Consider the following 143452-nt stretch of genomic DNA (forward strand, 5'->3'; position numbering starts at 1 on the left):
ACAAATATATTTATATTCATATAAATATATCATATTTTATACACCGTTACGAGCTATATGTGTTAATTACTTCACTTGACTTTAAATGTGCTAGTAGGCAGATATTTCAACTTTTTGAACTAATTGTTTACACTGTAACCTGATTGTAGCTGTAACGTAAGATTCATTCTCATCTAAGCCTGCAGCCTACATGTATTACAAAAAAATCTATTATTTTATTCCCTGTCTATTTAGCCCTATTTATGGAGGCACCTGCTAAGGGCCCTGCTGGCAGGGGGTCCAGAAATAAGTAGGCCTATTTAAAAAAAAATTACTTCCTGCTCACTTAATAGCCTATTTAAAGTTGCTCCGAGGAACTTGTTCATTCTAGTGGCCCCTATGGACAAAAGCGTTAGTGTTTTCTATGCCAACTGTTGTTTGTGTCTGAGCTACCCATGACAAAGGCATTAAGAAAAACTAACTATTAAAAAAAATAGCATTCTTTGCACTGGTCTCGTTTGTTTTTACATGTCATTTATGATCATCTGAGGAAAAATTACTTTTTTAGAAATGTAAAGTTCCTCAAGCATTTCCTCGCACATATATTCCATATAACAACACCAGCAATTTATGCTAGCCTCTCTTAGCACGTTCTTTTTTGACAAAGCCTACTGACATAATCAGATTCTTAATGTAGCACTAGGGCCTACTTGGGCCTGTGTGTGTGTGTGTGTGTGTGTGTGTGTGTGTGTGTGTGTGTGTGTGCGTGCGTGCGTGCGTGCGTGTGTGCGTGCGTGCGTGCGTGCGTGTGTGTATGTGGATGACCACACTTCTATGGGATTAGTGGCCACATGACAACACTGGGCTGGCCGCCTGGTGAGCCCTTTTCATTTGGCTTCTCTTGCAGTGGAGGTCTGTGTGCTGTCCCAACAGTTTCCTGAGAGCAGGAGATTTCCAAACCTGGTTTCTGTGGATCTGTTACATGAAGTCTGAATCAGACAGACAGGGTGCTCACTTATGATGGCCCAGGACATTACCACTTCAACTGGACAGGACTATGTTGAGGGGAAATCAAGATGTTGTTGTGACGCAGACGCTTTGAGTCAAGGAGACAAAGAATACGATGACATTTTGGAGCTTAATCAGTTTGATGGACTGCCTTATTCCTCCAGGTTTTACAAGTTGCTGAGTGAAAGGAAAGAACTGCCAGTGTGGAAAGCAAAGTCTGAATTCATGGACGCTGTGGCCAAAGGACAGTTTGTCATTGTCAGTGGCTCAGCTGAAACTGGAAGGAGTTCGCAAGTGAGTATACCTGTGGGGGCACATTTGACACTTTAAATTGCATTGCCATGGAAAATGCTGCATATTTCATGTACGCAACTGCAGATTCAACAGGAGGACATTCAAGCCCCCCTACTATCAACTTACAGTGAGGAAGATTATGCTATGTCAACAACTTATCTGACTCCTTTTTTTAAAAACAGATTCCTCAGTGGTGTGCTGAATACTGTCTCTCAGTCCAGTTCCAACATGGCATGGTGGTTTGCTCTCAGATTCACGCACAGCAGGCGGTTGATCTCGCCTTAAGAGTGACTGACGAGATGGACGTCAACATTGGCCATGAAGTCGGCTACAGCATCCCCTTGGAAACCTGTTGCGCTAATGACACAGTCCTGAGGTAGGCTATAGTAGAACATTATACTAATTATAATAATAATACTTCCCACTCTCAAACGCAGATGTATCCAGTGTTTTTCTGTCTGATTCTCTGGGGTTACAAAAAGGCATGGTCACGACCCAGCTACAAAGCTAAATCACCCCGCCTTTTTCCTATTCTCAAGAGAGAATGTGAACAATAGGGGCTTGAGGGGGCTCTTTTCAGGGGGCTCATGCACAGCTGCCCCGGCTCCCCGTCTGCCCGTATGTCACTCTCCCTCATGTGGCTCTCTCATAAGTCAGCTGGAGAACAAAGAAAGCCAGCGAGGGAGAGAGGAGGGAGATGAGATGAACAGGCAGTCGGTGAGTTGGAAAGGATCCACTCCCCAGACTAATTATCAGAGTAAATTACACTAATAGGGGGCAATGCTGATGTGTAGACAAAGTGGTTTTCATTAAAAGATGCCATCCTGAGGTACACATTGAATGAATTTCCTCTGAATTTACTGTGGCACTGTTGAAGCCTATAGAGCCTCATAATGAAAACAATAAATCTTAGGATTTATTTCAGGCTATTATTATGAATTCAATCAAAAGTCAAGCCTCAATTTATCGCCCCGGCACCGCAGGTACTGCACAGATGACGTGCTCCTGAGAGAGATGATGTCAGACCCTTTGCTTGAGCGCTACGGCGTGGTGGTGGTGGACCAGGCCCACCAGAGGACGGTGGCCACTGACGTGCTCCAGGGTCTGCTGAAGGACGTGGCCCTGCAGAGGCCCGAGCTTCGTGTGGTCGTCCTCCTGAGCGTGGAGCCCGGCCCCAAGCAGCTGGCCCACTTCACCTGCCCAGCTGATGTGCCTCTCATCTGCCTGGAGAGCAGGGCTGCTGCAGGGGAGGTGGTGTACAGCAACACGGGGGAAAGCTACTTCTACGCTGCTCTCCGTCTGGTGCTGGAGATCCACCGCTCTAAAGAGGCAGGAGATGTGGTGGTGTTTCTGGTGACGACACAGGTGAAAAAATATAATAAAAACAAAAAATCATGGATGGAATCAGCAGCCTTGCAAATGTGTCTTCTTCTGACTTCCTTGTTTGCTTTTCTTCTCCATACCAGGAGATAGATCTGGCCCATGACATTCTCTGTCATGAGGGACACAGCTTGCCCCCTGATCTGGGTGAGCTCCTGCCCGTTGCAGTGCACCCAGGCCAGCCCGGGAATCTACCAATCCTGGGGGAGGAGGAGACGGGCCAGACCCGCAGAGTATTTCTCACATCAAGCCCCAACGAGGACTTCTTCTGGGCTGTCAGCTCAATAAGCTTTCTCATTGATGCAGGGCTTGAGAAAAGATATGTGAGTCAGTCTGACTTCAATGTTTTATTGAAACAACATTTCATATAGAGCTCTTAAACATTTGAGGGTTGAGTTTCAGTGTAATAAATTGCCATTTTTTACTGATTTGAAGATGAAGTACAATATTTGCCTGTGAAATATTGTGAAGTTGAAGTATTTAGTTATTTTACTGTAACATTCCAACATATTGTGATGCTGTTGCAGGTTTACAACCCCCGGATAAGAACAAACTCAGTCATGATTCAGCCAATCAGCAGGGGCCAAGCAAAGAGCCGCAAACAGCTGGCAGGTCCAACAGGTGAGAAGTTATAAACTGTTGCAAAAACACTTGTGATATAAATCCCTGGCTGCCATTTCTCTGCTGCTGTCCCTATTATAAAACTATCTTTCTGTCCTTTAGGAAAGTGTTTTTGTCTGTACCCAGAGGACAGACAGCTTCCCATTGAGCTGCGGCCACACATTGTGGACTCTAACATAACTTCCACTGTGCTCTTCTTGAAGAGGATGGAGATCGCGGGACTGCGTCACTGTGACTTCATCGACCGGCCGGGTGAGATTTTGGCTACATAAAATGTGAATATGAACACAGAGAAAAATGTTATGGAAATTTGTATTGACTAAGCACCTGGCTGTTCCCCTTTTTCTCAGTGATACTTAGAGGAATTCTGGGTTCAGTCGGCCTGTTCCCTTTTGTTCCAACAGACAGGAACTTTTTTTATTAAAGGGCACTGAGCCGTATTTTAGCTGAACTGACAGCTCTTGTTCTGCGAGCATCCTTTTAGAGTTGACCTGATTTCGGTGTGTGCTCTTGTTCCCCCGGATTTATTCACCCCCACAAACACACACACTCACACACACACACACACACACACACACACACACACACACACACACACACACACACACACACACACACACACACACACACACACACACACACACACACACACTGAGCCTCCCATTAGTTGATCAGAGTTGGTATGTGGGCGTCTCTCTTTGTTTTCCTCGTGATGTTCATCGAAATACATGTTTGCTGCAAAAGCAGAATACAAAATCTCCTTTGTACCATAGAAGACTCTTCATTTTGCATAGTGATGCATGGCAGATGTTGCTGAGGATTATAAAAAACCTAATCCCCTGCTGCCTTTTCACTCCCACTGTGCCCACCGGGGTGTCAGTATACTTAAGGGTGATTGTCCCAGTTGGTCACTCTTTGGATTACAGTTTAGGCATGGCATGAAAACTGAAAATAACTAATCCTCTCGGTTTTAGTTAAACTGTATGTGTATTTAATTAATAATCTCACTCATATATTAATATATTTGCTTCTCTGCAGGATTTGGTTCCCAATGTTCAACCCACATTACTAACCAAAGTTCAAATTATGTAGAAAAATAAAAATAAAAATTGAATCCAAAAATCTTCCCAACCCAGATCCAGGGGGCCTAATGCAGGCTTTGGAGGAGCTGGACTACCTGGCAGCTCTGGATAACCATGGCAACCTGTCAGAGATGGGCATCATTATGTCTGAATTCCCCTTGGAGCCACAAATGGCCAAGACGCTACTCGCCTCCTGTGAGTTTGACTGTGTCAGCGAGGTGGTCATCATTGCTGCCATGCTAACAGGTAATGTGCTAGCCTAGCATATAAATAAACACGCCTTGCTATGGTACAATACCATATTCATGTCCAGAACCATTCTGCTATACATCTGATCAGGGATACTGTATATTCATATTTGTCTTGTGGATTTTTTTTTAGCACCCACTTGCTTCCTGGTTCCCTCTGTTGACCTGAAGCCAGAAGCGACCCAGTGCCGCACAATGTTCCAGCACCCAGCGGGAGACCACTTCACCCTCATCAATGTCTACAAGGCCTTTAAACAGTGCCAGCAGGATCCATGTGAGTTTTAGAGAGCATCATCTACATACACTCAAAACAAGACTATTGTGTTTGTTGGGGGATATTTGCCTTAGTGAGATAGCGGACCATGGAGAGATAAATACTAAAACGAAACTCCTTGTTACACATATGCTTTGATTATTGTCTCATCCATATGTCTTTATCGCAGCCTCTGCCTTCCTATAATCCACCCTTATTAGCTCTGTCCTCTCCCCTCATTAGCCTGTGATGTGGAGAAGTGGTGTGAGGATTTCTACCTGAACCACGCCGCTCTGCTGATGGCTGACACTCTTCGTAAAGAGCTCCTTGACACTCTGAAGAGGATCGAGCTGCCCATCTCAGTGTCTGCCTTCGGTTCCCGTAGCAACACCCTAAACATTAGGAGAGCCCTGCTGGCAGGTTTCTTCATGCAGGTCAGATGACTCAAAATGAAAAATGCTTCTAATTAAATTTACAACATTTCAGCCTGCATCAATCACCCAAAGTAGTCTCGACAGCATTCATCTCTTTCTCCTCAAATATAATTTCACACCCTTTCAGGTCTCAAGCCTTCACCTCTGAACAACACTAGCTTCAGCTCTTTTCACTCCCACAAACTTCCACATGCATAACTAGAATATAGAATATTCTTAACCCCCTCCCCCCACCCCCAGTTCTTACACTTATGCACACCTGCCACTTTTTTTTAGTGCTGCCTTCTTTTAGTGTATACAGATGAACTGGCACTATTTTATTCTCCACTTCATCACTCCCTACTTCTTATAACACGTCTATTTGAACTGAAATTTCATCTTTTCTCAGAATTTGCATTCAACACTTTCCATTTCAAAATGTTCAACTGCAGATTTAAAAAAATTAAAAATAATAAGAAAACTATGACGTTTCTTCGGTGAATTTTGCCCTTTCTTTTTGTTTGTTTTATTTTGGACTTACTTTATTCAAGTCTAAATTGTGTGTTTGACTATACTGATGTATTTTGTATTTGTATGCTAAGGTCTTGGCTTATTTAGAAAAGGTATTCTTGGGTGGTGAAACCCATCTGACTTGGCCTTGCTATGATTTCTCCCTTCAGGTGGCTCGGGATGTTGACGGATCAGGGAACTACTTCATTCTGACCCATAAGCATGTGGCGCAGATCCATCCTCTGTCTGGCTACGGCACCAAAAGCCCCAAGCTGGAGCTGCCAGAGTGGGTGATGTTTCATGAGCACTCCTTCTCTGAAGACAACTGCCTCCGCACCGTAACCACCATAACACCAGAGCTGTGAGTCTCAGCCATGTCAACATTTAGTTCTTGCACTTGTGTAACGTTCACATAACTGACCATATAAAGTCTTGTTAACTAAACGGCAGCCTCTTGTTTTTAAGCGAAACCCAGCAGACCACTCTCGTAAATTCACATCTGAGAAAGCTTAAACATAATCAGACAGACACATTCCTTTTTCGCTTTTTTTGGTCCACATGTTAAGCCCCAGTTCAGCAGAGACTAGACATGCTAGTTGTGTGAGGGGTGGTATCATAATCCTGCTCTAAAGTATCAGCTGGTTGGAGAGCTGATTACGGATGGCATAGCATAGAAACCCTGGGAATGTGGGAGCTACAGCTTAACGGAGGGAGGGAGAGCTCTGCAGCCTTTGTCATGCTCTCTTACGTTCCACATCCTGAAATGTGTGACTCCATATAATGCCATTCAAAATAATTTAAGGAGGAGATAGTTTAACTACTTCAAGTGTTCTCCCGAACAAAAGTGGGTGCCACTAAAAGTGAGCCTAAATTAAAAACGAGCTTGCCAAATTGAAATTGAACGCGCATCAGTCACATTCTACACAAATGACTCTCTTCCATGTGCTGCAATAAACACTGCTTAACACACTGTCCTCTATCCCGCTAGGTTCATTCAGATGGCGCCACAGTATTTTTTCTACAATCTTCCGCCTAGTGAGAGCAAAGAAATCCTCCAACACTTTTTGAACCAGGGAACTTCTCAATACCAAGAGGAGAAACCTCCAACATCCCAACAGGAGCCCCGGGTGGAACAGACGTATGACCGCTGTATCATACAATGAATGAGGAAAAACAACAACTAGGCTAATTGTATAATGTCCTTTCATCTGTGTCCATCATATTTTCATATGTCAACATATCATGTCCTGTATTTGTTTGAATAGTTAAAGTGCACAATTCTATGAAATAAACAATAATAGGTGTTCTCATGATGACTTTCAGTGGGTTATGGTTTTTTTACATTTTACCTTGAGCCACTGTCCAACAGTCAGTCACCCACATCAGCGAGGGTCCAGCCTGATTAATGAGGTGCAGGGACAGTGTGCTAGCCGCCTGCAGCTCCATCTGGCGTGGATACAGTTCAGCAAACAGTGGGGTGACCCAGTTCACTGAGACCGCATTGAAAACATCATGTCCACTCTACAGTGACCCGGGCTGAACGGTGCAAAGAGGACCAATGCCAAAACCCACCGGGGTACAGTGTTGCCTAACCAACTTTAAATCTTTCACTCGTCTTTGTCTTTTCAAGGCAAATAAACTAGCATTATAGTCATCATATTGTATATTTGTTATCCATTAAAAAAATTCAGCTCACAGTTAGTCAGATGTGTCATATAAGTCCATTAACATTTTGTCCTATGCTTTGGGGAGAAATATGAAATAGGAGGCAGGTGCTTCATAAAATTTAAAAACCTTTTATTTTCCATGTCACAGCAAACCATGCTGATACAAAGTCACATTTACACATACAGCAATGTGGACCAAGTAGCCTCTACATTTGCATTCAAACTATTGCACACTGTTGTTTTGGAAAGCAAATAACGGGCGGGTCTGAGCTTATTTTTCAAATTGTCAGCCATCCATCAAGTATCAATCTAAATTATTCACAGCATTACTGGTATTATTGAAAATTAAAAATTAAAATTACTGTTTTTTTCTGAGCATGGGATTAATGATTTTTCTTGTTAACGTTAATTTACATACAAATTATAATTTATTATACTACCTTTGAATTCTTCTGACTTTACATGTTTTTGTTTGTAAAAAAAAAGAGGTGAATCCAGGTGAATTTTGGTGCAGTAAACAACAAATCCTACACATATGACCCATGACTACTTAAGCAAAAAAAATAAAAAATTAAATTAAATAATATCTTCAGAATTTACAACTCTCAATGTACAATTCAAAATCCTGGGATGAGATGTTAGAAAAAGATGAATTCATTTTGAAGGCGCAGGAGGTGAAGTTAGCTTTTTAAACTGTAATTCAGAGTAGATGCCTGAGCGTGTGCCTGGTTAGAATGGTGTCCGTAAAATCAGACAATTGTGTAGTCTTTCCCAGAGTGGGACTTGGAAGCCAGCCAAGGTGCAAAAAGCAGAGTTAAAGTCTTGAGTGTCTCCTTTGCCATGGTGTATGTCATTATCATGAATGTGTAACCATGTCGTCACTTGCTGTCTGCGGGGTCAGCTGCTGAAGGAGCTCTATGTGGAGCATGACACGGGTCAGGAGAGGGGCGTTCTTCTCAGCTCGCAGCAGCTTGGAGTACACGTTCTTATAGGTTTTCAACAACTCCTCATCCTTATTGCTGTAATAAACACAAATACGTTGGTCAGGAATGAGCAATGCACTGGGAAAGTTTAAAGGTGGAGTCAGCGAATCTGGAGAATGCCCGTTGTCAAAATATATTTTCGTCAAAGTATGCTACCTGTGTGTGCACTGAAAAAAGGCTGGTGTTTACACAAAGCCTAGGCTCTGTAAACAGGCCCTTTTTAGCTTGTGTGGGTCTTTGTTTACATACACATTTACAGAGCCTAGGCTGTGGATTAACACTGGATTCTTTTTTCAGCGCACACAGCGACTGACAGGTCACAAGGAGATATTCACTGATTTTGTCAACAAGCGTTCACCAGATTTAAAGGATATTATATAGTACATACTTAACTTAATATAACATAGGGGTGTGATAGGTTTTTGCTCACCTTGGTTTCCGTTTGATTGTGGTCATCAGTTTGATCAGCTGCAGCAGCAGGAAGGAGAAGCTTGGCTCAAACACGCCAATCAACTTCATGACTTCCCCCAGGTTCAGGCCTGAGGTCGGGCCACTGGCCACATCAGGAGCCTCTGCCGACTTACAAGGGTCTGGTTCACTCAGCTACAGGACAAGAAGTGAAAAGAAGAAGATGTTTTACGGCCTCTGCACACATCCTACCTCTACTGCGCGTCTACCTCGCGTCTGCATCTGACTTTTTGTCACTGACCGTGTAATCAACCTAGAGCGGGCACACATCCAACCTCAGACGCACTGCTGATGCGCGTCGGAGGCACGTCTGCAGCGACGCTCCCCTTTACCTCAGGAGGCTCGCCTATTTTTTTCTGAGAGCCGCGCGTCTCTCTCGGGTCTCTCTGCTTTAACTGATAGAGAAATACTCTGCTGCGAGTCATATTGACTTCATACTGGCAGCTTTCGCTGTAGTTTCACCATTTCCTGGTGTGTCCCTTTCAAAATAAAACTTCCAACAAGGAAAATGTGGCAAAAAAAATAAATAAAAAAAAAGGCAATGGGACGCACGGATTACTGTCCAGACTCAATATTAGACTCAATATAAATCATATGCATCATAAATGACACGAAATAACTTCATTTTTAATGGGAATTATCTATGAAAACTCTATGTAGAAAGATAGGGCTTTTAGAAGCAGCGCTGAAGCAGCAGCAGCTGCTGAGACGTTCCATGTGTGTCCGAGAAAAGTCCGAGAGACGCAGCAGTAAGGTAAGGTGATGCGCTCCAGAGGTAGACGCAGGATGTGTGCAGAAGCCGTAAGGCTACACTGTGCGGTCGAGGAAGGGGAAGCTGAAAAAAAAAAAAAGCTTTTGCAAAAGGCTTTCCCCGTCTGAAACACACCTCTCCCTGCTCCTCCAGCAGCTCTTTGTGGATGATCTGGAACGCATGGTGGGTTTCTGCCAGGATCTCTATTGCTCCTGTCAGGCTTTTCAGCTTCGCCCCACTGCTGCTCTGGCCTGTGGAGACACACCATATAAAACATTACCGTAAGAGACCGTGCATGTAGAAATGATATTATGATTAATACAAAGCCTAACATTGGTGGTGACCTCCCAGAATTCTCAGCTACACACCTGCCATTGTAAACTCAGCAAAGGCCACTCTCTCCAGGAGCGTGCGGAGCAGCTCGCAGGGCGCATCTTTGAGGCTGAGGAACAAAGAGACGGCCTTGCTGTAGTGAAGCTCCGCCAGGCTGCGATGCTGCTTCCTCAAGTGTTCATTCCCCACCTGTCACACAATCAAGAGCCAGAAACACAGGCATCTTTCAGTGTGAATAATACTGCCATAACAAGTGATTGTATTCTAGTCAGTGTGTAGGGAATTTTCCATTCATGAAATAACACATATTCTTTTGGTGTAAACAAAAAAACGGAGTGAGACACATGTTTTATCAATTAAAAAAAACATGGACATATTTTTAGACACAAATTAAAAAATAAATAAATAAATTGTAAAACTTGACATGGTTTTCCGACCTGGTTGCGGAAGCAGCTGTGGTACATGGATGCCAGGCGGTGGTGGATGGTGGCTGCTCTGTACTGATAGAGCGGCTGGCGAGCCGTCTCAGTGTGCAGGTCACAGTACTTCAGGGACTTCAGCATCGCCTCAGTCACCTCACGCTCAATCTGAGAAAACACACACACACACACACACACACACACACACACACACACACACACACACACACACACACACACACACACACACACACACACACACACACACACACACACACACACACACACACACACACACACACACACACACACACACACACACACACACACACACACACACACACACACACACACACACACACACACACACACACACACACACACACACACACACACAGGGATGGATGGTTTGATCAGATTGTCCGGATGGTACTGATGCACAACAACTGAAAATGCACCCATATATAGGCACCATGTTTTTTCTGTTTTTTTTTTGTGTATAGAATCATGTATAATGTGTGAAGGGGATTTGGTTAGACCCACCTGCTCCTGGGCCTTCCTGGACAGCGGGGCGTAGTCCTGCAGAAGTGTAGCCAGGGTGAAGTACGTAGTGGACAGCTCCCAGTTTACACTGTCCCACACCGCTGCGTGGTTCTCTCGGCTTGCCAGCGACCTCATGGCCCGTGAGTAGTAGTCTATGGCCTGGGGTAAACATGTGATGAAAACATAATGAATAAATGAAGAGCATACCAGGGAAATGTTAAGAGTAGCAAGATGGATACAAATACAGAGATATATAAAAGTGAATAGACAAAGCAGAAAAGCAAACAGTTTTTTGTTTGCTTCAGTCAGCTTACAGCAGAATCAATAGTACGAGTTAAAGGGTTGGACATGACACCTTGTTGTAGTAGAGGGCCTCCTCAGGTGAGAGCTCCCCTCTGCTCTGGTCAGACATGGCACAGTGGGCCTGAGCACAGATTCTCATCAGCCTGCCGGTGTTACACAGCAGCAAGGCTGTATTGGTGCTGTCGCAAATGGCTTCAAAGTCCTTCATGCCTTTCTCGAAGAAAGCAAAACTCTTTTTCCACATCTCCTGCTCTGCTACCGACACAGACGTCTTCACTAGAAGGTGAAGAGGAGAGTTAGATACAGCAACATGGACAGAAAGGCAGGGTTAAAACTATCATGTAAGCACAAAGGAAAGCATACATTTCTGTCAATTGATTAAAAAAAGTTAATTGCATGATTATCTATAGACAGCCCTCTCTGCATCAACTGTATTAAGCCATTAAGTAGTATTAAAGACTCAATGTACAGCGGTGGTAACTCAATTCTTAATGACCTTAATTGTTCAATTAACTTTTTAAAGCCCTTATCTTTATTACTGTCATTCTTACGACCCATTTCTTCTGATCCAAAGAGATGTTTTTGTTCGTTGTCCTTCCAGTGCCAAGAAATGGCCTCTAAATTAAAACTAAACTAAACTAAAACACTGAGAAAAATAAATGCATCCAGGAGGCTGTATATCAAGGCTGTTATTGTCAAATCACCATCTGTTTAATAATCCCACATACCTTCCTTCTCAGTCTGCATGGCTGCAGCCTGGTTCATGTAGTAGACTCCCATCTCGTTGCGGATGTTGCCCAGCCGTTTGAGCACCTGAGCCAGCTGATCAGAGGCATGATCCTTCAGAGGCTCAGAGACCAGCAGTTCATACGACGCCTCGTAGCACTTGCTGCTGACAAACAGCTGGTACTCCGGGTCCATGGACAGATCTGTCGCCATGTTGAAGGCTAGCGGGCAGAGGGAGTGACATCGTTTAAAAGAATGGAACGATGAATAACTGAGCAGAATTTATTCATTGGAGGACATTTCCAGGCAACGTTTTGAGTTTTTGAGGGTCACCAATGTGAATAATCTAGTTCTTTGTTGGATTTCATCGCTTATATCTTGGTTTCTGTATTTCCTTTTCTTTTGTCGTGGGTATATTTAACTGATATGATATACAGTGGAGGAAATAAGTATTTGATCCCTCACCGATTTTGTAAGTTTGCCCACTTACAAAAAAATGAGCGGTCTAATTTTAAAGCTAGGTTTATTTTAACAGTGATAGACAGAATATCAAAAAGAAAATCCAGAACATCACATTTAAAAAAAGATATAAATTATTTTGCATTTCATTGAGTGAAATAAGTATTTGATCCCCTACCAACCATAATGAATTCTGGCTCCCACAGATTAGTCCTCATGCTTTAAAAAAGTACTCCTAATCTCAACTAGTTTCCTGTATAAAACACACCTGTCTCAACTTGTTACCTGTATGAAAGACACCTGTCCACATGATCAACAAATCAAACTCCAACCTCTCCATCATGGGCAAGGCCAAATAGCTGTCTAAGGACATCAGGGACAAGATTGAAGACCTGCACAAGGCCAGAATAGACTACAAGACCATTGGCGAGAAGTTGGGTGAGAAGGAGACAACTGTTGGTGCGATTTTTCGAAAATGAAAGAAACACAAAATGACCATCAATCTCCCTCGGTATGGGGCTCCATGCAAGATCTCACCTTGTGGGGTATCAATGATCATGAGAAAGGTGAGGGATCAGCCCGATCTACACGGCAGCTGGGACCACAGTCACCAAGAAAACCACTGGTAACACACTATGCCGTAATGGATTAAAATCCTGTAGTGCCCGTAAGGTCCCCCTGCTCAAGAAGGCACATGTACAGGCCTGTCTGAAGTTTGCCAATGAGCACCTGAACGACTCAGAGAAGGCTTGGGAGAAGGTGATGTGGTCAGATTAGAACAAAATCAAGTCATTTGGTATCATAGTGACTCGCCATGCTTGGAGGAAGAGGAATTCTGACTATGACCCCAAGAACACCATCCCCACAGTCAAGCATGGAGGTTGAAGCATTATGCTTTGGGTGTGTTTCTCTTCTAAGTGGACAGGTGGACTTCACTGCATCGAGGGAACTATGGATGAGGCCATGCACCATGAAATACTGGGTGACAACCTCTTCCTCTCAGCCAGGTCCGTAAAAATAGGTTGTGGATGGGTCTTCCAGCATGTCAATTACCCTAAAAATACAGCAAAGGGCTCAAGAAGAAGCACAATAAGGTCATGGAGTGGCCTAGCCAGTCTCCGGACCTTAATCCAATAGATCTGTGGAGGGAACTGAAGCTCAAGTGACAGCCTCAAAACCTTAAAGATTAGGAGAGGATCTGCAAAGAGGAGTGGTCCAAATATCCTCCTGAGGTGTGTGCAAACCTGGTCATCAACTACAAGACACGTCTGACCTCTGTACTTGCCAACAAGGGTTTCTCCACCAAGTACTAAGCAATGTTTTGATAGGGGATCAAATACTTATTTCACTCAATGAAATGCAAAATAATTTATATATTTTTTTTATGTGATTTTCTGGATTTTCTTTTTGATATTCTGTCCATCACTGTTAAAATAAACCTAGCATTAAAATGATAGACCGTTCATTTCATGAAGTGTGCAAACTTACAAAATCAGTGTGGGATCAGATACTTATTTCCTCCACTGTAGGATAGGCATAAATAAGCCTTTTTAGTCACTATTTGCTGGTGAATAAGTATACAAGGTGATATGTTTAGAATTATTGTTTTATAATGACTGAATAAATAACTACTTACTCACTAAAGTCACTATAAGACAATACACCATTTATGGATTAGGCCTTTTAAGCGTTTGCTAACATCCCTAAATTCAGTAAATCAGGTTAGAAAACCTGCCATTGTGTGCTTTAGGATTTGTGTGATTGTCTCTGGTCTGAAGTGACTGACCCTGGCAGCTGCTCTCTCTGTGCAGACTGTGTAGGATCTCCTGGTCCTCTTTGGTCTGGTAGCTGTATTCCTCCAGGTATGCTGCTCTGTTGTTGCCATTCTGGGCCAACATGAGCTGGATGTCCCCACACAGAGACAGGCACTGGCTGTGAAAGTACAGCACCTGCGGGTGCAGTGCGCCACTCACTGAACAATAGGCATCTGGCGGAAAAACAATGGAAGAAGTGGGTAAAGGGGGGGGGGATAAATTACATTTAATTTAATTTTTCCACCAAACAATGGAGTTGTAATTATTTTATTATCAGTTTTTATTATGATATTAGATGTAAAAGTTAAAAAGTGGACGTGTGATCAAAGTTGTATTACTGATTAAGAATGTTGCATTATATTTCTCAATTCTTCTTTAACTTAACTTTAACTGGATAAATACATTACATAAATAACAGGCTGGTAAAAAAGACAAAACTACATATTTTTAATGATAATTAAGCAAAAAAGTCACCAGGATTTCCTAAAACACGATTAGAAATACATTAAACCAATTTTCAAACAGTGTATTAGAGAGTTAAATAAACTTACCATAACACTGCACAGATAGCTTGATGTAGCGCAAGGCTCGCCCGTACTTCAGCAAGTTGGTAGCTGCATCAGACAGGACGTAGTAGGCTTTGGAGGCCTTGAGGAAGAGCTGCAGCTTCATACGGTGCTGCCACGAGCCGGGGATCATCCCTGAGCGCGTTGGGTGCTTCTGGTCGGACTGCAAAGGCATGGCTGCTGACACACACACACACACACACACACACACACACACACACACACACACACACACACACACACACACACACACACACACACACACACACACACACACACACACACACACACACACACACACACACACACACACACACACACACACACACACACACACACACACACACACACACACACACACACACACACATTAGAAGACCAGGAGAAAGACACATGCAGGGTTGAATGTCCGGGGAGTTGAGTGATTTAGCAACATTTTGTGTACTAAAAAAAAACACTAGTTATTATGCTTAACTTTTTCAATTATCCTTTAAAATCCTTTGTACACTGACCTCTTTCCAGTAAAAGAGAGATGCCCGTCTCAGCAGCGCAGGCTCCGGTTGCACTTCTGTCCTCATATTTGAGGGGAATGGGCGTGTTAGGGTCTGCCGCTGGGAGATCACTCTCCTTCTTGATGCTGCCATCCACTGCCTTCAGCCCCTGTGTATTAAAGCGATAATGAATACAGTTGTCGAGCATTAAAAGCATATCGCATATCGTATCGTATATGTACGCAAATATCAAGCAGAGACTTGCCTTCAGCACATAGCTCAAGACATGTCTGCATTTCTCCTCCTTGTCTTGAGAAACGGGGAAAGCACCGCTTGGCTGCAGGGATAAAAAAAAAAGGGATTATTAGTAATGTCTCTGTATCTGTATATTCCACACAGTCTCCCTTAGGGGTCTGTGCAGAGGAGAGGCACTTGAATACGTTATGAAATGATGTTCCACAAAACAGTACACAGTTTAAATCTTATAATCAATCTTTCAAGGTCAACACTTATAGCCTACAATCATGACAAAAGACATGGCTCGGTTATTAACTTGGTCTAGTCGTTACTATACATCCATAGACTCTATTCTGAACAAACTTTTTTTCTTCCCGAACCCATTGCCACAAACTAAACTTGATGGCGTCCCCTAGTGGGTAAAGTAAACCATGAAATAACATAATTTTAGGAAATGTGAATCACAAGATACAAGAAATCTACATACTTATTACTCAGACACAGTGCACATTACACATTGCACTCACTCTGATCTGGTGAGTGGATTTGTATTTCTCGGGGACAGACAGCTCCCCTACAGAGCGGATGACGGCCACGGCTTTGCTATCGTCCTGCAGTCTGGAGTTGTAGGAGCCGTTTTCGTCACTGTCTTCTGTCAGCTCTGTGTCTTCCTCCTCCTCCTCCTCCTCCTCCTCTTCCTCCCTGTCTTCATCACTGTAGCTGTCCTCTGAACCCCCAACACGCAGAGACTCTCCTTCGTCTTCCTGTGGGGGCTCGTCAAGCTGGAAGAGCTCTGACAGCATGTAGTGGGCCGAAGCGATGATCTGAGCACACAGGAGATGGGAGGGGAGAGATCGGGGTCATTCAATCAAATTCAGTCACATTCAATCAGATCTGAATGATGGCAATCTAGGTGTTTACATCGGTGCTTTTTACATTTATTTACTTATACCCTAGTCTGCACATTGTTATGCCCTTATATTTTACATTTTCAATTTCCTTAGTTTTTACTGTATATTGCACATATTGCAATTATAATGTTCTTTAAATTGCACAATTGTCTCAATTTCTTTTCTTTTCTATACTGTTTGGTTTTGCCTTACTTGTTGCACTATTTAGAATGAATGTATTATATATGTAGAACTTTTTTTTAAATCGTTTGTACTTATTGCAACGTGAGAAACAAGAGAAACGTATTTTCAACTGTATGTCTAGGACTGGCACATATTGCAGAAATTGACAATGAAGTTGACTTGACCTGACTTGAAGTTGTTTCAGTTTCTTCCTTCCCTACTGGCTGAGTATAGATTGAAAATACTATTTTCTCTGTATGTTTTTTTTACCTATCTATCATTTTATATGACAGCTCATCCTTTAAAAGTTTGAATCTGGGCCAAATACTTTTTTTCTTTGCACATGATCTCCGCTCCTTCCAAGCCTTTCCCTCCTCTATCTAAATGGAACTTGATAAGGTGAGACTTACCTGGGCATGTTGCTCCTGATCCAGAAGTTTGACGCAGTTTAAGAGCAGAGTTCTGACTGTGCCGTAGTGCTTTCTGTTCTGCCTCGCCTTCAGCATCAGGTTGCTGGCGACTCTGCACACACAAAACAGAGAATGAACAAGAACTCATTACTGTTGTGAACACTTTCACTGATAATTAGAATTTTCCATTTAAAATGACTTAATTTTTAAATATTCAACAACAATACACAATTTAAATACCGGTAGTTGGATTGGCTGTTCAGGCTTCCAACTCCATAAACAGACTCACATTTTGTAAACTTTTTTGAACCTTTTAAAAAGGCATCTGACTAAACCTCAAAACTTTACATCTATAGCTTTCGCCAGTCTTTAGCCATTCATAAAAAGACATATTATAGGTACACTTTTCTTGAGATGTCAAATGTTTATTTATTTTTATTTTTTTTATGCTTTATTGACAGTGTAGAGACAGAGTTGAAATGGGGCAGAGAGGGGAGTGACATGCAGAGAACGACCGCGGGCTGGAATCGAACCCGGGTCCGCTGCTGGCTGAGGCTCATGGGGGGAGGGACGCCCTATCGACTGAGCTAAGGGCGCCCCCATGTCAAAAGCTTTTTTGATAGGAAGACAATTCTTCAGGCCTGGAATTCAATTCTTTAAATGTTAAATTGACTTCCCCAGTTTTTCCATGGTCAGTCTTTTTTGCAGTCACTCACTTGTATAGTAACACGGCCACAGGAAGAGTGAAGGGATTCTGACATTTCTCTTCCGCCTCCGCCTCCTCACACAGAGTAGTGAGATCATAAAGCTTCACAAAGTCACTCCCGCTAGCTGTGGATTCACAGCAATAGAACACATTAGAAAAAATCAATATAGGCAGGTGCACAGTGTAAAGTACAAGTACAGAAATTAATACAAAGCCCTCAAGACTTATTTCCCACCTTTAAAAAGCCAGTAGGTGTGACCCTCTTTGGTACAGTTGGACTTGAGGAAGGAGAGGATATTTTGGGCGATGTCTTTCACCACCCGTGTGGAGAACGTTGAGTTCTCCAGATGTGGGATATCTTCTGTTTTTATCATCTCGTATTTCTGCAGGGGGAAACAGAAAATACATTTGACACCTGTTTCTTCAATAAAAAACTTAAAATGTATGATTTCAAAAACACATTTACTGCCATTACAAATGACTACCACAGCAAACATTACTTATGTTCTACTATGAGGTTTAGAATAACAGATAATAATAACATGTGCTGCGATTATGGGACTACAGCCAAGCCAAACAGTCATTCACCTGAACTATTCCATTGACGTGAAAGCACATGACGAGCTCTGGGACATTACACATCAGATTGTCCAGCCAGTAGTCAATGCCTGTCAAAATGTTGATTGGTTTATTGTTGTCCCTGAAAAACACAGTCAGACAGTTACAGGTTAGATTAAGCAGGAATGATGCAGTGTGGCACCACTGTGAGACTCTGATGAGGTTGCAGAATCCAAAATTACATTTCTGGTTCACCTCCTGAGGTCAGATAAAACTCATTTAAAAACTGACTCGCCAACAGCTATTTCTACCTTCTTATTAATCACAGTGCATATTCCACAGACTGACAATAAACTGTATGGCACAATTCTGTCTTCTTTGCCATGTCTTAAGACTAACTCGCATTATCTTGCTGAAAACAGACATCTAACAGAAGGTCATAGAATCATCAAGCACAATAAAATCAAACTTGCATGAATTTTATTATAGTTTTTTCTCTAAATAAGTGTTCATTTCAGATCCAAGATGGGAGCGAATGGTTGAAAAAAATTCCAACCTGAGTCGCAGACTGACGGCAGGGTAGCGACCACCTCCGAAAATAGGCATGTTGGACCCAACTAACATGTGGATGTCCTCAAAGGTCCACATGATGTTCCTCACAAAATCGTTTCTCAAACCCTGTCGAACAAGTGACATATACAGTTGTATAAAACAGTTTATATAAGTGTGCACAAGGAAGGGGAAAAGGTTGTATTATTACCTGACTGTTCTCCCCCTCGTTGAAGAGCATAGGGAGGAGGTTCTGTTCTTTGGGTACGGGCGTCACCTGTCCCAGGGCAAACTTGCTGTCCACAGAAACGCTTTCCTGCACATTTAACAGTAGCAAAGCAATACTGTCAACAAAACCATCACGTAAAGAAGCTTTGCGGGTCACCCGAGAGTCAATCTACTCTGACACAGTACCTGCTTGGGAGCGTCTGGTTCTTCTGCATCAGACGATGGGCTGGTGAAGGCTGTGGGCCACGAAGAACTGAACATCTCTGCCTCGTTCTCCTCCTCCTCCTCCTCCTCCTCCTCTTCCCCTTCGTTCAGGTTGTCCGGTACAGGCTCCGCAGCCCCGTCACCATTAATACTGGAGGAAAAAAACAGACGGAATAAGACGCCTGCACCTTAAACTAAAGTGTAACCTTTTCTCAATTTCCCATGAGATTCCGAGGTCTTCATTGTTGGAACAGTTTGCCATATACTCCTTTAATTTGAGTCACACCAAGCACTCACCTGTAGTAGAGGAACTTTGACAGGATAGCTTTCTGGTACCAGTGCTCTTTACTCTTCTTCTTCCTCTGCCACTTCTGATCTATCAGCCGCTGGTAAAACTCTTTCAGCCATGTCCAATCTCCTGTCTACAAAGCAAACACACACACACACACTGAAACCACATACTAAACACAGTTATCATCCCAAAAATGTTCTGGGATGAGCCCTGCTGTACCTGAGAGGATCTCATGAAGAGCTCTTGAATGTCCAGCTCATCCAACAGCAACGTCCGTCCCACGCGGTGAACGGCCATACTGACGTGGGACTTGCTGTAGGGAATCTTCAACAGCTTCTTGATGTTCTGAATGTGATGGGAAACAACGTTAACATCCGATTTGTGTAAAAAAAAAAAAGATAAATAAAGAAAGAAACATTAGCTTGACAGTAGCACTACAAACCTCTGAGTCTGATACCACGTCAACATCGTCCCCGATGCAATCTATGAAGTCATACGCCATCCCAAAACTACAAAAGAAGAAGAGGGACAGGGTCAGATGGATTGACAATTCATCCATATCCACTGGCCAATGAATCAGTGGGGTTTATAAATAGATGTAAATTCAATAAACTCATGTAGCTCCTTTAACTCATAGCACTTTAAATTGTAGGAAGGAAATTCATATAAGCGTTCATAATTTCCACTGGCTGGAGATCTTAGCACGTACTAATGAGGGAATTGTTTTACAGGAAAGGTGGCTTTGACTGGTAACCGTGAGCAATTGAAGAAATAGTTGTGTTTTTCTTATTGTTTGTGATACTATACCTGGAGAAAGGCTTGCTCTTGCTGCTGGAGCCTAACACGGTGGTGCCAGCGCTGCCCAGCTGAGGGTTTTCTCTGAGCCAGTTGGCAGGCGGCAGCTTCAGGTCCGTCTTCTCCTGCAGCAGGGCATAGCTGGTGGGAGGCGGGGCGGCAGAGTACTTGACCACAGCACGGCTCTTTATTTCACTGCTGCCTACTGCAGAGTCCTTAAAGATCACAAAGTACAGCATCAGATTAGAGATTAAGTTACTATGACCAGGGATCATTGATATGTCAGTGCCTTTCTCAGACCATTACCATTATTAGCTCTGTCTTCATTCATTTTATATGACTTTGCTTAACAAAATAATATTAATTAAAAAAAAAGAGCGCCCGAGACATCCCAAAATCGACATTATAATAAACTTCAAGGCCTAACATTCTAAATATTATATTTTAGACATGTTTACATCATGTCCATCGATTAACCACTGCAGTTGCTGGCTAGGAAGGCAGATTGATTGTCATACAGCAACAGCGTCGGTGTAATAGTTTTGTCTGCTCAGTCTAGTAACTACTTACATGTTTGCTGTTCTCTCCTGTGCAGGCAGGGCCACTGATGTCTTCCTTTCCATTGTCCAAGGGGGTCCCAGGCTCTCTGTCCCCAGCTGATGCACTCATACTGGGACAAACTACCGTTCAACCCAGCAGCAAACACCGGCGATTTCTCAACAACCAGACAACCTATCCATGGCTTTGACAACACAACGAGAACCTATACATTGGCTTAACAACAAGTGAGACGCGTCAATTTTGTGAATAAAGTTAGTTGATGCCTGTAGTTTGCTAGCTTGAAAGGCTAGCTTCACTAAAGAGAGACTCGTGGAGCTCTTAATTAAAGTGTAGTTTAACAAAAAGGTTATTGAATTATACACGAACGTCGCTAATATGGGAGGCTTTTGTTTGGTTGTAGGAATAAGTAAAGTTCAGCCCGTAATTAACTAGTTAAATTAGCTTACAGCTCCTTCTGTTCCCATCTGTAGCCACACTGTTATTGACAGAGAGAGCAGAAAGCAAACAACTTCCGGAATCATGGTAAGACAAACTCCAAAAAACGTATTTATTTTTATATATTATTTTATAGTATTACAGAATAAATTAAAAAGTTGGCTTTAAGCCCCTTTTAACGTAGAATTTTGGCTCCTGTCAGAATTATTTCAGCCGCACCATCGTATTGGAAAAAAAGCGAACCGGAAGTACTTTCCTAGCCAACCTTTCTAGAAGAGTTGAGCACTTTCTAGTCTGTTATGGTGTTTTATTGCGAAATTTACTCAGTGATTACATTAGATGTTCACTGTTTTTAACAAATGGCTTAGCAAAACGATTGGTAATGTGTTATTGTACGGATATTTTTCATAAAGAAGAAAAGTGTGTAAATATTTTGGAAAAATAATGATATTTGCAACATTTAAAAACTGCATAATATAGATCTACTTTATACCTAATATAATTGTAGCCTATAATATAATACGTTTTATTATTTTATATAATAACATTCAGTTTATTTATAGAAGTAGCCTATCCATATATGGATGTACATTGTTTCTTTAGGCTACAAGTAGAACATTTTGCAATATGATTTGACTTTAAAAAATAAAATTATCAAAAGTTTAAATAGGCTACTCATTAGTTGTTGTTTTTTGTTGTTTTATGAAGGCCCTAAGCCTAAATACCAAAATCCTATCAAATATTAAGATTGCATAGCTTCTTGCTATACGGAAGGCTAACCTTCATCTTTTAAATAAATATATTGGAATTGAAATATAGCGGTGAGTTCAGGTAGGCTATAAAGTAGGCTACCATTTAAACACGTCCAGTGACGTGCAGGTCAGAGGTAACATCCAGAAGGGGAATGTCAAGCAGCTGACTGACTAGGGAGGAGCTGTGAAACTTTGCTGCACATTGTTATTTATTTATTCTGCAGATGGAATCATTTTAGCAGTCATTTCATCCTCTACCAAGACAAGAATCAGTGGTCACCGTAGCAAACCCGTCGCGTGTGTATATGGTTAAAGTGTTTTATCCCACGATGACAAGCTGGAAAAATCACGTGCGCGCTCGACTGGAACAGAGAGACCAATGTGAGAAACTTCCATACGTCGGCGTGTTCACAAGCTGTAAGAGTCACTTTTTGCTATGGTTAGCCTTTCCAATGATGTTCCTACAGTCCCAGCATGATGACTTATCTGTTTGTTTGTTCATTTATTTCAGTGTCTCGGCTGGAAGAACGTTTTGAAATTCGCAAACAAATTTTGGATGAAGTTCAGTCCAAGAGGTTAGGAATTCAGCATTTCATTTAATACACGTCTCTGTTGACCTTGACTGTTCTCTAAATTGTATAGCCTGTATTTTAATCTGTAATATGGCTTTTTTAACAGTTTAGATCGAGGTGGGGTTGTTGAAGTTGGGAAAAACACCGGACTCCTCCATCTCCAGCTGAGAGAGAGTGAACACCTGACAGAAAAGGTGATTCTAATTAGTAGGCAGCAATAATCTTTCAGCTCTCATTTGACTTTATAAGCATCAGCACTTTGCACAAACATTTGTACCAAACAAACCTCAGGCGTTACAGCAGGGATATATTGATACACCCATCGATATTGATGGGTGTGTGTGTACTGTGTAGGCACTGGCAGTGACCTTTTGAATTTATGAGATCCTCCCGTAATCCTCCACTCATTCCATACCTCCTTCCCTTACTTTTTGTCTTCCCAGCTGTCTCAGACTGTCTCTGACCTGACCACCGTCCTGCATCTGAAAGAGGCTGAACTGCAGTACTGGCAGTCACGGTAATTTCAATTTCAACTTCAACCATAGCTATCAGAGTAATACTCTTACCTACGCTGAATGTAATCCCATGAGACAAATACACATTGGGTAATAGGCCTAATTGGTTGTTGGGTCCCACTGTATAAACATGATTTGTCATTTATTATTTAGCAGTTTCTTCAGGTACCATTTTATCATGTAAATTATGCAGTTTGTCCATAGTCCAGAATAAATTCACTATTATCCTGATAATGGAAATTCACCACGATCATCATGTTGTGATTGTTTACTGTCACAATTTATGATCAAATTGTATACCCTCTCATCTGTGACACTCTACAAGTGTGTCCCAATACCGCCAAGAGGCTCTTACTCTGGCCAAAAGGAGTAACACCCAGAAGGCGACCCTTTCAGAATTTGAGTTCACCATAGAGTGCCAGTCCAAAGAGTTGGCAGCGCTGCGTGCAGAGCAGAAAGGACTGAAGGAAGATTTGGCACAGGCACGGGGAGAGAAAGAAGAACTCCTGCAACGATGGATGGGGGAGAAGAGGGAGGGGGCAGAGCTGCTGAATAAGTACAACGACACACAGGAAATGTAAGAGTATGTGAACGTGTGGTCTCTCTGCATGACTTCCAGGATATGAATGTACAAAATGTAAATGACAGTGTCTTTTGAAGTTACTGTTGTCGTTTTCTTTACCAGGTTGCAACGTTTGGCCAAACAGCTGAAGAAGCTACACCAAAGGGAAATGGGAAAAGAGCGCGTCCCCATTCCATACTGACAAACTCGTGGGAGTGGTACAACAAAAAATGTCTGCATCAGTCACTCTGAGTAAGAACCTCTTCAAATATTAATGCATAGGTTGCAGTCGGTGCAAAGAAATGGCAATTATCATGACCCTCAAATGAAGATAAATATGGTAACCTCTTCAGCTGTGTTTTGAATGTAACCCAAAAATATGTGCTTCGACTTTTTTCTGTGCTCATCTTGCCCTTAGGTATCGATAATACAACAGACACTCAGGCCACAAGCATGTCTCAGCTGTGACAAAAGTCATATATTCCCATGGGACCCTGGAGACCACAGCACAAGGATTACCTCCTTGTCCATTTTCCCTAGAGAAAAACGAATTGCCCCTATGTGATGCCAGACCAATGGAGTGAGTCCTCCCAACTCAAATTGTAATGAAAAATAGTTTCTTCAAATTGTCTTTTTATATATTGTTTAATTTAGATTTTCACCATATTCCCAAGTGATGTCAATTAAATTCCAGTTAACATAGCGTATCTGGACTAACTGACAGCCCTTACTAAAAGAGTTCTTAAAAATCCTTCCAGTTTGAGGTGGTAAACAATGTCTAATTATCTGGTTGGCATCATTTAAATTGCAGCAGCCAGTGGTGTTGTTGGTGACTTTTTGCATATTTTAACTCTTTTTTTTTTTGTTTTAAAGCTTGCGTAAATAATTTTTAAATAACTTTTGAATGATTAACATGTCTTAATAAAACAGAATAAATAAACGCTATCCCAGATGAATATGTTGTGTTTTATAGAAGTGTGTGTTGTTGTTTTTCTATTTCGATTGAAACAGAAATAAAGTTACCTGTATGCTCATTTGTTGTCACCTTGTCATCTATGAGAGAACCCTTTCCTGATTTTTAAAAAACACACCTTTTTGTAAAACATCTGACCACACTAGCAGAGTATAATAGCCTAATTTAATGGCATTTTAGCTCCACATTTTTCAACAAAAAAAAAGTAATTTCTCCAATCCAAATAACAGAGAAATCTATTATTGTGCATTTATTTGTTTAAATATTCAACAAAATGTGTTTTTAGCACAATTGCTTCTTTTGTTTGATTAATATAATAAGTCAAGGGAGTCTTCTTTTAGTCAGAATTCATGTTCCACGTCTCCATGGCAATTTGAGATCACATTTCAGTTCTGTTTGCATGTTTCCATAGTCACCAGTGTTTGCATTAAGTTGGACAGTGTGTGTGTGTGTTTAGTGGACTCCACATCTCCTCTTAAAATGTTGAAAGGTGGAAAGCGCTATTATTCGAAGAGCATTGATGGCAAATGGGTAAGAAAATCATCATTATCAAATCATAACATCCTAAAACCCTGTCCATGTAATAATACGCTTTTCTTTTTGAATTTTCCTCTCAGTTTGCTCATCCAGTTCTTTCAGAAAATGAGACGAGGAGCCGTGAGACTTGTACAAGCACTGGGATCATGCTGACTCAGGTTAAAGCCTCACTGCCTCAGGCTTTCAACTTGGAGCGCTATCCTAAATGCAGAACTCAGCAGGTGTGTATTGACAGTATATAATTTCTAATTTTTCACAGTATAGTCGTGGCCTGGAGCTTGGAAAGATTGTATTGCACTTCCTATCGAAGCACTAATGCAAATAAAGATGTCATCCCATTCCACTGTATCCAGTTGTATTAATTAAGACTGTATACTGTCCTCCCAATATGAGTTTCTTTGCAGGAATCCAGAGATTATCCATTCTCGAAGCATGACAACAAGCATTTCCTAAAAGAAAACGTCTCTGTCTTCACTTATGTGAGTACCAAGGGAAATTCAAGGCATTGTGAAATGTTAAAGGTGATTCTGGAGAACGTTTGTTGTCAAAATTACTTTTTGTCAAAATAAGTGAAGATCTCCTCATGATCCCCAACCTGTCTGTACTGTGTGCGCGCTGAATAAAATCAGTTGTAAATACCCAGCCTAGACCCTATAAACTGGTATGTAAACAAAGGTTGTGTAAGCAAAGGGGCCAACCGTAGCTAGTGTCATGCCTATTTACAGAGCCTAGGCTGTGTTTTAACCATAGATAGTATATAAAACACCATATTCTTTTTGTCAGCTCGCACACAGAAAGCGGATTGTGAGGACATATTCACTTATTTGATGACAAAAGGTGATTTTGATAAGAAACATTCTCCAGAATATCTTACTTTACCTCTTAAGATCCATCACCACATTACTACCCATGTTGATATCCTTTTAGGGTGTAGGACGCAGGAAGTGCCCTGATGATCACAGGCAGCACAACTCCCACTTCTGCCTGTGCCGTGATGCAGTTGACGGGTGCACTGCGGAGGCTGCGGGTAACAACACGGTCTACCACACTGACTTCATGGAGAAGCCCGCTGTTGATGTTCCAACCAATAGCTGCAGACGGTTCACCCGCGACCACCGGCAGAAGTCTGCAGGGGCGGCTCTGGCCCAGGCAGGCGAGAGATACATGTGGTTCGGACGGCACGACGCCCTTGACCTCCCGGAGACCCTGGACGTGCTGGGGGCTACCCGCTCTGCCAGTTCCAAGCACTAGATGGCATCATTCTAGGTTAAATTCATAGATAGTAAGGTTAAACTTTGTGGGGCTCTCAAATAAAAGAACTGAATTAGAATGTCCTCTTGTTTTGGAAACTAGAAGACTCCTTCAATCTATCTATCTATCTATCTATCTATCTATCTATCTATCTATCTATCTATCGTAAAGTGGACTGTGTAATATATGTTAATGCATCATATCATAAACTCGACTACATTTAAGTGCACTTCAGAATCCTTTTTCCAGACATCATTGAATTGTATCTAATCTATACTTTTACATCCAACACAGGGTCAAATGACTCATTCAGGTATGTTATATACATATTCAAAACTATACTGATTTGGATAATTTAGGATATAATACAATTGTAGGTTATAGAAACATTTAAACATAATCCTGGATTGATTTCATGCACAGTATATCATGAGCCACCTCAGTAGCCCTGTGTAGACTGTTAGGAGTTCAGGGATTTGCCAGCAGAGGGCAGCAGGTCAGCATGACTCACAAGCTGGCCTGATCCACTGAGTTGTCAAACAGCCAAGTTGTGTGAGAAATGTTCTAACCAGCAAAACCTGTGTAATGTGCATGTTCTGGAGGGAAATGTGAGGGGAAATCATTAGAGAAAGAATCCAGCTATTTTTGTTCGGTGCATTTCAACATGAAGACTTTAAATTGGAGCATGTGAAATAAATTAAGCTTGATCTGAGTCATAATGCATTGGTTTGTCTCACCCCTGGGGATGAAAGGGATGGATATTGTTTGTGTGTGTGTGTGTGTGTGTGTGTGGGCCGCCCATGCAAGAGAAGAGGAAGCGTGGGAGTGAGAAACAGAGAACTCTGCTCAGAGAAAAAGGCACTTAAGAGAAGAGTATCCCCAACCACTCTCTCCAATAGCTGATGTTTTCTCCAGAGTACGTTCTGACCAGCTGCTTGCTTTCTTTAAGTACCCGCTGGGGAGATGGCAATTCTTTTTTTTTCCTCACAAGCTTTCTTTGAGCTACAGTAGGCTAATTAGCTGATCCACATACGCCGCCGACCTTGCAGGAGTTTGTTTCGCTTCTTAAAAGGTGCTGTACATCCCACCATCTTTTTATATAACACAAGAAAGCTTGTAATACATCCATCTTGAAATGTCACCCCTTGTGATTTCAAGTGGAGATTGTCTCACTTGTTGCTGGCTGCAGGTGCACGGCCCACACCAACAGAAACAAACAGGTGCACAGATAGAGCAATAAACCTCTATTTGGACCATTTGGACACTATCTTTGCCAAGTCACTAAAACATAGGTCCACTGCATGTGGTTGTTAAAAATGTATGGTGGGTAGATCACAAATAATTTCATCTAAAACACATCTTAAAGTCCCTCTAAACCCAAATCCAAAACATATATGTTACAGTGTAATTTGGGGAGTTACTTGCATAATAGCAAGCATCTGAAATATTATCAATCCAAATTAGAGATATTGTCATTGAAGTTTGATCATCCTTACAGTAATTCTGTTTAGATGAGGTGGAGCATGATCTGCCTCTTATGACACATTAAGTATTTTGAACCAATCACAGCAATTCTCTGCCCGAACATTATATAAAAACAATGACCGTTGCCCTGGAGACCGTTTGATACAGCCACGCCCACACAGTCCTGTCAAATGGTCTAGAGTAGACAGTAAAAAAAGCTTAAGTTTTAGAATATTTATGAACATTTATTTTCAATCAGCTAAGGACAGAAAGTGTTTATTAATGAAAACGACCTTTCCTTGTGTTTTGACAGTTGGTTCTGCCTGGTCTAGACTGCAGTTGTCTGCCACCTCTGTCCCTGTGGGTGCAGCTTCGGACTTGCCACAACTTGAACAATTCCTGCCACCAACACTTCATAATCAGAAACTCCCATTAGCTCTCTCAGAATAGCAGTCAGGCTTTTAAGGCTTTCACAGGGGAGTGAAATGGTCCGTCAATCAGTATGTGGCTGAGTGTGCCGTGGGCTCCACGTTATAGGCCAGGTATGTGTGTTGTATCATGTAGGGGAAAAACCGCAAGTATATGTAAATACATTTACTTGGTGGAATATCAAAAAAAAAACTGCTCCCAAGGACAAAAGACACATCTCGGTAAACAAGCGTTCAACCACCAAAGCCTTGCACCTCATAAATATTAAATCAGACACTTTGAATCCTACCTCTTTGGTGTGAGGAGGCCCCAGTCTAGGATTCTTACCATTTTGCTGTGATTTATTCGCAGGTGCATGTGTCTCTTTGATGTGTTGAGTTGGGGGGGTTTGCACCTGTTAGAGAGAGAAGAAGAAAAAAAAATTAAAGCTTTGAAAACAAGAGGTGGATTTGCCAGACAGCCACAATGACAGCGACAGAAGGAAGATTTGTATTGCCGACATTGTGTGTGTTTGTGCTTTCTTTTCTAAAAAAGGCTGCTGTGCTGTTTTGACACACTCTGTTGTGCGCACATCTAAATCACATTTTGTCGAACAAAATCGACCCCTTTTTTTTTTAGTCTTGTGTCAGTTTTGGCATAATGTTCTGACGTTATGAAGTTGTCCATGTTGCATCTTGTCCATTACCTATTCATTAAGGATGGGACTTTGCATGGAGATGCTGCGGTTAGATCACATAACTCTCAAAGATCTTTCTTTCTATTTATTCTTTTGACAATTATTATTAATGTATAGCTTCCCGTCGATTTTTCTTAAGATTTGTTCTCCCCCTCTCTTCTTCGATCCTTTTTTTTTAATAAGGTGTCAAGGCTAACAGGAGGACTTTCTCCTCGTGTTTAACATTCCATCTCTTTCAAACATTCAGCATCCTGTCCGAATAACAATTTTAAAGTCAAAAATTGGCCTTCAAGACATAGAGTCGAACTCCCTCGGCTGGGTTAAGCTATAGCTAACCACAATACTCCTTCCAATCTCCTGTCAGTCATTCCACTTGCAGTGCCTACAATTCCCTCACAGTCTTTTTTATTTTTGTTTGTTTTTTATCCAGGCCAGCCAGTTGGTTAGTGTCCCCTGGCAGCCATAGTGGTCCTTGTTCCAGTATTGGTCATGGGCCCTGCAGAGTCTGAGTGCGGTGATAAAGGTGGCTGGCTATCTCATTTACACAGAGGACAAGATAACATCCTGAGAACATTCCCATCACTCGGGGAGTTTGTTCAGCCGAGATAAGAGGACCCATGCTAAAGCTCAGCTACAGTATGTGGCTCTGTGTGTGTGTGTGTGTGTGTGTGTGTGTGTGTGTGTGTGTTTGTGTTGCATATGTGTGCTCCAATGGAGTTATTAGCCACTGTCCGGTTCAGGCCTTCTGCCCCTGTTGAAGCTGTAGTGTCCTCCGTGCCCGGGCATAGCGCTGCAGAAGCATTGCTGCAAAAGATCAGACATTTCCTTGCTCTAAATCACATTTCTCCCTGTATTTTTCCGCAACCTCCGACTCAGTTTGCATGCTAATTTGTGTGTAGGTGGGGAGTATAATAACATTAGCCTGGTTGTAAACAAAGACATACTGTACAAGCAGGAGTATGTTCAAGTACCCGACCCCGGAGAGAGAACAATGAAATAGTTTGGATGGATGAATTCATCATGCATAGTTTATACGATGGAAATTATATTTCAAGGCTGTGTCTGTTTGTCAGTGTAGCTGTGATTAAAGAGAAATCTGATTAATGAGAATAAAGAAAGAGTTTGATTAGGATGATTCATGTTTTATGCTCTTAGCATTTGAAGCCCCGATTCTGCTTAAAAAAAATGCCATTTAGCTAACATAATTAGCTCAAAATCATCCTTCTTACCTTTAACAAAGGCGGAGTATGGCATTGCCACATTACATGTACAAAATTACCAAGTATTTCATCACAAGGCCTAGTTGCAACTTCGTCTGCTCTTTCAGGTCAGTCAGTATCATACATTTTTTTGATCTCATGAGATAAAAAATGCCTAAGCATCTATTCCAATTTATAAATCAGGAGCCAGACCAAACAACAAAATCCGCTACTTTAAGCCCTTTGTCATGCTTGATTGAATGGCGGTTGTTCATTTTCGTGGGAACCTGATTGAACAAGTGAAGTGTTTTGCATTTGACATGATCCTTTAATTGGAATAGAGAGGTGCAACTTGAAGATCAACAACATTTCAGACAATTCAGCGTATGTTTCTGTTCAGATGGGACTGTATAACTTTCTGCTTTCAGCTCCATAACGTACCATATACAGTACAGTTTATGTATTCCCATCACACATACACATTCACAGTTTTATCTGTCCTGCTATTGGATGAAGAAGCAACATCCAGGGGCCTCACAACAAGTCTAATGAACCGTTTTCACACTTGTTCTCCGGTCAGAAGGGGTAAATCTGCCTCATTTGCATTCTATTTGAGGCGTAAATATAAGCCAATGGATGCCTTTTACAGGCTGCCATGAATGTGTCAGAGGCCTTACAGTGGTGGAATATAATTGGATGCGAGTGTGGTGCTGTGTTTTTGTTGTTGTTGTTTTTTTCATCTCAAAAAGCAATGTTAAAAGATGTGCCGCGTCTCACTGAATAGAGGAGGTACATTCTGTTTCAATGACACACACTTGATAATCTGACATTATCATCAAATGTTAATTACTCTCCCACGAGCTGCTCATTACAATATCCCATATGTAGCGAGTGTCATAAGTTGTTAAATTTCCAATTCAACATGACCTCCATTTTTAAGCTGCTGGTAGTGATGTTCTAGTTAAATTAGCGGCACTTCCTCTCCTCAGGGAAAGGAGCAAAGATGTGAAATTATGGATCTAAAAATCAGAAGCGAGGTCCTTACAGAGGTAGCTGGGTCATCTGTAGTGAAATAAACAAGGTTAGTTTTGAATGATAACAGGTTAGTTGATATAATGAAATATGGGTGACTGCATGGCTGGACTGAGTGAAAACACATTCAATTGTTTATTTTCATATTAGAGACTGCAAAGCAAAACACCCAAGTGTTATTGTAGTATATTCGCATGCAGGCCCCAGTGAAAGGAAAGGCTGCGCAATAAGGTGATTTAAACACGAGAGACTGATTCAAGGTTGCAGTGAAACATTCATTCAAATGAGGTAAAGAGTGGAGCAGCATAAGAATAACCCTTCCTTAAAGATTAACATAACCCTGGGAGATGTTATTGTATCCCCACAACCGAGTCCTGACTCCAGCAGGTGCAGAACAGCTCTCTCTCTCCCTCTCTCTCTCTGTGAGTTACTGCATTAAGTCCCTCAAATTTAGTGGCACAATCATGAGCCTCCCGTTCACTCTCCGGAGTAGAAGAATCGCTTTGCATTTTAAAAAGGTCAAACACTCAGATCTCTGCCAGGAGGAATTGAGGGAAGAAATAATGTCTCCCTGCAGAAATATGCAGTCGCACACTACTGATCCTCTCAAATACCCACTGTACAGTGAACAGATTAGAGGTGTGTGTGTGTGTGTGTGTGTGTGTGTGTGTGTGTGTGTGTGTGTGTGTGTGTGTGTGTGTGTGTGTGTGTGTGTGTGTGTGTGTGTGTGTGTTGACTCTCATTCTCCAGGAACAAGTGTATATAAACAAAAGCAAATTATAATATCAGAAAAAAACGTGGTGAAGATTTTAATTATTTTCAAGACTGTATTGATTTAGAACAGTATGCTACAATGCTGGTGGCTGAAGAACAATACAACAAAAAAGGTGAAAGGCACTGAAAGTCATGCAGCCTTATCGCTATTTAAAATGTGCAAAAACAAATAAAGTGCAGTAAGGTGACTTACAAAGTGACCCGTGGTAAACAAACCAGGGCATAAGCTCATAGTTAGCCAACACAGCCTGTTTAGGATTAAATCCTTATCAATAAAGCAGATTTGGAAATAACTATAGAGGGGTATTCTGCCACACAAATAAATGTAGGATATATACAGTATAGTATGCTACTAAATCATACGTGTCATTTTACGTGATTAAATGATATACCACATCATCGACTTGGTTATTGATGATTCGATTTTGATGTATTGGTTTGATGGGAGTTTTAAGTGTCTTTGTGTTTATTTTTTATTCATTTCAGAAAAAGTGATGCCTTTTCAATTTTAATTTACAGATACAACCTTGCAGCAGTGATTGGAACTGTTCCTCTGGTCTCTCTTCCTCCTCCAGTCATCCGTCCCCTCTGCTGCCATTGCAAAAACACACGCTTCAGTTGGGGTCCCCTGTTGGCTGCTGCTGGTCTTTGGAGTATAGTTGGGTTAGTGCCCGGTAGTTACATTGTGCTGAGGACAAAATGACCACAGGGAAAGATGCACTCAGGACAGAGCCAAGAGCCCCCCCCCCCCCCCCCCCCCCCCAACCCTGGGTCCACACACACACACACACACACACACACACACACACACACACACACACACACACACACACACACACACACACACACACACACACACACACACACACACACACACACAGTCCAAGAAAGACACACAAACAAAAAGATATGTAAAAGTGCTGGAAAAGTATGCTCAAGTGACAATGAATGGACCGGGAAATCCAAAGATGCTTTCGGCCATCTGTGCCGTGTTGTATGGCCGACACTTTGGTGCGAATGCAAAAAAAAGTTAGACCATAGCTTACATGTTTTAAGCATGACATCAATGCACAGCTGCAGTTGCTGCTATATCTGCACCTGTGGTATGAAGAGGAGGACTGAAGTGAGCACAAGTTAACATGCAGTGGAGCTCTGAATTAAAAAGAAAGTATTTTACAATGGTATAATCGTTTACATTTTTCACATCTTATTTATTCAGTTGACTGTTCATGTAAATGTGTTTCCCCTGAAGGTCTAAATACTGTTGTGAAGACTCTTCAACACATGCCAGAAAAAAGAAAACTACTCAACCCCTCTTCCATTCAAGCATGTATCCATTTAATTATTGGCCTTAAGGTCAAACTTAAATAGAATGAGTCTACAAATAGAGGAATCAGCCTGTACAATAGCCAGAATGTGTTTTAGAAAGTCCCCCTGGTTATGGATGGTTGCACAAGCGGTTGGTGAGGTCAAGCATGGAGAGTTAAAGTGAAATCGGAACTTCCAGGTTCAGTTCCAGTAAGACAGTATACCTAAAAAAATCTCCTTAAAAATCTCAATGCAAATGACTTAAATTCTCTGGAACATTTATTTCCTCGACAGTATTACAAGCTTGATATGATGCCTAAATAAGGTGTTTTTGATTAACTGCATAATATGGTTGTTTATTTAATATTCCTGTATTTTTAAAAAGGCACAAATTCCGTTTCACTGGCCAAACATCCCAGTTTCGTCACAACAAAAAAGTCAAGTCCACGGCGGGTATGTGAAGGGGCCAAGGTTAGCTCAGACATGTTTGTAATAACAGCGAGACAGAGAGGAGTCGACTGCTTTTAGATAACAGCTACAAAGTTAAAAACACAAAATACTAAACTAAGAGAGCTTTGCTACTTTTTATGGAAATGGATAAAACCAAACCATATACGATGATGTAAGTACCCGTGCTGCCTCGCTAGTGCATTTTCCTGGGAGCTTTAGTTTATCTGTGCTCACAAAGTAATCGTTGTTTAACTTACATGAAGGTTTCATTCCTGCTGTAGGCCTAGTGGATGATTCATTGTTGTATTTTATTGAAAGTAAACTCAAATAAAACAGCTTTTATTATCTTAAAAACGATTAAATTAATATCAAATGATAGACTGCACAGTGGAGCAGAGGTTAACCCCTGACTTAATGTCATGACTCCTTCAAATATGAAGATATGTTTACAACTTGTGACGCTGGAATTATTTCATAGCCCAGTTCAGTGTTTTTTTTGACTGGAGGGCGTTTCATGTTTTGTGGCAACTGGTTTACGCATTATTAAAGTCTTAACCGTCTTAACTACTTAAGACGTTAAACAAATGGTTTTAATGGCGCAACTCAATTTTTTTTATTTTCAAATAGGCTACGCTACATTAAGTTAGTTAAAAACTTGGAGAAGAAAAGAAAAAACAAGTAGTCCTAATGAATTAAAGAATAGACTAGGAGGTCCCTAAAAACCCCAAAAAATAAATAAAATTAAAAATAAATATAAGCCAATTTGGCCAATAACATTGGCCGAAAGACCAAATGGTGTATTTTAGGTAAACGTATGGCCTATTGCTAGCTAGAGACATTATTCTGTTAATTGTCTTTTCAAGGTGCTCCGAGGAACTTTCAGTTTGTGTTCGTTCTTGCACCCCCTTTGGACAAAAGCAGTAGTGTTTTTACTACGCCCGCTGTAGTTCCTGGTTGAGCGTAGGCTACCCATCACAAAGGCATTAAGAAATATTTAAAAGCTCCTCGTAGCACCTTTAAGGAGTCTAGTTTCAGAGATGTTTTGTGGACAATTAAGTCGAAACTAGCTAAAGATGGCCTATTCAACAAGTTGTAATTTTGTTAATGAAATGATTTCAAGTTAGGCTAATTGTTGCCTACTAAAAACTTGAATCTAGCCTACAGTCTACAAAACTACTTTGGAAGAGCTAAATCCCCTAGGGCCAATATAAGAAATGTCTGCAAACTGGTGTCTTCATTGGATGTAGACATATTTAAAATCGTATTGTTTAACATTTGCTAAAATTATATTTTCAGTCAGTCTGCCCCTGGGCAGCTGTGGCTACTATAGTAGTTTACCACCACCGGTATGACTGTGTGTGAACGAATTGAACCAGGAACCCTGTAAAGCGTCTTTGAGTGCCTAGGCAATAAAGCGCTATATAAAACCTAAACCTATCAATTATTATATTTAGAAACGAACCAATTTCATCTAGCCTAGACTTTAAATTGCAGTGGAAACTGAATCGAGTCTTAAAGGACAGATAGGCCTAACCACGAATTGCCTTTCTGTTAAATTCCCGCTACCCCATCTCCATCAAAAATAAGTGTGTGTGTGTGTGTGTGTGTGTGTGTGTGTGTGTGTGTGTGTGTGTGTGTGTGTGTGTGTGTGTGTGCGCGAGAGCGTGTGGTTGTGTGCGTGTGTGTGTGTGTGTGTGGGTGTGTGTGTGAGGAAGAAGTGGGCAAAGGCTCCGCCTCACTCAAAAAGCGAGAGAAAAAAAGGAAAAGCAAACTGATACACACCTCTCAATTCTGGCAGGAGGAAAAGAATAGGAGTGTTTATGAAGCGTATTTAAGTAAACAGCAGGATAACCAGGCACACCGGGAGCCGAGGCTACTTCCCCCCCTCGAAAACAACACGAGGAACCGTTTCCCAGCGCCGGAGATTGTCCCGTGGCGTTCAGGATTAAGTTTTTATGTCATCTAAAGGTGGATCATTATCTAAATCCGAGATAACAAGCGAATTTGAAATGCGTAGCCTGCGATGCTATTTCTGGAGCCCCCAAAGCCGACGTTTGAACTCTCAGTAAACATCCAGTCGAGGTAGGATTCAAGATTATCGCAAAAACAAAAAAGGTGGTGTAAAATATTTCGGTGTGTGCTCCGCTGGGGTATAGTTTTTGAAAGCTATACTCGCGTCGCTGTCCATGTGTCCCTGCGCCATCAGCAAGGAGGGACAAGGGAGGGTGGGAGTAGGCATTAGACGATACTTCATAGTGTTGTGGGAATAGGGTTTATTAAGTTCCTAATGAGCTGGCCAACCACAATGTAATGGTAAACACATTAAAGATCCCATTAAGATCAATTATGAATGATTGTTTTTTAGGCTATATAGTGATTAGGCTCTTTAAAATAAATCATTTTAAAGCACACAGCATATTGACGTAGGCTCTACGTGAAGAGTTTGATCAAAAGTTTGGTACAAGTGTGTTATTGTGCATTTGCATGTGTATAACCAAAACAACTCCCAGTTTGGACACGTTTGTCATCTGCAGCCTTGCTAATTAATGAGGTCTTAATTAGTGACCCAATCAGGCACCCATATGGACACCTGCACAGTTAGGAACAGGAGGATTACCCTTTATTAGATGTCACAGTTTTGACAGGGAATGAGTGGGCACCGGTACTTAAAATGCAACTCTCTCCACTATCCCTCTTCGTCTTCTTTTTTTTTTCTTTTTTTTTACTGCATTTGGAGGAAAGCTTCAAGTGGAGGAGGAGGGCGGCTCCATTGTCTGGCTGTCCAGTGAAGGGGTGGGGATTGAGGCTGTATGCAGATGTGCTGCTGGCAACAGACTCTCTCTCTCTCTCTCTCTCTCTCTCTCTCTCTCTCTCTCTCTCTCTCTCTCTCTCTCTCTCTCTCTCTCTCTCTCTCTCTCTCTCTCTCTCTCTCTCTCTCTCTCTCTCTCTCTCTCTCTCTCTCTCTCTCTGCTCTCTCCCTGTGGGCATTGTCACAACAGGCAGTTGAACCTAGAGTGGAGCCTGCCCGCAGAGAAAGAAAAACCGAAGTCCTTTGTGAGTGATATACAGGCCGTGGCCCCGCACCCTTCCACACGCCACATTTATTAGAACATCTGGTCAGCTCAAAAGCCAGGCTTTGAGTCAGAGATTTAGATTACGGACATCTTTCCCACAAGAAATAAATCATATGTGTATGAGAGCCGGCCCGAGGCATAAGCGAACTAAGCGGCCGCTTAGGGCCCCCGACTGCCTGGGGGGCCCCCTAAAAAAAAAAAAAAAAAAAAAAAAAGATTTTTTTTTTTTTTTTTTTTTTTTAGTTTGTGTGTTTGATATTAACATCATACTATGCAAATGTGAGTTATCATACAAAAAAAGGAATAAAATGTTTTGGTCTAGATAATTAATAGCCTAAAAATGTAATCAGTTCATCTGGGAGGAAATCCGAAATTATCTGATCATGTCACGTTCACATCCATGCACAGTGTGTATTGAGTTGATTTAAAAAACATTGGAAATGGGGCTGCCCTCAGTTGCCCATGCACTGTGTATAGTCTATAGCCTATGTCAGCCTTGTCTGTGGAAAAAAAGATACAGTAGCTGGACAACAGAGTTCTTCTGCTTCGTTCCTCACACTGCATTTAAATGCATTCACTATATTACAGAGAAATATGTCCCGTAAAAGAAAAAGAGCTCCAAGCCCAACCCATAATATTTTATTTTATATTAATATTTTTATGGAAAATCCATGTGTCCTTCTTCAATAGCTTCTAATTCATTTGACCCAGTGTCTCCAAATTATTTGTGCACACAAAATTTCTCAGATTTAGCCTCTTAATTTTCCTCTCAAAGTGCACCAGATTCATGCATGTCACTTTAAAAAGGTTAAAAAAATCTCCCGGGGGGGCATACCCCCGGACCCCCCTAGGAGGGTCTGAATCTCGGCTGTCTAATATTTTCGCACAGCCGCACAGTGGAGGCACTAGCGGAAAACACTGGGTGTGTGAATGATATTTAACAAAGATCTATAGTTTCAGCAGCGCTAACATTGGAGAGGGGCCCCCTAATCATATTTCGCTTAGGGCCCCCTGAAGGCTTGGGCCGGCTCTGTGTATGATGCATTGCTTACAATACTTCTTAGTTTATTCAATGCTTACAGGGAATTTCCTCTTTCCCACCTCTCCCCCTATCCCTCCCCTTAACTCCGCTGGGGGTTGAACTTCTCCTCACGTTCTTTCTGATCTGCATGTGTTCAGGATATGAAAGCCGGCCTCCCAAGGCAAACGCATCACAGGCGGCATCACAATGTACATGGCAGCCTCTATCAGGTCTGTTTTGATTTATGGCTGAGGAGGAAGAAATGCCAAGAAAATGCAAAACCAACAGCTTTAATATTTATGATATCATGCACACGCGGCTAGTGCTGCTTGATGGCATCTATCAGTAGTCCAAGTGTTTGTGTGCATGCATGTGTTTGCATTGGACATCAGGAGTCTCATTTTGCCTCAACAGATATTCCCTTGTGACTGTTGGGAGTCGGTGTACTGTGATTAGGAACATGATTTGCGCTTGTCGGGAGCACTGTTGTACATTGCTGATCTGCTGTACGACATGCTTGTGTGGCGACTCATTTGTGTGCTTGTGCTGTATTATAACACGCTGGGTAGCAGAGAGAGAGAGAGAGAGAGAGAGAGGAAGAGAGAGAGAGAGAAAGAGAGAGAGAGAGAGGGGGCTTGGGGAGCAAGTGCACCGATGCAGGAAGAGATGATGGGGTTTTTGAAAGCACAGGTGCTGTCTGTCTCACTTTTTTGCTCAGCGCTCTCTCATTTGGCATGCCTTTTATTCTTTGGACAGCATGTTGTGTGTTTTTTTCTGTTGCCGACTACTCTGACTCTGCTGCCTGCCATGTCCCTCTGTTTTGTTGACGTGATGAATTTGTAAAGAGGGGAGAGCTAGAGACGGAGGTAGGGGGGGGGGGGGAAACACATCTCTGAATGGTGCGTTCACTGCCTGCTTTTGAAGTCACAGAAGCAAAGTAATTACAATTGGTTAATCATACTCTCCGAGCCTGAGACTCCCATTTAACACAGTAATTTGGACCGCTGCTGGAATAGCTCTCGTGAACTCTTCTGAGGATTCCTATAATGGCCGGGCCACTAACGGCTTCTAAAAGTTCCCATAGGAGCTGGTTTGAGAGGATTTTACTGTCATGCAATTGTGTGCTATGCATTGTGGAGAGGAGCGTAATGGGTGTGAAATTACACTGTGCCATCTGCAAGAGGCCAGAAAAAAAAATGCACAGCCTGATGTTGCTTGGACTGGCTGGCTTTATGAAATCATCACAATGGGTTTTGGATTTACACCACAGGCCTTTTGTTGTGGCTACATCTCATCTATTAATTCTAAGTGTTTGCTACAGTTAAAGGTGGAGTCTGCTGTTTGTAGAATGCTTGTTGTCAAAATCACATTTTGTCACAATCAGGAAATATCTCCTCACGATCCGCTACATGTCTGTACTGTGTGTGCTGAAAAATAATCTGCTGTTAATATACAGCCATGGCTCTGTAAACTGGTATGTGTAAACAAATGGGCCCACAGTAGCTATAGCAACATGCCTGTACGCATTTACAAAGCCTAGGCTGTGTATTAACACTGGATATTCTTTTCATCGCACACACAGTATGAACAGGTATCGTGAGGAGATATTCACTGATTTTGAAAAGAGTTATTTTGACAACGAGCATTCTCCAGAATCACTGACTCCACCTTTTATATATATATATAAAAAAGGAATCACTGTTTGGTGGTACCGAAAAAGATCCTGCTGTAATCCTGTGACCCGGATCTTTATACTTCATGAAGCTTAATTCTCATTTTGTGTTGAGGCTTTGATGTTGAAAACAAAGATTATGCTGTGAACTAGTCTGCTTTGCAGATTGAGACCTGTGAGTACTGCAGAGTGTTACAGTGATGAGGCAAGTAGGCAACAGTTCAGTATACTACAGTTTGTTACTCCTTGGAGAAACCTGTTGTACTGTATTTCATGCTGGCTGCCTAGTAATTGCTTTGTCTTGAAGAAGAGACATTTTAAAATCCACTGTGTGTGTGTTTAGTGTAATTGGTGCACCTGTTTCTGGCTTGTTCCAACGCGCTCTGTTGTGTGTCAGCTGCTCGTATGTCACTCTTTTTTGTTGTTGTTGCTTGTGGCCGTGAAGGACAGTTTAGAGAGAGATTGGATGAGGACTGCAGTAGACAGCAGCAGGTGTCTGATTGTCTTCACTGATAAGGCCTGTTTGTTTGCACAGTGTGTGTCAAATACATATATCAGGACCTTCTGAATTTTTGTGAGCATGCACTCCTCTCTGCCTCTGATATAAAACAGACAGTATGGAGAAATAGATAGCCTACTCGTACTCAGTTGTTTGCTCTTAAGTGCAGTCATTTCACCACCCCCACAGCTCCTCTGAAGCTATAGCTCCTGCCACATTGGCATCCGACACGCTTGTTTGTAAGCTTTGCCAATCCAAAATAATGTATTTAATACTCACTCCCAGTTCATCTGGCGCAGTAGCCAGAAAACAAGCCAATTATTGTCCAGAGTTGTTTTTTTTATAATTGAGACTATCGAACACTAAACTGCGGAATCATATCCAATCCACACATCGTTGCCAAATCTTAAATGTTACGCCCAAAGTGATTAACATAATTAGTTGCGCTGTTGCTTGTAAAGAAAATGCACTATTGTGTGTGTTGTGTCCAAACACTGCTGCATAATCTCCCTGCTCATTGTGTCCGTGAGTGTTTAAATGTAAGTATTTTATGGCTTGGAGTCTCCAAGATATATAGTGTAGGAAGGAATCAAGCTTTGATCAGGAAGGACCCTCTTTCACATTTCTTTTTCACTTTTAAATGAATAATTAGAGTGGTCTAATAACATGCCGTGAAAGGAGTTAAATATTGATTTTCTTTTTGTCAGAAAATGGTGTGAAGGCCTGGGTGTTGTTCTCCACAATTGCTTTTTTTTTTCTTTCAGTCCACGTGTGTGTGTGTGTGTGTGTGTGTGTGTGTGTGTGTGTGTGTGTGTGTGTGTGTGTGTGTGTGTGTGTGTGTGTGTGTGTGTGTGTGTGTGTGTGTGTGTGTGTGTGTGTGTGTGTGTGTGTGTGTGTGTGTGTGTGTGTGTGTGTGTGTGTGTGTGTGTGTGTGTGTGTGTGTGTGTGTGTGTGTGTGTGTGTGTGTGTGTGTGTGTGTGTGTACAGTACGTTGTGGATGCACAAATGAGTTTTTCTCTAAATTACTAACTCATTACATGATTGGAGGGGAAGTGCTTATAGCGGCAGTGGAAGGATGTTTACTATTGCCCTGTATTAATGACAGTGGGAGTTTGCTCACACCGCTTGGCTGTCTCTATAGCCTCCCACCTGGCGTAAACCATCACACTCGGAGCCCCCTGCATCCTCCTTAATGACCGGCCATTTTCACCAAAAGAAGTCCTAATTGCTCTCAACTGCATGCAGGGACATTATGCCAGAGATGGATGGAGTGAAGAGGGGGGGATGATGAGGATGGATGGAAGGGTGTAGTTTCAAGATATAATAGGGATGTAACACACTGTGTGTGTGTGTGTGTGTGTGTGTGTGTGTGTGTGTGTGTGTGTGTGTGTGTGTGTGTGTGTGTGTGTGTGTGTGTGTGTGTGTGTGTGTGTGCGCGTGTGTGTGTTTGCCAGCAGCAGACAAAAAGGAGTTGATCTTCTCCCACTCACCTCCCCCTTTTTTCTTTTCTTTTTTTCTCTTGGCATAGAGAGCTACCATTAACTTTCATGCAAACCACAGAGGATTGGGAATGAATAGCGGCAACGTCTTCCAACTATGTGTGCATGTACGTGTGTGCTATGTCTGCATGTCACTTTTGCAGGAACTAGCAGAAGACAAAAGCACCATCTGCACACAGCAGGCTGTCCTGACTGCCTGCTCCTCTCTCACTGGGCCAAGAGAAGAGGCTTTTTTTTTCTGTGAGCCCACTCTACTGCTGCTACGCTACGTTGTTAATGCTGACAGCTAATAATGTCCTCCTGGATGACTGTGCTTTGCTGGAGCCAGAGTGAAGAGACAGAGACTAATGAAGGGAGGCAGGAAGTGAAGTAGAGAGAGAGAGGGAATATGACAAACAGATAGAGAGAGAGAGAGATGCCAGTGGTGGAAGTGTAAGTTTCCTGATAACGATTACACACAGACAGAATGTAGAGGCATACAGTATGTATTGTGTTTTATTTCCTCTTTTTTTCCTTCCTTCCTTCCTTCCTATACTCTCCTGCCTCAGCGTCTCAGGAGGGGGAGGAAGAGGAAGAGTTTCATTGTATCTCTGCAGAGCCCCCTATTCCAGTCCAGCTGACATAGAGTTGTGTCAGGAGGATCCATCCTGCTGATGTGAGGGAAGCTGCTGTATAAACTGAAAGAGATGTCTAAAATGCTGAAGTGAGCCTTGGCCAGCGCAGAGATGGCTCTGTTTGTTTGCCATTCTGCTGAGCACCACTTCGCAGCGAAAAAACTTTTCTGCCCAAATGTGCTGACTGAGAGAAAAAGGGGGGAACAGGGGGGGAAAAAGAGTCGGGTTGGGGTTTTGGGAGTCACTTGTGGGCACACAGAGCGTTACCCATTGTGGGTCTGTGACATTGACATTTGAAAAGTGTGTGTGTGTGTGTGTGTGTGTGTGTGTGTGCTTGTATGCGGGAGGGGGTCGCGGGGGTAGAAGCTTACTTTTTTCCAGCCGTCTTTTACCACACAAACTGTTTTGAGACTGCAGTCATTGAACCTTTCCAACCCCATGAATATGCATGATAAGTCCACTCTTCTTCACTGCCCTCCGAGCTGTTTTTCTCTTCCTCTCCCACCCAGAGACCTGTCGTGCTGTGTTTGATTGGCCCTGACATTTGAAAAGGTCCTTGAATAAAAAAAGTTGTTTATGACAACTGAGGAACTCTCCTTGCAGCAGAGTTTAAAAAACTGGCATTTTGAAAGGAGCACAGCTCCTGCATATTTAAATGCTAATGGCTATGAGAATGTGCAGACTAATAGGATGTTTCAATATGGAGGAGTGCAGTCACAGTGTCTGAGGGCTTCTTCTAATAGCTGCGGATGGTGCATCAGCATTAACTGATTATGTGGAGTTTTTTTATTTTTTAAATATTTTTTTTTTATGGTCCTTTTCTTTTTATGGCAGCATGGGGATTATCTTTACACATAGACACAAAGAATAGGCTCATATACAGAATGAAAACCCTTGAGGATTTTTGTTTCTGGCATCTGTAGTGTATTATCACAACGGTTATGATGCAGATAAAGTTTAACAGCTTGTTTTACAAGCTTGCTGATGCTGTGTGGCAGAGTAGGGCTGCAAGTCATAGACGGGGCCCCTGGGGTAGTGGCTGGGCAGCCCTGTAGTGAGGCATGGGGTCCTTGGTTTATTATGAGCTGTTTTGTTAGCAGTAGCCAGCCACAAGCGCCATGGATCTTATTGGACTTTGACCTGCTGGTGAAGTGTATTTGGTCTCAGAGTCCTGCTTGGTCTCTTGGGTTTACATTGTGTGGACACAGGACAATTGGTGATGTCATTAGAGATACATTGCTATTGAATTTGAGCCTGGTATCCCACATGTTACATAGATGTGGTAAACTTGTTATTGTTATTTTATGCCATTTCAGCCTTTCTTTGACAGAAAAGTGATTTGACATGTGTTATTCAACAACAGGGCATATGTGTGAGAGGTCCTTGTTGATTTGGAATTCTTAGGATGTCAATATTGCATTGTGTGAAAGCTTTAAGACTTGCTTACGGCAGAAAGTCGTACAAGAAAAATAAATGTGGGTTTAGTCGTGAGCTTTGTTTTTCTTTTTGTGAAACCATGGTAAAGTATTGGCAAATCGCATGTCTAGTTCATCAGCTGCTGTATCAGTCAGTTAGGAACAGTTATGCCACCTCCTCTGTTTGGAGATTATAGTTCAACACAGCTAATAAGCTATTTTGAGCCCTCCAGCTTTCTGCTCCCTCAAAAGTCAACACTGTCAAGGCTGCTTCCTATTGTAGATTTGCATGAAAAAGTTGACCAAAATTGAACTTGACACGGAATATTTCATAGGATTTACTTTACCCCCTTGAGCGAATCAGCTGATCACGTTTTCTGCCAGTGTGGCCACGCCCTTAGACCTAACCTTTTTTTTTTATTATTCTTTATTTAACTTCATCCTCACAGTCCAAGAAAAAAAAAGTGCCTACATACAAAGCTTTCTAAGCATCTAACAGCCTATTTGCTTGCATGCATAAATACTGGCAGCAGTCCAAACAGTGAAATCTGGCAGATGTCCATGAAACCATTTGACTCCAAAAACCGCACTGTTTAGTGAGAGTCTGCACTTCCCATTCATGTGATTGAGCAATGGACAGTGTCTGCGGTGTGGCCGTTTTTCAGTGCTCGTACACACACCCGCAAGTGCTTTCACAATGTCACACAAAAGCAATGTTTGCTACTTGTTGTTTTATAGATAGATAAACGGGGTGAGCTGTCAGTCACCCTTGCTTCTCATCTGTTGCTAGCAGTTATTATGGAAGTGTTGACAAAGTGAGTGGCGGAAGCTGAGTGATGGGGGTCTTATCGCTACAGCCATCTCCATTACGGATATGGATATTATTACCAATGTTTGGCGAGCCTGAGGCTAATTCTTTGATTCTGTGCTGTGGGGCTCAGTGGGACGGTTGGCTTTAGAACTCGTAAGCTTGTTCGCACAAAGACATGCTTGATTTTTTTTCGCCTGTGTGGAGATGTTTGATTCCTGATCCTGAACAAAAAGGACTTACTGTGTGGGTTAATGTTTGACTGAGCCAGAGAGAAGCCACAGACTCATTCCCTCTGTGAATTCTCCTCTCGGGACTCTATGAGGTTAGAAAAAGGTGTCCCTGTGGCTTTTCAGACAGATTCAGCGAATTATATTTTAAGGCCTTGTACTGTGTATGTGTATATATGTGACTGTCTCTCCAGCATCGTTTTATTCTTGTAGTACATATCTGACATATTAGGCAGAGACATGCCTCTTTAATAAATGTACAGCATTTAATGAACAGTGACTTAAAGTGCATGCTGCCTTTTATTTATAACTTCCGACATCTTTTAACCTTAGGTGAACATTTTTCCAATAATGAAGTTGTGTGCCAACAGGAGATAGGGGGGAGTGCATTAGCACGATAACAGAGCTACAGTTCATTGGTATTGCCTTGTCAGGGATTTTTGCTGATACGTGAGGTCTATGTTTTACCTACAGCCATACTGAACTGGCTGTGAAAAAAAAAGAAAAAGAAAAAAAAGCTGCATAGCCTAATTTGAATACGAAAGTGAGAAGTCTTATTATCTCATTCAGACATTCAATGCAGTCAATGCAGCAGCACTGGAAAGATCTTAAAATTGATGTACCATGGGAATTGCGGTAGGAATTCCATGCACCATTTTATGCCTTTTTTTTTATTATAGTTTTTTCATCCCATTGTGTTACTCTTCATACGAGGTGTGTTTTTGTGTTACTCTTCATACGAGGTGTGTTTTTTGTGGTAATCTTGTATAAAATGTGCCATGAGAAAAGGGTTTACATTTTACAGCGCAAAGCAAGCTGAATGGATGAAAAACTTGAGGCTATATGTTTTCCACTCTGTTATAGCCTCAGGGGAAGTTTGAACTACTGTAAGTATTTCAAATAACTCACAGAACATAGCTTTATGTTCCACTTTCGGTCCACTTTGTCTGTGTCTTCCCTCCCATGGTTAAACCTCATCCCTGACCTTTCGGCTTGGCTCTCTTTCCTTTATTTTCCTCTGAATATCAGTTGTGCCTTCTAATCCGTCTGTGCTCTTATCTTGCCTCAGTTTGATCTCTCTGTTCTCACTCACAAGTGGCTGAGGGATGTGCTGGCTCTTCTCTTCTATTGCTGTCCTTGGTCGGTGACACATGCCAGTGTTATAAGTATGGATGTTGTGTGTGTACATACATACGTATATAAAGTACATAAAAGCAGCAGGCACACCTACACAAAGACAGAAACACACACATGCGTGCAATGAGAAATTGGCCTTAGTATAGGACACCACGTTATCATTCAGAGTAGGGTTGCTGGACGGGTCCCGGGATTTCGGGATTCCCGTGAAATGAGTCAGTCCGGGAGTACCGGAAATTGGCCGCGGGACCCGTCCTCCCGTTTTTTTTTTTTTTTCGTTTTTTTTGAGGGGGGATATATTTTTTAATATTATTTAGACAGGCAGGCATACGAAATACCAGCGCCTCTACAATACTGAAAGTGCTGTGTCCGAGGAAGAGTCTGATGATACCCAAGAATATGCGTATCAGCCAGAGCCAAGCGAGCAGACGATGACCCAGAGCCTTACTGCACATCTGCAGCAGGCAGTCATTAGCCTCGTTAGAGATGTCGCCGTCTTGCTCAGACCTGCGCAATTATGACGCTCGGCTTGCTGAGCGCACAGCATTTTTGTTGTGCGCTCAGCAAGACGGGCTTCATAGTTGCGCAGGTCTGAGCAAGACGGCTCCAAGTCGAACGAGGCTAATGACTGCATGCAATGTCCCGAGCCAGACCAGAAGTATGGGAATGACCTCCACAAAATAATTTCAAACGAGTTTGCGCTCTTCGAGGCAACCAAAGAGCGACCCAAACACCTGCAGCAGCTCTACTCTGCACTTTCCACCATACAGCCGACGTCCGTGGAAGAAAGAGCGTTCTCGGTGTCAGTTCGTGACAAAGCTCAGAAACAGGCTGAGCAGTGTTTCTTGAAGTCACACTTCATGAAAATAAAAGAAAGGAAAGCTGGAAAGTAATCTTGCTTAGCGTGTCAGTTTGAATAGGCTGTTAGTTCTGTCATGTCTTATTTCACACGTTAAGAGCAATCGGTAGTGTGTAGTGATCTTACATAATTCACCTATGGAACTGAAGTTCCGGGGTTCCGGGGGAACTGTTATGACTGGGGGAATTTCCTGTTTTGTCTTGTTGGCGTTTTGAGACTATCAAGAGTTTACTGTCTGCTCCGTTGTTGTTACTCGACAAGTGTATTAATGTCATTAAAGCAGTTAGCTCCGTCTTTTGACACTCCGCCTCCGACTCCCGTCTCTACACGCCACATTGGTGACCCTGACGTCAGTCCCGCTGAAGATTCCGAGACTGATTTGAATATCGATCGCAACAGCATGGCGCTTTCCATCGTTCTCAAACTGCCGAAGTTCTGGGAGACGTCCGCGGCAACGTGGTTCGCACAGGCAGAGGCTCAGTTCACCCTCCGTGGGATTACGGATGATGCCACACGCTATTACCACGTCGTCTCAGCACTGGAGAGCTCCACTGCAGCCAGGGCAGTAAGCTTTATTACATCTCCTCCTGCCCAAAATAAATATGCAGGGCTCAAGGCTTACCTCCTCAAAATCTTTGAACTGTCAAGATCGGAAAGAGCCCGGCGTCTTCTTGCCATTCAAGGCCTGGGGGACAGCAAACCCTCCGAACATATGGAAATGATGTTAAACCTGCTGGGCACGGAGGTACCAAATTTCCTTTTCATCAAACTCTTCCTGCGATACATGCCACCACACGTCCAGACAGCGCTCGCGAATACATCCATCACGGAGCCACGGGCTCTGGCAGAGGAGGCAGACAGGTTCTTTCTGGCCACCCAGCGTTTCGCCCCGGATGTGCTGGCCCCGACACGCAGTTACACTCGTGCGGGCAGCAGCGCTCCCCTTGGCGGAGGACACGCGTCCACCGACAGCCTTACCGCTGCGGGCTTGTGCTATTTCCATGCACGTTTCGGGGCCAAGGCAAAAAAGTGCCGCTCTCCGTGCACTTTCAACGCGGCGGGAAACGCCAAGGCCTGCGCTCAGTAGTGGCCGTGAGCGCAGGCACAAAGGGCCGGCTGCTGTTCATCGTGGACACCCTCTCCAGGCGTAAATTCCTTTGCGACACCGGTGCACAGAGGAGCGTGGTGCCGGCTACGGTGGACGACGCCGCCGGCGGGTTGCACGGCCCTCCCTTGACATCTGCCAACGACACCCCGATCCGAACGTATGGCACGAAGTCTGTGGATTTATGTTTTGGAGGTCAACGGTTCACATGGGATTTTGTTACAGCCGACGTCTCCTTCCCCCTCCTCGGCGCAGATTTTCTGTGCGCACACGGGCTGCTGGTTGATGTCAAGAACGAGCGCCTGGTGGACGCATTGACCTTCTCCTCGTTCGCATGTGTCTGCGATGAGGGGACATACGACGGCCTTTCTAGCTCGCTCTCTGAGGGTGACAAGTACCAGCGGCTGCTCAGAGAGTTCTCTAGCCTGCTGCAACCAACCTTCTCGTCCACGTCGACGAAACACGGTGTGGAGCACCATATTGAGACGAAAGGGCCCCCTGTCCATGCCAGGGCCCGACGGCTCGCTCCGGAGAGACTGGCGGTTGCTAAGGCTGAATTCGCCAACATGGAGCGCCTGGGCATCATTCGCCGTTCCGACAGTCCGTGGTCCTCGCCACTCCACATGGTTCCGAAGCAGGATGGCGGCTGGCGCCCATGTGGAGACTACCGCCGCCTGAATGACGCCACCACGCCCGACCGCTATCCAGTGCCCCATATTCAGGACTTCTCCGTGCATCTGGCGGGGAAGCTCCTGTTTTCCAAAGTCGACCTTGTGCGGGGCTACCACCAGGTTCCGGTGCACCCTGCGGATGTCCCGAAGACAGCTGTGGTCACTCCGTTTGGGTTGTTTGAGTTCCTCAGGATGCCATTCGGCCTGAAAAACGCGGCCCAGTCCTTCCAGCGGCTGATGGACTCGGCGCTGAGGGACATGCCTTTCATCTTCGTCTACTTGGACGATGTCCTGGTCGCCAGTTCCTCGGAGGAGGAGCACCTCACACACCTCCGGGCCCTCTTCACAAGGCTCGACCGCCACGGCTTGATCATTAACCCGGCGAAGTGTGTTTTTGGGGTGCCGTCCATCCAGTTCCTCGGGCACCTCATCAACAGGGATGGTGCCGTCCCCCTTCCGTCGAAGGTGGAGGCTGTTTCCAACTTTCCCCGCCCACGTTCGGCCCGGGGGCTCCGGGAGTTCCTGGGGATGGTCACCTTCTATCACCGATTCATACACCGGGCGGCCCACACTATGCGCCCGCTGTATGAGGCCCTCAAGGACAAGGCGCCCGGCCAAGACGTCGACTGGACTGCAGAGAGGGACAGAGCGTTCGAGGACACTAAGACTGCATTGAGCCGGGCCGCGTTGTTGGTCCACCCGTTGCCCGGAGCTCAGGTGGCCCTCACAACCGACGCGTCCGACTACGCGGTTGGCGCGGTGTTAGAGCAGTGGGACGGTGGCGCCTGGCAACCGCTCGCCTTTTTCAGCCGCCAGCTGGTACCCCGGGAGCGCAAATACAGTACTTTCAACAGGGAGCTGCTCGGCGTCTGGCTGGCAATCCGTCATTTCCGCTTCGCCCTGGAGGGCCGTCAGTTTACGGTTTTTGTGGACCACAAACCCCTCACGTTCTCCATGTCCAAGGTAGCCGAGCCGTGGTCCGCCCGCCAACAGCGCCAGCTGTCATTCATCTCTGAGTATACCACGGACATCAGGCACATCGCTGGCAAATCCAACGTGGTCGCGGATTGCCTCTCCAGAGTGATCGTCGGCGCGGTGCAGCTGGATCTCGACTACTCGCGTATGAGTGCGGAACAGGCCACGGACCACGGTTTTCAGTCCCTCAAAGACTCGGACACCGGGCTGCGCCTGGAAAAAGTGGCGATCGGCGACTCAGGGGTCAGGTTATGGTGTGACCTCTCCACCGGCCAGCCCAGGCCACTGGTCCCTGCCGGCTGGCAGCGGGCTGTTTTCGAGGCAATACACGGCCTGTCCCATCCCGGTAGGAGGGCGTCCGTGAGGCTGGTCTCTCAGAAGTTTGTCTGGAAAGGACTGAAGAAGGACGTACGGGCCTGGGTCGACTCGTGTGTGTCCTGTCAGCGTGCAAAAGTGCACCGCCACACCAAGGCCCCGTTGGAGCCATTCGTCGTCCCTGGTAGGAGGTTCGACCATGTCAACATCGACCTGGTGGGGCCACTCCCCCCTTCGCATGGTTTCACCCACCTCCTCACGATGGTGGACAGGACGACGCGTTGGCCTGAAGCTGTGCCACTCACCTCGACATCGTCTTCCGATGTGGCCCGTGCGTTTATCGGCACGTGGGTCGCGCGCTTTGGGACACCTTCGGACCTCTCCTCCGACCGGGGTGCACAGTTTACCTCGGAGATCTGGAATGTGGTTGCCAAGGATCTGGGGGTTAAACTGCATCGCACTACCGCATACCATCCTCAGGCTAATGGTTTGTGCGAGCGGTTCCATCGCTCCATGAAGGCGGCCTTGCGTGCCAGTTTGACGGACGGCAACTGGTTGGACAAACTTCCCTGGGTGATGCTGGGGCTCCGGACGGCGCCTAAGGAGGACCTGCAGTCCTCGTCTGCCGAGTTAGTCTACGGTCAGGTGCTGCGAGTTCCAGGGGATTTCATTCCGAACGCCACAACACCCTGGTCGGCGGCCAGGCAGCGGTCCTCTCTGCTGGAGGTCACCAAGCAGTTCGCACCCGTCCCCACTTCGCATCACTGCACCCCCGTTTCCCTGGTGCCACCCAATCTGCACACGGCGGAGTTTGTGTTCATCCGCCACGACGCCCACCGTGGACCGTTGCGCCCCCCCTATGACGGGCCGTTTAGGGTCTTGCAACACGGGGATAAGAGCCTGGTCGTGGACGTCGGTGGTAGGCCCGAGACTGTCTCTGTCGACAGGATCAAGCCTGCCCACGTGGACATTTCCAGACCGTTGGAGTTGGCCCAGGCTCCGCGCCGTGGACGCCCCCCGTTGCCACGCCCCGCTGGGCTCCCTGCCGCCTTGTCGGTGCCGTTGCCGCCCAGTCCTGGGCTTGGTCCTGCCGCACCCACCACGCCCCTCCCCTCTTCGGCCCCTGCCACTCGTTCTAGTCGCGGCCGGGCCATCGTGCCTTTCCGGCACGGGGACTTTGACTATGGGTGAATTCTGGGGGGGCTTGTGTAGTGATCTTACATAATTCACCTATGGAACTGAAGTTCCGGGGTTCCGGGGGAACTGTTATGACTGGGGGAATTTCCTGTTTTGTCTTGTTGGCGTTTTGAGACTATCAAGAGTTTACTGTCTGCTCCGTTGTTGTTACTCGACAAGTGTATTAATGTCATTAAAGCAGTTAGCTCCGTCTTTTGACACTCCGCCTCCGACTCCCGTCTCTACACGCCACAAGTGCATTTTTTGTTATTTGCCTATCCTTTGGAAAATATTCAATTTAAACTGATTTCGTTCATAGAAATAAAAATAGATTGTTTGAAATACATTTGTTCGCCAAACACCGTTTTTTGGCCATGTTTTGATATTGAACCCCTGTGAAACATTTTTCGTATTTTCTTCATAAAAACACCGTTTTCAATAGGCCTATTTAACTTCTGGAAAATATTTTGCCTAATTTGAATGGCTTTTCTTCATGTTATTTAAGTAGAAATAAAACGTGATGTAATATAGCGGTGTTCTGCTGCATTTATTTATCTATTGGCATTGATTTAGTCCCATTAAAGTAGTATTAAAGGGCAATAATGGTTTCAACGGGAAATCCCGGGAAATCCCGTGAGGAGCTCTGAAATCCCGGGATTTGAAAAGGGGCCATTTCGGGAAATTTCAGCAACCCTAATTCAGAGGTGATGAACAGAGACAAAACCTGCCGTGAATGGAAAAAGATCTTTTCAGGTTACACTGAGACAAAATATAATGTGCAGTTTATTTCCATTTCTAAAATTGTAACGCCTTGTTAAAGAACACTGCTTGTATGATGGTTTGCTACGCACCGCCTTAACCACAAAGTTGCTCTCTCATGTCTCCCTCCCAATCGAAAAGCCTTTTCACACTGGGCAGAGTTTTTCAGACCTCCCTCCCCGGAGGCTGTATGCAGCCATATACACCCACCTTGGCCCCTGTTCCCAGCCGACACGTCTGTGTTTTTTGGTGTCGGTCTTTATGTGTGTGTGTGTGTGTGTGTGTGTGTGTGTGGGCAGCAGCAGCATTCAGCGGTGTTCTCACAGCCCAGCTGAGACTGACAGATGGAATCATTTCACACACAGACAGAAAGGCAGGATACAGGAAACCAGGGTGTGTTTAATAGCCCTGGCGCTGCTGCGGTTGGTATTAATCTAGGTCAGTGCCGTTCAGCAGAGTCGGCCTCCGGGGCAAGCTTGGCCTTCCCTTAACCCCATTTACTCAACTAACTTACCTTACCTCATACTGTACCTAGTTAGCTGGTAAAGAGCCTGACAAGATGTTTACGCTGTGCAGTGTTGGGCAGTTTACTACTGTACCTGTTTGAGTGGGCCTTTCTTAGTCCATGCCCATACTAAAACTACTTTTTTTTTATTGGACTGCGTTTACATGCCAAAGATCAGATCTGATGTTAAAGTAGCTCAATGCATTAGGGGTACTTAACATGAACAGGGGTTTAATAAGCTCTCTTACAGTAGGAATTCAATTTCGGTATCATCTAGTAATGTGAAAATCATTAAACCAAAGCTCTTCCGAAATATGAGCGATTGCACTCACACCGTGAACTCCCTCTACAGCTAATTTGAAGTTTAATTGCTTTTACAGTTGTTGCATATGCATCAGGTGCTCAGTAGTTCATTAGTAGGAAAAGACGGATCATCAAGTTCAACAATTAAAAACTGGCAGTTGCCAACCTCAACACACAAAAATGTAGTAAAAAGTGTATCTAATTAGACTTAAACCATTCTGAGGGGATTTCGTGTAAATGATTTAGAAGTACGTATTACATGGATAACCCACTTCTCCTCTGGTGGATCAATAAATTATTTCTGTATCTTGGTCAACATTTCCTCTGTAATGTTGTACCTGATGAGCAATACTCAAATAGATTTTGCCGTTAACTGTTGACAGTGATGATGTGGAAAAGAAGGTATTTGTCGTTATCTGTATTTTTGAACCCTCATGTTGCCCTTTAGTAGAAGCCGTCATGTTTCCAGTCTCTCCACACATTGGCCTTTCTTATTGCCTCTTTGTAAATCTCTGAATGTCCTCCTCAAAAAGCTTTGTTGCATCTGCATCCTTCAATCAGACATTGGAGGAGTTTTTTTTGTTTAACTAGATTGGCCCTTTTGAAAAACAGTCATTTATTTTTTTGAAGTGCGGATTTGAATGCCCATCTCCCCGATGCATAATTATTCCATAGCCCTAAAATATAATTGTGTTTGTCTCCTGTCTTTGCTCTTTCCTTGAATGTGTTTTGCTCTGTTACAGTTAAATGGTTCTGAACATGTTGCCCTGGAGAGGTGTAAGAAATCCGTGAGCTTGAGTTTAGGTATTTTGAGTAGATGGATTTAAATTGTTTAGACTTGTTAATGATGAAGTGTCTTTGTTCACTCTGTCCTTGTTTTTAATGAGCTGTTAGCAGAGGAATGGAAATGTGCAAAAGGGCTGAGAAAGACCAGGATATTAAAGTTTCACATGGGCTGTAGACTACAATGTTTCACTGGAAAGACGTTCATTTATGAACAACACATGATCTCAAGCAACCTCGGAGGCTCTTCTACCTGGTGTCGCCACTAATAAACATTTCCACTCAATTTTGACTTCAAATTTTAGGTTTGAAAGCTGGTTTAAAAAAAACGGTTTCCGCGGCTTCCACACAAACTCAAGCTTTCACACCATGTGGCGTCCATGACAACACATCAGTAAACCGACCTTACGGACATCCTACTTAACAGTGAGCATGAATCAGGATCATAGTATGTCCTCCTTCATTAATTTGCCTTTGTACCATGTCTTGTTTATCACCAAGGAGTTTTGTCCGATCAGCCAGTACAAGTGTGTCCTTGAGAAGAAGTTGGTCCAATTCTCCAAAGTGTATTCTACATGTATGTAATGATTAGTATGCCTGTGGTTTAGCTCTCCGTGCTGGTCTTTGTCCCCCAGAGAAAAAAGGTCTGAGGTCATTCTTGGCATGTTAAATGTCAACAGGAAAGTGGAAAAGACAGATTTATTACCACAATAAAAGCATCTTGGACACAGCCTTTTATGTGTCAACTTAAATACCAGAGGTGTGTGTGTGTGTGTGTGTGTGTGTGTGTGTGTGTGTGTGTGTGTGTGTGCTTTTACACACACACACACACACACACACACACACACACACACACACACACACACACACACACACGCATGTATGCTCTGTGTGTTGAGGATAAAAGTATTTAGTAAATGATCTAGTCTATCAGGTGAAAGTACAAATACCCAGCATTATATTTAGAGACGTGTTTATAATGCTTTTTATTTAATACTAACGTCGTGGACTCTGTATTGTTCTGAGTCTGTCTTGTGAAAAAAAATATAAATTGCCAATTATCCCAGTGGAGATTTTAATGCCAGCCTTTGTTTTAGGTTGTTAGATGTAGGGAGCTGCAGAGAGGAGGAATGCAGGCCACGGTGAAAAGGCCTCGATGGGGTTAGGCTAACAGGCAGCCGGGCACAATAATGTCACCATTATGCCTTTTCCTGGGTGACTTAAACGAATAGGCATTATAACATAAAATGGTGCATAAGCCCGAGTCAGCAGTTAGTAGGGCTGCAGTCCCATTTCGTTCAAGAGTTGAGAGAAAGATGGTGAGAATGTGAGAGGAGGGAGGGAGGGAGGGAGGGAGATGGAAGGGTGGGGGAGGATGAGATAAGGGTTGAGAGAAAAAATGGCGATAAATGTGGTAGAAATGTGGAATGAAAAATGACTCTTATTTGCCACAGGCTAAATGAGTTAAGGATAGGCTTTACATGGAGAGAGGCACAGATGGACGGACAGACTCCTAGGATGGCATTGATGATGGAGAGGTAGAAAGAGGGAGAGCCGTTATTGTCAGTATGTAACATGGTGTATTTAGACAGGGAGTGTTTTGGTAGGGAGAAAGAGGGGCTGGCAGGGAGGAGGAAAAGGTGTAAATCAGTGACCTGAGCGACAGCTTTACGCGCCCCTCGGAGCCCCAACTATCCGATTAATGAGAGAAGAGAAACCTTAACCACCTTCCCCTCTCCGACTCTTCTTTTTTCTGCTATCTTGCACTTTCAGGGACATCAATCACAGACTCTTAAGCCGTCACTTTAGCTAGCACCTACACAATTCTTTCTCAAAATGTTGGCCGTCAAGGTATCCCTGTCCGATGACGTGCAGCACGGACAAGGTTTTACTGCTGCTATAGTGTGGTGGGTATTGAATCACACTCATTCCTTGTCAATTGTTAAAGGAATAAGTCGACATTGTGGGAGATTACCCTTTGTCGCTCTCTTACCAGAAGAAAATTGAGAAGATTGATACCACTCCCATGCCTATATTTGGTGAATATTGACTGAAGTCGATTTGCTTTGTTTAGCATTATGATGGGAACACAGGGAAAACAACTAGTTAGAGGTTCTGGTGGGCAGATATTGTTGCTTTGAGACGGAGCCAGGCTGGTGCTTTCCCCCGTTTCCAGCCACTATATAGACACAGTAGTATCAATCGTATCATCTAACTTTCAGCGATTTAAAAATGTCCCAAAAATTCCTTTGAGGAACAATTTCCTCAAAGGAACGATGTGCTAAGACTGAGCATGGAGAGACAAGGCTATACACTAAGAACAAATATATTTCAAAGTTAAAGATGAGAAAGAAGATCTGTGCAGATTATTGCCAGAGTGAAGAAATTGGCGCTTTCTTCTTTTAAATTTTTTTTTAAATAATATTATTTCTATTTTATCTTAATGGCACCAGCTTTGACTCTTTGACAAAAGCCACAGGCTTAAGAGGCCCAGTCTTTGTGTATGGGCTGGTGGCCATTAAGTTCACATAGTTAAACTAGTTCACTGAGGTCAAGGGCTGGGAGCTCTAAAAAAAACACAAAAAAAGAGCAAGACAGGTTTTATTTTCAAGATGAAAAAGTCCCCCTTGAAGTAAACGCCTCCATAGATATTTCAGTCGAGCGCGCTTCATGACAAAGTCAAAGCTAGTTTTACTTCACTCTGTGCCTGTTCACCCTCCAGCCAGACCCACAGGTTTCCTAATCTAGTGAGACGGCTTTTCTGAGAGTCAGAAACAAGAAACTGCTCTCTCTTTCACTTTCCCTTCCCTCCCTCTGTGTCTTCAGCTCTCTTACCAACCTAAACAAGATCTCCTGGGCTGCCTGCCTTGTTTTGAACTTCTCATCACAAAAGCCGAACAAAGGAACGCGCGCCAGTGAAAGAGATGTAACATAAGGAGCATATGTTTTTTCAAAGTGTAGAATCGGCTCGTTCTGCTTGTGAAATTATCTTGATGTGCAGAGTGTCAGATGGAGAAGCACTGAACGAATTCATAACCTCGTGGAAGTGACGCAACAGCTGCGACTGCTTCTGTTGTGTGTGTGTGTGTGTGTGTGTCTCTTATAGACGCAGTAGAGAAGTTGTTGTAACACATCTGGGGTGTACATCTGCCACATTTCACAAGCATTGCAAAGCTCTTAACTCTGATAACCATTCAGCTCTGTGGCAATAATACATCCACTGTTAAAGTGTGGGAAAAAAAAGAGAGCTTTATTTTGGTTGGTCCGTCATGTGAGCAGTATTTGTTGAAATTAACAACTAAGTCTAAGCCTTTACAAGGCGTCTTAACACTTCTGCAGCCCAAACATGCAACTGTGTGAAAACGGTGTGAATTTCTAGCACGTTTAAATTCATTACCCAGAAAACTTGCAATATGACATGAATAATCGTTTCACTCTTCTGAAATGGATGCTTTCCTTTTAGTGGCTAGTAGTTTATGTCGGTGGTGGGAGAATGTGTTTGAAGAGGGAGTCAAGGGTTCTGTTTTACTGCTGCTGAAGAGACTGTTTTGTTTTGCTTTGTCATTTCTTTTTAAATGTAATTGTCCAGTCCAGTCATTGTCAAAGTTATTCAGTTTTCAATGACATTTAAAACCAGGAAAAGCTTCAAATGCTTACTTCACTAAAGGAGCTGCAGCATCCAGTAACCAGCATTTGATGTTTGGTTTGAAAAAAAAGACTTAGATTATAAATTGATTATCAAAATTACAGAATTTTCTGTTGATCCACCAATCAATTTAGTTGTCCAATCGTTTCAGCAAATATGGCTACTGCCTTTATGGCACCAAACTTATTTGCATCGTTCATAATTTAGGATTTAGGTTGATAAGATAGACTTACAGTAACCTTTACATTTTTTACTCTTAAGAAAATAACATTTCGAAATTTGTTTTAGTAATGATTCACACCAAATAAAATACAAACATTAAGAGCTTAACTGGTATATGTGATGTTGAAACAACAGGATGTTGTCATTCATTGCACGGCAAACTTCAGGAGAAACTGAACATACTGTAGATACACAGTATATATAGTGCTTGGAAATAGTGGCTTCAGGCATTATGGCAGGTTGCAATCCCAGCAGAGAGTCCCATCAGTGCATGAAATGCATCCAAGTAGAAAGGCAAGATGTAATTACAAATATACCACATTTGCCGAGTGGCTATACTGCAGAGATGATGTGTATTGAATGTCAGATGTCTTTGTCATTAATCACAGTCATACTATAGCCCATAAGTGTACATTCTATATATTGTTGTAATTCTTGTTTTCCTGTGCCCACAAAGTCTAATGCAAGGTTCAATAAACACAAGAAAAAAACTTGTACTACAAAAAATAAACAATCCTTGAGGTCTGCGGCATTCAGCGTTACTTTGGTCACGATCTGACTTGGTAACATTAAAGGATTTGTCACGGAACTAGCAAAAAAAAAACAGCCACAAGTAATACATTGCCGTGTGTGTGTGTTGAGCAGAGTGGCTGCCCTTTCTACACCGAGACAGACAAACCCTGGAGATGTATATTTCCGTCGTTGGAGTGTGTGTGACTTTCTCCTCTCTTTCTCATCCTGTCCTCCATGCACTGAGCACCTATTCTTCTCTCAGGTCAGCCCCCTCATTGTTAAGTTACATAACAGCACTTAGTCAAGAAACAATCCAGCAGGGATGGTGGTGGTAAATGTAGCAGGGTAAGCTGTACTTCCTCTCCAGCACTCCTTTTGGCTAAGAGCTCTTCTCAAAGTTGTTGACTTTTCAACTTGCTCAGTGCAGACGGCCATGTCTTTTTTTTTTCCCCTTCTGGAAATGAAGTGGCTCTCTTCTTCTTACATGAGTCAAATCTCTGGAATTAGTTTATGGAACTGAAGTCATGTATAGCCTACCACAGATTTGGTTTTTCGGTCAAAATGTAGCTTGCATGCAAACTGCTGAGCGGGGCCAATATTCCAATCCGGTGGGGTTTTGCCATCCGATTCAGTTGAGACCACCCATGAGAGAAGACAGAAATGATTAAATGTCATATCTTAAATGAGCATAGTTCCGTGGCATAGATCACAATTAAAAAAACAGTAACACAGAAATAAATGGTAAAATGTATTCTTATTTGAGGTTCTATTTATCAAATATTCTGATAAATATAGATTCAAATAACAAGGGATATTTTAATGGTAGAATTAATCAAGATTAAACATGTGCACCTTAATTCTTTGTGGTGGACAACAATCAATCATCCTAACATTTGCAACACAAAAATATAAAATGTTGGAGCTGGAAAACGATACACATATCACGATATATTACTGTATGGATTTTTTTTCTAGCACATTACTGTATGTCCACTGACGTAGCTGTCATTGAAGTGAGGTCTATATCAGGAGACTTTCTAATGACTAAATGGACGGATGCACTTGTGACCTGTACTAGTGTTGGCGCTCATGCTTCAACAGAGTAAAGGGATGTTGCCCATGCATGTCTTCTCCGTTCTATTCATAGCCAAGGCGGTGTGTGACCCCCCCCCGCTTCTCACTGGCTGTTTCCTGCTTTCCCTCTTGCTCAATGACTTCTCCTCTGACACCCACATGAGGCTCTCGCCCGCTCTGTGGTAGCAGCAAGGCTTTACCTTGTGTAGGAGGAGATGCTGAGGCACAGCTGACATAAAAACATTAAAAAGACATGCAGGGTAGTTTTGTCACTGTCGGACGAAAGACAGCTCAAAGTGTGTTGAGTGCAGGAGAGATTTTAGCACCTACAGTATAGTATTTATTTTAAAGGTGCTACACGGAACTTTAAAATATTTCTGAAAGGCTAATTTTTCCTTTGACGATCATGAATTACATTTAACAGCAAACGAAACCACCAGTGCAAAGAATGCTACTTGCTATACAGTCATTCTTAATGCCTTTGTCATGGGTACGCTCACCCAGCAATAACAGCTGGCGTAGTGAAAAACACTACGGCTTTTGTCCAAAGGGGGTGCAAGAATAAACTCAAACTGAAAGTTCCTCTGGGCACCTTTTAAAATGCACCACCACCTCCTCTTCCCCCTGACCCTCTTATAGGAAAAAGCTCCCAGCAGCTGGCCAAATAAAACAACATCAATTAATGGTCCAGCCACATTACATAACAGTTTCTAATTGCCGTCACAGCAACACAAACATCAGTGTATCATCATATACATAGTCAAGTGAGAGCCATTCTCACAGTGCAGCACTCTAGGATTGGGGCCCGGAGGCGGATATGGAAAGAAATAGAAGTAGGGAGTAGGGGTTGCGCATGTGATGGTGCCGAAAGAGAGACACGGTTAAAATGTAGGAGGAGGATGGTGTCACACACTATATGCTCATCCTGTCAGACAATGTTTTTCTAGTACTGTCCTCTCCCTCCTCCCACCAAGCCCCTTTTATGTCTCTTTATTGTGCTGATACAACCTCCTCCCGTCTGCTGTGCTGCTGACTATTTGACCCACATTCTTCCGTGTGACTCGCTGCCCCCAGTGTGTGTGTGTGTGTGTGTGTGTGTGTGTGTGTGTGTGTGTGTGTGTGTGTGTGTGTGTGTGTGTGTGTGTGTGTGTGTGTGTGTGTGTGTGTGTGTGTGTGTGTGTGTGTGTGTGTGTGTGTGTGTGTGTGTGTGTGTGTGTGTGTGTGTGTGTGTGTGTGTGTGTGTGTGTGTGTGTGTGTGTGTGTGTGTGTGTGTGTGTGTGGACGATGCAAAGCCTACATTTCTGCTTGTCATCTTGCCGTCTGTGTGTACTAAGATGTGTGTAATTTTGTGCATTTTGTCTATCTGTGCATCCCGCCCCCCAAAGAAATAAACAAAAGAAAACTGCAGTTCCTGTACCTCAGCAGCAACCAATTAGCAGATTGCTCTATCATCGGTCAGTGAACATAAATGATGGCTAGAAACGCCTCGTTTACTCACTCAGTCAGTCACTCAGTCACTCAGTCGCTGTGTTTGTCTGCTTTTGCTGTGGTCCTCTCACTTTGAGGGTGGGGGATGCTCATGTTGCAAGAAGTGGCATTTCTTCACTAAATCAAATAAGGTTGCTCAGTGACACGACGCTCCCTCTAGTGGAGAGCCGAGTCTGTGCAGCGTCTGATCGTGCAAGGCCATTCAATGATTCGGCCAAGGATTTTATACGGAAACAAATGGTAATCGCTGTCAGATGACGATTCATGCATTTTATTTTATTTTTGGTGGGGGATTTCAGGAAGCCAGGAAATATCCTGATTAGTTTGTGTTAAGTCATGCCAACTGTGACTGTGCGTTATCTAACGTGTTCAGCTTCCTGATGAGCATGATGTTAAAAACCACAACTACGTGGTTTACTCTACCGCACGACAAACCGTTGCAGTGCTATGAGTAGCATTTTAAGACAAGTTTACTTTAGCTTAGTTAGTTACCCAACTATGTAACCACTCATTGCATTTTAATTGTTTTTTTTTCTATTGTTCACACACTTTACCTCGTATTTAATTTGCACTACAGATATTGTTTGTGGCTAACGTCTTGTTTGGTTATTGTAGTTGTGGGTTCTTTTTTTATATTTACTTTTTTGGAAAAGGACCGTGTGATGTAGGCTACAATACTTAACATAAATGTTGCCATTTTGGCCATTTATCAGACTGGCTTTAAATAATCATCATCTTTGTCCTTGCTTTCTTGCATTTCAGGTATATCACATCAGCTCGCGGTGTTCTGGAGGAGTGGAGCGTTTGACACTTTGAGGAGGAGAGGTGGACACTAAACTTGAGAGGGAGGAGAGCGCGTGTTTCAAGCTGTGACGGGATGGCGCTGGTCGACAAACACAAAGTGAAACGCCAGCGGCTGGACAGGATCTGTGAGGGTGAGAGATTATTCATGTCACGATACGCTTGTGTGTGTGTGTGTGTGTAGTGTACATGTAACTTCTGTGTTATTAGTTCCACTGGTTTATGTTGTAGCAATATAAAGTGCCTCCACCACTGTTATATGGAAATGAAGTTTCCACCAGTGTTCAAGCCTTTCAGACTGCTGCTAAAAATTCAGTGAAAAGCCAGTGGGATCGTTTGCATAAGTGTGTTTGTGTGTGTGTCAAAAGGGAACCTTGGGACTAGCCGAGGCTCCAAACTTCGCCTTTGAAGGCTGTCTAGGAGGTGTGTGTGTGTGTGTGTGGCAGAGGAGGTTGGGTTGATGGCTGAATGAGACTTGAGTTCGAAGTTTCCAGATTGCTGGAGAGATGAAGTAGGGAGTTTGTAATAAAGTGAAGCACTCCTCAGAGCCCTGGAATTGATTATAGCTGGTACTGCGTGTGTGTGTGTGTGTGTGTGTGTGTTTTATAGGAGAAAGACAAAGCATGAGATTTTCATTTCATTTCTTCCTCACTCATTTTTTTTATTAACTTAACCACCAACAGGAGGCTCTGAATTTTTATTTTATGTTCATGCATTTCTTCACTCATACTCGCCCTTCTCCTATTATTATTCTTTTGTATTCCTCTCTATGTCCTGTGGCTATAGCGGCTAGCCACTAGCTTCTGCTCCACTTGATATAACTCGTTGCAGAAAAAGTAAAACATGTTTTAGGCTTTCATGTATTCTGTTCAGGTCAGAATCTAGAGCAACATGTGGTATTAGAATTTGATCACTTTGTGATTTATAATAAGACACACACACACACACACACACACACACACACACACACACACACACACACACACACACACACACACACACACACACACACACACACACACACACACACACACACACACACACACACACACACACACACACACACACACACACACCCACACACCTTGTCCTCACCCTCTCTTCTAATGTAGTCTTTGTAAGCACTGTCTTTGTAGTGTAAAATATATTTACACTTACCAGCCTTCTCTGTTCACTCTCAGAGCCTGTCTCTAACTTTTGAACTTTAACCTGCAACTGTCTTGGGCGTGTGGGAAATTCAAATTTGTGATTTTACTTATGTAAAAAGCACATAGACGCTTCATCTCTCTGTAAGCAAAACCATAGGATTTTTTTTTAGCAATATTGAGTAACTTCACACTAAATCTATAGAGATGTGTATCAAGTATCAACATCCCTCTTTGTTCGAACGTCAAAGGGAAAATCCCATTTGAAATTGAGAAACACAATATACGGTAATAGATTCCTAAATGAAGCAGTGATGCTGTCAGTTTCCACCCTCAGAATGGGAGCCACATGTGGCATCTCAAACCTCTCCAAACCGCCAACACTACTCGCTTGGCAAACACTTTTTCCCCTTTTTTTTTCTTTTCTTTTTTTTACCTAAGAAGAATGACTGTGTCCTGTCCAAGGATATGGTAATATGAGAAACATCATATAGCAATAGTTTCTGAATTGTCCCACAGACCTATTTCAACAGTGTCCATGTCTGCTCTGCCCACCAACAATGAAGTCATTCTAGCTAAGATATAGGGGGGGGGATTTATTCAAATGTTTCTGATGCAGTTAGTCACCACAGCTGCTCTTAAACACATGTAAAAGAAGAGGCTGATTCATATCGGGGATGTTTAAAGATTGCAGGGTGGTGAATCACGTTGTCTCCACGGTAGCGTTAAATCTGCTCAACCGTGTAAAAAAAAAAATGTTTTGGAGGGCATGGTGTGCTCTGCTTAATCTTAAAGCCACCCAGTATTATCTAGAGACAGTGTTTTCGGACCGAGGCGTGAAATAGGAATCAAGATTCACAATCATGTGTATTGACAAAAACAAGAATGTTTATGGAGTGGCTGTGATGCTTCCCTAATCTCCATTTATCTTCTGAGGATAACTGTGTCAATCGGATATTTGTTTCACAGTGGAGTGCATTGATTACATCTTTACTCATTGTGATGAGTGGCTAACTGAGCCGTGCACCGTGGCCCAGAGTGGATTTGAAATGGCTGCTCAAGTGTGTGGCTCTTTTTCTTTTTTTTTACTCCCATCAAAAGTAGTCACGGTGCTGGAATGTAGATTTCACTGGAACCGTGGATGTTGTACCAATTGAGGATGTCTGATGTGATTCACTGTCTGTGTTGCTTTCATGTTGGATATTCTTTGTGCTTTTTTTCGTAATTAGAAATACAAGGTCAAGCTATGGCCATGGCTCATGACGATGTTTTTTTTTTGTTTGTTTGTTGGATTAATCTATTGAAATGTTTAGTCTTAAAAGTGTCAGAAAACCCTTCGCTCATGGCAACTTCCCAGAGCCCAAGGTGATGTCCCAAAATCACAAACACATTTAAATCACAGTGATATTTAAACCAGCATGTCCTCACATTTGAGAAGCTGGAGAGAGAGGATATCTCTTGGCTCATGCTGAATAGGACCAACATGTTATAAGCAAAACAATTGATCGACTAAGATAATTAACCAAACCTAATAAAGATAATAATTTATTCTAAACTGAAGCCCCAAATATTTACATTTCTTGGTGTTGGCGAAGATGGGAAAGCATTTCAATGATTTGTTATAATTACTGTACATTTTAGTTTAGTTCTGTCAGTCAATTCATTAATTCATGAAATCAGTGTTAGAATGCAAAAGTAAAGTCAGTTGTAATAGGTTACTACACTTTGTTCTATATTAAGCCTTAAAGCACAGTTGTGTGTGTGTGTGTGTGTGTGTGTGTGTGTGTATATATTTAATGGTAAAACAGTTGTTTCTGTTGTGGGTTCGATTAAGTGCCAGGAGGAGTGTAAAAGCAATAAGGGAAATGTGGCAAACATCTGTTGTGAGCATCAGTTCCCATACTCTCACACCCCTCTGCCACCACCCCAACCCCCCCCCCCCCCCCTTTTTTTACCCTCTCCCTCACTCTCTCTCCCTCTCTGTCTCCCCTTCTGTCCGCTCCATCTGTGTACCCAGCATGCATTGGCTTGGGCAGCAGTGCAAGCCTTTGCCACAGCCGTTTAGCTGGAGCTAACTGACTGATCTGGGCAGAGACGGGATGGTGAGCGGCACTGCGACGTGAACTAGGTCGCCGTAGCAGCATGTTCCTGAATGTTGATTTACAAGTTGCAGAATCTGTGCTTGGGTGCAAACACCACAAGGTGGGGTAGTGCAATTTGTCATGGCCATTTCAAATGTTTTGCTTGGCAGTTGAGTTAATATCCCAATGCTAGATGATGCATCTGGTTTTGTCATACGATTTGTACAAGAGGCGAAGAAGTTTTTAAAAAAGGAAAGAGAAATTAACATGGTTGGTCACTCAAGCTTAAATACCATAATACTTCACCTGTGAAAAGTGTGAATTATTCATGTTTCCAGTTTGTTTATAGCAAAGCTCTTTATTTAACAAACAACCAGAGAGGCTGAAGGAGGGAGGGAGGGAGGGAGGAAGGGAAGGAAGGGGGTGTCCTGACAGTTTTCAGCCTAGACTTGGGGCTCTGCTGCTGCATCCAGCTCTTTCATCCGTCCCTCCCACTCGTCTCCTCACGCTCTGGCATCCGGCTCTGGTATGAAGTCATCGGCGCGGTCTCTGGGTCTGACCCCCCCCCCCCCCCCCTCGGGCTAGTTCCAGGCTCCTCACCAAAACCCACCACCCCTTTATAGGCTTTGTGGAGAGGCAGGGAGGGGCACAGAGAACTGGGGGGTGGGGGAGCAGAAGGGAAAATAGAGCAAAGAGAAAAATGGTAGAAAGTGTCTTTTTTTCAAGGCAATTCTTCTCATGATTCCAAGCAAATGGGCATATATTTTAATTTTCTTATTATCATTAGAGTTTGCCTGTGTGTTGTCCACACCTTGAATGAAAATACATTTTAGGCTGCTCTTCTCAGTGTCTGTGTATTAGTGGTTGTTGGAAATGGGTTCTTGGAAAAACTTGAGCATTATAATGACATGCGGCTTCTCTGCATGGATCAGGCTGGAGAATGGACGGGTCGAAGAGGTGGTTGATGGGATGCCCCCATAGGAAATGGAATACGGGCAGAGGGATTTCTAAAAATGGAAGAAATTCTGGAGAAAATTGTGAGCTTTTTTTCTTCTGTGTGTACTGTATATGCAGATTCATGGATGCTAGCAATACTGAAGAAAACGAAACAAAAACAATGTGGCAATTCAGACTGTGATACTCATTTAGATAAGTGGTGGCTTCTTTGCCATAGACCTCCAATTTACGGTCCATTTAGTTCATACTCAGACGCTTTTAGAGACAAATAATCCTACTGGAATCACATGCACAGCAGCAGCCATGTCTGTTTAAATGTACATTACAATTCATCGGACAGCATTATTCTTTGCGGACTGGCTTTTGTAATCCCATTTCCAGTTAGTGCCTCCTTCGCCACGCTCATGCATAAGTTAATGTGTGTTTAACATTCAAATCATGCCTTGAGTACGTGACGTGTCCCACTGCCGGAGAGACAGTTGTTTTTTAGATCTGTGGCAGTGCAGTGTTCTCTTTGAGTTAGCATGTGATTTTTTTTTTCTTCTTATTCTTGCATGCACATCAGAAGGCCAAGGCTTTAGCGGCGGTTTGCGTGAGGAAATGAAAAGGGACATTAACGAAGCACTGCCTCTGATACACGAGCAGAGCAGGTTCAGAAAGGCTGAGTGGGATTGTGTGTGTGTGTGTGTGTGTGTGTGTGTGTGTGTGTGTGTGTGTGTGTGTGTGTGTGTGTGTGTGTGTGTGTGTGTGTGTGTGTGTGTGTGTGTGTGTGTGTGTGTGTGTGTGTGTGTGTGTGTGAGGGCGTGGATTGATGGAGGGATGAGAGACAGGAACTCTCTAAATGGGCTTGTTGCATGTGAATCCCGCATGATTCCAACATTTGGCAAAGCATGCAAAACATATCGCATAGTTCAAACATGCACTAACGAGTGCACGCTGTAACACTCACACGCATGCTCTCACACAAACGCACAAAGGGAAAGGCCTTGGTGCCCCTGTGGACTTTGCTTTAATATTAATGATGGTGGCAGGGACTGAGAGAGCTGAGTGATGTGGTGGATATAAAGTGTTAATTAAACAATGGCAAACGTCTCGTGTGACAGATGAGCAACAGATCGGACTGTTGTACATCATGTCCGTCTTGTTACTTGCTGCGTAATGCAGTTGTCTTTAATACAGAGAGAATTGCAGTCTTGTAAAAGAAAAAGCAACTGTAGCAGGCTAAAGTAGATTTGCGTTACTTAAAATCTATTAGCAGTTACAAGAGAGGCCTAATTGCATCCGTACTCCGAGGTCCCTTTTCTTGAGGTTTTCTGTACATTTTACTCATTTCAAAAAAATTCCCCAGTCAAGTCTTATTCGATGTAAGGTCTTTATAAGCTTCTGCTGGGGTGGTATTATATTTGTTCTACAATCCCCAGCTTAATTCCTAAATCCCTCTGTTAGAGTGAATCTGGTGTTGTGTGCACAGGCTGGCAAGTATGGCAAATTGAGGAACATTAAAATTTGAAAGTCAAACATTGTTCAGTTTGAGACAAACAGAACCCTGTGATTTACTTTCCGGTCAGGATTAGATCGTCAATGCCTGAGTACACACCTCTGCCCCTGTCTCTCTGTTTGACGTTGACTTTATGGGGATGAGTGATCTGCTGCGCCGACACACAGAGCCCTTGTAGCCCTGAGAGCTGGGCTACAAGAAGTAATGAGAGCAGTGGAGGAGGCTGGGGGAAGAAGACAGGGGATCACATACACTTAACATGGATGTGTCTGTGCGTATTTTAGATATTGACTCTGAACATTTTCTCCAAAATCTAAGAAGCTTTCCTCAAAATTAGACTGTTAGCCTAGTTTTGATATTTGTATTCAAGCTTTTAAATTAGGAATGACATACAAGAAGCCTGGCTTTCACAAATGACTGTTTTCTGGTTTTGACATCTAGGAAAATACATAATTGCATAAGCTCCGGGAAAAAAAAGAAGGAGTGTGTGCCTTTAGTTGATGAATGACATCCACTTGAAATGAGTGTAAAACTTGATTGGCGTCAAACTGTTTAATAAAATTCGAAAGGGGTTTCTAAGAGGATTTTTTCCGACTCTGCTTTCATTTAATAATTCATCTTTACAGTCTGTTTTACATCTTAGTGAGGGCCTCACTCTTGCCTCCTCTCCTCTCCGTTCCAGTTTAATTTCCTTTTTACATAAAGATGACTAATGTTCCTCTGACCTTACCAAGAGAAAAAAGCTCTAAGTCATCTGCGCAATTGGTTTTGGAGGCACTGTCATCAGCCTTTGCCTGCCATCTTGTGAAAACAACCGAATACTCCGCTCTTAATTGCACAACTGTGATCAAACGAAAACATATTAGTGCCAAAAACAGACATGTCTGCACAGTTTCAATAGGTCCTCTCTGTGAGATATTCAGCAACCTTTCTAATTATGCTGATATTATTGACAAGACTTTGTTCAGTCTGTAACATATTGTTGGCCCTGGGATGATATTTTGGACACCTTACATCAGTTTTCATGCATAAATAAACAGGGATCCTCTGCAGAAGGGATCGGGTTTCAGCCACAGTGACATGATGTGAGACATGCAGGCAGCTAGGTAGAAAGGTACACCCTCATTAAAATGTTGAACATCACCTTTGTTAAGCGGAAATTATGAATGCATACCATCAATAATGTCTTTATGTATGGCTCATGGCCAAGGCATACTATGAGATGCTGCTGCATTATAGCAAATCGATTTTTTCACTATGGCATATTTAAATGAAGTGAATTTAGCTCTTGATGTGTTTCAGCTCAACAAGCGTGCTTAATGTTTTTGTAAGGCAAAGGTCATAGGTGCTTTGGATTAACTTATTTTACAACCCCCCTCCCCCCTTTCCACACACATACACAGACAGACGCATGCACACAAACCATACTCCCCCAGTGTTTTACTTTTCTCTGCAAAGGAGCAAATCCAGATTACAGAGCTTCTCTGCGTGAAGGAGATCAGTGGAGCTTTAGAAAAGAGTATTTTACTGACACTCAGATGCATATGGTTAGAATTTATGTAGTAATAAAAAATATTATAATAATTTTATAATTATAATTTTAATCTATATACAGAGTAATATTGATAGTACAGTGGATCATTGCTTGACGATCATTGGGGGGAGAAAATATGGAAAACATTGCAGGTGGATTATCCACGCTTTGTCATTTTCAATGCCCTCCGGTTTACACGCAGACAGCAGGTCTGTGATCTCAAATCGAGGCGAGTGCGGTGGTGACCGTGTGCCCCACAAAGGCATCAAGGACATTTCGAAAGTGAGTTGGGCAGCAGTTGCGCGGTGGCTCTGCAGCAAGCATGGGGCCTGGAGGATTAGTGTCCAATCAGAGTGGATTTGATGTTTACTGACAGCACATGGGATTTAGCAGAGAGAACTGTATTTCATTTGTGTTCAATGTAGCTGTGTGCCTTGCCTGGCCTTCCCCACCCACGCTGTGAGTCTTGGCAAACTAAAACTGAAACCTGTTGACTACAGGGCATCATCAAACACTTAAGGTAGGTGACTCTTCATTAGAGGGTGTGGGGTTTGGGGGTGGATTCTAAATCAGTGGCTTCATTATTATCATAATCATCACCAGATACACTAGTATCTGGCTCACATGACGTCACAGTGGGAAGTGGAATTAAACAGGCTTTATTCAGTTGTAATCCCTCATAGCAATCGGCAGACCGAGTAAAATGTCCCGGAGAAGGGAGGATAAACCCTTTTGGATTAGTGCAAGCCACAGCCCATCCCATCCCAACCTACAACCCAACCTATCCCATCCTTTAGTTTTTTGTACTTTTTAATGAACCTTTCGTTGGCCATCAGAAACATGCACCCTGTTTCTGTGTCTTCCATGGAGTAGGTGAACTGTCTTTGTTTGTGTGGTTGGGTGTGATGTGTTTGTGTGTGTGGTGTTCTCTTTCCTCGTGCACAACAAGCTAGCACGACCAGAGATTAATTATTCAAGGACCGACTGCCAAAGGGGGAGTTACCTGATAGTACGGACTTACAATATTACAACTTGATATCAGGTGTCAACGGTAGACCCTGCAACATCTTTCCTGCTTGTACCTCCCTCTCTACATTCCTTAGCCAAAGTACATGAAGACTTGAAGGAGAACTTTCACAAACACAGCTACAAGCAAAATTCTTTTTTATTTTTTGTGTTTTTTTCCCCCTCCTCTAACGCTTTCATCGCCTTCCTTTTTTGCCAATGCTTGTCCCTAACAAGCAGTTGAGTCTTGGTCGCTCCCACAGTTGGGACACATTAGGGGGGAATGAGGGTCAGTGGGAGAGGTCTGAGAGTGTCTACGAGCAGCAGGCAAGAGTAGCCGCCCGGCGGAGCTCTCTGTCATACGGAGAGGGAGGAGGCTGGTACGAACCTCCACCAGGAGTGCAACACCCTGACCTAAATTTGAAACGCGACCCGTATCCCTACCAGGACTCTCTTTACGCAGACCGACACGACCCAAGGCTGAGGAAGGGATCTGCTCCTGATCTAAACCACTACGAACGTGCACCCATGGCTCACCGTGCATCCATTCCGAATCAGGATTACTATTCCCATGATCCAGCCATGACTCCTCGGCCACCTGAGGGCTTTTACCGGCCAGACCACCAGCCTCCGCCGCCTCAACCTCATCCACTCAGTAGGTCAAGCTCCCATTTTGGGATGGCTCCTGGGGGTCGTGCTGTGTGGGATCAAGGTCAGGAAAGGAGAACAGGACCTCAAGCCCCTTTGTCACCTCTACCTCCTGGTGCTGTAACTGCCGCCAAAATAATGCCAGATGGTCAACAGCGCATGCCCTCCCGAGAACCATCTCCTGCTCACTTTATTATGGAGCAAGCGTCTCCTCGGTATGCCAGTGAGCCCCCACCTATGACTGGTCAGTCGGTCTATACTGATGTGAATGGCCGACCACTGGATCCGCAGCAGCAGGGTGCTACCTGTCTAGTAATAGATCCTGGCACTCAAGGTATGATAATGAGGCAAGAGACAGCCTCACCCTACAACATCCAACAACAACAGCAAGTACAACAGCAACAACAAATACAACACCAACAATTACAACAACAGCAACTTCAACAGCAACAACTTGCACAGCAACAAATACAACAGCAGCAGTTACAGCAACAGCAACTTCAGCAACAACAAATACAGCAAGAACAACTTCAACAGCAACAATTACAACAGCAACAGCTTCAACAGCAGCAGTTGCAACAGCAGCAGTTGCAGCAACAACAGTTGCAGCAAACTCTCCAACTGCAACAGCCACCTCAACCTGCCATGCCCATCTCTGACCCTTCCCTTCCCATGGCCACTCCCCTTCCCGCTCCACCTGCCCAAGTGCAAACTGCAGTGATTGCCTCAGCAGCACCTGTCCATATGCAGCTTGCGTCTCCCGCCCCTCCTCCCCCAGTCACTCCACTTCCTGCTCCTCCCCCCTTAGTCCCTCAGACACCTTTACCTGTAGACGCCAAGAGGACCGCCAATCCTGAGTTCCTTGCACTTCTGCGCAATGAGGGCCTCTCAGAGAGCACCATTTCCTCAGTTATCCAGCAGGGATTTGATTCCACCAGCATGTTAGCGGTTATGGAGGAAAACGATGTCCGCACTGTTACCCCCAACCTCGGCCAGGCTCGTGTACTGTCGCGTGTGGTCCACAACTGCAAGCGGCCTTCTGAGGCTCCTCCAGCCCCCTCCCAACCTCAAACACCCATGCGAAGCCGCTCCAACAGCTTTAGCCATCGCTCAGACATCTACCACCAGACCCAGCACCACCATCCTCCTCACCCTACACAAGCTTTGTCCATGGACCCCCATCTTATGCACCCACAGACCCCTGGGGCCATGCAGACCATCTCACCAAGAATGGGAGAAATGATGGCTAGGAGGCCCAGCAGTGCCCCCTCTCAGCACCTCATGGAAGCCTCTGGAGGCTACCCAGGCCAAGCACCTCGCTCACCGGGACCGTATGCTGGAGCCATGATGCCTGTTCAATCAAGACCCATGTCGGCGTACTCTTCTGGGATGACAATGCAAGGTATGCAGATAATGCCACAGCAGATGTCTGGGTCAATGCCTACCATACCAGGCTCTATTCACTCCATGCAAGGTATGCCACAGCAGATGCCCGTGTCCATGCCAGCTTTACCCCAGCCACCACAACAAGTTGCGAGAGCCTACTCTACCAATTACACAGTTCCCATGGAGCTGATGAAGAGGGACAGGAATGTAATGCCATTGTCACCCATGCACAGCCCTCACCCCAGTCCTCAGCTGATGCGTAAGGGTGGGGTACCTCCACCAGACAATGCCCTTGTCCCTGTGGGAGCACCATGCCAAGGCCACAGTGCTCTGGCGGCAAACCAGCAGCTAAGTCGACGGACGGGTCCACCAGTCATCGTGTCCACTATGGCGTCTCCAGATATAAGTAAATCTTTATTTTTCTCATTCCATTCTTATCTTTTTGTCAGATGTCTTGATATATTTGGTATTGCTTTTCTCTTGGCTGTTTCACATGTTGTTAATAGATAAGAAAATAAATTTCTGCCAGAGCTCTCCGTGTTTTGAATAGTTTGTCAAAGACACCGTTTCCCACTCCTCTTTCTTTGAGTAAAGCCACAAAGCGGTGTTGCTATGTTGTATCTTGTTTTCACAATTTAAAAGTTAACATTTCCAAGAGCCGTTCAGCCGATTAAAACCAACAACTTGAGTATTACGTTGCAGTTGTTTTTTGAAAAAAATAAACCCAACACTTTGATCCCTGATCATGAGGAATTATTAGTATGTGCAGACCATCTCTGTTTAACTGAAGGGTGAGCGATCTGTTCAGCTGAAGGTGGTTACTGGTGTCTGATGTATGATGCCTGAGCTTAAGACAGTCCAAACACAGAACAGAATGTTAATATAAAATTGTTCAATCGTTTGGCTTTCTGGTCAGTGCTGTCATTTGTTTACTGTCCTGTGTTTGTTCTCATTACATCAACAATTGAAAAATGATGTGCATTTTGTTCTTATTTAGGCCAATGGAGATACAATTGAATGTGGCTGCCTATCTATTCCCCCCAAACTGTTGTCAGGATTATGATTAAAACTGTAAAATGATAACTTTCCATTCCCTGTCCTACTTTTGGTCTCTGCATTTGCCATGATCCTAAATTGATTCTTGTAACCCGCTTTCTTGTGTGCTTATCTCTGTGAGAGCCAAGTTTGTCAGAATGCAATATACTTTATGAAGTCATTTTATTATTTCAGTAATCTCATGCAGTTCTCTTGTCAGGATGACACATTGCCACATTAAATGCAGCACAAAATGGAATTAATGAGAGGAATATAGAGGATTTGAGAGGAACAGCTGTCAGCATCATTTTGGATACCTTTTTGAATTGTAACAACTGCACAGTATTTATGTTACAGTCTGCCATTCCACATTGAGACCTCTCTGCCCAGAAAAGTCAGATATTGTGTGCAGTAGTTTTAACAGTATGGGAGCACAGGAGTGCACGTGTGTTAGTAGTTTGCAATGGTCTGCATCTATGTACAATATGCATGATTGTGTTTGCCATGGTCTGTTTGTGGAGATCATTGTTTACCCATTAAGCTCTTATTGGCTCTGTGTAATGTCGTTGAGTAAGTAATTGGAGCAAAAGCACTGGTCACTTTTTCAAATCACATAATGTGCCCTGTAACTGTACAGTATTCATAAAGTTGCATTATGGTGATTGCAGCATTAGGCCCATGTAGCTCTTGCGCTGTGTGATCATTGTAACTGTATCTGTTTTTGATGAAGTCCTTTCTGCTCCGTCACGCACCATCTCCCTCAGCCCCCAAGCCCTTGTTGTTGTAAACATGGGTTTCTTTTTGCAGTATGATGATAAGGCTGGATGCTTCAGAGTATCCTGGAAATAATTTATAGACACAAGTCCTGTTGAGGTCGAGGTGAATCACTCACCTGCATAAAATGGCTATTGCGTAACTTTATTCTATCTTGAACAGATTTTTTCACAGGGATCATACTTAACATTATTCCTGAATTCATGGTTCTATTCCAGTTTTTAAAATCCATTCAGTCACTGCATCTTTATTTTGGGATCAACTCAATCATTTACTCATATCAGATTAAAGCTTTAATTCAGCATAATAAAAATGGCTTCATAAAATGTTCTTTCCGTATCCATGGTGTGATGAAAGTATATTTCAGACATTTTAGGCAATAAGGGGTAATTTCGCCATCAACACCCACTCAGCGGAGGGTGACTAGTAGCATCACTGGACAGATAAAATCGAATTATGGTGCTGATGGCCGATGTGTGACACTGTCATTTTCTCTGGTTGTAATGAGAAGAGAGAGAGGGACGGTTTAATCCATTCAATCCTCCATTTCCACTGCTGCACTAATCCACAGATATTCTCATTCTGTTGGGACCAGCCACCTGGCTTTCTGAGAGTAAAGTACTGTAGCCAGTAGGTCTAAATGGGCTCAAATGTATACAAATATATTTCTCTGAGGCAGTTTTTATGTTGTGTCTGTGAAGTAAAGGCCCAAGGAAGGCGATATTTAAAGACCCCCATTGCTTGGCTGTCAAAACAGACTGCTGCTCTTAGCAAAGACAGACACATGCTTTGGAAAGGGTTTCTTCAAGTCTGCCACTTACACATGCATAGCTTTGTTAGCAGCAGTGTAGACCTCATTTGCATGTGGCTGACATTTGTTGCTTTGGTAATTTCATCTGTTAATGGACACTGCCACAAAGCAGCTCTGAAAGCATATTCCTAAATTGTATGTTGCTAGGCAACGTGGGTTTTGGTGGTAATCGTAGGCAGATTTGCTTCATGTTAAAGGGTCGGCCCGTTGTTAGAGAACTCTACGGGCTACTTCCTGTTTTTGGCTGGCTAATTTAATGCATCTTGAAGGGAGTATTAATGTATCATGGTCATTCACTTATTTTCATGTGGACTGGATACAAATTAGGAGGCTTGTCCTGCCTCAAAGGAAGACATTATAAAATGTTTAGATCCAACTCATAATGATTCAGCCTTTCAGCTAGAATTGCATATTGGTATTTTGTCGAGCAGCAAATGACATTGCAATAGGAACAATTACCCATTTTTAGATCACTTCAAGTCCAAGTAGAGCTTGTGAACACAACCTTATACCATATTTTGACAATGAGTTGTACCCACAACCAGAAATAATTTATCTCTGAACAAATAGCCCATGTGTTAATACAGATGTCATGCCCCAGTCCACCGTTGAGCAAGACCTCGCCTTTATACGACTTACCAGGGCTCACTCCCCCATCCCCCACACTAGCATAATCACCACACACGATACAGTGGGGCTTCCACTGTTTCCTCTCCAACTCCCGGAGTGTGTTGGCTTCCGTCCGTGGACTCTGACCAGGCATCCTGATGCCAGCTCAGGTCAGTTTTTGCTCTGCGTGACACACTAGCCGCAATATTTCTTCCTTTTGGTAAGGCCTAGCGTGATGGGAGTTATGGCATAATAGTTTTGGAGATAGCAGATTATGTATTAACTGAGTGCAGGTCAAAGCTACAGGCAGTTGTTACATCGAGTGAGGGATTAAGGAAGAGAGCGAGAGAGAGGGTCCTGCTACTGATGGATAATGATTTCTGCTTGCAGTGCGGGGGAGGGGAAAACAGGGCGTTGACATCTGTCAGTCAACCTTGGACTGTCCATGGAGATGAGGCTAGCTGTCAATGTTGCATCTAGAGTTTGAGGGTCAAATTTTGGCCCTAATCTGTGTTGACAGTTGAAGGTTGTTTTTGGTATGCTGCTGGTCACTCTGTTTGCGGCACACAGTGACATATTTTTTCCCCCCTTCTTACCTGAGAGGATGGCTTACTAGTGCCACGGCCCTGAGTTATGCAGCCATTGGATTAAATTGGGATGTGTTTTTACAGCAACGAGGGATAGACATAGACATTATCTTAATTGTGCCTTTAAACATTCAAAACCCCTGCTGTTTTTTTTTCTTTCCCCATTTCCCTTAAAAGTTCAAATTATGCATAGAGGGTAATACCAGACTTGCAGATAGTTGGACTTTAGAGTCTTTTAGGGATATTAAATAATTTTGTGTGAATTTTTATAAAAGATAATCAACTTTTTTTGGAACATATCTGGTCTTCGATTAAAAATAAGTCAATGGTACAAGAATTTGACAACTCATTTTTGGATTCTTTACCGATTTTGGAAAAATTGGGCAACTTTATTGTGTGATTGTGTTGTAGGAACACTACCGCTTTTGTCCAAAGTTGCTGCTAGAATCCACAAAAACTGAAAGTTCCTCGTAGTCACCTTTATTGAGATTTTTTTTTTTCAGCTCTGATTGCTGAATCTTACCAGACCAGTTGGGAGCCTCTTTAGCAAGTGCAGGCTCATGGGTATTGTAGTATTGAGAGCAAAACCAAATTGGCTGTAAAAGCACCAACGTTATAATATCTAAAGCTGATGCACATACCATATCGTTTAATTAGAGAATCCTGGGTTTAGGAACATTATGGATATCATTCCCAGAAAACATTCAAAACCAGTTCACCCTCCCACATCACAACTCCACGCAGCATGGATATAGGATTGTGTGTGTGTGTGTGTGTGTGTGTGTGTGTGTGTGTGTGTGTGTGTGTGTGTGTGTGTGTGTGTGTGTGTGTGTGTGTGTGTGTGTGTGTGTGTGTGTGTGTGTGTGTGTGTGTGTGTGTGTGTGTGTGTGTGTGTGTGTGTGTGTGTGTGTGTGTGTGTGTGTGTGTGTGTGTGTGTAAACATATTCAAACAGTGGTTGGTGGCGATGCCGTCAGTTGTGTCAGTGCATAGTGCAGATGTCCTCTCTTCAACAGATGTTCCACTTAATATGGGGCAGTTATTACCTTTTTCGCCTTACTGGATTAGATTATCTACTGTACTATAATCTTGAGTACTCATTTCCTCTTCATCTCTCCCGCCTTTTCTGGGTATAAATTGATCCCAGTTTCACCTTCTCCCTTTGTAGAAAATTAATCTTGGTACAGTCGGAAATGATTTGGTCATGATGACACTCTCCCAGCGCAAGAGCGAGAGAGGTGGGGGGTTCGAGGTAATTGGAGAAATATGTTGCTAAACAAACGTCATACCCAGCTCAGCACATTCATTCATGACTGTGGTTGTGGCTTACAGGGTCCGTCTGCAGGAAAAGGAGTGAAACAAGGAAATATGGGAGGTGATTGAACCCAACCAAAGACAACAGAGCAGAGGAGTAGATTTGAGCAGAACAAACAACAAAGAATGGAGTTACATGCACATAGGATGCTTTTGATTAGATAGTGAAAAAAAGTAAATTCTTTCGAAGCAGTGATAGAGACTTGGAAATGGGTGGAGGAGCGCAAATGGGAGATGACTTAAGAGGAATGCCATCTTGGAGCGAGTGCAGGAGTAAAGGACATATCAAGTCCAATTCCCCTTGTTTGATTTATTTTTGTTATAATGAAAACAAGACACTCGAACCATCAGCGTCATTGTTTTTTTTTGGTGGTCTGGTGTAGGGCTGCAGCTAAGGAGGATCTCTTTGTCAGATTCAATCTGTTTTATTGTTTGGTCTATAAAACGTCCCTGACATTTGTTTTCAAATTGCTGTTTGCAGGGAGCTGTGCAATGTTGTGGAGTTGGTCAGAATGATCACAGTTTTATTTTAACGTAACGGTGTGTGTTAATGTAGCACATGGTTTTAATGTCTTAGTTTAAGCTCGACCCTGCAGATGTTTGACGTTGTTTGAAAGTGAAAGCAATATCACTAGAAAAAATGACTCCCCCATTGCTTCTGAGAGCGATCACACCTGCAGGGCATGCTTTATTGTCTGTTTGCTTGCGGCTGCAATGCGTACAGAATACAGATAATAAACTGTTCTGGTGCATTTTTATAAGAAACTGGACCTAGAAAGGTGAAGTCTGCACCATCGATGCAAAAAAAAAAGCTCCTTCTGGCCTGTTTGCTGCATCCTTTTTCAGAGAGACTTGAAGTGATTAACTGCTGGTCAGGAGAGCAGAAAGAGAGAGAGAGAGAAGGACGGACAGACGGAAGAGGTTACACGCTCAAAAAATGTGCAGCTCAAAAAAAAAAGCTATGAAATGAGACACTGAAAGACCCTGACTCCTACTCTGCTCATCAAAAGTCCTGCTCTCTCCTCTTTTCCTATCCACCTCTTCTCTCCTCTTTTTCTTCTTCCATCCATCCTACCTTTCATTTCCCTCCTAATCTACTTCCCTTTTCTCTATTTTTTTCTTTTCTTTGCTCTCCTCTCAGTGCCAACCAGGGATTCACTCTGAATTATTCATTTGGAGAAAATGAAATCTTCACGGGCGTTAGACCAGAGTGAGGAAGAGGCAAGGCTGACCATGTTCTCTGTAAACATGTGTGTGTGTGTGTGTGTGTGTGTGTGTGTGTGCGTGTGTGTGTGTGTGTGTGTGTGTGTGTGTGTGTGTGTGTGTGTGTGTGTGTGTGTGTGTGTGTGTGTGTGTGTGTGTGTGTGTGTGTGTGTGTGTGTGTGTGTGTGTGTGTGTGTGTGTGTGTGTGTGTGTGTGTGTGTGTGTGTGTGTGTGTGTGTGTGTGTGTGTGTGTGTGTGTGTGTGTGTGTGTGTGTGTGTGTGTGTGTGTGTGTGTGTGTGTGTGTGTGTGTGTGTGTGTTGTGTGTGTTGTGTGTGTTGTGTGTGTTGTGTGTGTGTGTGTGTGAGCGTGAGCGCAGGGCCAGATATGTTTAGAGGTGCAGATGAATCTCATTTGCACCTGAGGAAAAATATTATGCATTTTCTCAGTAGGCATGTCAGTCGTGCTCAGGATCATACAGGGCTGTAAATGGGATTGTGTTTCACAGTGTTTTTATTCTCACACAGGGAGGTGTGTGTTCTATTTTTTCTCATAGATATTGGGCCGAAACACACAGCTGGATGAGTCAGTGTGTGTGCATATGCATATTTGTTCAGTGTTTCATTTTCATGGATGCCTGTTCACACTTTATTAGTCTGAGTCTACAGCATACATGAGGGGTGTAATAAGCCAATAATTCCCATCCTCTGTCTCTCTCTCTCTCACACACACACACACACACACACACTGAAATACACTCACATCCTCTTTACATCCCTTTCTCTCCCTAATCACTGAAATTGGCTGAAATCACAGAGAAAGAAAGAAAAAGGTGGAAGAGTGGGAGAGAGTGATGCACAGTTGGGATATGAATAGGTGAACTAGAATGTATATGTGTTGAAATCACCTCCCCTAAAAAAGAGAGAAAACAAACCTACTCAACATCTGTTGTCCACCTGCAGCTGTGCCTTCTCTCTCTTTCTCCTTCATTTCTATCTGGTCTCACCGTTCTACCCCACGATCTCATTAGTGCTTCAATCATTTGGCCACGGCACGTCATGCAGGAAAGCAGATGGGCTGGTGCATTTTAGAGGTCAAATTATACTGTAGGCCCCTTCTCCCTCCAGTGCCATCATTTCATGAATGAGTTTTTTTTTTCTTGCTGGTTTGTGGGCTCTGGTTAGGTTACACATTGTAACCAAACCTCTTCAATGGAGTCATTTTAAACTCACTACACTCCAATTGAGCTTACAAGTAAACATATGTAGTACACCACAATACGCACAGTATGCACAGTACAAGAGCATGTGGAGTGCATTGGTTATGCCACTTTTATAATTTAAAATCCTGTCCTGTCCCAGTTTTGAGTAAACACAACGTGCTTGTGTAATTGGTTCATTTTGTTTGTTTGTAATCACGTAGGCTATAAGATGTCATGAAATAGTGAAAATGACATAGTCAAATTAGCTTGTTTTGTCCAATCAACAGCACTAATCACAAAGATATATTTAACTAACAATGTTAAACCAAAATCTTCACATTTGAGAAGCCTGAACCAGCAGATTATTTTGCATTTCTGCTTCATAAATTTGTCCAGTGATTTAAAAGCTTATCAAAACGGTTGTTAATTCATGACTGTTAATCTTCTAAACAAATTGTTTGTCCATTCATGTCTATAATAGCCCGGCCAGTACTGGCATTTTTAGCCTGAGTCTTATATTGATATAATGAAGACGAAATTATAGTGGTGTCAATATTGGGACTTTGTTTTTTTCTTGAATATTCCCTAAATGACAAACAGATTGTCAAAATATTTGCATATTTTTTGTATACGTTGCACTGTGAGTGCCAGACGGAAAATCTTCAGAAGGCATGCTCACTCCACAGAAGTAGTGTTGTGTCTAGGTATGACCACTTTGACACCCGGGCAGACTTCTAAGCCTTCATAATCAAAATCCTTTTTAAGGCGTCAGAGTCTTAAGTGATGCTGTGTTGTGCTGCCCTCTCAGACCTGTGTTCTAGTAAACATGCTTATCTGTCTCTCCTGTAGTTGGATTTAACTCCTAGGATGATTTCCCTAAGAACACGCTTCCTGCTTGTTCCTATCCTCAGAGATATTCAGGTGTGTGTGTGTGTGTGTGTGTGTGTGTGTGTGTGTGTGTGTGTGTGTGTGTGTGTGTGTGTGTGTGTGTGTGTGTGTGTGTGTGTGTGTGTGTGTGTGTGTGTGTGTGTGTGTGTGTGTGTGTGTGTGTGTGTATTGGAATTCATTTAGCAGCTGCAGGATAGTGCAGTAAAATAGAATATTCAGATTGTATGCGTGTTCCATACTGAAACATTTTCCGGTCTCACCTGCGTCTATACCTTTCACACAGTTGTATTGAACCTCATGACCTGTGTCTCTGTCACTTGCTTGCTTGCTTGCATTTACCGCCTTTTTGAGAGCCAGGCATGGCAAGTGTGGACGTGAGTGCGCTGAACAACATTTGTTCGCGTCGAAGGCCAGACAGGAGGAGGCACTCGGCGGCTCCTTATGGAGAAACCAATCAACTCGTGCTCATGCTAAATAGCGAGATCGTGAAAGGAGAGTTTGTGAGCAAGACTGAGAAGAAGGGATTGAGAGGAGGGAGGGAGGGAGAGAGGGAGGGAGGGAGGGGGGGTTAGAAAGGGGTTGGCACTCTTAAAGGACCGTGTGGGCCAGATCACAAATAATAAAACAGAATGTGAGAGAAGGCGAGGAAGGGGGAAAAAAAGAGGCAAGGAAAATATGTTGAGCGAAAGGGGAAGGTCGGAGAGAAAGGAATAAGAGGGAGCCGGTTGTGCGTGTGCCAGGAGCGCTGTGACTGGTGCTCTTCAAGGAACCCCCCCCCCCACACACACACACACACACACACACATCACCAGATTCACCATACACACATCACCACACACACCCCCCTCTCTCTTTCGGCTCTTTTATTTACCTCCCACTATTCTTTTTTCCCCCCGCATAGCTGTAGCACCGGCTTGTTTTCTCTGTCTTTTTTTTCGTCTTTTTCCCATTTTTCTCCCCCCACCCCTTCCTCTTTCTATTTCTCTCTCTCTCTTTCTCTCTCTCTCTCACTATCCGTCTCTCTCTCTCTCTCTCTTTCTGCGACTCGCAACAAAAGGCTGACGGAGTGAGCCCTGACGTCTGAATGAATAGCCCGAAACCTGCCGTGAAGGGAGAGACGAGTGCGACGGAGCGACTGATAGGAGGCTGAGCAGGAAAAGAGATATATATATATATATATAGACGAGTGATCTTGGCTGGAGAGGCGGAAAAGAGGGAGATCGCGCTGCAGAAGTGCTGATTATTGCTGGCTGAACCCGACTAGAGATTTTTTTCTCTCTCTCTCTCTGTATCCAGCAGCCCCCACTCTGTCTGTCTGTCTCTCTCTCTCTCTTTGGGGATTAAAGGAGTTGAAGGCACTGCTTTACCTCACAGGGGGTGGGTGACGATCGTGGTTGTCGCTCTCTCCCATCCTCCCTCTCTCACCCACTGGCCCGCAGCCCGTGCCACCTTCTATTCTTTTTTCTTATTTTTAGTCCCCCACTTCCTGAGTACCAGCCGTCTTGTAAATTGAGAAATGGAGGCTCTGGTAGGAGTGAGGTGACGAAGGAGCACAGATTTAATTTTTTTTTGGGGGGGAAACGACCAGTTGGGAGAGAGAGAGAGGGAGGGAGAGAGAGAGAAGACAGCGAAGGAAATAGAGGGAGGCTGGAGGAGGAGGAGGAGGTATAGAGAGGCGAGGATAAACTGAACTGTGAGAATATATGATATATATCCCTCTCCATACTACTTTACCTCTGCCATGTGCAGCTACTGATTTGAAGAATGTGGAGACCGCATTTCACAGGCAAGGAGCATGTTTCACATTGTCCTGTACATTAAATGTGTATGTGTGTGTGTGTGCGTGTGTACTCATCAGTGGTATTTATAATAAAAAGCTGTGGTGTGTGTGTGTGTGTGTGTGTGTGTGTGTGTGTGTGTGTGTAATGGCGAGAGGTTTGGGGGGTCACTGGAGTGGGAGGGTTGAGGGAGTTACATTTGGCTTTAAGACTAATGAGCCTCTTATGTTTTTGCAATGGAGTGTGTCATGAAAACAGTGTGTGCGCATGAGGGCAGGCACCCATGCGAGCGTGTCAGCCTTTCCTTGCGTTTTTGAAATCAGCAGAACTCCTCCACAGTGGCGAGGGCAGGGGGGAGATTAGATGGGTTTTTGTCATTCCAAGGGGTCAACGGAGTGTTAATGGTTGTAGTTGTAGCTGCGGGTGAAAGCTGTTGTGTCACTGTGTGTGTATTGAGGCGGTCACATGTAGGATGATAGAGAGACATTCACATGTAGTATGTTGGGGGCTCGTTACTTTCGGATTTCAAATGTCTATTATGTGAAATAGCAATAAAATGCTTCAGAACCAAAGTAAATCATATTCAAATAAGCAATACGTAATATGCGGGTGAAAACTGCAATTATAATATCATTTGGATCACAAAATGTAACCTTAATCGTAGCAGAACTCTAGCTCATAATCACAAGCGGTCGCAAATGTGCACCTTCTTCCTGGTTCATCCTGAAATACCGTGGTTTCACTGTTACCTAACTGTAATCCATGTTGTGTCCTCATATGCATGTGGGAAAATAAATCCTAAAGAGATTGTGTGTTTTTTTTTTTTTAAACCAATCTGCCTCATTTAAAAATGTCAAGAATGTGACAAACAACGTGTTAGATGTGTTTCATAGCTTTTGATTTTGTGTCCGAGGTTTGTAACAGTCAGTGCTTGCCTCTGTGGATGTAACCGATTCCTTATCTCCCTCCCCTGCCAGCTTTGTGCGAGTGTGTGTGTGTGTGTGTGTGTGTGTGTGTGTGTGTGTGTGTGTGTGTGTGTGTGTGTGTGTGTGTGTTTGTGTGTACGTATTAGCGACCTGCGCACACTCACACGTGAAGTAAAAGCCGGTCGAGTGCACGGTCCGCTGTTCATCAGCAAGTGACAGCATCTTTTGTCTCGGGACCCCAGTAGCTTTTAGGCCTTGCTATAGCCGAGCACAAAAGACAACATTTAAAGAGGAGATGGTGACGGATGGATGCTACCCTCTCTCACTGTGGGTTGTATTTGACACCTGTGATATCTTTATGTCAGTGCGTGTGTTTTTCCGCTTTATTCCCCTCCTCTATCTCTCTCTCTGTCTCTCTCTCTGTCTCTCTCACTCACGCACACATTTTTACATGTAATTTTCCCCCAGTCTTTCTCTGCCAGCCCTTTTATCTCTCTCCCCCCCCACCCCCCCCGTTTGGGTGATGATAAGTTTGGAGGAGGGCAGGCCAGAGGGGAGGACAAACAAGGTCTTTGTGTGTCCACATGGAACAAGAGACAGGCCGATGTAGCCGGGCGCTGATAGAGTCCGGTGGGGGGGCCTGGAGGACGCAATGTCTGGCAAAAAAGAAAATAGATTACACCTCCCATCTTTCTCTACAGATGCCAAGGGAGATCGTAAACACAACTCCAGAAAGTAGACACTCCCAAGAACACAGGCGCCGGATTCTTGTTAACATGAATACACAGTTGTAGAGTTTAACATTGCCGTATTTTGTATTGTGAGTAGCGTGCAGGACAGGTGGCTATACACACAACCAGCACTAAAGTGAAACAGAACAGAGGGTTGACAGTGAGAGCTGAGAATGCCCTTGGAACATTTTATTTACCAAAATCTGTGACATCCCTGATAATCGCTGGTCATTACCTGTCATCATCTGTCATCATCTGTAGGTGGGTGTGAAGCGAAGTACAGCCAAACTGTGTGTGTGTGTGTGTGTGTGTGTGTGTGTGTGTGTGTGTGTGTGTGTGTGTGTGTGTGTGTGTGTGTGTGTGTGTGTGTGTGTGTGTGTGTGTGTGTGTGTGTGTGTGTGTGTGTGTGTGTGTGTGTGTGTGTGTGTGTGTGTGTGTGTGTGTGTGTGTGTGTGTGTGTGTGTGTGTGTGTGTGTGTGTGTGTGTGTGTGTGTGTGTGTGTGTGTGTGTGATGTGCCCGTGCATGTATGCACTGTATTGAGCCGTGTTGGGCCACGGTGAGCATGTTTGTGTTCCTGATGTCACCCTGGACATTGCTGCAGAACATCACCTAGGTGCCACTTATGTTGAAAAACCGCTCCGTGTCTGGGTTGCCAGGTTGGGTGGCCCTGCGTCCCGTTGCCTTTTCCGGGGTCAAGAAGATTTGATCAAATCAAGCTTTTTCCTCTTCACTGCTGCACTTGCCACAAAGAGAACCCGCTGGGTTATCAACTCGGCTCGACCCCCCCTCCCTCTCACTCTCGGACTATCCCACCGCCGAGGCCCCCAGCTTGGGAGTTGCTAGGTAACCAGAACCAGCTGTTGGTCCTAAGCCCGTTGAGCCCGTTTGGCTCTGCCTCAACTGTAGAGTTATGCTTTTTTTCTCTGAAATTGACTGTGAACTCGGGGACCGCCGCTGTGGCCTTGACATCATCATGCCATGGAAAATCTTCCTCACTTCCTTTTGTTTTTGCAGTTTAATTGTTCCGCCGGTTGCGGGGACCAGCGTGGGACCGTCCCGTGGCATGTATAGCACCCGTTTGAGTAATTAGAGAGCTTTCTAGCACCACCATACACAACTGAGGGGTGATGGATGTAGAGAGAGAAAGGGCAAGAGTAGATTGACTGGAACGAGCTTGTGGTTTTTGCTAGAGGGAGTCACCTGTAATTTGGAGTCAGCTGAAAGTGACTTCAGGTAATAGGAGAGTGTCTGTAAACTGTGTCACCCCTCTCCTCTGTGAGGTCCTCGGAAAGGCTATTAACTGAGATCCCAGATGACAGAGGCGCTGAGTACACGCTGTAATTATTCAGGAAACCACAATAGTGCAGGTAAGTTAATGTGACTCTGCAGGTCCCAAAGTGGAGCGTTTACCTCTCGCAAACAAACCACAAGTAAATCTGTGGGGAGTGCTTAAAACTTCCAAATGAAATTGTCTCCGTAAACCATCCGAGGCATGTCGGAAGACCCATGAAACCGCAAAAACCCAAAGAACACAATCTGTTGGAAAATACAGCTCGAGAAATACAGATAACTGTTGTAGCTCGAGGTTCTTAAATACTTATTTAAAGATGGGTTTCCAAACCCAAGGGGGACAAAACGCAGGGTTAGAGCTAAAGGTTTATTTTCTTTCATCGATTGTTTACACTCCGTTCAGGAAATTATCCTTGTCCCCTTTGAAAACTCTGACTCACGGTTGGGCTGGCAGCGGCGCTCTCTGAGGTGCTTTTCCAAGATCGCCGTTTACCAAACGAGAGAATTAAAACACCGTATCGTATTCACACACTTCGCTTTCTCTAACTTTCTATTTCTGTTTGTCAGAATCCAGAAACGGCTTTTTAGTTTTTGGAACATCTGTAATCCATTTGTGGTTGTAAAGTATGCTCTCGCCCAGCTCCTTGCCAAAGACTTTCATACTTCCTGTAGAATCCTCCAGCTTGTGATTAGCGCTGGCTAAAGGATGATCGATTCAAGCTTCCCCTTGAGGGATGTAACAACACATGACCCTCCACTGGATAAGAGACTATCTGCTGTCACACACTGAACAAGGTTTAGATTAAGTCAGTGGAGGCTGCTGTGGGCTTTTGTTTTCCTCATTACTCACTGGCTTACAGACAATGGCTGGCTGCTGCTATGATAAATGCTTTTGGGGGTACAATAACAGGAAATTGACACAAGCAATTTGCATTTTTTTTATCCGACAGACTACCAGCCAAAATACCCCTACCGCCCTAATGTAAACCATCTTGAGTCATGTTGTTTCTGCTGCTGGCAGAAGTTTACGGAACAGCAAATCCTGCACTTGAAGAACGGCTCCGTGCCGCATTAGAAAAAAGGGGAGTCCGGTGTTTCTGTCTGGTGTTTGGAGAGGGGGAGAGAGAGAGAGAAAGAGAAATAGAGCTTTTGCCTTTGTTCCCAAGAGTCCAGTTTCTGGGTTTCTGGCCTGCCGGGCGGGAAGGCGGGGCGGGGCGGCTGGCAAGCTCCTAGCCAAACGCAACGGGCCAGTGCCGACCCAACTGGGGAGGGCGAGAGTGGGGGAGGTGGGTATAAACAGAGAGAAAAGAGAGAGAGAGAGAGGCAAGTTGTTAGTGAAAAAAAGTGAAGAAAAAGAACCAGATGTGATCACTCTCTCCATCCTTTAGTAGCTGGACTTCTGGCCCACAAGTACCGCCATGCGACTATAAGCTGCTCTGGGATCAGTGTGCATGGGCGTTATAGGATCCACCTGAGGATGACGACAAATAAATGATGGCCTGGATAAAACACTCACTACTTCTCCCTTTTGTGCTCCTTTGCCGGTTGAAAAAGAAAATCCATAAATAGCCATCTGAATGCAGAGAAGGCCGCGGAGTGTATAATGGATTAGTTTTCTCGTGATTAGAGAATAATTATCTCCCGATCCTCCTCTCCTAATCATTCTCTTAAGTTAAAGTTAATCATCTAGAATTCACCATTGCCCGTTATGTTGCTGCCTACATTTAACATCCAACAGATGACTGTTATTGCAGCTGTAAGCTAATTCCAAGTCCGGGTAATATTCCCTGTGATATTCCACGAGGGGCCAATAATGCCCCAGTGGTAATCAACATTTCGTCTAACATAAGCCTGTAGTGACCAAATAATACATACCTCTGTTTTATATTCCTATCCTAACATTGATCTTTAAAATATGAATTTAAATAATATAAATAAATACATTAAAGCCATTTCTGGCATATTTACTGACTGGTTAGCTCAGGGTTTTTTTTTCATATGCAAAATAGTTTTAGGACTGTGCAATAGTTCAATTGTGTTTATTGACTTGCATTGATGTCATAAGAAAATTATTCTGCTCTCCAAATGAATTATTCAAAGTGATTTGTAGCTGAAAAATAAGGAAATGAGACTTTGATTGATGGGTTTGTTTTGCTCATTCAAAAAAAGGGAAATTCTTAAGTAGAAATAAATAAGAAATTATTTAAAAACATGCGATTTTGCAAACCATTGCTACATTTTGATATATATATATATAATGATTGATAGTCTAATATTGATTTCAAACATATCGATCTACATTTTGCTTTTGATTGTTTCAAAAATCTTTGTAGCGGTTACCAACCAAAGCTGCACACTTCCGTGTGTTTCATAGAGGCACAGCGGTCGAGAACACCTGTGTTGAGAGATCCTCATTACTAAACAGAATTTCCCCTCCTGACACCATTAGTGCAGTTAAAGCCTTTCACTGATTATTTTTGACTGGCCCAATGACTTTAACATTATGATGGATTCTGCTCATAGTGCAGCAGTGTTCTTCTGACTGGGTGAGCCATTCATTTTGAACTTTGATGTGAGAGAAAATCCCAGAACGGATGGCGACAAGAGTCTGTTATAAAGTCTTGGTCATCAACACCTTTGTACTGTCTGAATTTTCACTCCATTGAAACTAAGTATACAAACCACACATTTGGTCATGCATAATAATACAAATAGAAGTAAAAAATCCATCATCATCAAGCTCCTTCAAGACACTGTTCAGGTATCTATTAAAAGCCTTTGTTAGACATTAACTATCCACAGATTCATCATGTGTTAAAATGTGGTGCCATCACGTCCTGCCTATAAAGGCTATTAGTCACCAGGAAATAATGAATCAACAGAATGTTGACCTACTTCCTAAAAGTGACGCAGCTCTTTTTTGGGAGGCAGCAGCTTCTTGTTCTCTGTGTGTGTTTTCAGTTTAAGAAATTGATTGTGATTTCGTCTTTCCTTGTCTCCTTTGTTCCCTTGCATGTGACCATTAGATGACTGACTGACACACACACACACACACTCACACCATCACAATGAGTCCCTCTAGTGAGAATTGTGCTTGCTTTCAGCTTGTACTCTGAAAAATGGAACCGAAAGATCGAGGTCACTTCTTCCACATTATCTCTTTTAACCTTTGCCTTTCACGCGCCTCTCTCCTTTCTCTCGTCCATTCCTCTCTTTTGACACGCCATTTAGGCTTTTACCAAGCAATGGCTTCTATTAGGAGCACAATCATTATATTGGTCATGGCTGAAACATAATGAAAATATAATAAGAAATAATCTTTTCATCTCCACAACATTTTGTGAAACACAGTTTTAAGTGGATCACAAATCCCCTCAGCTCTTACCATCAACACAAAACACTGGAGGCAAGGTATTCAAAACATAAACCATAACGATTATTTTTTTAATAACTGCAGGAAAAGGTCACTTATTACTAACAGAACATAGTTTCATCCAAACAAGCGTGTGTGTTTGTCAGATAGTAATCGTGTGGCTGGTTCACAAGGAGGCTTTTCCAATATTGAAGAGCCCTGATAACATAGGTTGGATCAGTCTTAAAGAATGTCTCATATTTGGATCAAACAGCAGTGATTTGAGGGTGCATGTCGGTTAATTAGGTACTGCAGCACATTAGTATTGCACTTTCATCAAGTGGGGGGAATTCACAAGAGACAGATACTGAGGAATTACACTCAATCTTTCACTCATCTGAAACAACGCCAAGATATATCTTGTTTTTTGAATGTTTTGCTTATAATGGGTCAAACTCCGAAAATGCATTCCCATAATGCATTTAGCTTATTTGATTAAACCCGTACTGCCTCCTTAATCCGCACATCTTCACTCCACACAGAGGGAATGCAGCCAGTTATGAGATTAATTGACACTAAAAAAAAAAGTACAGGTCGGTCTCATGTTTTCTGTGTAAAGAGATGTGTGGAGTGTAGTGGACGAAACAATTGTTTCCCCTTTGAGATGTGGAATTATTAGGTAGCATGGAGATAGTGTAGTAAAGTGTCAACAACATTGTCCCTCAAGTAAAGTACGTATCAGAGACAGAAAAAGACACAAACAAATCTGTTCACATTGAAATAGCCAAAATGTTCTTTTCATGTAGGTTCCTGCTATTCACAGTAGCAAGCTTATTGAGAGAATTAGGCATTTTACATTGTAGACCAGAAAGTACCATTTCAGAACAGCCATCTTCTAATCTTATACACCATCGATGCAACATTTCCAATAACCGTCTAGAAGTAAAGAACGGTGCTGTAACTATCATTTTTCTTTTGTATTTATTCCCCTTACATTAGAGACATGCAATCTGTTTCAAACGACATATGTTTGCATGTTGTAGTCGTGTAGGGTCACACACAACACTTCCCAAAGCTGGAGGAGTTAGAGAGACTGACATATAGAGCGAGCGGGCTTGGATGTCCTCTCCAGCAGCGCAGATGTCACTAAATAAAATATTTCATAATCCTGCCCAAAATCCTCTAATCACCATGACAACAGGCAGCAGGGAGCCAGAGAGTGCTGGTGTGTGCACCCTCCCTCCCTCCCTCCCTCCCTTCTCCTTTCTCCTTCTCCCTCTTCTCTCGCTCTTCTTTGTGGAATTTGGCTCAAGATTTTTTTCCTTCAACATGACACTATTTTCTTATCACCTAAGGAATAATAAGTTATCTGCCACAGAGACTACTGTATCCACCTGTCTATGAAGTCAAGTAAGACACTCAATATCTCAATTCTGGCAGATTTCTAGTTTTAACCCTGACACTATCACAATTCAGTGACAATCGATCGGCCAAAAAAACTCACTTTGAGACCACAAACTTGGAGTATGAATTAGATCATTGAATTCCTTTTAGATTTTCTTAAAGTGTCGGAGTGTCTTTTCTGAGTGAAAACTGTACAGATGGTACACACACACACACACACACACACACACACACACACACACACACACACACACACACACAGACACACTGAAGGCCTGCAGGCTTCTGTACGTTGATAGGATAACTGAGGTGATGACCTCATGGGGTGAAAGGACCTGTTGCCTGGTAACAGTGTGGATAACAGTGAGAGAGGGGGGTTATTCATATCACCAGTGCTTTGTACTCGTGTGTGTGTGTGTGTGTGTTGTTTGTGTATGCAACATCGACCAGTGTTGGCAGGTATGGAGAAGATGATAGTAGTTTAAAGTAGAGAACTTCATCTGTGTGCGCGTGTGTGTGTGTGTGTGTGTGTGTGTGTGTGTGTGTGTGTGTGTGTGTGTGTGGCACTGATTCAGCCTATCGCATTTGGCGAAAACACACAGTAACAGTCTGGGCAAACACCTCCTGCTGCTGGCTTCTTCTTTTTTTTTTTTTTTTTTTTTTTCTTTTTTTTTTTTTTACATTTTACTGCTTCTTCTGCAGCTCACTTGACTGTGTGTGTGTGTGTGTGTGTGTGTGTGTGTGTGCCAAACATAAATAATGAACTTGCCTCTCTTCTCTCTCTGCAGGTATTCGGCCCCAGATTATGAATGGGCCTATGCACCCGCGCCCCCTGGTGGCGCTGCTGGACGGGCGCGACTGCACCGTGGAGATGCCCATCCTCAAAGATCTAGCCACCGTGGCTTTCTGTGATGCACAGTCCACACAGGAGATACATGAAAAGGTACAGAGATAGCTTTTTTAGATGCCCACATGTCACCTGCAATAGATGCATCAAAGCAAATAGACAGAAAAATTTGTTAGTTTTTGCCAATTAGGATTATTTGCAATTCTTTGTTTTACTGTTTCTCCCTTAGAGTTGAAGTGGTGTAGTTGTAGGCAGTGTCTGCAGAAAGTCACAAGCACACAGGCCCACTTTGATACTGACATCATATGAACTTTGAATATAATTCTTGAAAACGTTTCCTTCAGTCAAGTGCCGACGAATCACCTCTCCCCTCTTTCTGTACGTGTCTCCTCCTCTGTAATGTTTTAATAATATTGCAACCCATTGGCTTGTTCCACTCTCCCAGTGCGACTGTAATGGTTTCATCACTGACTCTAATCCCACTGGATGCTGAAGTGCTGCGTTGTTAAATATGGAGGAGGAGGCGAAGCTGCTAATAGAAATGCAGTATAATTGTTCTGAGCCAGAGTGGGTGAAGCGTTTGTCTTATTTTACTGCCTTTGCACTGGAGCCACTCAGTAGCAATTTGACAATCCGGGCTGGACTGTTTTGTGTCTTTGCGTTCAAACAGGGAGCTGGAAGGGTTCTTCCACTTATAGCAAATTTTCTTGCAACATCGCAATTTTAAACTAAATATGCGTACATTTGCATCTTTTTAAAAACCAAAAATGTAGATGATGGATAAAGCCAGAGTTAAACTGTTTTTTTTTTCATTCATACAACATGTGTCCGATGATTTTACAGATCAGATTTCGGATACAGCCTTTTTTCATTTTATAATAAAAACATTATGTACAGGTCTTACGCATGCATACCCTGGCACCGCCCGCCTACGTACTTCCGCTCAATTTTCAGTAGTCAGTCTGGGCATGCGGTATATCAAGTATTTATTTGGTATATTACTCCAGCCTTCTCCCTGTTCACATACTCACAACCACAAGCAGTCCCTGTCCAGTAAGTTACTCATTACTCACACTGAGGACCCATCTGGGAGAATAGATGTTGGCAGCGTTCCCACAACTATAACTGCACAGCAAAAGGGTACAGATGGGGCACTCTATACACACAGACACAGACAGACACACACACACACACACACACACACACACACACACACACACACACACACACACACACACACACACATACACTGCAAGGTTCAGTAGTGAGTGAAGCACTGTTCACACACAATTATATAAACAAACTCACACACCAAACAGGCAAACAAAAGCACGCTGCAGTCTCTTTGCATGCGCCGCCTAGATGTGAGCAGATGCAGAGGTTTAGGAATCAGTCACTTAAAGACTCCAGGTGTTTTATTTTTAAATGTCGTCATATCAGTTACTACCGTTTGTAGGTTTTAGGTGTTGCTGTTTTAGTGCAATGTAAAAATGACACTAAATATCTCAACAACAGTTGTAGAATGTCATTCTCTACTTGACAGGTTTCTCGCTCGTACAGAAACCACTACACCAATCAGGAAAAAAATAAGGTTTTAAGAGACATTGAGCATGTCAGTACTTTATCATACAATGATAGCGTTTGGATTATAATTCTTTGTTTTTTTTTTGGTATTTGGTCCTTTATTTGATAATTGATAGTGTCACGATAGACAAGAACATTCAGGCGCGGACTCCCTACATTTTTGTTTTTGAGACCGCCTAATGAAGATTAGTAGGCTAAATTCAAAGCACATTTTCATCACATTTTGAAACCCAGAAATTAATGCCAAACCAGAACTCCCAACTTCAGACATTTCTCCTGTCTGTGATCCTATAATTAGAGGTGTAAAATTACACAGAGGAAGCAGAACTGACAGGGGCTTTTAAACACTGTGGTTATGCTTTAATAAAATTGATACAATCATGTATTGAATGAGTTTTTGGGGCATAATCTTGAGAGAATAGTTTTATATTTTGGGAAAATCGCTTTTCAACTAAAGCGTTCAATGAGTAGATTATTACAACCGAGCTACACTAAATATGAATCTGTGTGCCTGCTTATGTCTTTAAAGCATTGTCAATGTGTCATTACACTGGTGAAGAATATGTGTAGTGTGTTGCCATTGCCTTTGCAATATTCATGATTAACACCATACAAATAATCTTGTTTTACTGTTGATAGCTTGTCATTCTCCAGCCAAGCCTGCTGCTGGCCTGCTTCGCTCAAGTAATGAGATTAATTGCATGAGGAGAGCTTTAACCTTGAATCTAAGCATCCATCATCCACTACAGCAAACTCCAATTTATGAAAAAAAACAAGTTGTAAATTCATGGCTCTGCTAATCTGTCTGAATTAGGTTAATTCAGTTAGTGGATTTGTACATTTAAACCTGTTATGTTGCAGCCATATATCTTGGAGCAGCTTCTTGCTCATGCTCTCTTTGTTTCTCAGCAGCTGTCAGTCTTACTTTATGGTCCTGTCCCACATCTGCACTCCAACCTTGTTTGCATGTACAGTCTGAATGAATGAATTGTTGTGACAAAAAAAAAACAGCGTCGGCAAGCACTCTTTATAAACACATAGCATACCACTGCTATTTTAGAGCGCATATAAACAATCAGTTTGCACTCAGGCTACAACCATAGATAGTATATAAAAAGCTACAACATGTTGCTCATACATAATGCTGTGAAACCACCCAATTCCAGTTCCGTCTACAACACAGCAAGAGCTTGTGGTACTAATGTTATGTAATAGGTCAGTGACAATGACACCCCCCCTCCTCTGTAATGTCCCTCAGGTTCTGAACGAGGCGGTGGGAGCCATGATGTACCACACCATCACCCTGACCAGAGAAGACCTGGAGAAGTTCAAGGCACTGCGCATCATCATCCGCATCGGCAGCGGCTACGACAACATAGACATCAAGGCTGCCGGCGAGCTCGGTGAGACTCAGGGACAGATGGATAGAAACAAATGGGGATGATGGATGGATAGAAAAAAAGAGTGGTGGTTAAAAAATAAAAAGCAGATGTTAAAGGTGCACTATGTAACTTTGGGTTTTCTAAGGTATATTCTAAAAGTTACTGTTCCACTGTTGTTGTGGTTTACAGCAGCAGGGCCCACAGTTTGGCCCCAAGTCTTATGTTTGGTTTAATGTTCCTCCAAATCGTTTTGTTTTCATTCATGATGACATCATTATCCAATACCAGCAATTAGATGGAGAGAAAATATGTTTTGTAAACTAACGGAAGGCTCTGCAAATGTAAACAAATCCCCCTCCACTGAAAGTGCATAGTGCACCTTTAATCATATGCTGAGAATGATGAACAAGGAGGCGTCGTATGAGCCCATATGGCTCGAATAAAAAATAAAGCATCAATCAACACAAGTTCTGAACAGAAATGATGCATCATGGATAATGATAGTGCATCTTTTTGGCTCGGCTCCAAACCAAACTCATCTTGTTCTATTGACTTAACATAAGCAGCAGCGTGTGTAGAGCAGGAATTATTAGACACTGTAAACAGAATATGTAATGGAAATGATTGCATAATGCAGAGCAGATGCTCCAACACCGATATGAAAACTCTCCCCCTTCTGATTCCCACTTGGCCCCTCCGGCATATGTTTGATACGAGAGCAGGATTTAGTGTGATATCCTAATTATTGTCGTTTGTGGTGATACATTTCTGTACGCTGACGTGGATATATATATATTTTTTTTTTAGAAATTTTCTTTTGATGGGCATAATTAGTAGTTATAATTATGCTCTTATCCTTTTACAGGGTCGGTTTTATTCAATAGGTGGTCATAAAAAGACAAAGAAATGTACTGCCAATTATTTTGGGAAATAAAGAACAGAAAAATCTCTCTTCAAAACAGCTCGATTAATTATAACCAACTATTATAACTATAAAATCTGTGAAGCAATAAAGTTACTTGTCAATTGAAGTATCTATGTCATTGTTATCTTTTAAGCTCTATTGTTTCTTCATTTTCTTCCAAACCTTTTTCATTTTTACAAGTTAGTGTCCAGAGTTTTTACAGAACAGATTTTGGATTCTTCCTTTTTTCATTTAATAAATCAAAAAATACTATGTAGAGGTCTTAAAAATGCATTTTCTGCATATTTTTTTAAGAACAAACTAGATCATAAATGTATCATGAATCAATTAACAACTTATCAACAAATCCTTCTGTATAAAAATAACCTTCATTTTTGGTTCAAAGTTTTGAAAAAACAAATGCTCAGACCCTTATGGCCTCCTGACGAGCCATTAAAGATGGTTGTATTGGAGAAATATACATACGCAACCAGACAAGGTTTAGTAAAATAAACACATTTTAACACAGTACATTTTGGACCTTTTTATGACAGCAAAATATGGTGTTGCTGATATTTTGAAGTATCTATGTCATTGTCATCTTTAAAGCGCCATTTTTTTCTCTCCCATTTCACCTTTTACCCAGGCATCGCAGTGTGCAATATTCCCTCTGCCGCTGTAGAAGAAACGGCAGACTCCACTCTCTGTCACATCCTCAACCTGTACCGGCGGAACACGTGGCTGTACCAGGCTCTTCGGGAGGGCACGCGGGTCCAAAGCGTGGAGCAGATCAGGGAGGTGGCGTCGGGGGCGGCCAGGATCCGAGGAGAGACGCTCGGCCTCATCGGATTTGGTGAGTTCCTTTCTTTGGGGGTTTCCCTGTCAGAGCAAGGAAGTGAAAAATGGGGTGCATTCAAAAGTGTACAGATAACTTATTCAACATATATATTTGCCCAATCTTTTGCGTATTTGGTCACAAATTAAGGAATTGGATACATTCATATTTGAATCTGATGATGGTTCTGGATGACACGTTAAGGGATCACAAATCAGTTTATAATAAAAGGTGGAGTCGGCGATTCTGGAGAACGCTTGTTGTCAAAATCACTATTTGTCAAAATCAGTGAATATCTCCCGACGTTCCCGCTACCGTTCCTTACTGCCTGTGCGCTGGAAAAAATGCCAGTGTTAATACACAGCCTAGGCTCTGTAAACGGGTATGTTAACAAAGAGAATGTAAACAAACCGGCCCACAGTAGCTTGAAACACGGCAGTAGCGGACTGTGAGGAGGTATTCACTGATTTTGACAAAGAGTGATTTTTGAAGGGCACCAAACAAATCAGTATGTTTTTTTTTAGACCATGCTTTATTTTGATTATCTCAGGTCGCTCCGGCCAGGCGGTGGCGATTCGGGCCAAGGCGTTTGGCTTCAACGTGCTCTTCTACGACCCCTACCTCCAGGACGGCTTGGAGCGCTCTCTGGGCGTACAGCGGGTCTACACACTACAGGACCTGCTCTACCAGAGTGACTGTGTGTCCCTGCACTGCAACCTGAACGAACACAACCACCACCTCATCAACGACTTCACCATCAAACAGGTGAGGGGACCCTCTGTGCTGAAGAAACTCCAGGGATGAATTGTGTATCTTTTTTCTGATATGAGCATCAGGTGATAGAAGATCTGAAATGAAACACATGACAATGTCTGAAAGGCTGACAAGAGCCTGCGACTTCAACTCAATAACATTTCAATCTTGATCAGCATCATGTCAGATTTAACCCAGCGAACTGGCAGTTGCCTTTGCTGGCCAGTAACCGTTCTTGGCTGCCAGTGCTCCCTAGCTGGCATCTTCCAATTATAGGCTGTTTAAACAACCTTTTAATGAGCAGTAAGATAGTCAGAACAAGCAAAGAAACACTGGCGTTGTTGGGAGAATCTCCTTGAATCTAGAATAGGAGGGTTGTACATGTGGGGGTGGATTGACTGCAATCAGTCTGTTCTTCCTCACGGTTTCTGTTATTTCATAACTCTCAGGTCAGTGTGACCTAAAGTGTGTGTTTGTGTGTGTGTGAGAATTGTGCAGACAAAGTGTGTTCTTGTGCATATTCCTAATTGTTGATAAGCCAAACAAACTGACTTTCAGGTTGAAGTAAATATGAATGATGTCATTTTTCTCTCATTTGGACCCAAACAGAACCCAGTGATATGACATACTTATATTATAAACCTGTAAACATTAGCTTAGATGGTTTTCACTGCAGTGTAACCCAACATAGCCTACTACAGTTTAGAGCCCATGGTATGTTTGTGGACTTGTATACTCCGAGTAGCACACCACACCTACAACAAAGCAGTAAGTGGCAGGCCAAGGAATGCTACTCACCAGCCAAGTCAAAGTTTCCAGCTCCGTGGCTAGGCCATGCAAGTTAACCAGCCTCAATGTATCAGCAGTTAAGCTAACCAAAAACAAAACATGTCTTTTAATCTCCAAATGGGAGGTGAGTCCCCAATAGTTGTCTACTTGAACAGAGCTTTGTCACCCTAAAATATCACTGATCACTGCTGCCACCTGGGGGACATGTAGTAAACTGTAGGTTGTATTACATTTTATTGGTTTGATAAACATTTCAACCATTTACGGCGAAATACATTGTTGTTTTTACACATTCTTAGCTTTTGCACAGAAAATCAAGTTATGTTTTAGAGATGTGGAGAATTTGTTTCCTCCTCTGTATTGGGTTTGTCCAAAAAGCCTTCCCACGATGGATTGATATGTGGATTGCTGAAAATCACATTGAAATAATATCAATGCATTCTATCGTTTGTGTGTGTGTGTAGATGCGTCAAGGGGCTTTCCTGGTCAACTCGGCGCGGGGAGGTCTGGTGGATGAGAAAGCTCTGGCTCAGGCCCTGAAAGAAGGCCGGATACGGGGAGCCGCCTTGGACGTCCACGAGTCGGAGCCCTTCACGTAATAATTTTTTTTTATACCATCACACATTTCGGCTTCTAAATGAAACAGCTTTTAAACACCAGTCGTTATTCCTTTATTCGGTTCTCTGATTTAATCTTAATGACTTCAGTGTACATGACAACATTTCAAATCTGTTCACAAGGTTAACAGTATACGCTAATACAATAGAAAATCCCCACTAATATCTAGAGAATGTTTTGTGTACCTTTGAATCACTTTGTTTATTTCTTTCTCTCGCCGTTGAACAGTTTTGCCCAAGGTGCGTTGAAGGACGCCCCCAACCTGATCTGCACTCCCCACACCGCCTGGTACAGTGAGCAGGCGTCACTTGAGATGAGAGAGGCCGCCGCCACAGAAATCCGCAGAGCCGTCACAGGTGAGGACACGTCATTGATCGCACGCATTTCCACGCAACATTGTTGTCAATGCTCACCGATGTTCAATCCCTGTTTGTACACACACAGGCCGTATTCCAGACAGCCTCCGCAACTGTGTCAACAAAGAGTTCTTCATCACCACGGCGCCCTGGGGAATGATGGAGCAGCAACAGCAGCAGCAGCAGCAGCAACAACAACAAATGCATCCTGAGATGAATGGCGCCGCCTACAGGTAGGAGGGGGTATTGATGTGAAGCCAGCAGGGCCGATCTCTCACCGCACAGAGATCTAGCCTGGCCAGACCAGGTTGATCTTGCCAGCTTCACATTATTTTTCTCTTCTGAAGATCAGTCTGGACTTTCTCCAATCTTCATGGGCAGCAGCCAATTAGGGCCCGCATTCTTGTCAGTTAGTGGAAGGCAGCCCCTGATTGGTTCATGTAGTTGTCAATCTGGCCTCCAGTCAGATCAGGCCTTCCCCACTTCAGAGGCTGCCTTCCACTAAGGGACGGATGTTAAGTCAGAACGCGCGCCCTCCCAACGGAGATTGGAGAAAGTCCACACTGATCTGCAGGAGAAAAACAAATGTGAAGCTTGGGAGATCAGGCTGGTCTCGGCAGGCCAACAGAGATCACCTGCCTCATCTCAACACCTGCAGTAAATGAGGTGTAGCACAGGGGGGGTGTTGGGCTCGTCCAGATGTTCATATGATTGTTTGTCACAATTCTGACTTATCTTTTTATCCTGAATTTTAGGATGATTTCTATTTTTTTAGTTTTTTTTTCTACAGACAACTTGGCCCAAATGAATCTTGTAAAGTTTAGGTTCTTGGTTTTTCAGTCAATATTTATTGTCTCAACCAGCATGAACTGCTTTTCTCACACAGCCGAATGAACCAAACCATGGTACAGGCCATAGCAACGGGGGGAATGCAGGACAAATTATATACCTAATTCTCAACCAGGTAAATGAATACTACAACTGCTGGCCCACAGGCCAGGGCAAATGAACAACATCATTATTAACAAAAATTCCAAATCCCATTGAAACCTGTGGCCCCTTTTTCTGCTTCACTCACTGTAACTGTCCAGTAACTTTACCCACTCTACCCAGTATCTCATTCATACCCCGTTCCCCACCCTAAATGCAGAAAAACAAACGTTATATCATAAAAATGGGGAGATCTTTACAGAAATGATCACACATTCATTGTTGGTTATAGCGTTGAATGCGTTGCAATAATCTTTTCCTAAGCATTTCATGCAACATTGTGTGCAAGGAAATAAAAATTGTGAAATTACCGTATTTATTATGGGACAGTAAAGTGACGGGTAAAGACAGGAATCAGATTTGGAGTAGAGGAAGAGGACAAGGAGGTGGGTCTATTGGAACTTGATGGGAGCACACCAGATTTAATTTTGTAAAATATCTTGACTCATAGCAAAAAACCTGAGACACTCTCAGTTGTTTTATTGCAATACACACGTCTCCCTCCGCCCATCAGCTTGTCAAAACCAGTGAATATCCACTGTGTGTGCGCGCTGAAAAATAATCTGGTGTTAATACACAGCCTAGATTCTGTGAATGGGCATGTAAACAAAGGGGGTTCACCACACCTAGCAACATGCCTTTTTACAAAGCTTAGGCTGTGTATTAACACCAGTGCACAGAAAGTATGTACAGGTAGTCTGATCTTGAGGATATATTCAATGATTTTGACAAAAAAATATTTTGACAATAACGTTTGACTCCACCTTTTTAAATGTAGCATGGATCAATGATTAGCCAGTAAGCCTCAGTCAGTGTCTTAATGTAAGAATAGTATAAAAAAAAACACACATTACTTTCAATTGATCACTTTTGCTTTCCTCCAGATTCCCTCCTGGAGTGGTGGGCGTGGCCCCCGGCAGGATTCCCGGACCTATGGAGGGCTTGGTGCCCGGGGGAGTGCCCATCACCCACACCCTGCCCCCTGGTACCCATCCGTCACAGGCCACCTCCCCCAACCAACCCCTGAAAAATGGCGGCGAGCCCATGAGAGAGCACATGACTGAGCCGTAGAAAGGACTGCTGCCATTAACCTTTGCAGAGAGGGGGAAGGGGCACGGGTTAAAAAAACTATGTAAACTAGGACCCAGCAACCCTACCGACCGATCCCAACCATCCACCTGTACGCTTGACTTCAGCCATCTGAACCTACCAGCAGACTCTACACACGTTTTCTTTTTTTTGTATGAAACCACTACGTGAGGACGGCGGATTGTTTTACGCGGACATGAGCTGCCACTCTCAGATGGGACTGACCGTCAAACTCATTAAAACCTTTCCCCTCCCCTCTCCATATCTTTTTTCTTTTCAGTCTATCAAGTGATATTTCAGTTTTTATCTTCATTTTTTGAGTATATTGTAGGGAGGTTCTTCTTGACTATCTGGGACACGTTGACATAACCTCGTGCAAGATGGAGATCCAAACCCGCCCTCCCTGGTTTAACAGTAGGAGCTTGAAAAAGGAACATTGACTCCATAAACTATCCATCAAGCAACCGCTTCCCCTCCCGTCCGTCCACCCTCAAATTTCACCCATTTCAGCCTGAAACATGTCTTGTGTTATTTTGTTATTTTTCTTCTTCTGTTTATTCTATATTTTGTGTTTCTGTTGCAAGTGAATATCTGTTTTTATGTTATTTGTTTTTCAGTGTGTGTGAAAATAGATGGATTACAGTTACAGTTACACATTTATGTTTAGCAGCTGATGACAACAGCAGCATATGCCGTCTCCAACAGTCCTTCTTTGCTCTTTTCTAATTGTCGTGGCTGGTGGCCCCTGAATGTAAAGACGACATGCGGGGCAGGAGATGTGGTTTACGGTTCCAGGAAGATTATTTTGGCTCATGAGGTTAAAAAAAAAATAATGATAATAATTATGACCCTTTTTTTTCAACCAAAAAAGCAAAGAATGAGGAGGAAAAAAGTTGAGTGTTACACCTCAATTGAATATTACTGTTGTAACTTTTCCAACTCTGCTGAACTGAGGTACCTACAATATTTGGCTAGTGCCCCGAATATTATATATGTTCTCATCCAAAGGACCTACAGTACACTGCAGCACCCTCGAACGCGCTAGGAAAAACATCTCTTACTGACTCAGGAAAAAAATATTTACATCAAATATGTCCAAATCTGAACAGGAACAGAAAAAAAAGAAGGGGAAAGAAAAACAAGTCCGGATTATTTCTTTTTATGTGTCCATGTCACCATTTCTTCATTGGGGTATTATTTTTTTTATATATCAAATGTATGTTTTTTTGATGTTGAAGGTTTTCAGTCCTGTTAGATTTGTATTGCCTTGTTAAATGTTCTTATAATCATAGTCTTATGTGAACGACCCCACCCTCTCCTCTCCTCCCTATAGTTTCTTTGTTTTCCTGCTCGTAATGAAAGCCAGCTGTGGCTCTCGGAGGCATCGTGCCCTCTGTGAAACACATCCACCCCCCCCTCTTAAGCCCCCGTGACGTTAGCAAGAGACGGCTGCTAGCAGATTGTTTGGTTTTTAGTGTGAGTATTTGTATTTGTTTCTTGTACAAGGTGAACATATAGCATACAGTGCAGCTGGAAACAATAAAATAAAATGTACTGTTCTCATTGATGATTGGCTCTTTTGAACGTTTTTTGGGGATATTGGTTTTCTGGAGACTTTTTGAGTTTATTTTAAAGGCCGCTTAAAGGTCTGACAATGTCAATGACAGTAAAGTCAACAGATATGTATTGTGTAACAAACATAATAAATTTACATTAATGGATTGTTTTCATCTGTATTACACTTTATTTGGTAAATAATGATGCTCCAGCTTTTAGAAATAAAGTCCCCATAATGCCTGCCAACAGGAAGTGTAAGTTACGCTTTAGGCTACCAGAGCTACAGTGTCTTTTTTTGTTTACATTTTGGCACATCATTACATCATTACAAGTATGAATTAGCTGTTGCTGTGTGCTATGTACCCCACATGAACAACAACTATCGATGGCTCACTTTGAATTTGATACAGAAGGAAACTAATAAATGTGCTGATTCTCAGGCAAGTTCTGTAGTTATACGATGCATTTTTCCCCTGTGTTTCTGGATTTATGGATGTTTATTCCCCCATGGACATCAGAGATGATAATATCCTTGGAAAGGGTAAATCCCTATGAATCATGTCTGTGTGTTCATATTTAATGAGCTTTTTGATTTTATAACCTCTTAAAAATGTCCTTATATCTGCTTAAAACTACATAACTGTGTGTCAATCTAAAAACATTAATTTAATTGTTTTATACTGCTCACAAGCAGTTACACTTAGGTGTTATTTCATGACCTCTAATTGACCTTCATACACTCAAGTGTCACATATTTTAAATCCACTAGAGGGTGCTACAGAAACATGTATTTCAGAAGAATGGCTTCTGAAACTTCAATTACAATATACTTTTACTATTAAAGAAATAAATTAAAAATCAAGTCTATCAACTGACATGTTGATGGCAGATTGTTTTAAGTATTTCTAATCTGAAAACTGAAGTAAATCATTGACATGAAACAGTTAAGTTGGACATTCAAAAAGGTATTCCTTTATTTTTTTTCTTATTTTGCCTGTACTTTGCGTTACACTCTGTATAGTGAAGTCAGGCCTAAATCCACAAACCATCATAGTCACAACTGCAACTATTGCATAAATACAAAGCAACATACAGGTGATGCTCAAAATGTGTATGACACGAACGAAACACGAAAGAGGTTACAGTAGGCGAATGGCAAAGGGAAGATTAACAATGCAAACATTCACAGCAAAAAAAAAGTAACACGTGTTTTCATTTTTTTTCTGTCAGCTTTGGTTTTCTGTGTTGCAGTCTCGCACGACTTTAATCAAAAACTTAAAGATGGTTTCACATAACGACATTATACAGGCCTTACAAGGGCGGTGGACTGACGTGTACCGCGAGGGTCACCTCGACAACAAATGCTAGAAGGAAAATAAAAGGGACAAAAGAAGTAGGAAAAAACAATGAGACAAACATGGCATTGAACGCGTCTCACTCCCACACTCGCCTGCCCCGCCCCCCCCTCCCCCCTCAAAAAAAAGCACCAGATTTTAGGCATCCAGATGAGGTACTAAAATCACACACAACAACGTAAGTAAACTTCTCACTGATGATGGTCATGGTTGGTTCTTTCCTCACAGCAACAGTGTTTCTGTGCAATGTGTCTTCATTAAAGATTGAGAGCGAATAATTAACAAAACCACAAAAAGAGAAAAAAATATACAGAAAGCTCTTATTAGCTCAAATATGTTTCCAAACAATAAATATGTAGAGTAAATTCAGAGAAGAAAATAAAACACACATGCGCGCACACACACACACACACACACGCACAACTTTTTCAGTCTGAAAAAAGGGTAAACCAACATCAGTTTTTCTGTGCTAAACCTTAATGAGTGTAGATTTGACTAGTAAAAAGAGAAATAAAATCTCCCTTTTCAAGAGCTTCATATATGACCTCAGTTCAAGCAATGATACTGTATTTATATAGAATTTTTTTTAATAAATGTGCAGTGCTTAGTAATAAGGATTAAATTCATTTATTATTACACAATCTCTTGTTGTCTAAAGATAATGATAATTATTGGCTTTGTCCCTGCCCATTAAAAAAAAATAAACGCTAAAGAAGCCAACTCTTTTTTACAACTGGAAAAAACATCAACAAAAAAAAGATCAATTTGGAAGTGTGCTTCTGTCAGTGCCCACACTGAACGGATATAAAGTGTTGATTTCAATAAATGCTGGCATATTTCCTCATTCTCTAGTTTTCTTTTAAACAACCACATGCATTTACATCTACGGATAAAGATTCCTTTACATTTGAAAATCGATAACAAATCAAAAGGTTGTTTGCATTCGTCAAAACCTTTATTCTCTCCACCCCACACAAGGCCTGTGCAGCGTAGGAGTCTGTCTGTTTCGCAGGATTTTGCCCGCGTAAAAGTGTTAAACGTGTGTTTTTGTAAGTGTTAAATGTCCTAGTGCCTGCGTTTTGCTAGAAGAGCAGCAGTGTATTGGGTCAGGGTGGGAGGGAGCGGTGGATGGGTGGGTGGTGGTGGGCTTCTGGGTCCCTGTCCTCTTCCTGAAGCCTCTCACAGTTTGTCCGTGTCAGGAAAAAAGTAAAGAAAAAGAAAACTTTTAAATAAAGAGAAAGTGTCAGAGAGAGGAAAGGGGGGAGGAGTTTGTTTCTGTCACTCGTCATCGTCCTCTTCGTCCTCCTCTCCGTCTGACAGAGAGGCGCAGGGCCGGATCTGTCTGTACCCGTCCAGCCACTTCTCCACCATCTGAGTGACCAGCGGGTGGTTACGGCGGCGAGAGCTTTTCTGAAGAGCCACCAGAACCCCTCCGTCCGTCACACAGCAGTCCAACCATTCCCTCAGCAGCTTCTCCTGTTGTTCTTCATTACCCATCTGAAAAAACACACCAGGAAGTTGAGTATCTGCACTCCATATATTTAACTGTAGTTGACACACGAGAGAAAAAGGTTTCATAACAAAAAAAAACATCTAACATATTGTTACATTTAAAGTAAGCTACAGAGTTTCTGGTAGTTATTTAATTAACAATTTATTACATTTATTAATTTATTTAATTTTGAACAGCGCCCAAGCGCGTGCCATCGGTGCATGCATTTGTTTAGGAAGCGAGTGAATACGTCCATGAAGAGAGACAGCCGCTGTGTCGCGATGAGGTCATGTACTTATTTGTGACTTTGTTAAGATTATTAATGGTAAAATGACAATGGTGAAGCAGATACAACTTTGATTTACTACTGTTCGGGAAACATAGGCTTAATGAGTTTGATTAACATTTTAAAGTTCCTTGTAGGAGGTTTTAAAAAGGACAAAAATCCCCCTGCGTTCCATTACCCTTACTATCTACTATTTAGTATGGTAGAAAAATGTCTACTACATCCGGCCGATATTTGGGCGATTCTGACCCACAATCCAGTGCGCATCGGAAGTGACGTCACATCGACGGAGCCTCTTTATGAAAACAAACGGGGATGTGACGGATATAAAAGCAAGAGGCAAGATCAAGGCGCAATGTTATGATGAAATAAATAAAGTAAAAGTACGTCCAAGTGTATGCCTACTGCATCCTACCCAGATTATTTTTATGGCCAGATGTAGTATGTAGAATAGAAAAAATAAAAGAGTATGCGATTTGGAATGCAGTGTCAATGTGAAGCCACAGTGGGGGTGTGCTTACTTCCTGCGCTGAGAGGAAGTGAATGTGTAGCAGCTTCCTCTCGCTATCCACCAGAGGCAGGAACGTGACGGTGACGTCGTCGTCCGTGTTGAGGTTGGCGCCCGCGCCGCGATTGTCGAAGCCGTCGTTCTCCATGGCAACCAGTGCTGAGAAGTGGCCCCGCGTGTAACCCAGAGCAATGGGGCTCTTCCAGCAGAAACTCTGCTCCCACAATAGGGGCAAGTACACACCTACACACACAAAGAGCATTTTGTGTTAATCATTTTCAAACACACATCTAGAGTAGAAGTAGAAGTAGCTCAGATAAAAGAGTCAAAGTACCTAAATGTATTTAAAGTATCAAAAGTAGAAATGATGTAGCAGCATGGCACAGACTTTCAGTGATGCTTAAACACGTAAAAGCATCTTAAAGTTGTAGTTGGTTATGTTGCAAAGTTCAATTAGTACATATGCATCATATCTTAGAAACTGTTTATATGTGTTGCATTTCTAATTCTGAAGAGCAACTACAGCTGTCAAACAAGTGTGTCAAATAAAGATGTTTTTTCGTGGAGTATAAAGTGGCCGAATATGTAATACATGAGTAGAGTAAATGTCTTGAGTGACATTCCACCACTGCAGTTGACCTCTGTGTCAACGTTAAACTACAGAAAGAGAAACAGGTTATAACACAATAGGGGATACAGACACAGTCTGTGTCTCGTGTTTCCTCAATCCCATTAGACACAATGCAGCAGCTCTGGCACCTCATGAATGCCTCTGTAACTGACACCACAGTTTGAGAAGGCTCATTTGGTTCGTCCTCTCTCCCAGTAACCGCCTGTGTTTTTTACTGGGTTCACTCGGTCACCACCCCTCCCCCTCTCCTCTCCATAGGTGCCCCTCCCTCTGTGTGTTTTACATTTTGCTCCTGGCAACAGTAAATCACGGATCCATCGTGGCAAAGCTTTACCACAAGCAGTCTGGCCATTACAGAAGACTTTCATCATTCTCTGTACAGCATCGCTCAGCAGGCAAACTGAGTCCTGGCTGTTTTTACTGTTGGCCCTAAACGTGGACCCCGTTTCTCCACGCTTGTTTGACTTTGGGTTCTAATGGTTTACATATGTTCAAATGTATCTCAGTGTGTGAGTGTGAGTGTGAATGTGTAGCAGTGTCCCACTGTGCCAATACTCTTGTAAATGTGCTCCTATGACAGGCGGGGGCGTTTTGTTATGTTGATTATGTTATTTCTAGTCATGCGTTGCTAAAATACCTCTTGAACCAACCACACTAGACAGATACACGTTCTATAACGCAATTACTGACAAATCAAGAGGGGCAGTTATGTCAGCTATGTAAGCAATGCAGACACATGTAGGCTGAGTCAATTTCACAAAGGAAGTCCAGTACTTCCACTACCGCCCACTGGAATGGAGCTGCATTTTTAAACAAATGTTTCGATCAAAACAACAACAACTAGTGCAAACGGTCGGCCGGCGGCTCACCTTGAAAACGGGTGTACCCGAGCGTTTCGCCACGGAAACTTTTGTAATACTTCACTCCATAGACGATGATAGGCCTACGAAGTATGTGTGCAAGAACAAAGATGTGGGTCTGCTCCAAGCTGGATCCAGGCTGTGAAAGAAAACACAACACGGAGAGGGGGGGGGAAAACAGTCAGGATGTCAGGGTGGGTGAAACTACAAAGCGAGGATTCTTGAACATTGTACATTTCCCTCTGCCAAGTTACAGCATAGTCCAAAAACATGCCCAGAGACAATAACAACCCGCCCCAAATACTTTGTCCATGTGGTCATTGCAGAGCAGCAGTGAGAAGTGCTGATGACAGACAGGATGCACTTTTCAGAGGAGCATTACAGATAAAGTATGCTGCGGTGAGGAGGGCAGTAAAGCTTCTTGCATAATTCATAAATCATTAGTGTGTCAATTCGAGCTCCTGCCTGCCCTCCATATTAACGTGTGCGTCTGCTCTCATGTGCATGATGTACCTGACTGGCCAAGGAAAGGATGAAAGCCCAGTCTTCCTGCCACTGTTCCTCTCGGAGCGAAAAGTGCAGACCGAAGCTCTGGGAATACCACGACTCCCACTCCTTCCAGCGCGTGTAAAACCTGCACACACACACACACACACACACACACACACACACACACACACACACACACACACACACACACACACACGTTTATTTGTCTGACGTGTGAATGCCATTCTGCGCTTTTATCCTATCTGTTGTGGTTTAGGTTGGATGGAATTTACTTATTATATCGAAGTAGCTATTTACTCACTGAAACAAAAACACAGCTTCATAGCAATAGACATGAGTAACAACTGGACTGTTTCAGTGCTCCCAACTTCACACCAGAGTGTGACTTAATCAATCTCTAAAATGTGTGTTTACTCAGACTGGTGTAGAAATCCAAAGCCTCTGATTTCTCCAGATCAAAGTCTCACATCTCTGGATGAGCACAGCGAACCAAATCTTGAATTCTGGGCATACATCCCAACCCTCCAAACCACATGTCCCAATTTCCAACATGGTCATGCAACGCTAACGCAACTGGCTAAATGAAACAGGAGACTGTTGAATGTCAAGTTGCAGCCCCATGTCTTTGTCCTTGAGTAGGACACTCAAACTCAACCTGCTCACTTTCTGTAAACCTTTGTCAGATAAAATGTTAAAGGATAAAGGTGGTGGAGATAGGAAAAACACACCTGGTGTATTAAGACTGCAGTATATGAAAAGATGTAGTATATTCAGAAGTATTTGCTCAAATTAAGGCATCAAATTAAAATCAATCTGCTGAAAGGAGGACTGTTATATGTACTCGTGGTCTGCAGGCCTCACCAGTGAGAGCAGTCGTGCAGGCTGTCGTGGAGGGTTTTGCGGAGCACAGAGTCCTTGTCATAGATTCCCCACGTGGCCTGAAGCACAGAGTCCAGCAGACAGTCCCCTGCCGTGCGGTTCCACAGAGCGTACAGCCTGCTGTCCAGCCGAGTCCCCAGCTCCAGGGACCAGTTGATGATGGGCGACTCCTCTTCCAGCTCTGAACATGAGGGGAGAGAAAGCTGAGTGCTGCATCTCTCTCTCTCTGCACAACCTTTAAGTGGTACTAGTTCTAGTACCACTTAAAGTACCAGCGTTCACACTGAACTTAGTGTGCTGCTTTGCCTTGTGAAGCTCAGTGTCTTTAAGCTCAGTTTGGTACTTGCGAGTCTATTTGTGTTCGATATGCTTAACGGCCAAACCAGACCCTTCAGTAGGATAATACATCACCATTTTGGGAATGGTTGGGGCACTTTGCCCAGCGGTGTAGTGATACAGATGGCTCTGTGGTCTCTTCTGACTGTGAACATGTGTTTAAAATGTACAAAAGACCTTTTGTTTATCTGTGGAAACTGATTTAATAAGTAATTGAGCTTTTTCTGATTTCAGAAATAAAATAAAAACAAGATCAAAAACATTTTTTTTTACTGGTATGAGAAGAGAATAAGTTTGACTTTTATTGGACATAACTACACTTCTCACAGTGGTTTCTTTTCATTATGCTACATTACTACTGTATAATACTTTCCCTGCCCTGGTTTTTCCCATCAAATATGTGTGTTGGGGGGAGGGGTTGAGATGAAATACCCTCATGACATTGTGATCAGAGAAATCCCTAAAACTCAATTAGGCTAATTAGGGCAGAAGCAACTGGTAGACATGATAAAGAGTCGTATTGAAAACCCACAGCATGTGATAGGTGGAACTGCAAGTCAAGCTGATGGGAGGAAATCTCATACCTTTTTGGACGTCTCGGTCCAGCACCTCATCAAACAGTTTTTCCTGAACTGCTGGGGGTAAGTCCTCGATGTCTGAGACAATAAAAGACAAAAGAAGAGTCAGTGACAAGTCTTGGTTTTATTCACATTTCATTTGATGAATGCATTCATCTCAATAATACCTTTGAGTAAATGACAAACTAGAAAAGCTTTTCTGTCATGGCTCATTTCAGCCACCATGTTTTGTTGTTCCCACAATAGCCATTGGCAGTCACTGCATGCTCGGAGCCCTTGTCAACACAGTAGCTTATTCTTTAGCTAAAATACATGAATGCATCGACTTTGTGGAACTGAAAAGAATGGCTCTCTATAGTGGCCAGAAGCCAAGGTCGGCATTGTCCTGAAAACCACTGCATAACAGAAATCCTTAGATTAGCAACCAGCAACAAACTGAGCCATAACAGCTATCCCTCAAAATGAAATCCATCAGTAATAGCATTGAATGCTTACAGAGCGTAAATTTTAATATAAGGTTTTGGCAAAATTGCTAAATATAGCTAAGTCATGAGAACGAGAGACGTGCAACATTGGCGGGCTGGTGTACTCAGTATGCAAGAACAATGCTCAAACAGAGGGCCAGAGGTGGCCTCCTTCTTCTGGCAGTTGGAAACAGACAAGCGTAGCATTATGTCCCCTTAGCATTTGAACAAGAAGTAATTTCATATGCCACAAGTAAACAAAACAAGATTCCATCATAACAAACCAAACCAGAGGGGACGGATGGCTAGACAGGTTATTCAAACCAAACCAGAGGGGACGGATGGCTAGACAGGTTATTCAGCAGCACAGTTCTAACTTCCCCTTATACAAAATAAAGAAAGTAGAAAGACAGTACACTTTGTACAATACATCATTTTTTTAACAATTTGCCTTAAATGTAATCTCAAATTTTTTCTTATTTCTTAAATGTTCTATGTTTTCTTATGCCCCTGTAAAGCACTTTTGAGTTCTGTGTCTGAATTGTGCTATATAAATAAACTAGCCTTGCCTTGCCGGTTTCTGTAATGCAACTCATGACTTTGTGAGTGCACTGTTGCTTTTATTATTCTTGCTCCTATGTGTTTGCTTGCTGCCGTGGTGCTGACCTGCTGGCAGGGTGAAGGTGACCAGGTCTGTGAGGAAGTAGCAGGTGAAGTCTCCCTTGCGCTGGTGCAGAGAGGCGGCCACCTCGCGGCGGATCTGCTCCGTTAGCTCTGGACACACCATGGCTGGAATACACTTTGCTGCCTGTTGGGACACCTGCAGAGAGGTGGAAGAATGGAAGAATGATGTAAATATAAAAAGGAGTATGTGACATAGATGCTGAGAATTTAACAAGAGAATTTATAACATATGCGGACATTGTTATTTCACAAGTCACCACAACATTTTAAATTTAGAAAAGAGCTGTGCTATAAAGGATGCAAAATCAGCTGCATGCAATTACCAACTGTATCAAATTTGACACTGATGTTTAAGTGACATAGAAAGTAACGGTCACCCGCTTGAAATAAGTCACCTTGATGAGGTGGATTAGATCTGATCAAATGTGTTTTTAGTACAAGAGAAAAAAATAAAAGAATGTGTCAAGAAATCCCTTTCTAAAACATTAAATAAAACAGCAGTAGCAGGACGGAGGTGGAGGTCAGACTAGCGCTGGGCGATATGGGCTAAAATCAATATCTCGATATTTTGTTACTATATCTCGATACACGATATATATATCTCGATATATTTCAAATCTCCTCTAGAGCACATCCTAAATGCTCAATTTAATTAATTTTTTGCATAACATCACACCAGTAATATGATTTAAATAGTCTCTGCAAAATGTGTCTGCATTAACGATGCATTAGGCTACATGAAACAACATATTGTTTATATTCTTTAGTGCTTTCTATTGGAACAATTTGAAACTTGCACATGGCAAAGAGTTTGCACATTGTATTTGATTATTCCACATCCTTCCACTCCCATACAATGGATCCAGCATTATTTTATTTGGAAACAGTTTTTTCCATCTTCTGTTAATCTGTAAACTGAGAACACTAATTCTGACTCATTACAACCACTTACTAATTGTTTATCATCACTAACCCCCTGAAGATAGCAGCCACACTTTAAATGCAGAACAGGTTTTGCTCCATAATAGTAGTCTATGATTTATTTTATAAAAAATACTCCCAAATGTAGCCTACTTTACATATACTTTTAGTTAAGACACGGTGTGCACCTCCCTTGGTGCTGACATGGACCTATTATAAGAGGCTGCCCGTAATAAATGTGATGCCGTGGTTGTGTGACGTTGGACCAAAAACTCTCCGTGAAGTCGGAGTAATCCGCCCCCCGGTGCTCGTTCGCCTTCCTCTCATAAGGACCAGGCTCTGTACAGCGGCCGCTTATGCTGTCAAGCGCCCGCCTCCCCCGTTCTTTCGCATGTGTAGCCACTAGCCTTCCTCTCATAAGGATCAGGGCAGACTGTGCTGTGTACAGCGGCAGCTAATGCTGTCATGTGTGCCCGCCTCTCCCGGTCGTTCGCCTGTGTAGCCTACATGGACCTACAAAAAAGGTCCATGCTATGAACGACGGCCACCATCGCCGTCTTTCGCACCCCCCTCCACCCGCTTGTTCGGCTGTCATAAGAGCACAAGAGCCCTCGTCTTTTTCTCTCCCCCTCTCGTTGTTTTCACATGGCGATAAAAGTAAAACACACACAGGGCGCACTGCAGACTACGTCACAGGTGCGCGCCCAGGAGACTCTGGTTGGGAGGGGGGAGTGAGTGAGTTGCCAATGCATGTGAGTCTGTGAGGCAGAGAGCCACAAGAAAGAGGGAGAGAAGCGAACACCAGCGAGTTTGGCGGCGGCGGCTAAAAAAAAAAACACATTACGTGCCAATTTGTATTCGATGGACGCGATAAGGTTATTTTATACATCCCGTGGAGAATATCTCGCGATACATCGCATATATTCGATATATCGCCAGACCACAGCATTTTTTAAACATGAGAAAAGGGCAATAAGCTTAAAGCTATAGTGCATGAATTCTGCCGAGAGGAATTCTGAGTAATTACAGCAACACTGTCGGCGCATCTACATGAGGAAAGCCTTTGGTGATCGCACATGGATTTTATTCCTTCTGCTGTAAATCCAGGTTTTTTCTTAGCAGTAGAATCTACAACTGAAACATCTCTTGGGCGCTTCTTTAGCTCCTGTGCCAGTGTGAGGAGGCGACACCAGTTTGTAAACACAGCCATACTGAGATATACAGAGAGGTTTGTGGAGCTGATAGGCTTAATCAACTTTGTGTCAACTCATTTGGCGATGGCTTGAATGTAACAGACATTCGACCCATATGAAAAGTTGCGCACTATAGCTTTAAAACAGTTTGCAGTTTATATACATTTCTGGGGATGCTATTGTAAAGAAAAATCCCTTTCAACATTCCCTTTGTGAGGGAAATGTTTTACATGTTAGAATGACAGTGTTTGCCTTTTGGCTTAGGCTTGTGGTGGCGGTTGAATGTGAGGTTTGCACATATACAGCTAGGGTAACGTGATTGATTGAAATGAATTTTCCAGCATAGTTGGAGTCTGAATCATTTTTTTGCATTCTTAGGTAGGAGACTGCGATCTGAGCTAATTTTACTTTCACTAATCTAATCTAGGTTGACCGTAGGACAAAAGGAGGAAAAGAAAGGTTTCTGTGTTCTATGTTCAAGCAGCTCTGGAGCAATTTTGAGGCATGATCCAATGGTAACTCAATGGGGGGGGGGGGATAATCATGCACACTGCAGACACACTGGCTCAGTAAGCATAAGTACATTTTTATCCAAAGGCCGGATAATAAAATCATTGAGGAAATAAAAGAAGAACCAATCAGGTTTTTGGTCTCATCATTGTTGTACTAACACTATGGTGAGGCCTGTTGCTAGGAGACCAGGGTGGCCTACATTTTTTTCTTTTCTTGAAAAGAGCATTTATTAACAGCATTTGTTCTCAGGACAAGAATAGGTCATGCTTTATTTTGTAGCACTCTGCATTTTTGCTTTCATCTAAAGTATGTCCTCTAGTAATCCTTGTAAATTGCACAAAATTTCAATTCACTCTTATTATGCACAACCTTTAGAATATCAGCTCCAGCTTCAGCGATAATGAAAGAAAAAGGTTGGAGTCATGTAACAGGGCTAATGACTGAGAAAAGACTTGTATTGTTGGCACATAATGTTCCAAACGGATCCATCTACAACTGATCTAGCAACTGTATTGTTGTAGTGTTTAAAAGTAGCAGTAAAGTACCTCCGTGAGTAACACAGCCAGCATGTCCTGCCTCTGGAAGCGGATGGCGAGGTGAACCAGCGTGAAGCCGTCATCGAATGCTGAGGGCCGGTTTAACAGGCGCACCTCGTCTGATGAGAGCTGCCTCGCGATGTCACCTCCCGATGACTTGTAGGCTTCCACAGCTGCCAGGTCGCCTTCCACAACACCTGGTAGACAAACACGGAAAAGTTAAATTGGTCACATTAATGAATAACATTCATAACTTGCCCCTGTTTTGAAGTGAATACTTTTGTCTTTTGATGCTTTTTAAAATCGTCAAACAAAATGACTTTATCGGTTTACTTTGGGTTTGTGTCGTGCAGCTCAAATGACGTATCAGAAAGTGGTGAACATGTTAATCACTGTGGTTTAAGAAATTAAAATAAATATATCACATCATGACTGTGCACAACTGATGTAAAAAGTATTCATCTGCTCAACAACGGTGTGCAGAGGACATTCTGTTCTCAATTCAACAGTATAAATTATTAAAGATCAGAATGTGCTTTATCTCTCTCTGCCGCAGCTGTATCAGACTGCACTGATTTTGAAGTCAAGGAGGAAAAACATTAGGGAGGGAGCCATGTTTTTAGCATGAAGGTTGAATAATGTGATCGATCAGGCAGATAAAATTTTTTGCATTTCTTTACTTTTTTGGCACAAAGTGCAAATATAATAGTGAGTGACTGCAGCAGAAAACCCATTACAATCTTAATGCTAAGTAAGTTTTCATTAAAGTGATCAATCTAAATGCCAACTAAGTTTTTAATAGGGATCCATCACTTAAACCTTACTTTTAAACATCTGACTACATCGATGTTCAACTGTGAATTTTGTTCAGAGAAATTTTGTCCAATCATTCATATGATGATTTCTGCTGGTGTATTCTGTGTTTTAGTGTAGGATGGAGTGAAAAAAGGGGTTGTGCAGGACAGGTAGTGTGGTGTGTGCAATAGTGAACTAAGGGATGGAGATATTTTAAGTTCAACTCCTAAACCAAAGCAATAAGTACACTTTGATAAAAGTGAATTGAAGATTAATTGTGAATGGTTTAGGTTTGCTTTAGGTTTCTCCTTTCTATTGAAGGAGACTTATTAATTACACTTAAATTGAAATGTAATGCCAACGTCAGGCCATATAATGGAAATTCTGGTGCATTTTAAGGTACTTTTAATAAAGAAATTGTAAACATTGATATTCACAATAGCTTTGTGAAGTATGTGTATACTCTTAATAACACTTATACACTTATAAAAGTGCTTTAAGACTTTTGTAAAGCAAGTTCAGTACTTTGCAGCACAATTCAATACTTTTAACTGGCCTTATTTTGAGAATATTAAATTCAATGTTTTTTTTTATGCTTTTAAGTGCTCAAAGTGCAAATTCATCTCAATGCCACACAGAAACACAACATGTATCTTTCCATTTATGCAGTAAATGCGCGTGTGGCAGTCTTTCATACATTTGACAGCATTAAAACACTGTTGAGCTTTTGTTCTGGCGTCAAAGGACCACACACAATGCTCAGCTGCATAATCTGTGTATGTGAGAGAGAGAGAGAGAGAGAGAGAGAGAGAGAGAGAGAGAGAGAGAGAGAGAGAGAGAGAGAGAGAGAGAGAGAGAGAGAGAGAGAGAGAGAGAGAGAGAGAGAGAGAGAGAGAGAGAGAGAGAGAGAGAGAGAGAGAGAGAGAGAGAGAGAGAGAGAGAGAGAGAGAGAGAGAGAGAGAGAGAGAGAGAGAGAGAGAGAGAGAGAGAGAGGGGCATGGAGTGGGTGGAAGTGCTCGCTGTGCCATGTGGAGCTGGCTAGCACTGGGAGAGATGAGGAGAGAAACTACACAATAGCAGTGCAGTGTGATAAGAGACACACACACACCACTTTCCACACAAAACACTCCATTAGTGTGGGTGTGCCTGTGGCCCTGCAGCCAGTACTGTACCCACAGATCCTTTACAGAACACAAAAGGCACAAAATATGCAAGGCAGGCCCACACTTAAAGATGCACTGATGAGACAGAATGGATCAGGCAAAGGGATGCTGGTCTTTTCCTTCCTCAAACAGCACAGTGGTCACCTCTACCACAGGAACATGAACAACAGCAAATAAGCAACCGTTTGGTCCTTTAAAGTCTATTTGTGATCGGTATGCTTAACTGCTTAACCAGACCCTTCAGTGGGATTATACATCACCATGTCGCGTTCGCTGTCTTATAATTAAAATGTAATTGTTGGTAAAATAAGTGAATAAAGATGACAAAATTATGGAATATAAAAAATTATCTGGCTTTTCTTAGCTGATCTATAAACATATTCTGGCAGTAAAAAGACTTTGGCATGTTCAACACTGTTACGATTAAAAAGTCATCAACAGAAACAAAGTAAACCATACATGTTGCTCAAAACTAAATCTTGTCTATTCTTCCCCAGACTGTATTAAGAACACTTTTGAACATGCAGAACACTTTTGCAGTCTATTGCAAAAGCCCTTTAAGAAAAGGTCATTAACCATGTAATAGTGAAGCAGTTGGTCTCATTGTCATGTTTTAGTATTTTTACTCACTTTAAAAACTAACTGAGACATGGCAACCTGCATTTGAGACAACGTGAAATGACCCCTTTGCCAGAACTGCTTGAGAACTGTAAGTATTGAGGGCTGAATTAGACACGGTAATAGTTGTGAAGATTGATGTTATATGCAGCGTTTAAAACGTGCTCCCGTAGAGCAGACAACATTCAACATTCCCCCAATAACAGAAACGCAATAAAAAAAATGGGAAGAATATAGTCCTTGTTCAGGTCAACACATGTTTTATTATTATTATTTCTTTTTGTTATATTAATTTTCTAGCCATAGTAGGACCTTAAATTTCCCATGCTTTATTGACAGTTTGGAGAGTCAGAGATGAAATGGGGCAGAGAGGGGAACGAAGAGGACTGCGCCTCTATGGGTGGGCACTCTAACCACTACACCACAAGCGCCCCCAGGTCAAGACATTTTGACATGTTATAGGAAGGAAAAGAACAAGTGTCCTTAATTATGATCCTTTTAAATGCAAGTTCCTCCTGTAATGTGAATGTTGCCTCTCAGACATTTCTTACGGAGACACCTGAATGGACCAGTGCCATTGAGAATGCATTATTAGTGCTTTTCTTGCACGGGTTTAACCACACCAACAGCTGAGGTGAGGATGGTGGTCTGTGGGGGGGGGGGGGCATCCACAATACACGGACGAGGTCAGTCGCTGATGCCCTTTGCTGATTTATTTTTAACTTGTGTTGCATTGGGTCATGTTATTTTTAGTGCAGTGGTGTCCCTCTAGGAACTAGAGCATCCATCCAAGCGTTAAGTCCACTGTTTACAAACAATGAGGCCCATACGTCAATGACAGGGAAATCTCCCTGGCAACAAAAGAAAGCCACTTGCCTCTCTCAACAGAACTACAACTCAGGCTATGCACTCCCATGTCCTGTCGCTCACTCAGTAACCACTACATTATTATTTATAGGTCAACTGTAAAAAAGCATTACATTGACGTATCATATACTTGTGAATAATCATCATCTTGTGTTACGGGTGACCAATGTGGTGAGGCAGTAGTGCTCGTCTTGTTTAAAAATGTATATTTTGTGGTTCTTACACTAATTCGATACACTATTTGTGCACTGGGAAACTGTAACGGAAAATTCATTATTTCAGTTTTCACCCTGAATGCTATAAAACATTAAACAACTTCCCACAATCAGGGAAGGAAAAGAAAGGCTAGTTAGCTAGTGGTTTACGTGTAATTTCGCTATGTGCCGCTGCTATTGCCATTGCTTTTGTGACATGCTCGATGCAGCTCCGCCGTGCCTCTACATGTGGACGTACGCCCTACCTGCTTATCATGCAAAGGCCGCTTAAGCTCTGTTAAACAGTACGAAGCCTAGGCTATGTTAATACAGTACACCAGATTTTTTTACGAGGCACACAAAGTACGGACAGGTGAGAAGGCCATATTAGCCTATATTGGCAAAAAGTGATTGGACAAGAAACGTTCTTGAGAAATCACTGACTCCACCTTTAACTGAGAAAATAATAATAGGCGGATATCACTCATGAAAATAATTGTAAGCAGGACCTTACATTAAAAAACACTTGTGAGGGACTTCAGACACAGCTTTGATTTCATTTCCTTCAAGGGACAAGCAAAAAATGTAGGGACACACTTCGGATCAGATGAGGAGATCTAACACTTGAATACGCTAAAAGAAATCCCGCCCACTAACATCAGACAGTTTGACCAGACGAGGTTTAGCCCCAAAGGGACAAGCCGCCAAGACGGGAGAGGGAATTCACCATGTCACATGCAGTAAGACATCCAGTGCAGGACCAGAAGCATTATAACTAGACTAATGTCTCTTTGACGTTCAGACCAAATGATTATTCTGCCTTCGGGTAGTTGGCAGCATGGAAACATGTATACAATCACAACGACAGGGTCTTCAATGGGATCTATACTTGGCTGTCAGTCAGGTCTGTGCTGTCAGTGTAACACAGAAGAGCTGTCTTTCAAATAGACAGATAGGGAGAAAGGGCTGGAGGTGGAGTGGGCATGCAGAACAAACACTACGTAGTACGTAGCCATGGCGAAGGCAGGGGATGGAGTGAGATATATTGGTGTGAGCGAGAGAGAAAACAAGCAATCACTAGTTGTTCTTAAAATGTCCATCCTCCCTCCCACTCCACATTCACCAGTCTACAGTGTGGGTGGCCGCCGGACACAAGTTTGCTTTTTGTGTAGGGAAGTTTTGCACTGGCTGGCTTTATGCAGGTTTTTAAGCACTAAGTATATCAGCATCACAGTAAGATAGGATGAAAATCAGAAACATCTGGACTTGGCTTTATAAACGGGATTTAACTTATCACCTTGTAGGTTGTAAAAAACCTAGAATCATTCACACACATTCTGGAAGATCCCATTTTATAGTCGCCCATTTCTCTTTTGGCCTTAAAAAATCACTGCTGAATCATTGCCCACCTACCTCATAATGTAACAAGTAAAGTATACTTCAATGAAAATTATCATATTGAAACTCACCAACACAGGCATTGAGGAACAGCCAATCAGTCCTTCTCATTCGGTTTTTAATCTGCTTCAGTTTTTTGAAATCTATCTCCAGCTCCTCTTTGCTGCCGATAGAGGCCCCCGAGGCCAGCTCAATCCTCTGAAAGTCCATGTTGAACTCTGGCTCTCGTTTGGAGGTTGGGGGTGACCTCCTCTGGCTGCTGCTACAGCCACCCAGCCCACTCACCACACTCCCTACCCCTAGTCCCACCACATGCCCCACCACGCCCCTCCTGTTGTCCCTGTCCTGTTCAATGAGTTTGGAGGAAGGCTGCTGGCTCTCAGGCTCTGACGCCAGTTGGATGGGCTCGGCCAGCAGACTGTTGGGCCTCGGGTGGTCACACACCACACACTTGAGCGCCTTGGCCCAGTTCTCGTAAGTGCAGGCGGTGCAGGTCCAGTGCTGTGTGTGAGTGTTGAGCCTGTTACGGTCATTGTATTCCTCACATGGGTCTGTAGTGGTGGGCGGGGGAGTGTGGCGGCATCCCGAGCCCGAGGTCTGGGGGGATTCTGTGGGGCTGCGGGGCTGCTGGGGATGATGATGATGATGTCCTTGATGGGTCGGGTGTTGCCCGTGTTGTTGGGCCTGTTGCCTCTGACACAGGCACTGGGTGCAGCGGATAGCGCGAGGCCAGTTCAGATAGGTACACATCTGGCACGACCACTTGCTGCTAGTCTCGGGTACGTCAGTGACACGGACACGGGGCCGGGCGCTGGAGTCTGGACAGATAAGCAGGCTGGAGCCGCCCTGTGACGGGCTGTTGCTCAGGCCTGCAGGGTCCCACTGGTGTAGACTGCCATCCAGCGCCGGGCTGCTCTTGAAGGGCTCCTCGGTAATGATGGCCCCCCCGCTGGGCCTCTGAGCGCGGCACATGGTGCACTTGATGGCTGACGGCCAGTTCTCGTATGTGCAGTATTCACAGGCCCACTTGGCAGCCAGCTCGGTCATCGTCGCACCACCGCCGCTGGGGGAGGCCTCCTGCCGTACAGAGGGGGTCTCCGCTCGGCAGATCCACTCTCAAGGAGATCACACAGCCAGCAGTCCACTAGGGAACAAAGAAAAGGAAAAGGCACAACACTTAGATGCTTTGCCAAAAGAACATATTTAAAGGCAGAGTCAGCTAATATGGAGAACACTTGTTCTCAAGATCACTTTGTCAAAATCAGTGAATATCTCCTCATGATCCGTAATGTGTGTATGCCGAAAAAATATATGGTGTAATACACAGCCGAGGCTCTGAAAACTGGAATGCAATGTGTAAACAAAAGGGGCCATCCATAGCAACATGCCCATTTACAGAGCCTAGGCTGTGTATCAACACTGGAATTATTTTCATGGACAGGTAGCGGATTGTGAGAAGATATTCACCGATGTTGACAACAAACCTTCACCAAAAACGCTAACGCCACCTTGAAGTTGACAACAGTACATATGGAGAAAAATATATATATATATATATATATATATATAACTCAAAGGCAAAGACTTGTGAAAAGGTTCTTGATTTACCAAACACTAGAAAGAAAGGTGTCTGCATTCAAACAGTCAATATACTGCATAACTTCACAGGTTGCCAGGGGTAAGCTAAGCGCCCTAATATTCCACTGCTAAACATACAGTAAAGAACACTACACCAGGGACATGTGCCCTACAACCGAGCATGGTAACAGGAGACAAGGACATATGAAACCAGACACCCAGCAGGGAGGCGCGTGACTGGTTAAAACACTTGCAAAGGATTTGACTGATGCACTGAAATTGAATTCGCTACCCCTATAGCCCGAATTGCATTTAAACCACATGTGCCCGTACTTTGAACATTATTTACGAAGCAAATGCTGATCAAGTAAACGTTACATCACTGGGGTGGCTCAGTCAGGCAGAGGAGTTGGTTGTTATGTGTGTGTTTACACCACGCCTCCAAGTTTACCAACACACTGTGAGATATTCAACATCAACACATCTGCCACACAATTACCGAGAGCTGCGTCTTTTTGAAGGCGAACGCCCGACGAAAACAACAACAACAACAGTGAATGTTGCCCGTGATTGACAGCGAGTCACGTTCAAACAGTGTTACTTCAGAATTGCAAAAACGTTTCGTGCATATTTTGCTGAAACAAACAAGTTTAATTCAAATGAGCAGCGGACTAATCGTTGTGGGTGCATTTGCACAGCTGAGCTGACATGGCTAACTTAAAAAAAAAAACTGGCTAGTATCCCCCGTCAACAGACCCACGGAGCGAGCGAGCTTTTAGTTATCTTACATGACAACTAGGCTGCGTTTAGTTCGGTTGCAAGCCAGGAATTACCGAGCCGAGCTAGCTGGCTGCTCGCTAACATGACGGGATTATGTTTTGCCTCCTCTCTGCCCGAAAGGCCATTTACCAACTCCACAAAAAAAAGGTCGGCGGACGTTGAGACCCTTACCTTCTGCCTTGCTGTGTTTACACTCCTCAGTCTACCCACTGCGGCCACAACAAACGAAGCTTCCCCGAGCCCACCCACCCCCTCCCCGGACAGAGAAACCCACTCCAATCCAAACTCAGGCGACTCTCACTTGGCCGACACTAAAGGCATATTTACTCATTTGGGGGCGCCGTCTAGTTGGCAGTTGAAGGTCCATACATACCGCGGAGCTGGAACCCCCCTACTCCAGTCCCTCGGCCGTCTGCGCTGAAGCTTTAAATCATTGTTATGCTTTTCCCGATATCCAAACCGCAAGCTGACGGGCTTTAATGGCGGCACAGGGGAAGGGAAGCAAACCGAGGCAGGGCTAAAAGATATTCTACGAGGGAGAGCACATAGAGCTGGCTCTGGGCCGTGTTACAGTCAGGGGCAGGATCAGGATTTACCACCTGAATCTGCCAACCGCGCTGATTGGTTAATTTTTGTGTATTCCCTTGACACCGACCAATCAGATTCTACGTATCTCGTTCCAACTGTTAAAAGTCTCCGTGAAAGCAAGACAGGCTCGAATGTCACAGCGATAACGACAATTCCGTCTGGACATTATTCTCTTTTAGTCGACAGGCCCCGTTGTTTACAGAAAAAACATGTTTGTTTTTAATTTGTGCATCGTAATTTGTTGCATCTTTGGCAAGCAACCACGTGGTGTGTCCCCTCAAAGGGGATGATGTCATCGTAAAAAATACTGCAGCAAGCAGTCTGCAGTAATGCATGACAGCATGAGAAACAGTCCTCAGCGCTGAGTTATGATTATTAAATAACCGTCATCTCCACGCTAAGGAGCAGACATTTAATTTGCACCACAATTAATACTTTACCAAGTCATTTGCTCACCAGACGAAAATGTATTCAAATGCAACCCTTGTTTACAGGAAAGCCCGTCCCACTCCAATGTGATGTCATTGAAATAAGCACCAGTAGGTTTTGCGCATAGAAAGAAACCTTCAAGATATGATCACGTTTTGCTTGGTCTTTGGAAAACATTTGCAGTAATAGCGCGATCATGTTAAAGGTGGTATGCTCTCTAATTAACCTAAAACATTATTTTTTTAAACTTCGTTACATTTTTTTAACTTCGTTAAAAAAGTATGAATGTAAACACCATATAAGCTACATTTAAAAAAAAAGTTTGTGCAAAAAAAAACACCTTCAGAGTGGCACAACCATAAGAAAACAAAGGCACTTCATATCACATATGCATGTCTCATTTATTATTCCCCAGTTTAAGAACCATATTCTGTGCTCGTCCAAGCTAGTCCTTGGTCTACTTTTGTCAAGAACACACATCCAGATAAAAGCTGAGAAGATCTAAGCTGTGCACTGGACTTTGTGCTTTCAGGGAGGTGTTGATGTTGCAATGGCCCACACAGGGAAAGGAAGGGAAGGGTCACCCCATACAGTAGGAGTACATGAGTTTGTTTGTATTATGCTGGAAAAAGGGTATAGGATCCTAACAATGTCAGTTATCTCACGCTTTACCAAACCGGTCCTCAGCTCCAGAGCCCTGCTGCTTTCCATTCTGGCCATTGAGACAGGCTAACACCTGGGGATGCCAGAAAGAAAGAAAGGACTTAAAAAGCAATCATTTAGGAACTGAGGACCAGGATTAAGAGTGAGCACCAACATTTAGAACAGCTGCTCTATACCACCACAAAACTCAACTGAGACAAGCTTATACAGTAAGTGCTGTTTAAAATGCTACCCCCCCCCCTCCCTCCCTCCCTTGTCCACTATACATTCATTATACATTTCCTTATTATATTCCAGTACTCACAAGGAAACCATTATCCTAACAAATTGATTTAGTCATTTTCTTTTTAACATTGCGTGATTGTGTTACTCTGGGTGATTATGAAGTAACATTTGGAGTGCCAGTTCCCGAAAAGTGATGCATTGGCATTACACATCAGGGCAAATGAGATGTCCCTAAGGCAAACAAACACGACGGACAAACACAGGCTGTGTAAATAAAGCGGTGCCACCACAAAGTGTCTTCACTTCCAAAATGGATGCAACCTGCTGATCGCTAGGTCAGACGTCCTCCCATGTGCTGTGCAAACAACTGTCCATGCTGAATATAACCATGTCTAAACTTGAGCGGTTCATGCGAGGAGGGTGTCCTACATCCAGCACCTATTAGTGCTCAGTTGTCTTCCAATGGGCTGGATGATTTATAAGTAAGATGCATATCAGTCAAGCTCATCATACCAACTCTGGCTCGCAGGAAGTATCGGTTGCTAAGCAGATTCCCGCCGACTTTACAGTTATAATTCCAGGTTCAAAAAATAAAGCAAGCAAAAGTCTATAGGCTGCAACCATGAGGTACAGGTCCATTTAGAAGTTGTCAGTGAAGGTAAAAAAGGAAGAAGGAAAGCTGGTATCTTTCAGGTTGACACAACACCACATCATGGAAAGGGAGACATATAACTGCAGGACGTGAAAAAAAAAGAGCAGGAAATCCATTATTGCAAACATAACACAATTTGTTATAATTTCACCCGTCAAGACAGATCTGTGAATGTGTTCCATTTGCAGATTGAAACTGCCCTGAGTGGAAGGCACTGTATACTGAAGCAAAGGTTGGGATGTTTATCACATTATCGGGGGTCTGTACACGTAACATTGACCCAACAAGGTCAGACTTCATGAGGTCCGCGGTCAATTATGCCAAGACAGGAAGGTGATGGCTCGCTCACTCTCTCTGTTCCCAAGGTCACAATTCATACACCACAGGGAGGGGGAGGGGGGGGGATCAGCCTTCCATTTTGACTTTAATAGATAACAAGTCAGCTTATAGTGGTTATCATGATCACGATCAGTAGTATTGGAGACAACTAGCACTGTGAAGTGAAAGTAGCAGCCAGGTTTTTTTTATGTGAAGAAGAAACAGACAAGATGCAGTTTTTTTTTTGTTTTGTTTTAAAGTAGGAGCTATGTGTTGCAGCAGCAGAAAGGGAACCTTCAGCATCTGGTTAGTAAAGCTACAGTACATTGTGTTTGCCCTGTGAATCCCGTACAACACACAAGAGCTGAGCCCAATTTGTCTCACGGTGTTCAAAGAGGAGTATTCAAGTGGCACAACATAACAGCATTGGTATAGCACATTAATAAAGAAATCTTAAATAGCGTTAAGTGCAGCAAAGCGCATACAATTTCAGTGTTATCCAAGAGGAACAAGACATTGACATTCTTGCCAATCAAATTAGATTAACCGTCAATCTGACAAAATATATATATGTTTATATTTATATGCAATATAAAGCACCCATTATATTAGTGGCGGAGACATTTTAGAACTTGAAATCGGTTCTCTTATCATTTAAATAAGCAACTGTATGATTAATTAAAGGCCGTGGAACATAAAAAGAAAAATGTAATGTCCAAAAGTCCATAATTAAATAAGAAAATTTGCATGTTCTAGTTCTTTCTAAATAATAGATACATATATCTCTTCCTTCAAATCAAAAAGTGTAACAACCATTTGCCTATTTAATAAAAAAAAAAAATTAAAATAAAATAGTTTGAAGGCCGAAGAATATTTTCTCGTATTTTCTCTTAGAGGGTTCATTTAAAAAGAAGGCAAAAACTAAAAGAATAGTGCAAAAGGTAATGCAAGAGTGGGTGCTCAGAGTTGGGGATGCATATGTGAAACACAAAGATACAGAAAGCGTGGAGTAGGGCCTGTCTTTTAGGGAGCCGGCTTGCCAACCAGTTAGCTTAAGTTGCGATGTAATATCCACTTCCGACCCTGAACTGGCTGACCCAATTCCAAAAGGGAAAACAGTTGACTTTTTCCCCCTCCAGTCAGACACACCTGTTGAGCCAGCAAAGCCTAGTAAAGTGTCCCCTTAAAAACGGAGATCATACTAAGACCAAGAAGAAATACTCACAGAGGGACACCACCACCTTGCGCATGCCTTTCACTTTCAGGACTGGCACTTCTTTTTTGTCTATACTTGTCTATCTTTGATTGCTTGAGATGTCCACCCTCTCAAAAGGTGTGTCACTTATATTTTGTGTCCTATACACACCCTTGCGGCATGTTTCTTCTTCTTCTATGTAGCCTGTGAACCGCGGGCGTCCCCGTCAGGACTAAGGGCGGCTGGTCGGCCTTGTGCTAAAACGCTGGCGGAGACCGCCGGCAGATGAGGGGCTTCACTCAGTAAGTTCTCATATTCACTACTGTCCTCGTCTTCTACATCATCCTCCTCCTCTTCATCGTCTTCCTGGCCGGCAGCTTGTCTGTCCAACGAGTCAGAGCTGGAGCCGTCGCCGTTGCCGAGATACGGGGTGCTAGGAGTGCTGGCGGGCGGGTTACAGCTGGCACCAAGGCCCTGCAGACTGCCTACCATACCCAGTGGACCCGGGGTAGGGTGACCCGGGGAGCCCACAGCTTGGGGCCGCGGCAGCAGAGCAGCACTGGTGGGTGTGGGGGAGGAGGAAGAGGAGGAGAGCAGAGAGTGGTCCAGGGACAACAGGTCAGCGTAAGATGGCGGGTTAGGCGAGGTACTGGGCCGCTCGGGGGCAGAGGGCGTGTGGAAGGTCAGCCTGGACAGAGGGGAGGCCTCAGCAGGGGCTGTGTTCTCCTCAGGGGTGGAACGGGAGGCCGCGTTTAGGGACTCACGGAGCCCTGTGTGGAACAGAGAGGAAGATGGAACTGTTAAAGGTGAAGTGAGCGATACATTCATTTCAGTATACGTGTTAAATCGCTCTATATTCATACAGTGATCACTTATATGGTGTGCGCATTTCATAACACAGGTCTCTCAGTCAACCACTCTGCATGTAATCGTCAAATAAAACTTTTCTGGGATCCCACAAGCTGATATCCAATCAGAAGAGAGAACGAGAGGCTTATACAAATATAAGCCGGAACACATTTGCAAATGGACGACAAGATTCCAGTTTACAGAATCTAAATTAGGTACGTACTTTTCTCCTCTTCTGCAGCCTTGCGTTTCCTGAGAGAAATTTGTTGTTTGAGTTTGTTCACGTCCTCTTGAATTTTCTCCTTCGCACGTTCACTTTGTTCTACCTCCCCACACACCGCCTGAAGGCAAGATAAGCAGGTAAACAACTCACATACACAAATAGGAAAAATTCATCTAGAAAACAAACTATTTCTCTGCATGTTTTTGGCAAAAAAAATCCACTTTGCTATCATCTACTTTCCAACTCACCTGCACTTTATCTTGTAGTGCACTGTAGACTTGGAATATTGTTCGGATATCCTTCATCACACCGTCTTTGTCAAAGAATTCAGCCCTGAAGAGAGATTTACCAATAGATTGATTTATCCATTAAATAATTCAATACTGAATTACATATTATTGTCCAAGTTAACTATGTATGTTTATCAAAATCCAACATTACAAAGCATTAGAGCAGTGAGTGTGTGTAGGTGTGATCTAAATCAGACATATTATATATTAAATGTATGTGCTAAGTGAGCCGAGGTGAAAACAAGAGTGATCTAGTCAGAAGCCAGACAAACAGGCCCAGCTGAACCCTGCACAGCCCAAATGACACTGACACACATTACAACAAAAAACAGTGGCTCTAAATTTAGACACAAACACATAGAAAAATACAAGCAGAAGCTTTTTTGGCCGGTTACATTCCGTCTCTCGGTCACACGCAAATGTATGCTGATACTATTTACACACAGTGTCAAGTGTAAACCAGTACTAGACTGACAGTTGGCAGTGGCATTGGTGCAGTGCAAAAAAAAAAAAAAAAAAAAAGGTTTGGACTTGAAACCTTACCCATGCTCTTTGATGACCTGGGTGTAGCTGAGTGAGGTGTTGGGCACGCATGAGACTTTGTATTCCTGCTGGCTGGTGTTGCCGAGGTTTGGGATCGACAGCGTGATCCTCTGGTTGTACCTACTGAGGGGAGATGACCGGTTAGCACTCTTAAAGACGTGGTAAACTCCAGGAGCTAAAACCATAGCCTTACTGTATTAACACATACAATAAAACAAGTCCTTTTTAGTAAGGTGGATTTTGGTGACAAATAAAGCTGAATTGACCAATTCCTCTCGATAGTTACCATTTCACTTGCTAAACTTAATTTCATAAATGTTAAGCATTTTTTACGAGCTTGGTCTAGAAAATGTATTTCTATGAGAATTGGTAATGGCTTTCACCCAATCAATGTACTAAAACATACCGATCAGATCAGAGCATCCCTGTGCAAGAGGACAAATAAATAGAAAGGGTATCGGATCTGAACGTAGTTTGACAAGATAACATGAGTGGGTGTGTGTGTGTGTGTGTGTGTGTGTTTGCTCATGTTGATCAACATGGCGTCATTACCTGCGGCCGGGCCTAAAGAGCACATACTCCAGTGCGTGCGTGGAGCTGTTGGCGGTGGAGATGAAGCTGAAGAGAAGGAAGACGAGGTCGGGCACACCCAGCAGCTCAGTCAGCTGTTTGTGGAGGATCTGTTCCCTGAACGACATCTGCTGCTGCGTGTTCCGTCGGAACCGGTACCAACCAATCACGTTCTACAGAGGCCGCAAGAAAGAAATCGTTTAAAATGCGTTTTATTTTAATTCATTTCTTGCTAATCCAACAAGCCGACCAAAACACAATATACCCTATCTGGAGGGGGAATCATTCCAAATCATTGAGAAACTTTGACAGGTACTTGCTTGCTTCAATGAGGCAGCATAATTAATTTCCATACAATGGTACATTTATTATGTTGTATAATGTTATATTTGAAGCCAAAACTGTTTTAATTAGGCCTTTGAAGGTAATTTCCACAAGGCTATAACACTTTCAGTTTGCAATCAAACATTAGTTATAAAATGGAATTAAAAAGAACCTTGGTAAAAAGAGGACTCACTGACATTGTGTAGCACACAAGCAACAATCTATGTTGAAATAATAATAAAAGAAGAAGATCACTCACTTTCCGTCTGTCTTTAAGAATATTGTTGAGATTTTCTTCATTGATTTTCCCCGCGTAGTCATAAAAGCTGATGAGAGGAAAACAAAAGGACAAGTTCAAACTGATTAATTCTTACTCCTTCTCTGCCATGGCCTAACTCTCACCAAATCCCGATGGGGCCATCTACTGTCCAAAGTTAAATTACATCAGTATGTGCTAAAATAGATGTAAGTGTAGAACAAGCTTTTCAGCACAAAAGCACTTTTTATAGAATTGATAATCATGGATATATATTTGAGAAGAAAAAGATTCTATCTTACCTAAACAACTGTGCACAAGGCTCATGATTATGGATTTCTGTTGGGAACAAATAGGGATAGAGGTATCAGTTATGTAGCAATGCATTACATTAATAACCTTAAGGCTTGAAATGCACAAACACAAGACTGAAAACTGCTGTCACTCACATGGGTATCTTTATTATATAAATACCTGTAATGTATAGGTTATGGATTTATTTAAAAAAAATGTTACACAGATTCTTGTAGTTGTCCAATTGACCAATGATCACCCATTTTACATTGAAATGTCAAAGTGAGCACAGTCCTGTGTTGTCATCAAGGTGTGCTTTCTTGCAACTGTGTCCAGGTTGTCATTGTACTATTTCTGACGACGAGGCGTCCTGCGGCTGAAGAAGCTAAATGGAATTCAGCCATTATTGACTGGATTATATTTTTACTTGCACCTTTCCTTCAGTCCTATGACAAAATGTATTGTATAAAAAAGGACCTATAAAATGTTGATCATGTTAACTTCTTGACTGTCACCGGCACTGCTACTTACAGCTTAACATGACACAAAGTTGTTGTGTGGTCAGTGCTTACCTACTACCTGGAGCAATTCTGCACTGCTGATCTGTGCGTCACTGATGCTCACAGTCTCTTCTTGCCTTACATCCCCTAATAGGAAGCCCTCCTGTGCAAATCAATACATTTGGACAAAACTGGGGTTAGGGAAGTGACATAGACCTGAAACAGTCAATATATCAATTAGTAGATCAACAAGCAAGAAATGCCAGATATATTATGGTTACAGCTTCTCAAATGTGAGGATGTTAGTATTGAAAATGTTTGGGCTATGGATTGTTGTGGTCAAACATAGCATGCACTTTAAAAGCTCTCTTTGGACTCTGGGAAATGCTAAATAAATGTTTCACAATTGTTAGGAGATTCAATAAATGTATCAATTCATGGTTTCAAAAAACAAAACACATACTGCAGTGTACAATAACATACTGAATCACTGCCAAAACATTCCTTCGTGTAACTAAAGTGATTTACTTATTCTAAAAGGCTGAGAAGCGACAGGAGCAGCTGGTAAATAAATAGCCGTGTTGCTTCGTGTTTCTGTTATGTCAGGACTCAGGAATGCAGGCAAACTTGTTCGTTACTATTCACCTGCCTGGGCCGACTGTTAAAGTCCTGACAGCAGGATGTAAACAGCGCCCTGGTTAGCTTAGTTTGCGACAAGGTTTTCTTTCCCAAACACTGACCACAAAGCCCTTCTTATCAATTGTGTTTCTACAAAGAGAGAGCCTAGTACACCTAAAAAAAACTTAAATTACTTTAACGCATGGCTGTCACTTTATTTTGACGTTATTGATTTGAATGCAACCTGCACTTAGCTACATGGCTAACGAGCTAATACAGCAAAGCAGAAAAACAAAAAGGTTTCACTTCACCTGGTTAGCAAATTGACTGCGTTAACCCTTCATTATTGTTTATGACACACCCAACTTTTCTAAAATCCAAAAACAGGCTCAGGTGACATTAGATACTTGTGGCACAGTCACACGGAAGTCACTTGACTTACTAGCTTTGCAAACATGCTAAGTAGCTAACTACTGTGTATGTCCTGGAACTCAACATTTCCTGACAGCGTTTCATTTTTCGACAGGGTACGTTTTCACGCGTGTGGCTCTCTGTAGCCAATGTTACAGCTTTGTCTTGGTCACTTGTGCATCTGTAACATCTTAAAATGACTGATTATGTGTAGATATTGCTGTAGCTGCACACACTGACTGGACCATGCGAGCCGGTAAATAGACGGAACCAAAAATAGCTAGCCAGCAACAGGATGATGACACTGGAAAACAACACAAACTGACGGCGTTGCAGAACGACCAGACAAAATTGCCAAGCTACGCGCACACAATAGTTTGGCCACACATTTTTGAACACTTACATGATCTGAGTTGCTGTTGGCGCTGTGATAACACACAGAACTAAAAGTATAACCTGAAATGGATGCCGCCATGATGGAAACATCCCTATCAATACCGATGCCCCTTGCGGTGGGTTGAAGGCAAGGCACGCTCCTCCAACGCAATGCCTTCTGGGAACTGTAGGCGATGTCACTGCGCTGTATCCATAAAAAGTAACCAAAAAATAATCAAAGAACAGTATATTATTAATCTAATTACTCCCTTCGCAAATGTCATATACACAAATGCAAGCCCTATGTTTTCGTATTTGATTATGAAACCGCAATATGCCTGTCCTTCATTAAAACTATTATCTTCTAAACAAAAAAGCACAAAGTGTCGGCCTAGTTTGTGATTATTGACAACGCTTATTGTCAAAATCACTGTTTGTCCAAATCAGTGAATATCTCCTCATAATCCGCTTCCTCTCCATAACCTACTGTGTGTGCGCTGAAGGCTCTGTAAACTGGTAAGTAAATAAAGGGTAGCCTAAGGGGGCCCACTGTTGCGAGCAACATGCCTGTTTACAGAGCCTAGGCTGTGTATTAACATTGGATTCTTGTCAGCGCACACGCAGTAGTGGATCATGAGGAGATATTTACCGATTTCGACAGAAAGTGATTTTGACTACAAGCATTCTCCAGAATTGCTGACTCCACCACCACCAGTAGGCCTCCTTATATTTATTTCAACTGTAATGCTCTCTGGCTCTCTAATTGAATGGTAGTTAGCCTATAGCCTACAGTTTGTATGTAGGGGGGAGCCCGGGGCTGGTTGGCACACTTTGTACTCACTGCCGTATTTATCTGGCATCATTTTTATTTCAATATTCTAACCAGCAGAATATGAAAGGTTTAAGTCTCAGCTATACATGATTATGTTTTAATTGTTCACACATATTTTGCAAAATAAGATGGTATATGATTAAAGCAATGTTGCGCATGTGTGCCAACCAGCCCCATCGTGGGGCTGGTTGGCACACGTTAGGGGGCTGGTTGGCACACTGTTAAAATGTGACTCTTAAAAAGAATTAAACAGCCAAATTCAAAGTTTGATCATTTAATTTAACCAATAAACAGTAAACATGAACATTTAATAGATTATCAGCCCATATTTTTAGAACCAAACAACAATTTGAAGCAACATATCAGTAGGACTATCGTTTCGTTTGTTTGCCCTAATGTGTCAGAAGTCTATTTATTAACAAAATACAATAATATACCTACTATGAGTGCGTTGTGTGTTTGTGAAAGGTAAAATGAGCAACCGCTAGCGGTCAAGCTAGAAAATATTAACTTGATTAGCATTTATTAACAAATATTATACAATATTATTAATTCCGATTACATTTCAAATTGCAATTTTATCCTTATAGGGTAGGAATAATAATTAAAAAAAACATATATAGGCCTAGCCTAGTAATAAAAATAACAAGAAGGTTTTAAAACTTGGGGCTATTTTTACCTAAGGATTATAAATCAGAAATAACAATTTTGTATGAGGTCAGGGGTCACACAATTTTTTAAAGGGACATTAACCACAAAAGCCATAGTATCCCCGAAACACATTAACAAAAACACACACAGACAGACTTGTAGCCTATACACACATAAGGAAACAAATATACCTTCATATATAATAGCCTACATGGCTTACCATAATTTTTTTTACAGTTTTTGTCATGTGCCAACCAGCCCCCAAATCAGTGTGCCAATACCAGCCCCGCTCATATTTTAACCAAATTTGAGATGAAATTGTATAAGCCAACTAGCATTCCTCATCACAGACTATGAAATCTTACATTAAAATGTAGCTGATTCTCATGTTTATAAACTAGTTATAACACATTTACAATATCTCCAACTTTCACAGTTTTATTATATGTTTAGTCAAAAGACCACTTTTTTACTTTCGCTACTATAAAACGGAAATTTTACCCTCGCCAAAAAAGTTAGTTACTTTCACATGTTTTAACATAGTAGATGAGTGCAAGTAAAGAAAACAGACATTTTGATGTAACATTTTTGTTTCTGTGACCTTCCAAGGACCAGAAAATAGGTGTGTGCCAACCTGCCCCGTGTGCCAACCAGCCCTGGGCTCCCCCTACCCCTGGCATTTGTTACTTGTTGACGTGTAACTTTACCTTCCCCCTTTTATAGGCTATTACCTCTCTCTGTGCATGTAGTGTACACTATATTAGGCTACCCCAAGTGGGATTGTATTCATGCAATAAAAAAAGAGAAGAAAAATATTCAACTGCATACTGGACTTGGTGTCTCTGATTTTACATAATAAATTGGCAAATAAAAAGGAGAACAACTGTTGGTACTTATGTGTCACTGCCAGAGGTACAAATCACCCAGAGAAAAGCTAAGTAATGAAATGTGGGTTGGTATAGTGTGTTTTTAAGTTGGCCTATTGAAGAAGGCTAAATACAAAGTATTGTTGAGCTTTTAAAAGAAACCAGTTTAATGAAGATAATTCAATTAATTACGATGTATTTATTTATTCTAGGAAAAAAGTGTATGGTCTGGCTGTGCAAGAGTAGGTATGGGAAACTAGCCAACACTCCAGCACAATAGGTGGCGGTAATGCACCTTATACGCGGATGCCACCTGCCAGTAAACAAGAAGTACAAGAAGAAACTGTAGGCGTTGACTGTCTCATCTCCAGCATGGAGGGTTCCACCACAGAGAGCACACATGGCAGTGGAAATACCTCGAACCAAGACGAAAACCGAGCTTCGGACACCGACTTTGGACCTTCAAAACTGGGAACTAAAGTATAGTAAGTTGTGTGCTCCGTTAGCTCCGTTGCCAACCCTAAACTATAGGCCTAATGGTTTGTTATTGTTTTAGGCTACACAGCTAGCCTACATGAGACTACAACAAACCTAACCGACATCACGTCAACCCCTAAGTTTATTTTCTTTTTAAATTGCTAGGAGACACCAATTATTTAGGCATTTTAACACATAACACAACAAATGTTCAACTTATTATTGACCAGCATGTGGCGTCGAGAGCAAGGAAAAAGGTTGCATTATTAGCTGGAGAACCAGTTCCTGTCAACAGTCAAATAGAGAAATGCAATCTATTTAGGTAAGATTAAGAGTTATAGTTAAAGTTTGCATTGCCCCTTTACAGTTACATTTGCTTGTTTTTCTGTAGACTTGAGAAAGAAGCGAGAGCAGCAGCTGACATTGTTGACAGGTGCATTCACACATAACAAAAGCAATGTATATTGCAAAAGGAAATAGTTAAATATATAGACATGTGTATTTTCCTGTGGCATATAACAAACTCAGATATAAATACGATAACTTTAGCAGCTTTGAAATTGCACATGTTTAAATTGCAGGGGTAAAATAGGCTACATGTAGTTCAGTTTGGTATTTATACAGGAAGTAGCTATATACACTTTTAATCAGGCTATGTGTATGCATTTGCGTTTTGACATTTTGCACTACAATGTTTCTTATTGATAACTATTTGTCAATGACTGTCCCTGTTCTGCAGTTGGGAAGATGCATACCAACAAGAACTTGAGACGTTCAAAGACATTGGGGATGTTGGTGAGATATGGTAATTATTTACTATCATACAAGGTATATTGACATGCTTGCATGTGCATTGTCAGAGCCAACCCAGCATATCCCCTTGTTATTGCATGATTAAATGTTACGTTTAATGTATTCTTTTTGGTTCTGACAAAAGCCTGTCTCGTACTAAAGTCTGTGTTTTTCCATCATAAGGTTTGGTGAGGAAAGCATGAGCCGTGTGCTGCGGTGGATGGACAAAGCCAATATTCCAGAAAATGCTTCCATTCTTGACATTGGCACTGGAAATGGAGCCTTTTTAGTTGAACTGGTATAAAAAAGAGTATGGATATTAGAAATGTTGACACCTTTGAACTTTATTTCACTGGAGCTTCGTTGAAGTGGTCTGTCCACTAAAAATCAAATGAATATTTGTTGTAATATAATTACTTGGGCGTTTCTGTAACAATTGATAAGCTTTGTTGTTCTGTGTTTTCTTTGTCAAGGCTAAACATGGATACAGGAATCTGACTGGTATTGATTATTCTCCGGCGTCTGTAGAATTGGCCAGAAATGTTCTGAAGGTGGAGGACTTGGCGGACATCCCTTTAAAAGTAAGTTCAGTTATACATTCAGTCATTCAAACTGTAGTGTTACTGCACAGATAACTAAACACTGATATCACAACGCATTGGCAGAAAATATAGCTGAGGTTGTACCACTGAAGCGTTAACAAAGTGGTACTTCTTTGCACTTGCATTGATGTACGCAAGGTCTTAAAGGGCCTAACAGCACGCTGATGATGGCATTTACGGTTTTGATTCATCATAGTATACTTAATAAATAATTGCAAGACTAAGTGAAGTGCTCCAACGACACGTTTTAATGTGGCTTGTGGATCAATAACATTCACAAATCACTGATTAATACAAAATTAATTTTTAAAATAATAAAATTTGAACAACGATTAAATATAGCTTTCAGCAAACCGTGTGCTGACCTAGGAAGGTTAAGGCCAGGACACACCGGCCCGATAATCGGCCATCGGAGAGTCTGCAAGGGGCGGGGACACAAATCTGTTTGGTGTGTTCTGTGACGTCGGCCGTCGCAGATGTCGTCGGGCTTCTTTTCAGCCGATTGAACATGTTCAGTCGGCGTCGGGCAGTCTTTCAGTCGGAGCAATTTGATTGGTGAAGGGCTAGCGAATCAGTGAAGCCCAGAAGTGAGGCGGTTAGCACAAACAGCTGACAACACTATCGCATCGCTAGCCATTGTTTTAATGTGTTTGTTTGTTTCGTTCAGCGAGTACTCACATGCATCAACCCTTCTTGACTGCTCGACACCATGCTCGACACTCTACTAAAAATGGTGCTCTTTATGGTCCATAGATATAATACATATTTATATCTATGTTAATGGTCTAGAGAGCTGTCCCATCATTTCCGGCTTCCGTATTTTTTTGGGCCACAATACAGATTAGCGCCGCCTGCTGTTATGGAGACATTACGTCCCGTGCAAGCGCAGGAGCGTACAGAAAGTCAGTAGTCGGCTCGGTGTGTTCTTGGCACTTTTTTGGCCACGACGGGCAAAATGGAGCTGCCTGAATCCGGCACACTCCATTTTCGGGCGACGGTCGGTAGTCGGACCGGTGTGTCCTTTAGAGGAAACTCCCGTGTTTACCATGTGGGAAAATTGGATAGGAAGAAGGCCCTGAAAGCAATGGAAGTCTGCCCACCATTCAGATGGAACCACCTCAAACCCCAATGAATTGGCAGGATCTAACATATCTAATAACGTATATATGCAAGGAAAACTGGGTATAAATGCTGGCCGCTCAATAGGGGATGTGACGAGTGAGTTTTCCTCCCCCGTGTGCATACTGCAGCTACGTAGATGTTATATGCATCACACACCTGTGACGGTGTGAGCTTTTGCCTGTGCAGAAAGCCTTCTGCTGGAGTCAATATTGACCTTAGCTGGACAGGGGGAGCACAGTGTGTGTGTGTGTGTGTGAGAGAGAGAAATGGTATGTTGGCATCTTGTTCATTTCTTCAACGCTGCAGAATGCCAAAGAAAATGGTGTGAATGTGCCGGTCCTTTCATGCATGTGTAGCCTATGTCAGAGTCTCGGGGAGTGTCAGCTCATGATAAAAGAACTTCTCTCGTCAGGTCATTTGTTCAAATCCATGTGAAGCCCTGACTCCATTTGCATTAGTCACTGTCTACAGCTGCTTTGACACGTTACCTTCACGCATTCTTTCCAACATCATTGCACTTTTTTCCATTTTACACGACTCGCACACGAATTGAACTCGGGTCAACAATATAATGACATTTCTGTCTCCAGAGTGTCACTGTTGATCCTCCTTCATAAATCACACATGTGACCGGTGGTTTGTGAGTATGTGGCACTTGAGCTCTCTCCCCAGGGGCTCTGGTGGTCTGCCCTCTGTCCAGATACAGGGCTCCTTTCACTGTGTTGGTATGGTGGGTCGGCAACCTCTGCAGAATTCATTTATTCATGCATTTATGTCTGCATTTGTAATTAAGTGTTAAAGTAACCAGTGAGGTGCAACACATTTTGATTTAGGTTACCAGGTAGGTTTATGCTGAAATATTGCTCCTGCAGGTAACTTTCTAGTTGACCCTACATCTAAAGAGTCAGACTAAACATTAGTTGCCACTTTGTATATGTGTTTGAGTTGATCACCAGACAAACTTTTCCCTTCCTTCTCACTTTTTCTTTATCTTAGGAGATGGATTTCCTAAACTGCCAAGGGGAGTTAAGGGGTTTTGATGTCTGCATAGACAAAGGAACATTCGATGCAATAAGCTTAAACCCAGACGACATCAAGGACGGAAAAAAACTCTACGTGCAAGCTCTAAAAGACGCTCTCAAGGACGAAGGATTCTTCGCCCTCACTTCCTGTAACTGGACAAAAGAACAGCTGCTAGACCGATTCAGTGAAGGTGAAGGGAAACACTGAAGTTCATTTGTGTATGTCTGACGATTGATTTAGATAGATTCCCTTGATTCCTGGTTTGACAATGGCTACAGGGTTTACATTTGAATGAATTAAGAAGCCCATAAATATGTTAAGAAATCTACCGTAACTGCTGCCATTCTGGCATTTTACAAAATATATAATAATTAAGAGCTCAATGCTAAAGGTTTAATGTGGAATTTTTGATCCCCAGTAGAGCTATTAAGTACGTTTTTATATAAGTGTCTCCCTATTTTGTTTATCTCGTACATGTGCGTGGGTGGCACCATACACAAGCCTGCCAGTGGTGTCGCACAATTCCACTGATCAACACATTGCAGTTATGGGGAAGAAGAAGACTGCTGACTAGTAAACATGGAATAAAAAAAATACAATTGCTCATGTTTAAGCCGAAAGGGAATGCACCTAACACATTTATTAGAACACCAGAATACACACAATAAATGTTGGTGTGTGACACATTGTAAACATAAATGTACAAGAAAACTCACACGTCACCTTTCTTAAATTCATTTTTGCAACATGTAAATGGTGTAAAGCACTGGGAAGGCATATTGCTCCTTCATTTGTACAACATCGGTGTGATTGATATGGCATGCATCACCTTTTATAATTGTGTGTTTTGTCTTCTGACCTTCTGTCAAAACACAGACACAGTTCCGCGACTACGACAGTTACCTGGCAGGTTGTTAAGCTGCAGGCAACAACAGCCTTGTAAAGTCAGACTACTTGGCAAGCTTCCTGTAGCCGTCACTCCTCTCAGTGCAGTCACTCTGGAGAGCCTGCAGGGGGCCAGAGGGCCCTGAGATCTCATCTGTCACACTGACAGTCTGTCTTTACTGGGCCCCAGGAAGCACCACAGATGGTAGATGGATAGTTCTTGACTCACAGTGCTCGTCTTAACCTCTCTAAAGCCACAGTCAGCAGGAAAAAGACTCTTGGCGTCTGTGTTTACGACAGCATGTTGACGTCCTGGTAGTTTGCATAATGCACATTTCTTAACTGGAACATTTTCTCTATTGTTTTTCTCAACAGGATTTGAGTTTGTACAGGAGTTGCCGACACCAAAGTTCCAGTTTGGAGGCAAGACGGGCAACAGTGTGACTGCCCTCATTTTCAAACGGGCACATTGATGCCAGACCCCCCCCCCCTCACCCCTCCCCAAGAAGAGTTTTTCTCCCATCAATTTTTCAGTTTTTATTCTGTTTTTCATTTAAAAAAAATCATATTACCAGTGCACTTTAAAGACATTTTGTACAAGAACTGATAATATAGTGTTCATTTTCAGAGCTATGTGATGTTTTTATGCTGATATAAAGTGTAACTGAGTGGGACAGTTCTCTTGAAATAAATCAGTATTGTTTTTTTTCCCTTATTGAGTTTACATTGATCCACAGTGCTATAGGTATAAGGCAACTGTTGGAAATATTTATAGTAAATTGTTATTATGTAATATGATTACGTAGACAAGACAAAAAAATATAATGTATTATCCTTATATATAAGGAAAACATCATTTGAACTGAATTATTTTCCCCCTATTCCATAATCCATTTTAGAGACACTCAATTTACACTTTGCCAGGACCTGCTGAGAATCATGACCCACAGTTTGACAACCATTGTTCTGTCTTACAATGTAGTTAATTGCGTCCATCTTTCATGTCATAAGAAGAAAAAAACAACCCGGGCCTAATTGGCTAAACAGGAAAGCAGCAGAGCTTGGCGTCCAGAGGAACATGATTAAGAACATCTGACATAGTGAATAAACAAGAGGCCATGTCTTCTGTGGGAGAGAAGCCTACCTGCCATTTCCCCTCTGAATGGCATCATTAATAACTGCCAAACTCTGCATCCTAATTGCCAGCTGGGCCAGTGGCCCAATGGGAGCCGACGATATTGAGGCACGCTGTTGAGTAAACACGCAAGCTTTACAAGAATTACACACCCTGGAATTTTACAAGGCTTTGGATATCCTGCCTGGATGTGCACAGTATGCCCACGTTTACAACTCTCACAGAGATTTTCCCATGTAGTGAACCCACCTCAGTTGATCATATCCTCTCCTTAAACCTCAGTCGTCAATTAACATGTCTCTTATTGTTCGCTATCACAGTGTCATTAGACTTTTATGTAAAGTTATCTGCTTGAATACACTGGCCCACCCATTTCCCTCCTAAGAAACAGGCTATACACCACAGTCCTCTTTGTCTAGTAGATTACAGTTTTTTTTGTCACTTTTGTGGATTCCTTTTACAATAAGGACATAATTCAGAAAAATCTTTACTTTAGGGGAAGATAATGGGGAGCTATAGCTAACATACTCATTAAGTAGACCAATGAGTTTCTTTATTTTGAATCCGTGTTTGAGACATGCCCCACTGTGTACTGTAGCTTCTTTACTATGGACTCATTCAGGAAGTCACACTGGCTTTCTTGTTTAAAGGGCCCACTTTAGTCCAAAATGGAGGTTGGAACCATTTATTTTCTGTCATCTCGTTTAAAGTGTTTTATTACCATCCACCATGAAGTCAAATAAAACCTAACACTATGGACCTTGCTGCTCGGGGCTGAACTGAGCTGTACAGTACATTTTTACCTCAGTCAGCACTTTTCACGGCCTTTGGGTTGGCACATGTGAAGCTACACTTTTATTCCACTCATAATATTAACCTATAAGCTTTGGGATGCCATAGCCCACTGGCAGCTCCACCCATCTGAATACCAGGCTTTCATTTCAACCTCTCAAGTGTGATACAGCAAATATTTATGTTTTCTCACTCCCATCTCCCTGGAAACACGTTTGAAGGTCTGCTTATAGGATTTTCGAGGATTGATTGAATTACTCCACCATGTGAAACTTTCCATTGCAGGAGAGCCAATGTGGAAGTGGGTAAGTTTCCGCTTTATAGAGACTTTTTTCAGACATTTTAGCACTGAGCATTTTTGATAAATGACTACCGTGGCTGCATCACACTATGACCTATGTTGTCCATATGACCTATGAAGTTCATTCTTTATCGATTGTCAACTTTTTTTGACACGTCTGGAACATTGTTCCGGGCTCAATTTAGAGAAATAAGGTCGACTAAGAGGCATGGTAGCAACTTGCATGGTTTGTTAATTATTTGTAAATGTAGCTTCCTCTGTAACACTGGGATGTCAACGCATACGTGCTTCATTAACATCAATGAGAAGCATAGTAACACAAATGTAGCACATGAGCATCGTAAATGCCTGAGGGAGGACCGCAGCGGAACGTACCAACTCGGAGGGGGGAGTTTTGTTATAAATAAAGGTGTTGGCCGTGACTGACTGTTCACACATTTTAAGATATGTTTTACTTAGAAAACTAATTGTAAATGATTAAATTGCCAAGTAACCTAGTAATAACGTTGGTGAACACGTTTGCTTTTGTCAGAAACTCTCCTTCTGTTACCTCCTACCCTCCACCCCCGCCGACATGGTTTGCCCGTACGCGGATATTGTTACAATCAATGCTGAAGGCTGAAAGCAGCAGCGAGCTCTCAGCTGCTCGCAGTCCTTGCTTGTCCTGCACTGGCAACGCTCAACTGGCGGCTGCTGCTGTAAGAAACTATTTTTTTTTGTGATTTTTTCCCTCCCCCTCGTTTTTCCCTTTGTGTTGAAGATGACCTAACTTCGAAAGAGCCTCTGCTGGCCAGGTAGTAAGGCATTTTGTTCAGATACGTGATCGTTATAACTGTGTTCGGACATGCACACCATCACTTTTTCCCTTTTCGCTGCTCTAAAGTTTACTTGTTATTCTCATGCTGAGTCTCCTATGTGAAATAACATTGTCAAAGACTGTTAGGTTACTTCCGGGCACAGAAAATAAATGTAGCCTATTATATTCTCTTTAAAACTATAGGCTACTTATTATGGAAACTCATCAACGAGCTGCTACATTGTCAAACCAGATAAGGTACAAAAAGTGCAGCCTGTCTGTGGCATTATTGACTCCACAGTTGAGCTGTTACAACGTTTTCTGGACTAAATCAGGCATTAGACGTTTTCAGCTTAATAACCGGCTGTTTAGAGGTTGGGTGCACACAATAACCTGCCATAAAGCTCAGGCTGTTGTCAGAAAAAGAAGGTGGAGGTGGTTAGCCCTGCAGCTCCTCACCACAGCTCGTGAGAAGAGATTGAGGAGCTTGAGAGCTTTGAGTCATCAGGCCTGGTCGCATATCTCTCAAACAATTTCCACCACACATTTAGTTTTTTTTTTTCTTGAGATTGCGAGTTGTCATTGCAATACCAGCTATAGATCATCAGAGGATGTGATTTGTATTATTTGTGTTGAAGCGGCTGAAACTTTGAGTCACTTTTGTTCTTCTTCCTCAATTGTGTCTGTGTTGCACCCTCAAGAGTCCTATTTAGGTTTACATTGTGTTTAAAATCTCTTAGATGATGACATGACAGAAGATTTGTAGCCTAGATTTATGTCATGAAACTGAAACTGAGCTCACCCAAGTCGAGAGCTGATAAGATGCTGATAAGAATGTACAGAATAGTCACATACCCTATATCTACAAATAGTTTATTGCCACGTGAATAATATAATAAATCGTCTTCTTACAATATCTCATATGTTGTTATGTGTCTTTTAGTCACAGTACACAGTTCAGTCACGTAGCAGCAACATTAGTCCCTTCTTTGTTCAAAAAGCAGGGCCTCTGGATATGGAGCATGGTGGCAGCAAAGCACTGAACTGCTTATTTGCCAGTGTAGTAGTTTCCTCTCCTTTTCGAGCTATAGGAAGTAGCTGTCGGTGCATATGTTTTGCCCTCTCTTATATCGCACGGCAGTCGGTTGATTTTTGTGGACACTAAACACAGTACCATAAAATAACTGGTTTTGTATCAGGGTAGCCTAATTGAAAAAAACACTGGGGAATGTTTCTTGCCACCACTATGGAGGCGGCTGGCTGTCCTTGACTCTGCCTCGCTGGTTGGGTTGAACTGAAACAGGTAATAGTGTTAGCAGATTGGAGTCCTGCTCTCACCTGTTGAAAGGCTGGGACACAACTTGATGACATGTCAGCTGCAGTGTCCCATTACAAAGGAGATGATGTTGATAAGGGGCAGCACAAATAGTGGTTATAGTTTTTCTGATCAGCCTTTTCAGTTTCTGGTAGATTATGAAGATTATACATCTTGCTTTGATTTCCAGAAGTAAACCGCTACTGGAATGTTCCAGCTTGGTGTGAACCAGCTTTTTATCAGCAACAACAGCAACTGTGATGAGAATGAGTGTTTTATAAAAATAATAATAATTTAAGTGAAGCCCAACTTGACGCATTGCAATTGTACTCAACAACTACTTGGGCATTGTTGCTCTGTGGTCTTGTCTTGGACATACTATAGACATAATTTATGGACGCAATTAAGGCCGGTGGGTTTTTGAATGGGGATCACTCTGCACTCCAGTGTGCCTAAGACGCACACATTTGCAACGCCTTTGTGTTGCAAGCAAAAGGCCCTATTAGAGCCCCATTCTGTCAGTGGGCAGCTGTGTGCTGAGCAAGCCACTGGGCCACTCTCCAGTCTGTGTCTACAACTCTCTCTTAGTGCACACATTCTGCCACTTTCCACCTTCTGTCAGTTTTGCTATTTAAAAAAAAATAAAACTTTCTCTATATTTCAAAAAGTATTTTTCCCTTTTTTTGCAGTTATTTATCCATCTGTTCACAGTCACACTGTGGCTCTCTTTCTTTCACCCGTTCTCTGGTCCTAAGGGCTTATGCAAAGCTACGAGAATAGGATTGTTAGCCATGCCCGTCCATGCCTCCGTGCTACTCTCCAGTTCAGAAGCTTCCCTTTCTACTCTGTGACCTGCAGTCATAACTGCTGCTGCTTCAGACACACGCTGAAACACATACCACTTGGCTTCAGGGGGATAACAGAAAACACATTTCTGGTTATTTAATTGTGTCAGTATGTTTATTGTCACTGCTGTTTCATTCTTCATTTTGGATATTCCTCCCTCATTAACATGATAGATTTGTAAGTCTGGCGTCTCGACGCCCACAGAGCCAGGGACCTGCAGCTGAAAAGAAAAGAAAAGAGGCATTCTCACATACACCAGAGAAGCACTCCCTCAACCCCCAAGACAGGCACCAGAATCTGCTTAGAGATGAAAAGCATTCTGGGATGCAACAGGAATGCTCCCATCAACACATCCCACTGTGGCGTTTCAAAGTTTTGATAGTAAAGAATTACTTGTAAGAGTTGTTTGTGTTGCTTTTTGACTCTCAAATGATCGACTTTGTCTCCATCTAAAAAAAGAGAAGGCACTTCACAAGCTAAGATTTGTTAGTCAGAGTTTGTTTGTTTATCCAGATTCTGATGGAAAGTGTTGCATGCAAACTGGGTGTGTGTATGTGTGCGTCCATGAATAACCTCTATTCTTCCTGGACACCTATCGTCCAGATGAGCTAATGTTTTGTCTGTTGTTCCCCTGTGTCATCATAACAGCCTTGTTATGAATGACAGTGGTTGGTCTTCCATTTATTTCCTTCAGATACTCTGGATTTGGCCTCTCCTCAAAATGTCAGCCATCACATAGCTCCTATCTGATTCATGCACTTTGGAGATAGCTTTTTTTGTAGTCTGTTGAAACAATAAACCAGTTGCATCCTTTGAAAAAAGAGAAATGAAAGTTGCTGTTAGTGTTAAGCACAGTTGGACTATTTTGATGTATTTTTAGAACCTGTTTTGCACAGTCGTGACAAGTTCAGGGATGGGTCCGATTAATGTCGATGTATAATAATTATGATATCGGACAGTATACGTATCGGCCGATATCCAAAACCCAGATATCGTAATTGGATGGTACTGCAAAATAGTGGATTGGTGCATCTCTACAAACGTAGGCACCCCTTCCTAACTATTAGACTTGTATTAGTTTATTAGACTGCAATAGCTTTTCCTCAGACTAACCTGATACTATATTTACATCCTCCGAAATTGGCTCGTTGTGCAAGCCTAGGCTTGAGAACAGAGCCAATGTGGCCTGACAATCCTGCTTGCACAAAGAAGACCAATTATCATGACTAAATGTGTCATCACTCCCGGCTGTACGGCTCTGCGTTATATATTCTAATTGACGCTCACTTGGGTGTGAGTCTGTCAGCATGATTTACATACACCTGCAGATCATTTCAAACAAAAGCACAAGACTGATCAGCAGTAAGATTTGCAACTAATTGGCTTACTTTCTGCAGGTCAGATGATTTTACTACAGGAAGTCAGGAAGTGCATTTAAGATGGTGCCGATGGAGATGTGAAGTTTAGCCAATCCTTGGTTTGTGTTCAAATGTTCACCCCTTCAACTTTTCGCATGTTAAAAGTAAAAGAGGAACACAATAAAAGATCTGCTGTGGCTACTGTCTTGTTGCCAAGCATAAAGACGTTATAACTACACACAGTAGGGGATGGTGTAACAACAATACAATCCAATGACAATCCAATGTTCTCCCTCTGTTTCTTTTAGCAAAGATTAAATCA

General features: G+C 42.7%; 8 protein-coding genes across 11 annotated transcripts in view; 5 read left to right on the forward strand and 3 right to left on the reverse strand.

Moving 5' to 3' along the window:
• Window positions 1-999: 999 nt before the first annotated feature.
• dhx32b (DEAH (Asp-Glu-Ala-His) box polypeptide 32b) lies at window positions 1000-6951 on the forward strand (the record flags this gene model as incomplete). The annotated part of the gene is made up of 11 exons (XM_080036852.1): window positions 1000-1281; window positions 1464-1657; window positions 2265-2646; window positions 2748-2984; window positions 3189-3282; window positions 3385-3534; window positions 4419-4610; window positions 4746-4886; window positions 5109-5299; window positions 5959-6149; window positions 6777-6951. 11 exons carry the CDS (start codon window positions 1000-1002, stop codon window positions 6949-6951), a joined length of 2229 nt encoding a protein of 742 aa, XP_079892978.1.
• A 677-nt stretch (window positions 6952-7628) lies between these two features.
• Window positions 7629-21388, reverse strand: edrf1 (erythroid differentiation regulatory factor 1). Its single transcript, XM_080036354.1, has 25 exons — window positions 20934-21388; window positions 20376-20578; window positions 20011-20077; window positions 19788-19913; window positions 19574-19698; window positions 19259-19427; window positions 19056-19160; window positions 18852-18973; window positions 18326-18437; window positions 17973-18120; window positions 17748-17862; window positions 17032-17143; window positions 16076-16372; window positions 15577-15648; window positions 15333-15480; window positions 14806-14997; window positions 14227-14427; window positions 11984-12202; window positions 11308-11531; window positions 10953-11111; window positions 10428-10577; window positions 10026-10179; window positions 9793-9908; window positions 8869-9041; window positions 7629-8474 (listed from the first exon to the last, which is right to left on the reverse strand). The coding sequence occupies exons 1-25, from the start codon at window positions 21030-21032 to the stop codon at window positions 8312-8314; spliced, it is 3771 nt and encodes a 1256-aa protein (XP_079892480.1). The 5' UTR covers window positions 21033-21388; the 3' UTR covers window positions 7629-8311.
• Window positions 21389-25213: 3825 nt separating this feature from the next.
• tex36 (testis expressed 36) lies at window positions 25214-26521 on the forward strand (the record flags this gene model as incomplete). The annotated part of the gene is made up of 3 exons (XM_080036853.1): window positions 25214-25264; window positions 25351-25491; window positions 26198-26521. The coding sequence occupies 3 exons, from the start codon at window positions 25214-25216 to the stop codon at window positions 26519-26521; spliced, it is 516 nt and encodes a 171-aa protein (XP_079892979.1).
• Window positions 26522-35660: 9139 nt separating this feature from the next.
• ctbp2a (C-terminal binding protein 2a) lies at window positions 35661-101259 on the forward strand. Of its 2 annotated transcripts, XM_080037079.1 has the most exons (10): window positions 35661-35935; window positions 60979-61151; window positions 89960-90114; window positions 92861-93005; window positions 94535-94741; window positions 95274-95488; window positions 96730-96860; window positions 97112-97239; window positions 97328-97472; window positions 99114-101259. In XM_080037079.1, the coding sequence occupies exons 2-10, from the start codon at window positions 61094-61096 to the stop codon at window positions 99298-99300; spliced, it is 1371 nt and encodes a 456-aa protein (XP_079893205.1). In that variant the 5' UTR covers window positions 35661-35935; window positions 60979-61093; the 3' UTR covers window positions 99301-101259. The 2 variants fall into 2 exon arrangements, with proteins under 2 accessions (XP_079893205.1, XP_079893206.1); XM_080037080.1 differs by lacking the exons at window positions 35661-35935; window positions 60979-61151 and adding an exon at window positions 80783-81475.
• A 1117-nt stretch (window positions 101260-102376) lies between these two features.
• On the reverse strand, window positions 102377-120529 carry zranb1b (zinc finger, RAN-binding domain containing 1b). Of its 2 annotated transcripts, none has more exons than XM_080037316.1 (10): window positions 120388-120529; window positions 117728-118800; window positions 112631-112818; window positions 109441-109594; window positions 108317-108388; window positions 107379-107577; window positions 106521-106641; window positions 106017-106146; window positions 104530-104759; window positions 102377-103727 (listed from the first exon to the last, which is right to left on the reverse strand). In XM_080037316.1, the coding sequence occupies exons 2-10, from the start codon at window positions 118701-118703 to the stop codon at window positions 103509-103511; spliced, it is 2289 nt and encodes a 762-aa protein (XP_079893442.1). In that variant the 5' UTR covers window positions 118704-118800; window positions 120388-120529; the 3' UTR covers window positions 102377-103508. The 2 variants fall into 2 exon arrangements, with proteins under 2 accessions (XP_079893442.1, XP_079893443.1); XM_080037317.1 differs by lacking the exon at window positions 120388-120529 and adding an exon at window positions 120186-120233.
• A 1452-nt stretch (window positions 120530-121981) lies between these two features.
• abraxas2 (abraxas 2, BRISC complex subunit) lies at window positions 121982-129450 on the reverse strand. Of its 2 annotated transcripts, XR_013845111.1 has the most exons (10): window positions 129366-129450; window positions 128006-128096; window positions 127442-127478; window positions 127143-127209; window positions 126542-126732; window positions 125990-126112; window positions 125405-125489; window positions 125157-125274; window positions 124115-124854; window positions 121982-122651 (listed from the first exon to the last, which is right to left on the reverse strand). XR_013845111.1 is itself a non-coding variant. In XM_080037325.1 (9 exons), the coding sequence occupies exons 1-9, from the start codon at window positions 129435-129437 to the stop codon at window positions 124280-124282; spliced, it is 1359 nt and encodes a 452-aa protein (XP_079893451.1). In that variant the 5' UTR covers window positions 129438-129450; the 3' UTR covers window positions 121982-124279. The 2 variants fall into 2 exon arrangements, 1 of the variants encoding a protein (XP_079893451.1); XM_080037325.1 differs by having other exon boundaries at window positions 121982-124854.
• A 2588-nt stretch (window positions 129451-132038) lies between these two features.
• On the forward strand, window positions 132039-137302 carry eef1akmt2 (EEF1A lysine methyltransferase 2). The gene is made up of 6 exons (XM_080037429.1): window positions 132039-132171; window positions 132903-132968; window positions 133139-133253; window positions 133429-133536; window positions 135676-135892; window positions 136963-137302. Exons 1-6 carry the CDS (start codon window positions 132059-132061, stop codon window positions 137058-137060), a joined length of 717 nt encoding a protein of 238 aa, XP_079893555.1. The 5' UTR covers window positions 132039-132058; the 3' UTR covers window positions 137061-137302.
• Window positions 137303-139448: 2146 nt separating this feature from the next.
• LOC307257965 (protein FAM53B-like) overlaps window positions 139449-143452 on the forward strand; it is a 22711-nt gene continuing 18707 nt past the window's right edge. The window contains exon 1 of the mRNA XM_080037338.1: window positions 139449-139609. The gene's annotated coding sequence lies outside the window, so the exon portion shown is untranslated. The remainder of the gene's footprint in view (window positions 139610-143452) is intronic.

Source organism: Ammodytes marinus, assembly GCF_949987685.1.
Source record: "Ammodytes marinus genome assembly, chromosome: 11".
Taxonomy (NCBI): Eukaryota; Metazoa; Chordata; class Actinopteri; order Uranoscopiformes; family Ammodytidae; genus Ammodytes; species Ammodytes marinus.

Excerpts from the sequence above, each read along its gene's own strand:
- edrf1 (XM_080036354.1), bottom strand. The coding sequence starts at position 21,032 with ATGAGTGCATCAGCTGGGGACAGAGAGCCTGGGACCCCCTTGGACAAT. Across the intron at positions 20,579-20,933 it reads CAGGAGAGAACAGCAAACAT|GACTCTGCAGTAGGCAGCAG; the intron begins GTAAGTAGTTAC and ends GTGATCTTTAAG. Across the intron at positions 15,649-16,075 it reads AATCCACTCACCAGATCAGA|CCAAGCGGTGCTTTCCCCGT; the intron begins GTGAGTGCAATG and ends TTATCCCTGCAG.
- ctbp2a (XM_080037079.1), top strand. The coding sequence starts at position 61,094 with ATGGCGCTGGTCGACAAACACAAAGTGAAACGCCAGCGGCTGGACAGG. Across the intron at positions 94,742-95,273 it reads GCTCGGCCTCATCGGATTTG|GTCGCTCCGGCCAGGCGGTG; the intron begins GTGAGTTCCTTT and ends TGATTATCTCAG. Across the intron at positions 95,489-96,729 it reads ACGACTTCACCATCAAACAG|ATGCGTCAAGGGGCTTTCCT; the intron begins GTGAGGGGACCC and ends GTGTGTGTGTAG.
- zranb1b (XM_080037316.1), bottom strand. The coding sequence starts at position 118,703 with ATGACCGAGCTGGCTGCCAAGTGGGCCTGTGAATACTGCACATACGAG. Across the intron at positions 109,595-112,630 it reads TGGCTGTGTTACTCACGGAG|GTGTCCCAACAGGCAGCAAA; the intron begins GTACTTTACTGC and ends ACCTCTCTGCAG. Across the intron at positions 104,760-106,016 it reads CGGGTACACCCGTTTTCAAG|GTGTGTACTTGCCCCTATTG; the intron begins GTGAGCCGCCGG and ends TTGTGTGTGTAG.
- abraxas2 (XM_080037325.1), bottom strand. The coding sequence starts at position 129,437 with ATGGCGGCATCCATTTCAGGTTATACTTTTAGTTCTGTGTGTTATCAC. Across the intron at positions 128,097-129,365 it reads CCAACAGCAACTCAGATCAT|GAGGGCTTCCTATTAGGGGA; the intron begins GTAAGTGTTCAA and ends TGATTTGCACAG. Across the intron at positions 126,113-126,541 it reads CTCTTTAGGCCCGGCCGCAG|TAGGTACAACCAGAGGATCA; the intron begins GTAATGACGCCA and ends ATCTCCCCTCAG.
- eef1akmt2 (XM_080037429.1), top strand. The coding sequence starts at position 132,059 with ATGGAGGGTTCCACCACAGAGAGCACACATGGCAGTGGAAATACCTCG. Across the intron at positions 132,172-132,902 it reads AAACTGGGAACTAAAGTATA|TTGGGAAGATGCATACCAAC; the intron begins GTAAGTTGTGTG and ends CCTGTTCTGCAG. Across the intron at positions 135,893-136,962 it reads GCTAGACCGATTCAGTGAAG|GATTTGAGTTTGTACAGGAG; the intron begins GTGAAGGGAAAC and ends TTTTCTCAACAG.